Source organism: Bolinopsis microptera, chromosome 4 (genome assembly GCF_026151205.1).
Source record: "Bolinopsis microptera isolate Bmic1 chromosome 4, MBARI_Bmic_1.0, whole genome shotgun sequence".
Taxonomy (NCBI): Eukaryota; Metazoa; Ctenophora; class Tentaculata; order Lobata; family Bolinopsidae; genus Bolinopsis; species Bolinopsis microptera.
In genome coordinates, this window is record NC_087075.1 from 2,706,053 (window position 1) to 2,843,261 (window position 137,209).

The 137,209-nt window shown below is 38.2% G+C and overlaps 7 protein-coding genes and 1 long non-coding RNA gene across 24 annotated transcripts; 3 read left to right on the forward strand and 5 right to left on the reverse strand.

Moving 5' to 3' along the window:
* Nucleotides 1-15,909: 15,909 nt before the first annotated feature.
* Nucleotides 15,910-31,525, forward strand: LOC134814414 (probable E3 ubiquitin-protein ligase HERC1). The gene is made up of 26 exons (XM_063822524.1): nt 15,910-16,057; nt 16,325-16,414; nt 16,545-16,685; nt 16,990-17,113; nt 17,355-17,530; nt 17,683-17,874; nt 19,022-19,123; nt 20,304-20,420; nt 20,558-20,678; nt 21,001-21,051; nt 21,622-21,762; nt 23,033-23,163; nt 23,387-23,497; nt 24,011-24,133; nt 24,298-24,417; nt 24,891-25,049; nt 25,250-25,375; nt 26,584-26,671; nt 26,951-27,024; nt 27,926-28,036; nt 28,138-28,315; nt 30,170-30,298; nt 30,460-30,563; nt 30,725-30,860; nt 31,061-31,252; nt 31,362-31,525. The coding sequence occupies exons 1-26, from the start codon at nt 15,935-15,937 to the stop codon at nt 31,472-31,474; spliced, it is 3,273 nt and encodes a 1,090-aa protein (XP_063678594.1). The 5' UTR covers nt 15,910-15,934; the 3' UTR covers nt 31,475-31,525.
* Nucleotides 31,526-31,953: 428 nt separating this feature from the next.
* LOC134814412 (probable E3 ubiquitin-protein ligase HERC1) lies at nt 31,954-92,176 on the forward strand. 14 transcript variants are annotated; one of them, XM_063822518.1, is made up of 64 exons: nt 31,954-32,063; nt 32,234-32,327; nt 33,192-33,221; nt 33,939-34,070; nt 34,206-34,320; nt 34,486-34,639; nt 34,781-34,984; nt 41,394-41,493; nt 42,214-42,380; nt 46,414-46,507; nt 47,273-47,355; nt 48,278-48,490; nt 51,053-51,222; nt 51,431-51,532; nt 51,880-51,985; nt 52,220-52,320; nt 54,464-54,577; nt 54,845-54,967; nt 55,199-55,286; nt 55,470-55,611; nt 55,753-55,911; nt 56,035-56,174; nt 56,378-56,566; nt 56,826-56,971; nt 57,120-57,229; nt 57,465-57,560; nt 57,952-58,038; nt 58,239-58,369; nt 59,033-59,223; nt 59,363-59,504; nt 60,656-60,856; nt 62,941-63,060; nt 63,827-63,950; nt 65,037-65,193; nt 65,367-65,465; nt 65,836-66,025; nt 66,256-66,389; nt 67,942-68,029; nt 68,874-68,963; nt 69,190-69,299; nt 69,437-69,547; nt 69,698-69,766; nt 69,938-70,130; nt 70,427-70,692; nt 70,865-70,976; nt 71,138-71,241; nt 71,476-71,580; nt 72,049-72,189; nt 72,373-72,505; nt 75,699-75,829; nt 76,763-76,935; nt 77,085-77,166; nt 82,031-82,254; nt 82,411-83,157; nt 83,482-83,604; nt 86,570-86,642; nt 86,945-87,034; nt 88,688-88,785; nt 89,043-89,118; nt 89,304-89,528; nt 89,724-89,894; nt 90,078-91,418; nt 91,557-91,721; nt 91,933-92,176. In XM_063822518.1, exons 12-62 carry the CDS (start codon nt 48,436-48,438, stop codon nt 90,996-90,998), a joined length of 8,073 nt encoding a protein of 2,690 aa, XP_063678588.1. In that variant the 5' UTR covers nt 31,954-32,063; nt 32,234-32,327; nt 33,192-33,221; nt 33,939-34,070; nt 34,206-34,320; nt 34,486-34,639; nt 34,781-34,984; nt 41,394-41,493; nt 42,214-42,380; nt 46,414-46,507; nt 47,273-47,355; nt 48,278-48,435; the 3' UTR covers nt 90,999-91,418; nt 91,557-91,721; nt 91,933-92,176. The 14 variants fall into 14 exon arrangements, with proteins under 14 accessions (XP_063678588.1, XP_063678592.1, XP_063678579.1 ...); XM_063822509.1 differs by lacking the exons at nt 31,954-32,063; nt 32,234-32,327; nt 33,192-33,221; ... (6 more) ...; nt 46,414-46,507; nt 47,273-47,355 and adding an exon at nt 53,850-54,086 and having other exon boundaries at nt 48,349-48,490; XM_063822512.1 differs by lacking the exons at nt 31,954-32,063; nt 32,234-32,327; nt 33,192-33,221; ... (6 more) ...; nt 46,414-46,507; nt 47,273-47,355 and adding an exon at nt 53,850-54,086 and having other exon boundaries at nt 48,349-48,490; nt 72,061-72,189.
* LOC134814301 (uncharacterized) lies at nt 83,872-85,865 on the reverse strand. Its single transcript, XM_063822398.1, has 4 exons — nt 84,964-85,865; nt 84,686-84,814; nt 84,282-84,369; nt 83,872-84,169 (listed from the first exon to the last, which is right to left on the reverse strand). The coding sequence occupies exons 1-4, from the start codon at nt 85,863-85,865 to the stop codon at nt 83,918-83,920; spliced, it is 1,371 nt and encodes a 456-aa protein (XP_063678468.1). The 3' UTR covers nt 83,872-83,917.
* Nucleotides 92,177-93,262: 1,086 nt separating the features above from the next.
* On the reverse strand, nt 93,263-97,996 carry LOC134814415 (tyrosine-protein kinase transmembrane receptor Ror2-like). The gene is made up of 8 exons (XM_063822525.1): nt 97,913-97,996; nt 97,582-97,717; nt 97,239-97,354; nt 96,759-96,870; nt 94,226-94,425; nt 93,906-94,052; nt 93,559-93,702; nt 93,263-93,420 (listed from the first exon to the last, which is right to left on the reverse strand). Exons 1-8 carry the CDS (start codon nt 97,962-97,964, stop codon nt 93,413-93,415), a joined length of 915 nt encoding a protein of 304 aa, XP_063678595.1. The 5' UTR covers nt 97,965-97,996; the 3' UTR covers nt 93,263-93,412.
* Nucleotides 97,997-98,220: 224 nt separating this feature from the next.
* Nucleotides 98,221-104,681, reverse strand: LOC134814416 (natterin-4-like). Its single transcript, XM_063822526.1, has 8 exons — nt 104,610-104,681; nt 104,285-104,420; nt 103,942-104,057; nt 103,457-103,568; nt 102,772-102,971; nt 102,424-102,570; nt 98,517-98,660; nt 98,221-98,378 (listed from the first exon to the last, which is right to left on the reverse strand). The coding sequence occupies exons 1-8, from the start codon at nt 104,653-104,655 to the stop codon at nt 98,371-98,373; spliced, it is 909 nt and encodes a 302-aa protein (XP_063678596.1). The 5' UTR covers nt 104,656-104,681; the 3' UTR covers nt 98,221-98,370.
* A 236-nt stretch (nt 104,682-104,917) lies between these two features.
* On the reverse strand, nt 104,918-108,683 carry LOC134814080 (prothrombin-like). Its single transcript, XM_063822088.1, has 8 exons — nt 108,600-108,683; nt 108,269-108,404; nt 107,926-108,041; nt 107,446-107,557; nt 105,881-106,080; nt 105,561-105,707; nt 105,214-105,357; nt 104,918-105,075 (listed from the first exon to the last, which is right to left on the reverse strand). Exons 1-8 carry the CDS (start codon nt 108,649-108,651, stop codon nt 105,068-105,070), a joined length of 915 nt encoding a protein of 304 aa, XP_063678158.1. The 5' UTR covers nt 108,652-108,683; the 3' UTR covers nt 104,918-105,067.
* A 224-nt stretch (nt 108,684-108,907) lies between these two features.
* On the reverse strand, nt 108,908-111,821 carry LOC134814417 (natterin-3-like). 2 transcript variants are annotated; one of them, XR_010160162.1, is made up of 8 exons: nt 111,738-111,821; nt 111,407-111,542; nt 111,064-111,179; nt 110,583-110,693; nt 109,898-110,097; nt 109,550-109,696; nt 109,204-109,350; nt 108,908-109,065 (listed from the first exon to the last, which is right to left on the reverse strand). XR_010160162.1 is itself a non-coding variant. In XM_063822528.1 (8 exons), exons 5-8 carry the CDS (start codon nt 110,019-110,021, stop codon nt 109,058-109,060), a joined length of 426 nt encoding a protein of 141 aa, XP_063678598.1. In that variant the 5' UTR covers nt 110,022-110,097; nt 110,583-110,693; nt 111,064-111,179; nt 111,407-111,542; nt 111,738-111,815; the 3' UTR covers nt 108,908-109,057. The 2 variants fall into 2 exon arrangements, 1 of the variants encoding a protein (XP_063678598.1); XM_063822528.1 differs by having other exon boundaries at nt 111,738-111,815.
* Nucleotides 111,822-124,624: 12,803 nt separating this feature from the next.
* LOC134814200 (uncharacterized) lies at nt 124,625-128,391 on the forward strand. 3 transcript variants are annotated; one of them, XR_010160117.1, is made up of 5 exons: nt 124,625-124,839; nt 125,310-125,416; nt 127,386-127,449; nt 127,500-127,544; nt 128,131-128,391. It is a non-coding gene; the product is annotated as an uncharacterized LOC134814200 (long non-coding RNA). The 3 variants fall into 3 exon arrangements; XR_010160118.1 differs by lacking the exon at nt 128,131-128,391 and having other exon boundaries at nt 124,628-124,839; nt 127,500-127,552; XR_010160116.1 differs by lacking the exons at nt 127,500-127,544; nt 128,131-128,391 and having other exon boundaries at nt 124,635-124,839; nt 127,386-127,467.
* Nucleotides 128,392-137,209: the final 8,818 nt, after the last annotated feature.

Here is a 137,209-nt window from a genome sequence, read left to right on the forward strand (position 1 = left end):
TTAAAACAGGATCTACAGGGTGATCAACCACATAGAATTTTACTTTTTTGAAAATGATTACCAACCTCATTATTAGCAAAATTTAGCAAAATTTAGCAAAATTTAACTAAATTTAACAAAATTTTGCAAATTTTTCTGTCCAATTTTGTGGATGATGATTAATCACTCTACACTCGACTGTCACGTGACTCTTTCAACCCGTTCTCTAGCTGGTTCTGAACGACTTTTCGAAACCCTAACCCTCTAATCTGATCCCAACTCTAACCCTAACCCAATCCTTAACAAAAACATGTGCTGAAACCTTAACGGGTGACACTCGTAAAATATTTGTTCCATAAACCCGATACCGTCGATGAGTCCAACTCGGCGCGCGTCCTGGTAGGTTGTAAACCTACAACTGAAACCCTAACCCTAACGAGAAATTAAACTAACTTCCTTATCCCAGGAAAAGTTACCGGCTGGTGGTGGTACTAGAGTTGGTTTAATTTAAACAGACGGCTTGACCTCGCGCGCGACAACAAGCATGATTTGCACGCGTGGCGCATTCCAATGTTCAGGCAGCCACCACGTGACACAATTCAGCCAACCAGAGTACAGGAATCCGCAAAGTTAAAGTTGCAAACTTTTGATTGGCCCGAAAGGGGACTTTTCTGGAGATTTTGAGATAACCCAACAATTACGTTGTCTTGAATTTTCCTCCTGGAGAGGTAACGTTACTTTTAAAAGAGGAACATGTTACAAAAAACCGGAAGTCTCCAACTCTTTTACTTTCAAAGTTAAGCCCCATCCGGTCAGGGTTCCTGGGTGCAGCTGGCTGACGCCGAGTAGGGTGTTTTGGCCGTTCTAACTTAAGACTTTTATGAATTAAAGCAGCCGTATTGATCTTCGGTTTCACTAATTCACTCGCCATGGATTATAGGAAAAGGGCGCGTGTTTGTATTTCGCATTGGATATAAAGATGACCAATGATATTGCAGTGTTTAAGTCACGTGCGCGTGATTTAGCGCGCTTGCGTGTGCTAGCTTGAGCTGACATCAGATACAAACTTTTGTTCCTGACTCTCTCTCACTCTCTCTCTGCATTATACCTTCTGATAAAATCGCTTGCAGTTTGTTGAATATCTAGATGTCATCTGTCATTTGCCGTAAAGTGATACCCTTCTCGTACGCTTTTGTTATTGTTATGGTTTCAATGTCATGAGAGCTACATACATCCAAGAAAAATGTATGATTTTGGCACTTTTTTATGTGGCACTGTCCACTGTTTGTATTTTGCATTGTCGCCACGGTTGCAATCGTGGAGATAGCTGCCGCTACTTCCATACCCAACTTTGCCAAAATGGTCTTGTCTATAACTTGTGCCTAAACAATGAATGCAAGCTCATACATATTCGAGGTGTAAACTGTTAAGCGCATCAGCAGCGCCAAACCACCCACTAAACCTGTTCCAACAGGAAAGAAAGGGGATGTCCCTCCTGCACAAGACAATCATAAACGCAGCAGGAAGAATACATCAACTTTGAAGCCGCCTCAAGATAAAAATGCTTCGAAATATTTTAGCAACAAGGATCTTCTCCAGCATTTGGACCAGTTGAAAGTGGATTGGATGTAAGAGATTTCGTGCATGATTCAAAAATCACTCGAATCAATGATGGCCTCTTATCTACCCTCCCAGAGGCAGATATATCTTCGTCCGGGTGTTCAGTACTCAACTGCAGTTCAGCAACCCTACCAACAAGCCCCTCATCTCCCCAGGGCTACCCTGCACACTGCAGTGCACAGCACCTGCAACAGCCTGCTCTCTACCAACCGCTGCTGGGAAAGTAGACCTCAAGTCAATACTTCCGATCTCCTCAACATTTCTTCTTAACATACAAGGAATGAATCCTGGGATAAAGAACCAGCAATGGAAGTTAAAATCTCTCCACGAGAATTTAGCAACCAGCCCGCTCCACACTCCCTTCTTTATTCTGACTGAGACTCATCTGAAGCCATACCATGTTGAAGCGGAGACGTGTATCCCTGGCTACAGTACCATCAGAGCTGATCAAGACAAACGTGCTCAAGGCGGTGTAGCTATCTTAATCTACCTACACCACTCTTTACCTGCTGACACGATAAAAGTGTACTCTAACTCCTATTGTGAAGTTGCAATGGTTCACATAACTAGCAGTAACTTTCTCCCTCCCTCCCTCCCTCCCTCCCTCCCTCCCTCCCTCCCTCCCTCCCTCCCTCCCTCCCTCCCTCCCTCCCTCCCTCCCTCCCTCCCTCCCTCCCTCCCTCCCTCCCTCCCTCCCTCCCTCCCTCCCTCCCTCCCTCCCTCCCTCCCTCCCTCACGCAACCTTACTTGAATGGTATTTGGAGATATATCTCTAGGATAATCTTGGTTTAAGCTTTTTGATGTGTAATACATAGATTCGGGTGTAGGAACCAAGGCTCCTATTTTTTCTTTTAGAGCTCCACATTTGAAAATTATAAATTTGAGTGTATCAGTGTAGTTGTTTTTTCTTCTATATTAGTTACTCATATCTCTTGTACAGACTGTTTCACAAGGACATTGACAGATGATACTCACATTAGGCATTCATTATTGCATCTAAATTATTTCACTTGCATTAGGTTTAGAAATTTATTCTCTGGTTAACAGATTTCAAATGTTTAATCAATTTGTAGTATGACAGTAAGGTATATAAGAAGTTATTTAATTTTGCTTGGGCTATTATATTGACTATTGAGGTTTAATATGATGATATGGAATTTGAATTCTATATAAATTTACACTATGTGGTTGGGGCATTTTGCATAGTAAATATGGTTACTACTCCTATATATCATATTATTTGATTGGTATTCGATTTCTGCACAGACCTTGGTCTACATATATATTAAATTATTAACCATTCATTCTGTAAGTGCACGAAAATTTATTTCAATCAAGTTGTTTGGCGTCAGCTAGACTGGCATAAGTGGTCCGCACCCGACTAACAGCCAGCCCTCTGATTGGTCAGCGTGACTGCTATTCGATAGCTTATTGGCCAGATTGCGTGTCACGTGGTACCCTACAAACGTGTGTTCAAGTTAATTTGCAGTAGAAATTCAACTGGGATGTTCGGTTTATCATTCTTTGTTACTCCCTGTTGGCATTCTTTAGCGCTAAATGACATCAAGACCTAAAAACCTTAGGTTCTTAACTCGACTCAGGATTGTTGTATCATTTTATTGATTTTCTGATCAATTACCTGGCTTTTCAACTGGTTGCCGGGGTAATTTCATTGGATCCTCCTGCCCGGACAGTAATAATGTCATGTTGCAGGTTTGTTACAATCAATGATAGAGTCAATTTTGTTTTATGCCTACAGTGCAGTGGCGTAACGACCGCCCCTGCTAACCCTGCTAGCAGGGGGGCGGCACCTTAGGGGGGCGGCATTTTTCCGCCCCATTACTCAATTTTGCCGCCCCCTGTAGCCGGTGATGACCCGTGACTCTTCATACCGAAGTAAAAAAAAGTAAAGAAATTAGTTGAACGTGTCTACTACTCCAAAATTCTACACGAATTTATAGCGCAACTTAACCACGCGCTGAAAGTTGCGCAAAAAGTGATAACGATACCACACTTTCATTGTTTTAACTTTAGCGCGGAGGCCAATTTCTAATGATGCGCGTTGTGACTAAAGTTTATACGACGGTAATTGTGTGAACTCTAACCTTCGAGGTTTGCAGTTTGCGACTTTTCAATAATTTTAAATCCGGCTCCTGAGCTCTGGCCATGTTAGTTATCGTAGTAGAACAAATAGAAACATACTTATAAATTATGTTAAGTAAAATAAACATCATGATCACAGATCAAGTCAACCCAATTACAACAATTTACAAAATACAAAAAAATAAATAAATGTTCAGTGGAAACGCTTGATGCGCCCTGCTTTTGCACTGGCAAATTTTTGTACCAGCTTCGAGCGATCAAGTTTGTCAACCTCACTGTTCTCAATTGAGATGAGAGCTAAATCCTTAAGTCTAGATTGTGACATAGTCGACCTTAGATAGGTTTTTATCAACTTTAACTTCGAGAAGGACCGTTCCGCCGATGCAACAGTGACTGGTATAGCTATGAAAAGCATCAAGGCTGCTACCAACTGCGGACACAACAGCGGAAGGTCTCTCTCGAAGATAAAGTTGACCAACTGGAGAGGACTTGTCACATCTTCGGTCCTTAGCTCACTTCCGTAATCTTCCTTCAGGTCAATTAACTCGTCTGCCAATGATGGCTGCAAGTCCTTGTGGTAGATCTTTACCAACTCATTCGCAGCAGTTCGGAGGTCCGTGCAACTCTTCGTCAGTATGTGTTTGGGCTGCAAACACGCGAACTTGCTCACTATCGAGTTGTGTCCCTCAAATCGAAGAAGGATTTGTTCCCGACATGTCTTCAGTGTGGGAAGAAATATCTGTACCTTGAACAAATCCTTCTTCGATGGTTCTGGTAAGTTCTGGCCACGAAGTTGACCAGAATATCTGTAGAGGTTCCGGGCCATGGTGAGCTGGAATGACTGCTCGGCCCCAGCATAGATGGCTTGCTGCTGAGCTTCTACGATGAGAGTATCCCAATTTCCCTCTAGATTTCGGAGAAATCTTGTAAAGCTGCTGAGAGCAGCTGGCACAACTCCAATGTCCAGGTTTTTAGCCTGAAGCATGTTAGTAATAGTCTGTGCCTTGGAGAGCAGCTTCTCCCAAAACACCAGAGTAATGGTGAACTCGAAAGTTCTAACTCTACTCAAAAGTCCCGCAGATGTTCGGCAGTTGGTGAGTGATAGCTTCGTCAGAAGTCTGATGATATCTGGCTGCCGATTCTTGATGGCCCGAACGCTTTCATGACGAGACGACCACCTCGTTGGGCAAAGTTTTTTTAGGTCTAAGCCCGGAGAGTTCATCTTCAGCTCCTCCCAGCGTAATGAGCTCGATCCAACAAACGTAAAAACATGGCCCAGACAGTCGAAGAAATCACTGGTGTGGTTGGTAGCAGCCACAACATCTTTTATCACCAAACACAGATTGTGGGTCGAACAGTGCACGAAGGGAACAGGGTTCGTGGTTCTGTTCTTCAGTATCGTCTGTACTCCCCCATAAACTCCCGACATAACACTGGCTCCGTCAAATCCCTGTCCTCTAAGTTTGTCCAGCGTGATTCCCAGCTTCTGGAGTTCTTCAATAGCGAGATTAGCAATAGCCTCTGCTTTTCCAGATGACATTGCGATGAATCCGAGGAAGGTCTCATGCACCTGTACTTGAGAGTCTCGAACGGAAACCCAGCGCACCACCAAACTTAATTGGTCTACCTGTGAGGGAAATATGTCAATAAAATAGCTTCTAGATTCTAATACACATCCGATGGAAGAAATAAATGTACAACATAGTGAAAAGGGAAGGTGCAACGGTATTTTTCTTTACCATTGTCCACTGTACAGACATAATCATATTACATAAACAAATTTGAAATCAAAATGTATTTGACCAAAAGATGGAACGAACCTTTCCCAGATCAACTGTCGAATCAAGGATAATCGAAAAGTAGGGGCTCTTTAGGATATCCGATACCAAGGAGATCCGCATTTCCTCGGCGATAAGGGAGATCAGCTCGTTTTGGATCGCAGGGCTCAGATATTTAGTCTTCCCCTTGGGCGTGGCGATCACTTGCTTCAGGAGACCGTCAAACTGGGCAAGCAGTTTGACCAACTCTAGGAAGTTGGATCCCTCACAAACTCCATCCCCCACAACCTCTCTGTGTCCACGTAATCCAATGTTCATAGAGGCAGCAGCTATTATGATGGCAATAACCCGCTCGACGACCAGAGTCCACTTTTTTTCGTTCTCCTCGATGATCTTCAGCTCTTGAAGATCGACTGGGCTTTTGATGAAGTGCAGTCGATTTTTATGCGCCTCTGCGTGGCTCTCGGACGTCTCATGTGTCTTCATCTTCTTGGAGATGCCATACTTCTTACTGGGAAGAATCTTGTCTGCCCACGGTGATTTGGCTTTATCCCCGAACAGCCAGCATGTCTCGCAGTAGGCATATTTGCCTAGTGGTGAATAGCAGAGCCATTTTCTTCGCAGTTCGAGTCCATTCTGTTGCTTACTAACATAGTAGTTCGACAACGTTGAGGGTTGACAAGGTCCGTGTTGCAGTATCGCCCGCTTGTCAGCGATGCTGAGACATTGTCTGTCTTTGAACAGCTCCTTGTCGCTCGGCCAGTTCACCTCCAGTGATAGAGCAGCTGCAGCTTCCACTACAGCATCGACTTCGTTGCTTCCTTCACCTGGCGCAGATTTCATGATCAACTGTAAAAAGCAAGCCAAAAATGAAGATGTTTCTGTGAAAAGAAATTTAAGGATGTGGCAGTCAATCTATGATGTAATATCTAAGATCACACCATTCACGACGAGATAATAGACTGATTATCGTATCATACTCCGTATTACTATTTGTTAGTAATTAGTTATGAGTTATGATAACAAGTCAATTATATGTACTATCTTGCACTAACAGGAGTTTTAGAGAATCATGTCACTATTTCAGTAAATTAGTAAAGACCTATTATTTTGGGGTTCCTCCAGTAATTTTCTTACCTGTTTCGTCGTCCGATTCAAATAGGAGAGAGTCCAACTCTTCATCTGGTTCCTCGACTGGATCGGGACGGCTCTCCTCCCGCCAATACACGTCTTGTGCTGCTACTCGGGCTTCTGCGGCAGTAGGGAACGCTGGTCCTGCAGTTGCAGTGAAGCTTGTTATCTTGGGATAGGACTTCATAAACTCCTCCTTCTTCTTCTTCTTGTTTCTGTACGCTGCCCCAGATTCTTTAGTACGCTTCATGTTAACTGTTGTGAAAAAATAATCAATCAAGAGGTTGGTCGTCGTCAATTACAAATTGCAATGCGATTGATTGTCGAATTAGATATATTGTATACATGATGATGAGTAGTGAGCAGCCTGCAGCTTATTATCATGTTAATAATAATAATAATAACAAATTATTATATAACCAAGAATGGTACTAGCTACTAATGTCAGAGCGGCTCTCCTAACAAAGAGAAAACTATAATAATTTATAATAATAGTATTGCTAATTTTCAAACCTAAAAAAAGTGGCTCTCGGGCGGTAGGACAATGGACATATCACATGAGTGATGAGTGACGGAATGTTGGCTATCGCGGAAAATCACAGACTATAACAAAAATGTACGCATATGACACATGTAGATTAAATTGGTGGACAACAGTCATGCAACATGCTTTAAAAATCTATGTCAAGTGATGAGTCAACTACATTAAAGCTAACTTTAACACATGCTTCAGTAGGGGTACGAGGGTAGGATATTGCACATCAGTAGTCAGTACAGGAATAAACGTTATTACTAATATTAACTTACGAAGTTCACGTTGGAAGACGAAAGTCGGGTGGCCCAAGTGGGTACGTGACCAAGAATACAGTAGCGCTTGCAGTCCTTCCAGTTTCCCATTTGACCGGACGGCGGACTCTGAAAATATCCATGCGACAGTAAGATTCTATGCAAAATGCAAATCAGCCCTCAGCCCTCAGGGATTAAATCCTAAGGGCTAAGACCTAACTTATCAACAAACGTCATACAAAAACATCATTAATACTGTGACTCGTGAACCGGCCAGCGCAAAGCTGAAAGGCGAAAGCACCGCTGACCTTAGGCAATTCCGATCAATGATCAATGATCAATCAACAAAATTGAACGTCGACGGTCGAGTTCACAATATTGCAATTCATTACTAAAAACTAGTCATAGCAGTTAGTCGTGGCAATCTGCACACTGCAGGCAGCAGGTTAACAATGGAGTCAATTGAATTGATTATTGATCTATAAGATTAACAACCGTTTACACTTTACTATACCGTTAATAATACGAGATCTAAATGAGCTGTTGAAATACTTAATATAGAATTGATCAACAATTTACTTAAATTAAAACTTAAGATTCAAGATTAAGATTGATAACTTTTAAGTGATAGCAGATAACGATAAATGATAACTGTTTACTGTCAACTGATAGCTCATAGGCATGGAACTTATCAGATAACGGCTTAGTTTCTGCACTCAGCAGTCAGCAGTGAGCAGTCAGAACTCAGATTTCAGAAGTCACAAGTGACAACAAGTCTACAGTTTACACAATTACAATCAATTATCAATTATCAACAATCAACAATCAACAATGTACACGTATGACGTAGACGCCACTCGCCAGAGCCCAGACGGTAGACGCAAGACGTAGTAGAGTACATACTACATTCTAGGGCACACGCCATACGGTAAAACCAAGATAACAAACGATTAGCATTCTGATAACTACACGTGCGTCGTGTATCGGTGTCTCGCATTGATATCATCGACTGACATGCAATTTCCTCCAATCACAAGGCAAGCAGCAGACCACGTGAATAAATTTTATCCAACGCGAACGCGCACAAAATTAATAGAGGTCGATATAATGGTATATTTTTGCTGCCTATGCGCGGCTCGATTTTAATATTTCGTGGGTTTAACACGCGCGCGTCTTGGTCAAAATTTAATTTGCTTTGTTTTCTTAGACGTCGTGTTGGTAAACATTACTGATTACACAATATACACACTACACTGTAACCTCACGCGACGGACAAATCTCGGCGAGCGAAGCGAGCCGGCTCCGGATAGGGGCGGCAAATTTCAATTAGCAGGGGGGCGGCACAAAGTAACGTTACGCCACTGCTACAGTGATCTTCATTACATCTGCTATAGCGATACCCAGTGTTATAACAGGTAGTAGATAAGCTTACTGATTGTTCTACTATAGTAACTTGTAACTAGTACCTAATGACTGTTTAGTTTAATTGAATCTACTCTTGGACTAAAGTTAAACTTAATAAAGTGATTCAGCGGCACATGAAGAAGGTTCGAGAAGAGCGTAAGAAATTCCTGGAACGTTGCCAGAAGTCCCCCCATGGTACGGAATCCTCCCACCCGGAGGCTTCCCTGTAATAATGTCATGTTGCAGGTTTGTTACAATCGATCGTAACTAATATAATAATATTCTATTAACTTATGTTAAACTTAATATCATAACTTAAAATAATTATTTTTCCGGACGGTAGTGATATTGCGGGGTGTAACAAGTTTACAGTTATAACCTCACTTTATTAATAATTGTTTGTTGTAATAATTGTTTTGTTAAACTAATGATTGTTTAGTGTATTTCTCTAACCAACATAATGGTCAGGCATGTACGGAGACCTCCCTGCTAGCTCCAGCTCCTACGAGGACCTAATCCTTCTGATAGAGAAACTGATAGAACTCTAAAAATTAAACTTGTTCTTCCCGGTATGTGGTGTTTGTGGGAAGAGTGCCGTTAATAAAAAATAATCTTCTTTTCCTGTAGCTTATATAATATCCTAATCTTGAACCCGTCTCTGATCCTGATCTAATACTGCAGTAATTATAGTGAGTAAGATAAAAGTAGTTAATAAACCTCTCCAAAAACGGTTGACAGGTCGAGTCGTGGCTAAGTAATGAACGAATGAGAGCTAATTTTTGTCACGTGACAGCACTACTATAAAATATCCCTCATTATATATTCTCTACTCTGTGATCACCCTCCCCCCTCAGATATTCAAGAAGAGGAAGGAGAGAAGGAGGAACCACACAAAGGAATGTACAACGTGGCAGGAGGAGACCTCATCACCCAAATCTACGCCGCCTCCGGGCAACTACTGGACCTCACCTACCGGGCTGGCCGGCTCTATCATACCTCACCTACCGGGCTAAAACACGGGTCTTCATAGTGATATGACTTTGATTTCTAATAGACTGATATTTATTGACATTTTTGGTTAGGTCCATGGCCATGGTTAGGACATTGGACAGTTGTTATTTTTTACTTAGTTTGGTAATGTTATAATAATTTTGATGTCACCTGTTTTATAGCGTAAATATTCTGTTATTCTATGTTCTAACAGCACCGTTATAAAAGTGTTTTAATCCTTCAAACATATGTAGCTGATAGTGATATAATAACATATTGTAAAATTATTGGAATGTGACGTGCTCTGGTATATAATATATCGACTATTATGGTAGAATCTAGGTAGAATCTAGGTAGATAAGAATCTGGTAGAATGTAGAATTTTGATCTATTTAACAGTTGGAGGCACGTTTAAGAGGCAAATCGATCTCAATTTCAATTGCCCTTTCATAAATCTCATCGTTGATAAACAGAGCTACAAATCTAAACAATTGTGAGATTTATCCTTGGCAGTGTAACAACTGGCCTTAGGAACGATCCTTCAGCTTCTTGTAAAGCTCTTCCTTGAAAGTGCTGCTTTACATTGTAATACAGGTAATGCCAAAGTAAAATAACAAAGGTGGTCGACTCATTCGATGGCCTTGTTGCGTCGCAACGAATCCTCATAAGATAAGATAAGATAAGAACTACAAATTGTGGTATCTGTTCGCGATGCAAAACTGAAATTGAATCAAACAAACCTTAAATGAAATTGAATCAAAACTTGCAGGAATAATGTTATTGCAATGTTATTGATAATTCGTGAATTCGTGCAACCTTATATAGTGCCTATAATTCAATTAGCTAATTACAGGCCATGCGTTTCATAAACCATATTATGGCCCATTTCGGTCACAAATCGGAGCTTAGATTGAGTTTATTGCACGCGCGGTGGACAAATTGTGTAATATAAAAACAACTATGCTGTCACAAATAATGCGCGCTATGGAGGTGACCAATGAAATCACGGCATTAAAAACACGTGATAGCGCGCTGGCGAGTGAATTAGTAAAATCCATTGATCTTCCAAACCTACAACTTTCAAGGGCTAGAATTCGCTGTATTTTGCCGTTAAAACACAGCTTGTACTGTTTAACTTCATGATTGGGCCGTAATTCAAAAGCAAATTGGCAAGAAGTGGTGCTCACGGTCTCACTTAACGTCACTTATCGCTCAGTTAAGAGCGACCATGGTCTTAAGCGACCATGGTCTTAATATCAAATCAAATCAAATCAATAGTAGAGGCTCTTACGGGCATTGTCTGCTCGATACGCTAGGGACCCCAGATACACCTTACTAGACGTATTTTTGACCGTAGAATCGATTAAAAGTAGTTTCAAGATGACTGAACTGATTGTTCTTGGTTAAAATTGCAAAAAACCGATTTTTGGGCCAAAAATAGGCCAAAAACCATGTTTTTTGATATTTTGAGCAAGTTAATTTTGTTGGCATGTCGGCAAAACTTGCATGGAGATAGCTAAAAGGCAGCCGCACAATATGGTATAAAAATAAACAAATCCCTCTATTTGTTCTGGGGTAAAAATCCAAAAAAGTAGTAAACATTTTGACTTTTTTGCTTGAAGTTTGAATAATTTTTTGCAGTTGTATTAAATCATCTCAAAAATAGTCACATCGTGTTTGCCTGAATTTTTCCTTTCTGAGAAGTACCCACTTCATATACTTTATCGAAGTTTGAATATTGTCACTCCGCAAGCGTTTTTGCCACATTTTCGACGCGCACTACGCGCAAAAGCATTTAGTTGTTATCAATTGGCACCCGCGCGTTCATTATAAATTTCAAACAGCTATAACTCAGCGAGATTATGTCCGTTCTAGCTCATATTTTCACACCAAATAGAAAATAATGTGATCTTATTGCTGACAAAATATGAATATAATTACTTTATTTGCCTTAGAGTAATAGACTGTCAAAGTTTAAAACGCGCATTGGTATAGCACGTGACTAATAAGGCCAAATTTATATTTCTTAACATATTATCGATCCTTAGACATCATACTATTGTGTCCAATTAGCGGTTAGGTCTCTAAACTCGTAGCAGAAAACACGTTTTTTGCCCGTAAGAGCCTTTACTATAAGCAACAGACAGCCTGCAGGCATATGATCCGAATACGAAATATCCTTGTGTTCGGCATTTAAATTTAGCCCTAATTGGTTACTTCGTACCCAGGAAAAGTTACCGGCTGGTGGTGGTACTAAAGTTGGTTTAATTTAAACAGACGGCTTGACCTCGCGCGCGACAACAAGCATGATTTGCACGCGTGGCGCATTCCAATGTTCAGGCAGCTACCACGTGACACAATTCAGCCAACCAGAGTACAGGAATCCGCAAAGTTAAAGTTGCAAACTTTTGATCGGCCCGAAAGGGGACTTTTCTGAAGATTTTGAGATAACTCAACAATTACGTTGTCTTGAATTTTTCTCCTGGAGAGGTAACGTTACTTTTAAAAGAGGAACATGTTACAAAAAACCGAAAGTCTCCAACTCTTTTACTTTCAAAGTTAAGCCTTATCCGGCGCGGTTAGGGTTCCTGGGATACGGTCATCACGTGATCGAGACAGTTTTTCGCCAATATCTCGACAGGGGAGAATTTTAACCAATTTACTTTATGTCCGCCAATGATCTGTCCAGTCTTTTTGGATTTTATGAAACAAACGGACATATAATAAACGAACTTGAATTGGAGGGCTTTGACGCGCCTCACCATTCATAATATTATTTGTATTTTGCTTCTTGCTTGCTTCGCCTTGGAAAGAAAATTAACAATTTGAAAAGGTTGGCATCGTCAATCAAATTCTTGATATATGATTTTTGATGCACGCCGCGCATCAAATTTTTATCGCAACTAGATCGTAGCAATACATTATTAAGCCAATATGAGCTGTTAAGGGTCAACCGTCAATGCAATAAAGTTTTATTGATCTATTTGGAATGCTAAAGTATACAAAGCAAAATATATATTGTTTTATTGTAAAAGCTATTGCTTTTACATTGTACATTTAATTACACCGCATATACGATTTATGATATCTTGCTCCAAAGCTGAGATATGAGGTTAACCAGAGTGCGGGTTACAAAATTTATAATGGTTAACCTCATAAATCAAAAATCAAATCAAAATATAATGACACAAACATCATCACACATCATCAAAAATATATTTACTAAAGTTTAAAAATTATCTTAAATCTATTGGCCTAAACAACCAAGTTAAAATGAATCTAATTTACATACTTTCCACTACTATATAAGTTGATTAAGCGTTTTTTAGCATCATGAGGATTACACACAAAATATTCATTGTGCTTCTCTTTATTAAAAGCATAATTTAATCCCTCAATCTTTCCTAATACTTCGTCCGAAGAAAGTATGGTACACACTACCTTAACCGTCACTGGCCTAATTAAATCCTCCGGCTTCCTGTAATTGGCTAGTTACACTTGTGTAACAATGTGGCTGTTGGAATACTCCGAAGTAAAATAAGTGTGAGATAAAAAACATACCAAAAATGACTATCATTTACAGATCCGTTTAAAATAGTCTCTTTTTTGAAAGCCTCTAATCTTATTTTAAAACTTAACACAGTCCCACAATTCTTGACATGTGATGATGTGATGTCAAATTTTACTTTACTTTACTTTCACCAATTTTATAAGTTTCCGTTTTTGTTTGCTGTCGCCTGTGACATATTACATACACGAGCCCTGTGTGTAACTGTAACGTACGTTAAAATAATTCAGTTAATTAATTAACTTTCTGCTGTGGTATTGTATGCAGTCATCTGCGAATAGCCGTCAGCATTTTATTTGGGGAGGGGGCCAGCCCCATGAGTCACAATGATGTGACTCTTGACGCGAGTCTCGTTTCTGAACTTCACAACAGACCATGAATCTTGTAGGGGTTCCCCTTCAGTATATAAAATGGAGCATTAATTAACTATCTATACTGTAAGTTAAATTAGAGTGACCAATTTATTGGATTATGAATTATGAATTCTTTTATTATGTGGTCAGATACCATCTTGAAAACAGGACATACAAACTACAACCATGGTTAGATTGCAGAACTGGCTTATACCACACTTCGTTTTTATTCTGAAGGGCACATTTCTGAACTTGACTTAGGACACAATCTAGCCACATACCTAATTTATTACCAGAGGGACCCCATCATATTATGTTTTAAATACATCTTTTTTTTTTTCTTTTTTTTTAAAAGAGAGGCTGGGCCTGGTTGGCCCACGAGAGGATAGCATATGGATGCTTTGCCTACCTCTGGGGTATGGCAGTCCTGTGGGAGGATGCCAGCGGAATCAAGATGTGTAATCACGGATGATGGTAAGTGTTGTGGGGTGTGTTATAGATAAACGGTTAAGTGGTGGTTGAGTGTGGAAGAGAGGGGCGAAACAAGACGGCGTTAAAGTAGTCGCTATGTTACACCTGTCTGGTCCAACTCCTCCGGCACCACTAAGCGTTTAGTGTGGTTTGTAAAGTTGACAATGGTGGAGATGTGTTGGTTGTCGAATATGTCATTGACAGAGAGGTAGTAGTCCCGGAAATATTGACCTCTTATTTGGGCAATAGCCGGGCACTGTCCGAGAAAGTGTGAGACAGTCTCCTCTCCGTCGCCGCATTTTGGACAAGCACTTGTGTCTGATTTGTGAATGGTGTGTAGGTGTTTGTTGAGGCCACAATGTCCCGTGATGAGGTGCACTGCAGTTCTGTAATTTTGTCTGTTGTTACTGAGTGTAGTGTTGAGATTTTTGATGATGTTGATGTTTTTATGTCCAAGTGTCAGTTTAGTGTGTCTGGGACCATTAGTAATCCATGATTCTTGATTAAGTTTTGTGACTTTGTCGTTGATCAGGCGTTTGATGTAAGATTGTGGAATTGGGCAATTCAAAGTGGATTCACTGGTTGTGCCATTTTTGGCCAGCTCGTCTGCTTTTTCATTACCCCACAATCCGATGTGTGCTGCTATCCATCTGATCTCTAAGGTGTTAGTGGATCCGAGTGTATTGAGGGTGTCGTAGCAGTCTCTAGTGGTTCTACTCCTCGTTGAAGGTGAGGATATAGCTTGAATAGAGGAGAGACTGTCTGACCATATGATGATATGTGTGTTTGTGTAAGTTGATAGATATTTACAAGCTTCGATGATGGCAGTGAGTTCAGTTTGATAAACGGTGCAATAATCAGGAAGCTTGAATGATCTTTCATCTAGTGTAGTGTTGTTGTTGTCTGTGGTGATAATATAACCAGCCCCGCTACCTGAGTCTGTGCGTGACCCGTCTGTGTAGCAGGTGATGGTTTCACTGGGGATGTTGTCGATGGTGTTTTGGAGTGAGCCTCTATATTCAATGTTGTCAGCTCCAGGAGTGGTGACCGTGAAGCGTCGTTCAAGCATCATGGTTGGTATAGATAGGTCTCTCTCTGCTTTGGGTGGTATGTTGAGGTCTGCCATGAATTGTTTGTTGATAGTGGTGTGAGTTGTGATGGTACCTTTTCTGGGGGCGATAGTTTCGAGGGTTAGGCTTCCATATGCTTGAAGCCTGGCTGTGCCCTTTGCTGCTTCACCTCTCAGGAAAAGTATGATATCTGGAGTGTTAGTGAGGTGGTTCAGTGCGATGAAGGGAGTACTAGGCATGGCACCAGACATCATTCTCAATGCCAATGCCTGAACTCGTTTGAACTTCCTCGCGTTGGTGTCTGTTTGGGTTGCCCTAATCCATATACTACAGCAGTATGATATTAAATACATCTGTGCCTGCATCTCAATCGGATGCAGATTGTAGAACAGGTTCCCCCAACGAACCAATCATGTTTGATTGTATGTTTCACATAGTGGGGATGATGCGACATGTCGTTAAGACTGAATAGCTCTATCTGATTAAGTCCTGGGATTGGCTTTTCGATTAAAACCTGTGTTGGGGTTGATAAATGATAACTTCCATGTGTTTTGTAATGCTGTTTTCTTTCACTGCTCTCCACCCCCCCCCCCCCTACCTGTCAGACTGTGAGATACTTTTCTATTGATCTAGACTATAATATCATAATACTTGAAAGGAATGCAATGACAGAGATGAACAATGCCTGCAAAACTTTCTCCTCAAGAGCTCCTGAACACCAAATGGGTGGAGATCAGTACGTCAGACCTTGTGGACTCCACCAGAACTGACTACCACTTCAATAAACTTCTTCACAGTAAAGAGGTACTGTTTATTAATGTGATGTATAGATCCAAAAGTTTGTTTCATCATGGTGTTTTATTTGTAGGGTAAACTTACTGGTCCTTCGAATTAGTGTCTATTTTGGTCAAGATCTCTATTATATCCCAAAGATGTCCTCTTTCTTGGATACTATTTCTTGTATATGTACTGTATTCATTATAATAGTATGTACTTTTTAGTTCAAGTAGTAGTTATAGTGCTGCGATATTATTATTATGTATGTTGTTAAATCAATACTTATCAACACAGGTTGTGTACTCACCGGGGCTATGTATTGACACAGCAGGAGTTCAGTTCATTGAATTAGATCCAAGAAAACCTTCTGAAGATGACAAAAAGGTGACCAATTGAGATCTTCATGGCAAAGAATCGGACATGAATGGTCCATTGTTGTTTGTATATTTCATCTTTAAATTCATGTATAGTATACTGATTATCTATGATCATTTATCTAGACATACAATTTCAGGAACTCATTGGTAAAATATTGCAAAGTGAGGACGACCTTGCAAGTCACATCTCAAGCACAACATTATTCTCCCAATATATTAGCAAGAAACAGCTTCTTCACGAGAGAATTTTATTTGCTGTGTCTCACAAATATCATCAGGTATGTCAAATTTAAAAACTCTTTTTTGTCTGCAGACTTCTCATACAACTTGTCATTCCAACTTCTCAGAAGAATAATACAAAGTTAACAATTTTATAAGATGAAGACTAGGTCTCTAGGTGAAATCAATTAAAGATTGTTACTAAAGGAGATATAAAAAGTTTGTTAGTTATTTATAACTAACAATTTTTATTATATATATAACTTTTCACTCTTCTTTTAATGTCGTTAATAGTTGTGTAGAATACGAGACATTGTTGTGTTGATATTCACTCACTTTCGTACTCACTTTCGTATCTTGCAGGACGCAATTAAAACAGAAGCCAAGCTGTCAAGCTCTAGTGAGTCGAGTGTTGACTTGTCTAGTTCTGAAATTGTGCACACACCAACTGGAAATGGACTGCTTCTAGAACTTGGTCTCAAAACAGGTTTCAGAATTTTATTGGACTTCGTGGTGGTAATTTCTATCAAGCTTCTAGTGTAGAAATTAATTTTAAAGCAGGTCTATTCAGCACAAGATATATTTTGATATTCCTACAAATAAAGCCAGAAGCTTTATTTCTAAATTACTTAAATCCAGTAACAGAAATATACATATTAAAAAGTACTACTTGAAGAAGCCTCAAACTTAACTTTCAAGTTCAGGACCTAACCCTAAACCATTTCCAGGTCTGTCCCTGATGTTCTCCCTCCTAAAACAGTCCTGGGTACAATCCCAGACTGACGCGTACAGCCTGAGTAACGATGTGTTGATAACAGCACGTGACTTGCTCTCCGCTCTTCCTCCACTGTCTTTAGCTATGGACACTAAGATCCCTCCTCTCGGCAACCAAACTCTCAGTCAGGTGGCTAAACAAACTATCATACTTTAAAAGAACTCAGAATTTAAAGTGTTGATATTTTTGTTTGTTGTTTATCATGCAAGGCAGGTATTATTTTGTTGTTGATTAGTGTCACATTCCCTAATAGTTCTAAAGCTAATTAATTTCCACCTCAGATTTGCCAGTTTCTACAAAACACAGTACACGGTAAATCCAACGCCGATTCGTACGGACAACAGCTAGCGGCAGAGGTGCTGCTGTGTCTGGTGATACAGCGCGGATCACTACACACTGTGCTGGACTGGGTGCGCATGGCGCGCAGTCCCAGCACCCAGGGGGTCATGATATCAGTTCCTCTGCTCAACCAGGTTAGCAATCGGAAATGCCTCGCCTCCACCAGAATTCACAGTTATCATTGCTGAAAGATTTAGAAAATATTCTCTTCTAGTACAGTGGAACCTCGATTTGTCGCAGACCCCGATTTAACGCACTGTTTCCTTTCCCCAAACTCCGTGCCACTACGTGGTAAATCGGGGTTTTACTGTGTGCGTCTTTTTTCAAATGAATTGAAAAATTTACTTCAACCAACTCATGAGTTTATGCCCGTCTTTCCTATAATAATTATCAAATATTTATTTTCCGATGTTAGCTCCGATGACAAGATTATGAGAATTTCTCAACTAACTCAGCAGTAAAAATGCTTCTTCTACCGGACTAAAAACCTGCTCTACTGAACTAAATATATAAGTCCTCTTTAAAAAAGTGCCACTTCAGATGAATTGTCATAAATATGCTCTTTAGTCTTTAGTCTAGGAAAGACGAACATAAACTCATGAGTTTGTGGAAGTACATGTTTCCAATTCATTTGAAAAAACATAAACTACAAGAGAATATTTTTCTAAATCTTTCACAAATTTCAATAAAATTGAGGACATATTATTTACAGGTAGTGCAGCAGATAGAGTGCAGCAAACATCTTATCACATGTAATTTTACAGGTAGTGCAGCAAATAGAGTGCAGCAAACATCTTAACACATATATTTTACAGGTAGTGCAGCAGATAGAGTGCAGCAAACATCTTATCACATGTAATTTTACAGGTAGTGCAGCAGATAGAGTGCAGCAAACATCTTATCACATGTAATTTTACAGGTAGTGCAGCAAATAGAGTGCAGCAAACATCTTATCACATGTAATTTTACAGGTAGTGCAGCAGATAGAGTGCAGCAAACATCTTATCACATGTAATTTTACAGGTAGTGCAGCAAATAGAGTGCAGCAAACATCTTAACACATATATTTTACAGGTAGTGCAGCAGATAGAGTGCAGCAAACATCTTATCACATGTAATTTTACAGGTAGTGCAGCAAATAGAGTGCAGCAAACATCTTAACACATATATTTTACAGGTAGTGCAGCAGATAGAGTGCAGCAAACATCTTATCACATGTAATTTTACAGGTAGTGCAGCAAATAGAGTGCAGCAAACATCTTATCACATGTAATTTTACAGGTAGTGCAGCAAATAGAGTGCAACGTTAGTCTGGAAATGGGAACATTTGGAGGTAAAGAAGAAATCACACTTAACGATGCGGCTACTGCTCTAATGAAACATGTTAGTTTCTGCTAATTTTATATTTAGTTAATTAATTAATTAATTAATTAATTAATTAGTTAATTATATATTTACTGTACTTCCCTGTATCAGTGTTAAGCAATGTAATTGTAAACACCTTGAGTCCCTTGTACAACGTCGGTATGCTACAAATTTTCCCAATATGTCTCTAGATAAACACTCTGTCAATGTTGTTAAACACGTAGTGCAAGCTTGTACGTTTTGCAGCACACATTTATTCCTTCGATACCAATAAATTGGAGAAGCAGCTACAAGTAACTTATGTATTATATTGTATAATTGTGTTTGATACTTGTATAAGTGCACACTGAAAAAAAGTACGTGCAGTATGGTTTTTAATTTTTATTAAGTTCCGTATTTGATTTATTAATAAATGGTCCTCATATCGTATTATTAACAATTTGAACAGTAGAAATTTTCCAGTAAAACGAAAATTCCGGTAAATCGGGATCTCAATCGTGCACAAGTTGGTGTTGTTAAATTGTCCTGATTGATGTGCATTTCTCATTAAAATATTCTTCCTCGAAATCAATTGTCCATCTCCTAAAACAAGAAGACCTCTTTTTTCTCAAAACGTTTGAGTCCGCTGAAAAATAAGAAAAAAAATCTTATTTTTGGTTGGATTTTAAAAACGCCATTTTACGCGTTATTAAATTCAAACCCCAGAACAGACTAAAAACATTCCAGAAGTGCAAATTGAATTATCAGCTACAGCTCAGCACTAACATGTCAACAGGTGTACATAGTCCAGATGTGTCTATTTATAGGCCCCAGCAGGCAGCAGCACAAATATCTGCAACATAGTGGTATTCAGTGTAGTACTGATATGGTATTTTAGGAATTTTAATAGTTAGTATCTGAGGCTATGGAAAGTTTTAAAGTGGAATGAGTACAATTATTGGAATAACTTGGATAATCACATTATTGTTAAGACCGTAACACTTAAAACAGATGCCAATTAGCAAGATATTTTGTCTTCCTGTAATTGGCCTGTTACCTGGTTGTACTGTAAGAAATACAGAAATAAAATAACTAAATGTTAAGAATGTAAATACACCATACCAGCATTGTACCCAAAATGTAGCTGGCACGCATGGTATTTAAGATTTAGGTCCTAAATCCTCAGTAAGAACTGTGAGGTTAACCAAAACAATCACAGGTGTGCACCACAGCTACCAACTACATAGACATGTGTATGAGGTGTGATAGTAAGCCTGACAGCGACCCTGTAATGCCCTCTGATGTGTATATCTGGGGCTCCAACAGCTCCCACCAGGTTAGATTAACAATTATTCAGTTTAAACTTTTTTAAATTTACTGATCTTTAAATTTATCATACCATTGATTCATCGATGGTATGATAAATTTAAAGATTTTAGTTTCATGAAACTTAAATTTTGACCGTTAAATTAGAGTTTCTTACAGCTAGCTGAGGGGAGTCAAGAAAAGATTTTAGTAGCGAAACAAACGGAATGTTTTGCGGGGTCCCAATATGTTGAAGCCGGACAATACTGTACTTTTACTATAGGTCAGAGTGAAGTTATTAGTATGTTTATAGGTTCCATCATTACTTTACATTATAGTGAGCGTAATGGTCATTGCGTTTAAAGTCGATTAACTGATTAAGTAATTGGTTAACTTTGTTAACTATTTAAATTTACACGTTTCTTTGGGCACGGTTTGGTATTATAATCCTTGTTAGGCAAGATTTCTAAGTTAACCGAGTAATCTATTTCGAACTGTTAATCATTACTTCCTGCTGACTAACTAATTAGAGTAATAAGCCTAAACAGTAATCATGTTAAATTACTTAAATTATTTTAATAACGTTTGTAATTACATTAGTTATTTGTTAGGTGGTGAGATACAAGCCTGTGGTAAAGGCAGTTACGGTAGACTCGGACTAGGTAAGCATGGTTACTTTAAAATCAATCATTAATTTAAACTGCCTTATCGCTATTGATTAATTTATAAATTAATTAATTTATAGATGATAAATAATGTAATATGTATCCATTTTGTGAAGATCTCTTCACAAATCATTATATTATATTAGTGTAGGATTGCCAGTATGCGCTATAGTTATCAAAGTTCGATACATGATATGGCTTTACAATTGGAATATGAGACTGAATCTTAAGTCGGTAGTCAAGTACGTGGTAAATAACATGTTGTGTTTTGGCTACAAGTTACAAACTTTAAAGTATTCATAATTAATGTAATTACTGTTGATTAACTGTATCGAATGTCAGGGAATCACCTCCCTTCCTATAGCTATAGTCACGTACGTTGTACATATAACTTACCTCAACTTGCATGTACAATGTACGTGATGTGGATATACATTATACATCAGATAGAAAATAGAATAGATTCAAATATTGTTATTAATTGATTTAAAGACATTTATTAATTACAAGATAATAGTAATTGATCAGTAATTATCCAATTAACTTACTAATCACGTGCTCACTCAGGTGACAGCACGAACCAGGCCCAACTGAAACCCCTCTCGTTTGATCCTCCTGTCTCTATTGTAAAGATTACTTCCTCTAAAGGATCAGATGGGCACACCCTGGCTCTGACTAGAGATGGCGCTGTCTATACGTGGGGCGACGGTGAGTTTTACAATAGTAGGGATAACATGTTACCTGATCAGTGATCTGCTTAGTATTCATATCATAGTATTGATATCAATATAAGTATAGTAATTGTTCATTGAGTAGACAATAGACATATAAAATTAAATATTAATCGGACGTAAAATGTGAATCTTGTAGTGCAGTGGCTGATAGTATTTCATGTGATGAAATACAGTGTCACGAGGCTTAATTCACTAGTTGTAATTGTGGTTATTACACTGTACTGTCGTAATGTATTCATGTGTAATATCTGCAATGTTAACATTAGATACATTAGACATTGTCTACATTAGATACAACAATAATTGATATAACAATAATTGAAATAGTGCAGTGTGTGTTACCCAACGTGACTATTATAATTGACGCTGTTAAAATTATATCATGTGCTTAACAATTTCAGTAATTTCTCATTATGTTGTAAACTTGAAGATGGATAATGCCGAAATGCGTATAAATGGAATCTAATTATCTAAATACCTATTATTGACGGTGAAATTTATCAAACGTGCTGCAAAATATGTTTGGCCGATATTAATTTGTTGATAAAACGGAAAAAGTGTAAGCCAGTTAGTGAGTTAGATACTGTTCAAATAAGAAAACGCTCAATCTTTAGAATGATAGATGGGTATTTGTTTTGTGAACCCATTCATACACATAACATGAGCGTAGTTATATAAAACAAATTCCTGCGGTGGATAACTGCTGTCTTGTTAAGTGTACGTACATAGAAACACCTCAACTTTAATGTTACACCAAGTAAGAGAGTATGCGGTGAGCTGCTTCGCAAGCAGTGTAAAACATCTTCTTGTTCTGGTATCATCCTGATCTTTGTGTTACTTCATCAGAATCGTTAAAAGGGTGATAGAACGGCTCCTGAATTAGGTATACGAACAGGAAGTACCGGGGTATATCATACATTGTCTTCTGGCTTGATTTTTATCTGATACTTATCTAGAGAGAAGGAGACTGTGTAGTTATTATGATTAGATGTAGATTCTCAAATATTTGACAGTGGAATACAAATGTTTAATTTAGTGGCTCATTGAATCTCTGGTTAGTGTACAATAACGGATATTACAACAGCATTGGACCCAGAAAACAGCTTCTTTTATCGCTCAGTACGTTCTAAGCTGCTCTTTCAAACTAGCGGCTGTTCAGAATCAGAGACATCTAGCTGCACCTGCTTCCCTTAACTAACAAAATTCATTAGTAATAGAAATATTGAAAAACAACTAATTTTCAGGAGATTACGGAAAGTTAGGCCACGGTAACACCAGTACACAGAAGACACCAAAACTACTTCTCGGCCCACTGTCAGGGAAGGTAGTAGTCAATGTAAGCGCTGGGTATAGGCACAGTGCTTGCGTTTGTGAGGTATGATTGGATTACTTTTATATTTGTATCTTTAAACTTAACTTAACCACGAACGCTTTGCATCTAAACAGAAGAAATTATTCGCAATGAACACTACAGTGAATTATCCACACGACTGTAAATAATCATTTGAATCAATCAAATGCTATAATAAGTCTGTAATTGATGCTCAAATATTTGATATAAAATCCCTGCTTTATTTTAACCACACCACTGTGTTCAGGACGGGACTCTGTGGACGTGGGGTGAGGGAGATTATGGAAGATTGGGACACGGAGATACACTTAGTAGAGATAGCCCTAAATGTGTTGTTGATATCAATAATGTAGGACAGGTATGTCATTGTTTGTTTTGTTGCAATTTAATAAGTGATCAATTGGCGCTACGCGGATCCAATTAGATTTTGAATCGTGGGCCAATTTTAAATTTTGCCATGTTTTGTACCAGTTCGAATATGCAGGTTTTGTAACGCGCGATGACTTTTTAAATAAGAGATTGATCTAGTTTCGGCCACTACTATGATACCGAAACGCGCGCGCGTGCCGCGCGTTCAAAACAACTCCACAATGTATACATGATACAACTTTGCAGGAGACTCCAGCCGTTTAGTCGAAAATAAATCGATTTCGAATAATTTGACTGAGTTATTTTGAGATGCTGTCAATGTTTAATTTTTATCGTGTTTACATGGTAAAACACTAATTTGCGAATTATATCAGGCACATACCATTATATTGTATCTTGACAGAAAGATAATTTCTTGGCACTTAATCCGGTTTTGTAAATCGGCTGGAATTAAAGCAAGATATCATCCACTTTTTACTATAATAATCTATCTTTTGATCAGGTTTCGTGCGGCAGCTCCCACACTTTGGCGGTGTCTAAAGACGGAAGGACGACATGGTCATTTGGCGGTGGTGATAACGGCAAGTTAGGACACGGTGATACTGCCAGAGTTTTCAGACCAAAGGTTTGAGAGTTGACTGCTTAGAAAATATAAGATATCATCATTATTCTTAAGCTTAATTTTGTCTCTAAAACATATGAAGAACTCCTTCAGGTTGAAGATTACGCAATAGTCCATTATTAGATTATTGGTTTGAAACTAATTTTAATAGCTAAATTGTTCCCCAGGTTATAGAAGCGCTGAGTGGAGTAGTTGTAACCAAGCTCACTTGCGGTTCTCAGTTCTCCATGGCACTCACTGCCATCGCTCAAGTTTACACTTGGGGCTCCGGACCATGTCTAGGACAGGTAACATCTGACTTACCCACCTGTTACCCACCTTCATTGTTACCCACCTGCTGGCTTGCTACATGCCTTTTCGTCTTCATTCTCTTAGCTTACAACATCTCGCAGTTGGATAAAAATTCGTGATCAACGATATCAGGATAAAATTAAGACTTGTGAGCGGTATAAGTAAGGCTTTATAAAAATACATCAGGGATCTAGAGTGCGAAATGAATTTAGATTGAGGGTATGATGAGTGTGTTTGTTAACTAGTTTTATGGGGGATGTGAATAGTTCTGTTTTATCATTGTGAGGCAAAGTGTATGTTATAAAGTTAGACAAAAGTCATTCGCAACAAACTTTAATGAATTTCTAATTTTAGGATTTATCCTGGATTATACTTATTTTATTCTGAATTAAAATAGCCGTAAAAGGAAACCAAACAAAACCAACCTCAAGATTACAGAAAATTTAGATACGCCCAAACTCCTGATCAGGGAACCCCAGACGCAACAGAGCTGACACCCCGCATAGTGGAAGAGTTGCTGAACTACCGGATAATCGACATCAGTGCAGGAGATAGTCACGCACTGGCGCTGACTCACGACAGTACTGTTTACGCGTGGGGCAACAACTCTGTGGGACAGTGCGGACAGGTAAATGTTATTGGGGGGCTGTGGATAAAGGGAGCTGTAGAGAGAGGGGAGGGTTTTTGATCTGGTTTTAAGGAAAAGTCTGTTAGCATGAGATTCAAAGTTAATTTGGTTGACATCTGACGCCATTTACCTCTGTCTCCCGTCGCGAAACATGTCCGTATCTTTAAGCTATCTTATATCCCTAATGTTTGCTCTACCAGGGTAACTGTCACAGTCCAGTATCCAAACCACGGAAAGTAGCCGGTCTGGAGAATACTCCTATACATCAGATAAGTGCGGGAACATCTCACTCAGTTGCCTGGACTGCTATACCCACTGATAGAAAGGTTTGTTTACTGTTGTTGGGAGTCTACCACTTTGGCTATCAATTGTTGTGGATATTGAATGTGAATTCAATCACTTGTTTCGTACAGAGAGTATAAGTATAACCTGATAACCTCGTCATTCATTGAATAGAATGTCATAAATAATGTTATAAACAATTTGTTGTGAATATTTTATTGACGCAATATTTTGTGATGTTCGTTCAAGAGTCGCTGTTACCTATTGGTGCTTATCGTTGTTCTGGTCAAAAGATTTAATATTGCTGATTTGCAAAAATTTGATCAATTATTATTAAATTTTACCTTTTTCCAATCAATTAATTTCGATAGCTAATTATCACCAGCTGAACATTTTCACTGGTCCATCAAATTGTGCTGAGTGTTAAGTTCGCTAATTCCGCAGGGCTCAAAGGTAAAACATGCACAAAAAGTAAGGGAAATATTACATGTTTAGATCGTGAATTCTTGGTTATCTTTCACTTGCCTGTGGGAAACAGTTCTGTAAATTACTTGATGAGATGAAGCACGATAAGATCACCATCAGTTTTAAACTTGTCACCTAACTAAAGTACTCCATCGTCCCAAAAATCTAGAATTGTCACGTGTATTGCTCAGTGAGGGGACTTTGTAAGGGAGCATAATATGTTGGCTAATTGGAACTTTGGTTTTATTGATAAACTAAGTGTAACTGTAAATACACAATGTTGTTAGAACGTTATATATACCATAATATGAAAAAATAACTTGTTCAACTCAATCAGATGACTCTTCAAAGCATGAATAAGTTAATGAATTGATTGTAATATCTGGGGAAGAGTCTCTTAAAAGACCATTTTGATTACTAGAAAGACTGAATGAGTTGGTCGAGATATTTTCTGTTTACTGCTCAACATTTGATATTGTTCTGGATGTGTTCCATTCTTCAGTGTATTTTGATTATCTGGTGATCGTAAACATGACCTTATCTGTTTCAATCTCTATAGACTTGTATATCCTGTTGTGTGATTCTATAGTCGGGTGATTCCTGTTAATCTGTTAACTAATTATTAATTTGTTAATCTGTTCCATGTTACTTGACTTCTACTCAACGTTAATGCTCATTCCGAAAATTATGTTCAAGCTTCTTGATTTCCCGTAGGTAATGACATCTAAAATACACGATCCACGGTAAATAGACTCATTTGCTGTCCTCCAATATCTAACCTCTCCAGGTACTAACGTGGCAGAAACCTTACTGTATTCAGCTTAAACCTGAGACTTTCAGCATGCTGTATACCTTCATGGTAGAGCTCAACAACGGTGAGATTATCTATTACTAGTGGAATACTACTTAATTTGTTTTAATTGACTTATTTGTAAGAATAATTTGTGATCATAAGTCTTGAAAAACACTGATAACAAAAAATATTACTTAGAACTAATAAATTCTGTCGTTACCCTTTCTTTTTATAAAAAGAAAATGTTATATATGCGCATATATATATGCGTCATCATTAATTACCACAATGTAGTAGGTCTATATTATCTTAAGCACTTATTGAAAAAAAGCTAAACTAAACACTGCTAAACTTGTTTCAGATCAAAGTGGGGACCTGAATCAGGAGTTCCTCTACTTGTGTCTCAAGCTGCTCAAAGCTCACTTGGAGTTAGCGGTAAGACTATATTATCTGAGCACGTGATAAAGTTAGTATTATTTGGGAACATTATTGTTTCATTTTTGGGATTTTTGTGACACTGACAATCGACATACAGATTTGCGAGAAACCTACAGCATCTCTTTTTGAGTTATGATGTAATCGGTCCTACCCAAAAGTAAATACTGCCCCTATATATGCTGCCACATCAAAACTAAGATATTAGTTATTCCTCTCTTACCTTTATTTACATCATGACGTAAGAGTGGCACCGTGTAAAACATTGCAACAAGTGATGTCACAATCCCTCATGTGACGTCACACTCCCTCACATGACGTGACGTCACACTCCCTCACATGACGTGACGTCACACTTCCTCACATGACGTGACGTCACACTCCCTCTACGTCATATAAGTGGCACCGTGTAAAACATTGCAACAAGGTTTCAGCTGGTAGAAACAGGAATGTGGTGGGACAGAACTACACAGTGCCAGTAGTGATAACTGACAGACTTACCAGACATTCTATTGGTGTAAGTGGTGTGTACTGACTTGGTGTTCGTGTACTGACAGTGTGTTTAGACTTTAGGGGCTAGCAAACGGAGACCCTGTTTTTGGTTGGTTTGAATACCACGCTGAACAAACAATACAAGTTCATAGCTTAATAAACCGGTACATTGTGATTTGTGAAGCATTTAAAAATTGGAAATTTAGATAGTAAAATAACTGAGACATCAATAATAAACAACTTAACTGACGGCTCACGAAACTTTGTTAACTATTAAATTGACAATTACAAACCACAGTGATGTTACCGGGCAAGTGATTCATCACAAATTCTTCCACCTTTCTCTAGCACGGCACTCTTACCACGGCACTCCCTAACACGGTACTTCTAACACGACACGTTTCCCCAGGTTGCAGGATCCATGTCACAAGGACAGATAATGGGAAGACAGGCTGCCTTACTTAGAGACATGTTATTTAACATGTTGGACTGTCAGCTCCCTGACGATATCCACAAACTGGTAAATATTGTTGCCAAATAATTTGTTTAAATTAATTAACATACGTTCATCGAGCATGTCACGTGACGTCAAATTCCCTCACGTGACGTCACACTCTACAGGTTCGTGACACTCTGGTAATGGGATCTCCAGTCCTGCTCCCTGCCCTAGAAGAGAGAATGCTGCTGCTGAACACACTGTTACCCGAGAGATGGGACACTTTGTCACCTGGGCACTCTCTCCAGTTAACACTTGTACTGAACAGCTTTTTGGAGGATTGCCAAGTTACCCAGCTTCTTGGTGAGTCATTCACCTGGTAATACTGACATGTTCAATCGCAACTTATACAACTTATACAACCAATACAACCAATACAACTAATACAACTTATACAACCAATACAACCAATACAACTTATACAACTTATACAACCAATACAACTTATACAACTTATACAACCAATACAACCAATACAACTAATACAACTTATACAACTTATACAACTTATACAACTTATACAACTTATACAACCAATACAACCAATACAACTAATACAACTTATACAACTTATACAACTTATACAACTTATACAACTTATACAACTTATACAACTTATACAACCAATACAACCAATACAACTAATACAACTTATACAACTTATACAACTTATACAACTTATACAACCAATACAACCAATACAACTTATACAACTTATACAACTTATACAACTTATACAACCAATACAACCAATACAACCAATACAACTAATACAACCAATACAACCAATACAACTAATATACAACTTATGCAACTTATACAACTTATACAACTTGTACAACTTATACAACTTATACAACTTATACAACTTATGCAACTTATACAACTTATACAACTTATACAACTTATACAACTTATACAACTTATACAACCAATACAACTGATACAACTGATACAACTAATACAACTAATATACAACTTATGCAACTTATACAACCAATACAACTAATAAAACTGTTTATTTAAGGGATATTAGCAACATAACAGATCTGCAACTAATAAAACTGTTTATTTAAGGGATATTAGCAACATAACAGATCTGCAACTAATAAAACTGTTTATTTAAGGGATATTAGCAACATAACAGATCTGCAACTAATAAAACTGTTTATTTAAGGGATATTAGCAACATAACAGATCTGCAACTAATAAAACTGTTTATTTAAGGGATATTAGCAACATAACAACCTATACAACTAATAAAACTGTTTATTTAAGGGATATTAGCAACATAACAACCTATACAACTAATAAAACTGTTTATTTAAGGGATATTAGCAACATAACAGATCTGCAACTAATAAAACTGTTTATTTAAGGGATATTAGCAACATAACAGATCTGCAACTAATAAAACTGTTTATTTAAGGGATATTAGCAACATAACAGATCTGCAACTAATAAAACTGTTTATTTAAGGGATATTAGCAACATAACAACCTATACAACTAATAAAACTGTTTATTTAAGGGATATTAGCAACATAACAGATCTGCAACTAATAAAACTGTTTATTTAAGGGATATTAGCAACATAACAGATCTGCAACTAATAAAACTGTTTATTTAAGGGATATAAGCAACATAACAACCTATACAACTAATAAAACTGTTTATTTAAGGGATATTAGCAACATAACAACCTATACAACTAATAAAACTGTTTATTTAAGGGATATTAGCAACATAACAGATCTGCAACTAATAAAACTGTTTATTTAAGGGATATTAGCAACATAACAACCTATACAACTAATAAAACTGTTTATTTAAGGGATATTAGCAACATAACAGATCTGCAACTAATAAAACTGTTTATTTAAGGGATATAAGCAACATAACAACCTATACAACTAATAAAACTGTTTATTTAAGGGATATTAGCAACATAACAACCTATACAACTAATAAAACTGTTTATTTAAGGGATATTAGCAACATAACAGATCTGCAACTAATAAAACTGTTTATTTAAGGGATATTAGCAACATAACAACCTATACAACTAATAAAACTGTTTATTTAAGGGATATTAGCAACATAACAGATCTTATAATTTGTACTACCCAACATTACCACTAACCCGACATTGTCCCAGGCCTAACAGACTCAAGGAAAGAGAAGAGAAGTTTGTCTGCCTCGTTAATGAAGCTGCTTTTGAAGATGACGTCATCACACACAAACACTCTTCTGGATTGTGTGGAGGAAGAATCCATCTCCTCTATTGGTTAATATTTAATAACCTTTTCTGAAAAACTTAAGAGATACCTAATTTTGAGAGATACCTAACTTGAGAGATACCTAATTTTTCGTGCTTTGCTAATTGCTTCTTATTAAACTGAATTAATTATTGAGTTAGTAATTTGTAATTCGTTTACTTTCTATCAGCTGATATACACGTGGAGAATAGCAAGTGTCCAGTTCCCCCTCACCATCTTTACAAGCTACTACTCTGTCTACATAAACATATCCTGGCTTTCTGCTACGCTAAGGTGACTTTTTATTGAACTTACTTCGCCAACATTTATTAATACAATAAGATAATAAGGTTGAAACGTTGACGTATTTGAAAAACTAGGAACCAGCGTAAGTACTGCACATGAAATAATCCCACGTGACTTCATTTGTCACGTGACTTCACTCCGTATTTCAGGGTCCCTCAGAAGCAGGTTCAGTGCTAGAACTGCTGCGAGATCACGTCAAGCTGTTGCTTAGTAACGCTCGTGATCTGATAAACAGATGTACTGAAGTGATAAAAGCGCGAGGAGTCGATCATACTGTAGTTGAGGGTACGTTCTCCTGAGTCCCGACTTCCCTTAATTATTTGGGAGAAAAAAGTAAAAACGTTTTTAACTCCCCCATTCAGCAATCAGCATTATTATGTACCTAGTTCCTAACTCCTTTAGTTGTTATCCCTCTAACATTTACTACGATTAACTATCTCTTGACCCCTCCCGCTAGGCTCTAATATAAACCCCTCCCTCACCAGGTATCATCTACCCCTCCCTCCCGGGACAGATCCTCCACCAGCTCCTATACGGTCTCCTCTCCCTACCACCAACATCCCTCAAACCTCTCCTCCCTGACGCTACAGCTCTCCTCATCTCCCTCGACACCCTCGCTCAGAGTATCTCAAGTCTGGGGGTTACCGAGAGTGTGGAGCTCGCTGAGGATCTTATCAGTGAGTCTTCAAACACAAGGATAATTTTTGTGGCGAATTTTATAGTAAGATTTAGAGTTAAGTTGTTGTGACGGGAAGGTGGATATGGTTTTATTTTTGTTAATCGCAGGAGTTTGTTGTATAAGATTGAAGGAAAAAGTTGGTGAGTGTATGAAACATGTGGGTCTTACTAAATCTGCCAAAAATTGGACAGATTCTCAATGTTGGGTTTCCAATTTTTAAACGAAGGACATGAGTTCAAGCTGTAAAGTTAAACCGTATTTTTATTATTCTAAAGAAACTCGAGAAAAAAAGTACAATTTAGTAGATCAGTATAAGATTTTAAAAGGTAGGGGATATTTTCCGATAATACTGAACATTAGCCTATAGGCGGATATAGGACTAGTTTATATATATCCTTATCTCAATATAAATTGAGTTTTTACGCACTGCATGTCTGTTGGACGCATGATTTCGAAGATTAACTTTTTAAACTTTTGTTAGTTTTACATTCTTTTCCCGGACTCTCCAACTACGTTTTCAGAATTTGAAACTGTTCAATTTCAAACTATTGGTCAATAGAACCAATAAGATTATCTACTGATTTTAGTTTAAATCAGCAAGACAGCCAGCAGATAATATCAAGCTGACGTCACATCTTTCTGATGACGTCACACCATTCTGATGACGTCACACCATTCTGATGACGTAACACTCCGCAGGACCTCAACAAGAGAACCGATCACACCACGGTGGTCCGTGGAGGTGGTTACTGGACGTGTCACGTGCTACAGGCTACCTGGTGGGACTCCTTATATCTGGTATGGTAGAGGTTAGTGAAGGGTTGGGAGTCTGATCACAGTGTGTTTAACTTTAAGTTGGATCTTCGACAAAGTATTTGCCAGATCTATGCTATGCTCGAAAATTAGAAAATTAATCTAAATTAGCAACTTTGCATCCTCCTTTCTCCTCAATTCACTTTTTTCACACTTATTTGTACAGGGCGGAGAGACGACTGAGGAGGAAAAGAAATATTCTGAAATTCTACAATCTCACATTCTGAACCACGGTCTCGAAGAGGCATTCCTTCATTCTGGTATGTAATTACCTTGTTATTTAATTGGGTGATTAACTAATTACTGTCGCAGTTTCTTCCATGATGGGGTAGATGAAAATCGATTTTCTTACTATTCATTAAGTCATTCTTTACCTTTTTGATTTCACGTTCCATCGTTTAGTTAAAGACATAAAAGACCTGTCAGCCTCTATTGAAAGTTTTATGAATAAGTTCAAAATAACGCTACCATTGAGTGAGTTGTGAAGCAGTTCCTAATTTTCCTAGCACGTGCCCAATTTTCATAGCACGTGCCCAATTTTCTTAGCACGTGCCCAATTTTCCTAGCACGTGCCCACTTTTCTTAGCACGTGCTATAATAACTGAATGTGGAAGCTTATTGTATTGACAAAGTAAATACATATTGAGTAAGGTACACAGCTAGTATTATAAAGGTTTTGTTAATATACACCAATTGCAAAAAGACGAATTTCAAAATTACTTTTAAGGCACACTTATTCTCAATGTTTCTAAGATTTCAGGAAGCATGAAATTTAACCTAGGCGCACACAGCATATAATACCATGTGGGATCTTCATATCATAACCTGTAATTCTTTGATATTGTTAAAGCACTATCGCATCATCCCACATTACGAAAAATAATAAACGGAACTTCTTTGAGATGATAACCTTAACATAAAATAACTTAAAAATCTAAAACTTGTTTTAAAGAAGCACGGTAGGTAAGTAGTCAGTCTCAGCTAAGTGAGATAATTTTCAAAGTGATGTGAGAAACTACAGACTGAACTCCCGTATAACAAGCCCGTTCTTCCAACGAAGTCCGAATCCCACAAATTTGGAAAACTTTTAAAATTCATAAATATTGAACATTGCAAAATTTCAGTACCACCTGAACTGGCTTCTTTGTCTATAGGTAGGTTGGATGTGTAATAGTTCTCATTACACTTGGTGAGCTAGAACTTATCTCCTAATTGGGTTGCACCACGTGACCACGTGAGCCGAGCACGTGATCGTGATTTAGTGTCACATCTAAAAATTGGCTAAAAACTCCTCCTGTGCAACTTGATTAGGTGAGGATAGTTTTAGTTCACCCTGTTTCACTGTATTGATTATGCTAATCTTTAGAATGGTCTTCATTTTGATAATTCTTCTCGTTCTTGATCGATTTGTGTCCCTCTTGCATGCTTGATTTGTGCTGCTTCTCTTGAAAAATATGTATCGATTCACGTAATTAATAATATATGTAGACTGTAGAGTTTCAACTGTATTCTTAAATATAAAAAGAGTTGTTAGAAAGGCAAATGAAAAAATCATCAGTACCACCTAAAAGAAGCATCAAGCCAATGAAAAAATGAAATACCAGCCCACTTATCAGCTACCTAAACGATAACATTTAAATAGCACGTACCAGTACCAATACCTATACCAGTTGATAACCGATCAAAAACTCAAAAAACTCTTAAAGTTATGAAACCATAGCAATATATTGCGTTTACGAATAAGGCCATAACGAACATTTTGTAACTCTTGTTTTACTCTCTTTGAGCGTCCCTTTATTATTGAACCACTTCTCCACGTTAATTATCATGCACTAATTACTAAATTACTAATTACTAATTACTAATTACAGAGAACTCCCAAGCAGACCTGCTGTCTGATAAATACAACCCTCCCCGGTATCGCCTTCTCTGGGACATAAGCAGGGCTAAGTCAGGGACTGAGCATATCTTCCACTCCATGATGAATCACGCTGTCAACAACGGTGCGTCTCAATCGTTTTTCGGCGAACATTTAAAATCGTATTTGAGGTTCAATAACAAAATTTGCTGACGCTACTGTGCTTTACTTGAATTTGTCGTATCACGAGGTATCATGTTGTAACTTGTTAAAACATCAGAGTTTGAGACGTTTGAAGACAGTTGTCCTCAACTAGCAGCCGTTACCCAGCGGTTATTAGCCTGTTTCATCAAACACTGTGGTCTTCTTGCTGTCGCTTTTAATACTCACGAGAGGTAATATTTTCTTATTTGGTTTGCGTTGCTTGAATTATTTTTCTAATTACATGAATAAGTTAATGAAATGTCCACGTGAAACTAAAATTAAATTCTTGAAATTAAGTATTACACAAAAAATAATGCAAACTGAAAACCTCATTAACACTGGACCACTTCTTTCAGAGACACGCCATGTAGCGAGTTGATTGAGATTTACGAGGCAATATTCTCACTAAGACAGACTTTAGTACAGTCACGTGACGTACAGCGGAGGAAGACATCTGAGAGTGAAACTAAACCACCTGACGCTAAGAGAGGGAGATGGGCTACCTCCACGGTTAGATTTAAACAGTTTTCACAGTAGCTGGGAATTTAGTTTAACTGTGAACCGGAATTTTTTGTAACCCATATTCGACTTTTGAAACTGTGACACAATAACAGCCATTTCAAATTATAACCCCATGTTTAAATGTACCAGAGACCAGCCGCCGCCCCAATGACAGCTACCACAACCTCTACCACAACCTCTACCACAACCACCACCACAGCTGCCGCTACCTCCACCTCCCTGACAGACCTAATACAGCCCACTCTCCACTACTTCCAGTCCCGACCCAGTAAGACGGGGGAGGAACCTGCTCCGGAGGACACTGCTGAGGTGGATCACAACCATTACAGCTATGTGAGTTATTCTGTTTTATTAGCAGGGTGGTGGGGGAATTGTTGTGGAGGAGGGTTAAGAACTGACTTAACAAAAGCGAAATTTGTATTATACTGTGCCAGACAGTTTGATTAAAACATTACTGACATGGTTCAAAGTTGACATTCAAACTTTCAATTACAAGAAATCTTGAATAGTTGAATACGGCCGTAGCATATCTCAGCCACGAATCTTTTTTAAATGAGAGATTTTTAGAAAAACAATATATCAAAGTAGTATATAGGAGATCAAGTGCTATTCAGCGTTTCAGCAAATACAAAATCAAATACTTATCGAAACTTCATACTAACTGGTTTGGGTGCAAATTATCTCCCACCAATTTTTAGATACGATTAAATAAGTCATAAATTGATAATTTAGTTAAATGAGCGTTAAATAAAAATGTTGAACACAAAAGGCGAAAATTTGCTAATTGGATAAGATGCAGAGATGCTTATAATATATCTTTAAACGAAGATAAAACTTAAACTGGCCACTTCTTGAAAACTTGTTTAGCCATTCATTTAGTCTAACTCAATTATGAATCGCAGTATGATTAAAGCGTTTCAACTGATCAGGTGCTGTTCAAGGTTTTGCACACATCATCACAATCACAGTAGATTATCACTCGACAAATTCCTGAATTACGAACTTATTTTTCTTCATCATGTCAAACTATACCGATTAAAGTTTTTGCATTTCCATATGGGATGGTGTTGGAGTCGGGTGACAGCTGCCAGCAGGTGTTGAGTTTAGCATGAGGGTGTGTTCTGTTTCTCCACTAGTGTATCCGCTCCTGGCTCCAAATTGACTCGCAATCTTCCCCATAGTCTTCCTTAAGTAAAGCCTCATGTTCCCTGATCTGGAGAAGTAGATGATGGGATTCAGTGCTGAGTTGAGCGGCAGTGCTATCCACGTCATCAACCAATCACGGGTGGTATCTACGTCACATGACATGAACCTCTCAGGAGTAATGATGCACATTAGGGGTACAATGACGTACAGAGAGTTGAGGACACAGAAAAGAACCGAGAGGATAAAGACTGTGGTAGCTGCATCCCGGAAAGCCGTGTCTCCAGGAGTAGTCGCGTGATTCTTCTTTGCTAAAAGTATGAGGGTGACCAGACTGCAGAGAAAGACGAGAACCAGAAGCAGGACAAGATTTGCGGAGTCAAGGACTTGAGCCCACCATGCTACCATCAGCAATTTTCCGCGATCACCCTTGTAAACACTGTAACCAAGGATATTAATGATCACTGTTGTTATGATCATAAAGGCAACATAGATCCCCACAGCTATTTTTATAGCTAATCTGTTGATATGTAAGAACGGATTCCAAAAGAGAATGAGCCTTGTTGAACTAAGAATACACGTAGCGAAGCCAGTGCATTGGATAGAAGCCGTAAACAGATCGAGTGAGGTGTTCATTGCATACCTTAAAGGTAAGTTCTCATAATTGAAGAAGTTAAGATCTATCTGATAGAAAGCACCTACCAAGAACGCAGAGATACATACCACAATATCAAATCCATTAAGAAGCATGAGAAGGAAATCCAGGTCTCTCTTTTCAGGATTAGATATGAAGTAGCTGAGGGATAGCGTGTTCGTGAATGTTCCAAGGATGGCTACTAGGGCATTGCAGATAGGTTTTACTATAGCGGCAGCAACAGACTCAATAGGTGCAGCAGTCGTTGTCATCTCTCTGTTATGTTAGTGGAACTGGTTATATTGGGAGGAATTGTTGTTTATCTTACTAGATATAAAGCGAGACGATATTTATATATGTTTTATATATATTCGTACCATTTTACTGACACCACGGCATCAACTTTTTAAAAAGAATGTTCCGCAAAAACCGTAAAAGATATAAAACTGAAACTTTTGTTGTCTGGGTCAAATGCCTAATAAATAAAAAATTGACCAAGGAATAATAATTTTAGTGCCCAAAATTTGGACTCCCAAGTGATATAAAAAACGCGAATTAAATAGGAAATAATCATTTTAGTCTCTTGAGTTTTGACACCACTATAGGGTTAGACGTTTTCCTGCTAGTATATTAAAGTCATTATATTATTGTAACGGTATATTAGAACCAGACAATAACAAAGTGTGACAGTGAAGGGCCGGATCTAATGAACATTTATCAGACTCAATTATAGTATTCAAAAGATGATGGTATTGCTTATTGTCCATCTATAATCTGTTTCCTGATTAGATTAAAAATATTTTATTGTTTAGAATGCTAAAAAGTTGCGTTGCCAGAAACTATTGTAGATTTTAAACAATGAACAGTAGAAAGATCACTTAAACCAGTAGAACTACTCAGCCATCCTGTCTTTTGAAGCAAATGACTTAAAATACAAACAAAAGCGCCATCAACTAAGCAAAACAGTCTAGACTCTAACTCTAAACAGTTTAACTGCAAAAAACAAACTATTCGTATCACTTATATGTTTTAGATAATCCCCCTCCAAGTTTAACTCTAACCTTCTAAAGAAATGAATACCTTAAGAACGACAAATTTAGTCTACCCTAAATTTAGTCAAACTTTTAGTCAAATTATGGTAACATAAATTATGGTAACCAAATTTATTGTGAACCAAATTTATTGGCCATAAGGTAAGTGTGAAATAGACATGCAACTAATCAGACAATAGGCTTATACTTATCCTTTCATAGACCGTCAGAGTTAATCCCAAACAAAATGGAGGCAACAGATAGCACTGTAATAAGCATGCCGAACAGCAGTCTGTATTGACACTGGGATTACATTACTACATGCAAACAATTTGTTGTTGGCAGAATCAAAGAATTCAGGTGGCCGTGCTTAAGTCTTCATGGATAGTGATTTTGAACAGGAAAGAATTATAAAAACAATCTGCACCGACGACAATTGTTTTTTTTTTCCAAAATTTGTCAAGCAGTGTTTTGAAATGGTCAATAAAGTGGTTAGTAAATGGTATGCGTTTGATTAAACTTAACGTTAAAACACATTGAACTATTTGAATTCTATGCTAATAACATGGCGGTTGACTAAGCTGTGGTAGCATCCCAATTAGCAATGGCCGCCAAAAATATAGATATGTTTAAAATATGTGACGCTGCAGTAGATCAAATTTAATTCGACTGACAAACTATGCTATATGTTCAGATCTGAAGTAATGTCCGACCATTAGGATTTTATCAGGCAATTGATGGGGCGGTTCGAGAATGGCCAAGTGCAAATTTTCAATATTTAGTAAATCGAATCGTTAGCCTACAATTTTGATGACGAGAAACTGCGTTGAATTGGTATCAACAAATAGCCGATAGTGGCCAAACAGTAGAGGCATCTGGCGACTAAATGCGCTTCAATTTTGATGCAGGTTAACGACTATAGAAAGTATTTCTATAATCAAACAGTAGAGAGTCATTAAAGTCAAAATAATATAAATATCTCCGGGATTTCGACGCGGGATCATATTATCACTCAGCCCGGCCCGCTGTTAGATAAACATCTCAAGGTGATATCATCCCGCCCCGGAAATTTGTATAAACCCGGCCCGCTTTTTAGTCGTAACTGATGTTTATCATTCAATTCTCCGACTTACAATAATCAATGATACTGCTGATTAGAACTCGATAATAGTAGAACAGTTAGACGCGCGATCACGTGGGCGCGTCACGTGCGTACCACGTGCCACCAATAGCATACGCCGAGTCTATACCACGTGACACGAAAGCGCACCACGTGATATGAAACATCGTAACCGTCCACTTCTTTTACACGCAAATTCCTGAGAACGTTGCCAAAGCAGCTAATTCTTGGAATTTCTCCAACGCGTGGCGTGAGAAGTTGGCGACTAGCCAGCTACCCTTGTAGTTGTCCGTGCCCTAAAAATAGTATTGTTTTGCTTGCTCTCCTTCCAGCTCTTGTTCCTGCTAACGTTCAAGCTATTGCTCCACTATGACAGATCGGTTTGACATTCAGATTGATGAACTGCTTTCCAATCGTGTTCCGGACAGTACAGTTAGAGTCAACAACTGGGCTCTAAACAAATTTAATTCTTGGCTTCAGTCATCCAGATTTGCTCGTGACTTCAATGACTTTGACCAAATTCCTGTTCAACGACTCTTCTAAAGTATAAATCCCTTGTCGAAATCGCCGGAGATAATTATAATCCATAAACACTTCACGCTCAGGGCTAAATAAATGTAATCCCTCAGCTGGCGCTTCGGGATTACATATTAACACAAAACTCGTGCGCTGCGCGCACTCGTGTGCTAGCGCGGGATGATCTGTTATATAAACCCTTTGCGTGGCGGGTTTATGTTATTGTAATTATCGTCTCAAAACATCTGGTGACCAAGCCCCTTCCTAAAACTTTAAAGTAATATGGGTAGTCTGTACCAAATACTTTTACAGTGGAACTTTCTCGGTCATAGAATGAATTAAATGAATTAAATGAATTGACTCCACTGCTCGATTGTGTGGCTTCTTAGTTTTAATCCAAGACGCCTAAATGCTAAAAATTTGAAAAATTTGTGATTATTCCAGACAAGACATGATTACTTCTTACTTCCACGGTCAAAACCTGTAGTACCGAAGTATAAACAACAACGCCTCTTTACAAAATGAACAATGACTACTTATTAATTCCTGATTCACCAAGCGACATTCAAGTGTGATTGATATAGATTTAGATGTCTCGTGAATCAATCAACATGGCATGATTGGATATAAAAACACCTTCTGTTGGAATTCAGATAAGCACTGCACAATGTCAGTAGTACTCAGTGATGGGTATAGGACACTAGGGCGTAGACGTAAGAACGGAGGACACGAGGGCGTAGGACAAAAGGGTGTTACTTTCCTAAAAAAGCTAAAAGAATGGACACGAGGGCGAATCACATGATTCATTTTAGTATGGACACGAAGGCGGAACAAAAACCGTCCTAAATGATGGTTTGAAATTGAGTGAACACACCTCTGACCTCAGTGAAATTCGTCTACCCAAAGTAAATACCCGTTTTTACCCCTGATCTAAACCCGGGTAACCGTAGCGTCAGCGACTGCGATATTTTGAAGGCCAAGTTTGTCACATGAACATCTAGGCAGTGTTTGATTGGTCTAAGCACGTTGCCAAATCTGCTGCTGAGTTGACTGAGATATTTAAGGAAAATCTCTCAATTTTTGGCTCGTTTAAATCTGGGTGATTATTGGGTCACATCACTATGTTTCGTTTCAAATTTACACGTGAGTAGATCCAATTGTTCGAGCTAAGCTTTACCTCAACCAGACTGTTGAGAACATCAAAAAACCCGTTTGTCCGTGTTAAAGTGATTCATGTGATTCGCCCTCGTGTCCACCCTGAGTACTACTCAGCGTGGACACGCCCTCGTGTCCACCCCGTAGGACATAAGGGCGGTACAGAAAGTACCGCTCTTATGTCCTACGCCCTCGTGTCCTCCGCTATTGTGTCCTCCGCCCTCGTGTCCGGTTTCCGTCAGTGATAGGACAGTTTATGACTCACATCATTCAAAGAAGCATGCATTCTCTTCATGGACATCACTCAATAACTAAGAAAAGTTACTAAAATAAATTTAGAAAGCGATACTGTATTTGTTAATTTTATAAAGTTACCAACTCAACAGAATGTATTTAAACCCCTGTATAACTGTATAACAATAAACTCAAATTACATTTTTATTGGTAGACCAAAGATTTAAAATGTCCGCATTATATTCTTGTTTATTTGACCTTAACCAGTTTATAATTGAACCAATTAAAACAAGTACAAGAGAATCCAACGAAAATGATCAAATATTTTGAAATTTTAGTGAAGTCGTTAATGAGGTCTAAGTGGACGGTAATAAATCGACCAAAGAGAAAATAACCAAAACCACGGTCGCGGTAGTTATGAAGTTCCTGGGTTAGGTCTAATATGATCTAAGATGATCTTATTATTGAGCTAAGATTGTTGGACTGCAATAATCGTCTTACTATCTAATCATCAACTTACGACTTACGTAGTTAGACTTCAAAAAGAATAAATGATTTTGGTTGAGGCCGGGCTGGCGGTATTGATATAATATGGTGGAAATTGATTTTATAGTTTTTTGTATTTTGTTTCTGAACGAAGGGAGTGGGATCTAAAAGAAGCTTTTAAAAGAGCCAAAGTTTAATAAGGTCAGCGCTGATGAATAGTCGTATCGCACGCGCAATTTGCAATCACGAATGTTTCAAAAATGCCATTTTTACAACTAAACTTTCATATTCCCCCTAGAAGTGTAAGACTATGAGTGACTGGAAAGTACATTATAATTTTGGAAACAATCATAAAATAAATTCCCATGATTATTTACATAAATCATAATAAAAGACGATCACGTGACCCCACTCTGTCTTCAGATGTGTCAGGAGCTGATGAAAAGATGTGATTTCCTGACCTTCACGGTACAAGCCGGGATTGAGGATGAAGCAGAGACTCCCCCTGACTACCCTCCCAAGAGTGAGTCAGCTGTTCTAATAATAATAATATAGCTTCTATGTTCACTAAAATAAGTGATTAAATAATTATGATAGTTTCCGGAGATAAGATAAATGAAAATGTAGATTAGAAATAATATCTACTACCTCTAACTCCAGTGAGCTACTTTAAATCTAAATAACTCCTCTACACCCTCTGATAGGAGACAATATATAGGAGACAATATATAGGAGACAATATATAGGAGACAATATATAGGAGACAATATATAGGAGACAATATATAGCCTCTATAATTATATATGATTAAATATGTTCACTAAGTGATTCAATAATTATGATATAGTATATTGTATAATAGGAACTGTTCTGTGAAATACCTAAAATAGACTGCCAGCTGTCTGATGCTCTTATGTTTTATTAAATACTGATCAAACTTTACAGAGTACAGCAATTATAACGTATGAAATAAACTCGAATAAATCATTGCCCCCCGTCTGTAAAATCTGATGGGAGACTAACCACGGTACTAACGGTGTGCAGTACAGTAAACACGGTACTGCACAGCTGTAAATGTGCCCGCAATTACATGACCCCTTGTTCAAGGTTAATTTTTCATGAGTTTACGGAGAGATAAGATAAATAACAATGTAGATACGTGAGATAATATTCACTATCTTTATCTCCAGTGAGCTATTAATATAAACTCTGAGACAACTTTTAATAAATCCCCTCCACACAGTGACTCTGATAGGAGACAACATGACACGTGACCCGCCGCTGCGCGCGCTCTCAGAACCGCACGTGCTGATGGGGTCCAGTAGTGAGGACGAGAGTAGTAGTGACGATAGTAGACGACACTTTTCTGATCACCAACTTATCAAGACTTACAGCAAATCTTCCAAAAAGGTACGTCTTCAATCACCAGCCCATGAAAGTTTATTGTTAAAGCAAAGCTTGTATTTGATAGGTTCGTAAAACATGATTTCATAACGAAGTGACGGCAATAATAGACGTCATCGAAAATTAGTGACATCACACGAACAGAAATGCGTCTTCTAATTTGTTAAGATTTATTCTCAGCTGCAAGTTATTCTCAACTGCAAGTTGGAGGGAGACTCGACCAAATTAATTATAGTTCGAAATTTTCTTAAGAATTATAGAAAACTTTTAAGCTATTGGTGTTAAATTGGCAAGTTTTCATAAACGAAATTTTATTATCGGCGCTGATAATCGCTTATTGGGCGCTTTTTCGGCGCTTTTTTTTAAAAAGCCGCCCAATAAGCGATTATCAGCACCGATAATAAAATTTCGTTTATGGAAACTTGCCGTTAAATTGAACAATCGGAAATGATACGTGTAAAGTATCAGCAAGTGGGCGGAGCTACTGATAAAGTATTAACAACGGCGTTTTGGCTAGTGGGTACTGGGTACACAATATACAAAAGGAGGTAAACGACTGAGCATCATGACACCTTGACGCCTTGCATCAGGTGTAAACAAAAGAATTTTACTTGTGGGCATGATGGAATGACTTTACTGCCTCAATATTCAATAGCTTGTATCCCTCTTTATAAGTTTATACTGAGCTGGAGTTCTCTCTTAGTAACCTAGGAACCAAGATTCTTACACTCAATTTGATGATTTGAAACGCTCTCTTTTGGGAGAAACATTAAAATTGTACTGCCACAAACTCTGAACACACAGTTATTGTGCTGTCACTGCTGACCCACTTTGAAGGAAATAGGAATAACAGTAACAAATCAATACTACTTGTGATCAAAATTAATATGTTTGATTATTAACCAACGGTATGCTGATAGCATTGGTAGAATACCATTATAAGGTGCCATTTAGTAGTGCTTATACCATGTAGATGATATTATGTTGATTATAGATTGAAGGAGCTTAATAATATAATTAGAATATTATAATATAATGTCTTTAGCATACAAGGTATTCAGTATAAGTACATCTTCAGACTGATTGTAAACCGGTGGCTTAGTTAAGGTTGTTAGAACTATAGCATTATATATCCCGGTCATTGCAGTAATGCTGATGTATAATCAATAATCATGTTGCTGTAAATATGAACCCCCTGTAGCTGCTGGAACTTTTAGAATAATAATATGTACATTAAACTACAGTATACTAGGTAGTAAAAACACAATATAACTTATCCAGTAGTCGGCAAGTAGAATGTAACCCTAAATAATAAGGATTTCAGAGAACTATTATCAAAACACGCTGTGTTAACTGCTACTCAACAACAAAGCTTATTTAACAACTGAAGACCTCAAATAAAGGCTGTAACTAATAATAATACAGACTTTGGTTGATATTTGATGTTGTTAACATCAAACATGAGCTCCTTTGTGTTGATATCATGTAATCCCCATGTAATTGTGTACAGTACTCAAACACTGCGAAATATGTGGTGTGTTATGTGTAAACAGGCACGTAGACAGGGGGGGGGGCTAGGGGGGCGGCCCCCCCGGAAAAAATCGAACCCCAGAAAAAAAAGCCCCCTAGTCCCCATGGTCGCCTGGTAACTGGGCTGTGTTTATGACTGCAGTCAGTCAAAGATTTGAACTGTGGATTAGTAAATATCTGTCATAAAATCCAAGCAAACATTCTAGAAGACTTCTATAAATAGTCAATAGTGTCCCCTAGACCGTAGGAAATGTAAAAATTTTAAGACGATGAGGCCTGAGTAAGTCGTAAATTCTGATTGGAGAATGCAGATTGCTGTTGTGAAGTTACCAAATTTACGTGAGTTCTTGATTCTTTTCAATCCCAGTTTATTGCTGTCCTACAAATTTCTCTAATGCCAAATGTCGTCTAAAACACCCTGTTTCGCAAAAATTTTCCGGGGGGCTGCGCCCCCTAGCCCCCGCCAAGGGGCTCCGCCCCTGGACCCCGCTGGGGGCTGCGCCCCCAGACCCCTGCCACAGCTTGCTCGCTTCGCTCGCCGACAGCCTCCCTCAAAGAAAAATCATGGCTACGTCCCTGTGTGTAAAGTATTTTACGAGGACGCCTTCGTTATGTCAGTTTTCTAAAATACTTTGCTGTTTTCTGAAATACTTTGCAGTTACTAAAATATTTTGCAGATACTAAAATACATTGCAGTAATGTAGCCAGTACAACGATACAATAACTATGCAAATGATATATAATTCAACATTATCTTCCACGCGTTCAAGAGTCGCTTTTATGTTTTATCTTCTTTCAAATGTAGAATCACTGGCTGGTGACAATGCATTGGTGTAACAAAGGGCCTCGCAGACCCTGCTATGAATAATATTACAAAAAGCTCCAGAGGGAGGGGAGATGGGGGGGGGGGGGGGGCTTGTGCTGTTGGCTTATTTAAACTTGAAAAACTTAAAATTGACTGTCCATCAAAAATCCTAACCAAACGAACACATTAGTAAATTATTTGTTGATTCTGATTTGCGTCAATAAGTTAGACATCTGTCTCGATACTTCTAGAATAATCATAGCGGTTATGTCTATGATATTTAACTAATTAAACTAATTAATTAATTAACTAACTTATGATAAGTATGTGAGACCATACTAAAGATTAATAATAAAATAAATCTCTTATATTATACTTAATCGAGCATGAACATTGAACAACAAACTAACAAATTAATAATTGATAGTGTCGAACAACAAACAAAGACCCATTTACTGATGATAATTAACTAATTAATAATCAATAGTACTGGTGAGACTAGTTGTTGTTAGACACATGATGGGAATGATATACTGAACAGACATGAATTTTAGTATATTTGATATTAATTTAAACATCAATTCCTAAACCACCAGTTATTGAGACTAAGAGATCATGAGTAATAGCGCACACGGCACAATACTGTCTGAACTTCTCAATTATATTTAAATGTTCCTGGGAAGGAAATGTAACAATTCGGGCTCCGGCTAGCTCCAGGAGCTATAAGGAATATATGAATAGAGGCGACTGTTTTCCTCCTCCCAACAAAAGAGACATCCTGTAATACAATTACGAATGATGGTGGCGTTGTGGTTCAGACGTGAGAGCAGCTTATGTGTATTTACTAGAACGTGATTTAGGACGAGTTACCCTGGATATTTTCACTATACTACGATCTTAAGTCACGTCTGTCACGCCCGTTACTTCAACAATGCTTCTCATTTAATAATAAAAGCTACAGTAGCTATTTTTATTGACGAAGCGATGTATCAGAGTCAATATATTTTAATGTTGCCAAGTCACCATTCATTGCATTCCACTTGTAACCCTCCAGGCTGTTAAATTCGCCAAATTTTCGTCAAAAAGTACGGCGTATTTAGAGTTCTCAGAAAGTACGCGAATAATTCGCCAATTAAATTTACAACTTCAAGTTTTAATTTTTAGGGCTGTTAAATTCGCCAAAAAATGCGCAGAAAATTCGGTAAAAATGCGGCAGTGGGTACGCGCAGCATTCGCGAGTCTATAATCTAGTTGAATATGTGAATTGTGACGTTATACTTCAAATCTCAAACTTACAAATCTCGAAAAATAGACTTAACTAGACTGTAGAGGAAATAAAGTAATTTCAAGTATATTAAGAGAAGTTAGTTTACTCCATTGCATAACGTTTTCGGGTATGACCTAAATTTAACCCCTTGCGATCTTGGTCAGTTCCCACGCAAGTCACTAACCAGTAACCACGCACGTGTTGCGGGAAGCACATGTTTTGGCAATATTCCACCATACAAAGCCAGCTTTCGTGAACATTTTGATATGGGCACGTGATTTCCTGTTCCCGTATTTTTTTTAAAGTGCGGCAATTTTCAGAAAAAAAATCGTACGCGAATTTAATTCGAATAATACGTTTAGTGCGAATTTAACCCTGGTAACCCTGTCTCATAATCATGATATAATATACAAAGAATAATACCGCTGTGTTTTCAGATAACATCGGAGCACTTGCTGCAAATACAGAAACAACTGCAACGACTGAACAGACGCAAAGAACGGACTGTGTCCCAGTCTCTTACTCCCTCAGGTTAGTAATTAATAGATAATGATAACTTCCTCACGTGCTGAGCCGCGCTATTATATAATATAATTATATTAAGTTATATATAACTTATATATATATATATATAATATAATTTATATTATATATATAACTTAATATTATATATATAACTTAATAATACCTTACAATTGAGTTATAATTAATTTTAATTGGGAATTAATGATATAAGTTACATTAACTTCAGCTGTTTATATCTAGCTCAATTAATAGAATCTAATAGTCTAAATAACTTAGTCTGTAAACTTGACTAATGGGTAACATTTATTTGACTTTATGGACAGTTGCCGGTTCGTGGGCACTTCGGGAATGTTTTAGTTTCTTTTCAGCCGACATCAGAGCTATATTGTAATTGAATAAATAATAATGTTAGCACCAAATTACGGCAGAATATTTTCAATTTACTCGAGAACATTTAATTGACTTCTTTAATAAACTTATCGTCGGTATTTGACTTATCAGTCATCATCTTACTGATTACAATGGAACTAAGGGGTTTCAAACAAACACGAAACAGACTTTGTGACTTCTTCATGAAATATCTTCTATAATTACTGCTGCGTTGAAGCTCCACAAAAACAAAAACAGGCAGGGTCCTACTATTATTGCTCGTAGATTGTTATACTCCTCATTAACTGTTTCTCTAGAGAAGTTCTATAAACTGAACTAAGGTCAGGGTTCTGACCAGTCGAATCGATGCGGGTTGAAATATTTATTTCAAAACTATTTCAGTGATGGAGAAGATGATGATCAGTCTTAAGAGCTTCCTGATGAACAAAACGATTGAACCTGAGAGCCTATACAAGGCAATGAAGGTAAACTTTAACATTGAAAGTTTAATTCTAGACCTGATTGTAATGTTTTGGAATTGTTTAAATATGATGCCCAATTACCAAAATATCCAATGACTTTAAATTGGATATCTACTTTTGATAAAAATTAAAGGATCAGTTCGTTTTATTAGCAGAAAATAAACAGCTAAAAGGGCAAACCGATCGAGCGGAACCGTGAAAGTCGATGTAATTTTTATAATATAAAGATACAATTCAAGTTGTAAATAACAGAGAATTTAATGAACAAAAAGCTGCACTACATGATCATTATTTCAAAAATCATATCACTTCAAGCATTCTTCACCAAGCTGCTCTATCAACGACATTGCTTAAATAACTTATATATTCTATTTAATAAAGAAATAAATGCTTAGATCACGCCGTATCATTGAGGAAAGGGTTGAGGACAGGTTTGAGCAATTCGATTTTAGCTGCTCCGTAACTAAAGTAACTAAATTACCGACGGCATTCAAATAAAATGAAACAAAACTTACACAAGTGGTTGTTGCAGACCCCATTTCCCTTTAATAACAAGTTGACAACCTATGGAACGGAATGTCAACAGCAGTCACACTCCAAGTCTGCTGTCTTGAGATTTGTAAACTTCAAAGCCCACGTATTTTACTGAAGTGTCCCCTGACTAATGACCAAAATAATAATCACTACAAAATCCAGACAGACCAGAGCGAGTGAAGGCATATTTTATGTTCTGCCTACTGTCGATTGTCTGACTTGATGCTTTTACCTTTGTGAATTTATAAGACGGTTTTTTTACCCGCTTTCAGGCATCAGTCATCGCCCTCAAAAATATCACTATCATCGAGTTCGGGGCAAAAATATTGTATACCTCCAGTTAAAATATCCGGCTCACAATTCAACCTTTACTTATAAAAACTCATTTCAGGATCAGCAGAAGCGAGCAATGACACGTAGACAAGGTTACGAGAAACTTCTGGACTTGGTCAAGGAGGGACATATCCTGTGTGACCGGTCCCCTGACAAGCCGAGTAATCAAGCTAGTGAGGAGTCACGTGATCAAGTTAGTGAGAGTCACGTGGTTTGATGATCAGCACACAGATAGCCCTACTGCTAGCTGCTACCAACAACAAAAGCAAAGGTTCGTATTATTCTCATATTCGCCATATCGTTCGGTGTTTTCCGATAGCAAATTGAATCACGATTATATTCACATATACATATAGGATTGGTGATTGTTTTTACATCGTTATAGTTCACACAGCTAAGTAAATTAATAAATTAACGGATTAATGAAGGATACTAACAGTTATGAAAAAGCCAACAATGAAATTATTCCAAAAAACCAAATAAGGCTGACTAATAGTAATACGGATTAAGGACTGCAAAATTGACAATAGATTAACAGAACATTAGGGCTAGCTCAAAACTTCCTGGCTTCGACTGTCTTATCTTCGCCGTGACGAAAGCAGGACATGGTAAACTTGAAATAATTTAAAGGGTATCATAGTTTATTATATTACTGTGCTACGTATGCTCTTTTTAAAAGCAATGATCACACAATTTGTGTATTGGGGGTACCAACACAGTAAATAATTTGTCAAAATGATTGTTTCTCACGGTGAGAAATTTAATGACGCAAAACGGTTTAAACATTTGAGTAGTGAAATTGACTATAAAAATTCGATGTTGACGCCAAAACTAGACAAAAAACTAATGTACATTAAGTCATGATGATTGCTGAGTTAACTAAAACGGTAAAACGGTAGCCTATATTAATGTAAGCAATCAGTCAAAATCAGGCATCCGATATTAAAGCTGGCCATCAGCCAATAGTACCTTGTTGGCACCCTTTTTATTATTTACTCCCAATCAAGAATTCCCCAATTTTAAAATTAGTACCGCACTACTAGAAGTTATACTGAAATAATGAATCAGATTTTTAAACTATCTCAAATGCTCCAATAATAATGATTTTTTCAGTAAAAAACGAAGTGCAGGGTTTAAAAGCCTGGAATCATTAGTCAATGACTAGACAGCATGGTTATTAAAATGCAAAACAACGAATGTCTTGATTTGAGGCCACATCATGTGACTTGAGGCCACATCACGTGACTTGGGGCCACGTCACGTGACTTGAGGCCACATCACGTGACTTGAGGCCACATCACGTGACTTGAGGCCGCATCACGTGACTTGAGGCCACATCACGTGACTTGAGGCCACATCACGTGACTTGAGGCCACATCACGTGACTTGAGGCCACATCACGTGACTTGAGGCCACATCACGTGACTTGAGGCCACGTCACGTGACTTGAGACCAGGTCACGTGACTTGAGGCCACATCACGTGACTTGGGGCCACATCACGTGACTTGAGGCCACATCACGTGACTTGAAGGCACAACATTTCATTTATGTCCTCTGAATATCATCATGTTAGATGGAAGAAAATGCTTCATAAAACTAATATCGAACTGAAATATGAGCTAACAAAATATATGTTTAAAACTGTACTAGACTGGGACATTACTATTAAGCTATTAGTTACTGCAATGAAATTATCTCACGCTTCTACTTCAACAAGACTTGGTCTGCACTTTACTCCAAAATTTCCCTATATAGTACATAATATATTATATTATCAAAATACTTGTCAAAATGGCTTCAAATGGATTACACAAGGCGGAAATATTGCCACTTTCATACCTTGTGAATTTAAAAACGAACATTGAAAATTTAACCTAGAAAATTCAATCGAGACAAACTGGAGACTGACTTTCCAGGACAAGGGTAAATAAGCTATTAAGTTCTGTAAATTCCTTGCCAAGGAGAAATCTGACGATTTCAGGCTTCTAAATAAATTCAATATTAATTCCTCGGTTTGTTCAATAATTAAACAAACCGAGGAAGGGTGTCATCACGGATTTCCCCTAAATTTAACAGAATTTAAGTATGCGAGGGAATATATGAGTTAAATGATGCCAAAAGTGCCGGATATTTGATATTGCTAGATATATTTACTATAAATAAATTCTTACATTTATTACACGCTTCGATAATAAAATATATGGATACCCAACAAAGATGTACATTTAAGTCATTCAAGCGAGACCTAGTGTTGAAATAACAAGATTATGGACTTTTTTAATCAGTTCAGATTTTATGGACAAATATTTTTATGAAGTAACCAACATTGTGCACTTTCATATCAGCTCAGACATTATGGACAAAAAGTACTACTACTAGAAAAGAACACAGTGATCTGCAATAAAATCATAGTATGAACTGTGTGCATGACATCGATGCCCTCCGACTGTACGTGACCAATAAAAACTGGACAGATATTTTAATTTTTACAATTGTGTAAGAATTACAAATTAGCTTCAACCTCCGTCGGTTCCATAATAGCGAAACAATGAGTCTGGAAATGGTGAAATTGTGAAATTGTGCGCTTTATCTTACTCCTCTATTCTTCTCAAATCATGCTGGTGTTATTCCGCCGAATACTCATACCTAATACCGGTTGGCGGTTAACCACAACAAAAAGTAAACAATGGGTGCTTTCGTAAAAACTAATGTCTGGTTACAAAGTGAACACTAACGTTGAACACCGGGAGGTCTCATATTTTGATTCCCGTTAACGAATTTATATCTTTAATGGTTATACTAATACTGTAATATAACTAACCAATTCCCCAGTTTGTCACTACACGGCAAGTATAGAGAGTTCTTGTATCAAGACACAGAACGAGGTGGAGCTAGCAGTACACCGCGTCATGTCCGCTGTAATTTCTTACCTTCACTCTCGCCCTCTCTGTCCCAAACTCGCTACTGTTGCGCTCTACCTCGTCACTTTCCACTTCAATCAGGTGATTTTAATATGGAGAATCATCCGTTTGGGTCCGCGGTGTTATAATTGGGGACGATAAAGATGAAACCAGACTGAACTTTTATTTAAGAGGACACACAGGAGCCAAGAGATAGCCTTATTATATACCATTACTAAAATTATAATTTGGTATCTTTAGTTAGAATAGATGTTAATTGATGATTAATGGAACTCTTGTTTTCTTTCAGTCGGATGTGTTTTGCCTACATCGTCTGAGCTCTCTCTCGGTGTTTCAAGCACTACTCAGAGACTGCCAGCCTAAAACAGTCATCAGTACTAGATACCCTCAGGTATGCCTCATTTTATCTGTTATCCCTACTAATTTTAACTAATTGTGTGTCAATACGCTGCAAGTACTACTACTAGCAAGTCAATGAGCAAGAAATAATTTGGACAGTCTATTATTTAGTGAGACGTGGACAAAGATAACTCTAACATTACCGTGTACCGGGTAAAAGACTATGTTTATCTTTGGTTATATACCAAACGCGGCAAAATTCAGTATTTTTCCAAGACGAATTCGAAAAATACTGAATAGAACGTTAATAAGTCAAACAAATACAATGCTAAAATATTATTTAGGAATTCTCAATTCGTAGTTAACTTAAACTATACGTAATTTCCACATTACTTGCAGGCTAGTTATGTGCTCTATCGAACAGTCCTACACATGGTACAATTAGTTCTCTCTTCTATCTCTCTACTCCCCCTTCCCAACTACATTCACACCCTCAACCTCCCTGGTGCGTTGTCCAACACAATTATTTGGTGAACTCTTTAGATTAATTATCATTTTGGCCAGGTCTGCCAAGTCGAATCATCGATATAACAGAAATAATGTTATTGTTACGTTTCAATTCAGTGAAGTTTTTGGAAAACCAAACAAATTACCAGCTTCATTATCACTTGGTACCTAATTCGGAGGTTTAAAGTAAATCGATTAAACAATTCATTTAAATTACTTGGCCACTGTTCAGGTACGATGTGGAGAGGGAAAACAGACACATTGGACATGATACCCAACTCCCTCGATCTTCTGAGAAGACAACTAAGTTTGCTTCTCAACCTACTCAAAGGGGTGCGCATTGAGATTTTATTTTTTATTCTTTTTTATAATTATTGTTTAACAAATCGTTAGGATGTAGGAGGTGCTTGGTGCATTCATTTATTCACTTTCAATTATTTCTCATCTTGTTGCACGATAAAATAATGATAGACTAATAACTAAAAACAATCATTGACAATAAACTGGTGACCCACAAAGTTTCAGCCTTCAGGTAAAGATATATTTTTCTTGAAATTTTCTTTACAAACCAGGGCCGGGTCAAGGAAAATTGAATAATTACTAGCCCTTTCAATAGAAGATACAATACAATTAGAATTAAATTATTAAAATAAACAAATATAGACTAAATAAAATTAGTTTAAAGTAAACTCTATACTACACAAAACAATACTGTATACAATACCTTGTCCGGTTACCCATTCAAGGATTGGTGCTGAAAAAAAGTTTGTACATTGTTTATTTGCAAATATACGCAATAGAGATCAATAGAAGAAGAGTAGCTGATACCTGAATTCTAAACTCCGGGCCACTCTTACTTCTTAGTCGAGAACAACTTGTTGCAGAGGTCATCGGAGACTTCTGCATTGCAATCTTGACAAGTCCCACTCTTCTTTTTGTCCTCTTCACATGGCCCACATCCCGACGGCATGGAGTGGCCTTCCCGATTATTCTCGAACGCAGGTGGTATGTCACAGTCCACAGATGGTGTTGTTCATGTCCGGTGATGGATCAGGAAGGAAGTTACAGAGAAGCTGATATGCCAACGGCAAGGTGTAGTAGTCCATTTTTTCCTGGCTCCCGGGCATGTTACAGGTTGCTGTTGAATCTGAACCAGGGAGGCGCTTACAAAGGATCTCCGTTGATGTGTAAAGCGGCCGTCCCAAGTATAGTTGTAACACTTGTAATCTTGTCCCTGTATCACTGGTGCATTACAACCCTCAGTTGTTGATCCTTCACATTCCTCGCATTTACCCTTGTCACCTCCATTTTTTTGGTGTTTGCATTCACCACAAGCATGATAGTTCAATTTTTTATTTGCGGAATAATCATTGAATGTGGTTCTCCGGCATTTTGTATGCTTTGGTCCAGCTGACCTTCTGCATTCGGTTGCTTTGACAGCTCCATGTATGCTCTGGAAGCATCGTATGGCATCTTTGTTGCAGAGTTCGAAATTACAATCGGTACATGCTGTTGAATCACTATTGCAAGGTCCGCAGGTGTCAATATTAGTATAAGTTTTTGTTTGGATTTTATAAGTAAGGTTTGTTGGTACTCTAGTCTTTAGTTTTGCGATGAGCCAAAAAGCGGTTTACAATTGACGACATGATGAGACTGAAACCATACTTTCAGAATTCACCACAAAACTTCAAGTAAGCTGTTAGTGTTTATGTAAGAACATTAGAAGGCTATATTGCGTATAAGAACGTATATTCAATATTAAGATGAAAAATATAACGAACTGGATTTTTGTATGGGCAATGATCAGGAATGCAAATATCTAAAACCAGAGAAGGCGTTCACCAAAGGCAATTTTATTACAGGAATCAGTTGAGCTTCACAGATCAACTACCACTCACGTGCCTTTTGATCCACCCTCACACACCCTGCATGACGAGATGTCACCTCAAAAAAATTCATTGCGTGACGTCACAACTCTTCACACCCCTGCCGCGTTTTATCACTCTTGCACAGAGGATCTCCACCGTTTCGAGCTGGAGGTGGCCGCAAATGAACCACTATTTCCTATTGATGAGCTCTTCATTTTTGATCTGTACATGGTAGGTGAGCTGGGAATATTATAAGGCACGTTCACGTGTTTTGTAGCGAGTGTGGCAAGACATTTACTACGATCGTGGAGAAAATTGTACTATTTTGTGAATTGTGATTGGCGGATGTTCAACGCTGATTCATGATTATTCAGGGACTTCGACGACTTATGTTATACATACTTACAGTTACCTAGAACTGTGGTTAAACTAAATTAACTTTAAAATAATGTACGCAATATTCCGGAACCAAATTCATAAATACAAGACGCGTGATAAACAAATTGTGATTATAAACCACGAGTCATGCCCATAAAACCCCTCTAATCTTTTATTTTATACTTTACCCACCTCATAAAAGACTGTCAAGTGACCCAATGTTGGCTCAGGCACGTGAACGACTGTTGTCGGGGGAAACGCACGGTGGCATGAGTAACAGTGGGTTCGATACTACTTTCTGTCCGCTTCAGTCAACAACTTGTATACACAACAATATTTCCCAGGTAATCGATAACTATAAGATAGTACGGTATGTTAGAAGAACTTTCTCCCTTTATTTTCTATAAAACTAAAAGTAATTCAAAGTGACCTGGAAAGTTAAGGTTATTATTTGGTCACGTGTCTCTTATCTTGAAAACAAACTGTGCTGCACTCTTGACGCAATTTACATTAAATTTCCGACTAATTATAATAGAGCAATAAGAGCTATTAGCGAGTAATTCATTGCCTTATGTTAGGAGTTTTGTTAACAAATCGCAACCCTATCTCAGCTGTTTGGATATTTGAACTTCATCAGCTCAAGTTCCTTCTTCTCCACGTACATGTCCAGTCAGGGGTGGGCTGATCTTCTTATGCAAATATCCGGCCTATCTCGATCTTTCATGTCCTTCAAGGTGAGATAGAGATTCAGGTGGAATGTTCTCGACTGTATCAACATTCTACATGACATTAAGGATGTAATACTAATATAGATATAAAATACAATTATCAGAAACGTTGTGATGAATTATTTGTTTTCTTTTACCCCGATATTTCATCATCTTGGCAACCATAAAATTGATTTTGATCACTCGGTTTCCTGTACATCTCAAAGCCTGCAGAATAAAACAAAGAAACTGTGTCAGGTCCATGTGAGGTTACAAGCGATACAGCTGCTACAAAAGGTCCTCCCGCACTGCAGACCCAAGACTGACATGGCTCTCAATAGAATTGGTAGGTAATTGGTAGGTAATTGGTAGGTAGTTGGTAGGTAATCCCTATATTGTCAGTAAAGTCCATACTCGCTAGTAAAGTCTTTAAAATAACAATAATTATGTAGTAAAGTCCATACTTGCAAGAAAAGTCTTTAAAATAACAGCATTTACAATAAAGTCTTTAGAATAACAAAATTTACAGTTAAGTCCATGCTGGACACACTACCTCACCTGGTGTGGCCGGGTGAAGAGTATGTGTATCCGTGTATTGAGGACACGCCCCAAAATGAGGCTTCAGAGTTCCTGATCTCCACTTTCAACCCTAACAACTCTGTTAATTGCAGGTAAATCTCACATAATATAATGTGTATCACTTATAATATGTTTCTAGAACTCTACTCCAATTCAGACTTACTTTCCCGCTCAATGCTCACTTTAGTCCTATTGTACACAATATATCGCTCCTCTCACCCTACCCACTACAGAGTTGAGCAGGAAGGCCAGACGGTTGTACACAACCTGGGAGGAAGAGGATACTGTCTGGGGTCCACCGCTCTCGGCTACGGCGTCTACTCCTGGAGATTTGTCATCACTAAAGCTAGCTGTGCTAATAACCAACTCGGAATATGTGTTGGCGTTTCCAAGTGAGTGTTAAATTTAGTTGCACTTGTTCACTGAAGAGGTTACAAATAAAAGCTAATTCGCGTGACGTCACAAGCTTTCTCACGCGTGACGTCTCCAGTTGTCTGACGAGACTATCTCTGCAGGTTTCCAGTGAGCGACTACAATCACCGCACTACCACGGATATGTGGCTGTACCGTGGACACACGGGTAATTTGTACAACGAGGGGGAGATGCCTGGGGAACCTTTTTTCCCGCTCTACGGACAAAACGATTACATAACAGGTTATACATTATTATACATTATACATTGTTATATATTGTACTGTTTTACCTTGACTTTATATTTCTGCAGCTTTGCAATTCATAGGATTTTAATTTTTAACCAACACAATTGGGCCTTCTAAACTTCATATGTTCTGAAAATTGAATGACCGTTTTACTGTACGCGCAACTTCTTAAAAACCCTCATCTGAATCCATCCTCAGTCGAACTAAACACAATAAAAGGGACCCTGTCCTTTGCCAAGAACGACGAGTTGCTTAAAGTGGGGTTCACGAACGTGTTCCACCGTGAGTTGTACCCTGTAGTGGTGTTCTACTGTCCTACCCCGGGCGAGTGTGTTAAGATAACGGAACTCAAGGTTATCAGTGTTAACTCTCAGAATACTCACATGGGTCAGTTTAGTAATAATTTAATAATTAGTAATAATAATTAGTAATAAATAATTTATACCTGGTTGTTAGTTAAACTGATGTTAGGCCCTCCTTCAATCTTTGCTTTGTTTTGACGTAGCGATGTTTCATAGTCTCCCCAGATCAAGTGATTAATATACACGATTTATTGATCACGTGATCGAGTAATACTAATAGTTGAGTTTAATTAAGATAACGATAATATTTTGCTATACAAGTAGTTAAATGGCTGCCACCCCAGGAGAGCCGTGGTTAGCCCCCTCAACAGCCGTAGTAACGGAGGCAGTGGTGACACTCCTCGCACATCTTCACAAGCAGGAGATCTGGCAGAGGGTCATCAGCACGGAGATTGTTGAGAGATTGGGTGTTATCACCCAGTACATGCAGGTTCAAACACAAGGAAATGTTTTGTTGCACAAAACAAGTATCAATCTCATCTGTAACCAGTGCTGATTTTACATAATATGTCTAGCCTTAATTTCGTGGAACATTTTGAAACACTTTTGCCGATGATTAATTTGGAAACCTTTCCCAGAAAAAGGGTCAGTCGCCTCACGAGATGGTATCTTCAAATGTTTACAACAGTCTCTGGTCAGCTCTCGCTATTATTGGAGGATACGATCGCGGACTTAGAATCGGATCCAGGTTTATTTTCGAGCACCTTTATTTTGCTAATATCATATTTCAATATGATAAACGTATCGGATTCTAAGCTTGAGAGTTACAATAAGTAATGATATTGATAAGTATCAAATAAGTAACCCCCACATTCAATAACCAAATCACTTAATCATTAATTAGGCCCTAGTATTATGTAGTATTAATTAATTTATTTCAATATTTATTTATTTATTTAAATGATATAATCCTGGTATTTTAGTGTGTTGGGCAACAACTCCTCGAACAGTGGTGTAATTATAAAGTACCTGACGGACAAGAATGTCAGTGTCCTCTGGCACAACAATCTCCAACTCAGGTGATTATTAACAACATACACTTACTGTTAAACTCAGCTCATAAATAACGTCAAGTGCACTTTTAGTTTCTAAGTGATTGGATAAAGTACTTTTTCAAGAGATCTTGCAAAGAAGGAGTTATCAACTTATCCTAATATTTGGGAGCTACCACTTGACATTTTGTGCGCCGACGAAAATAAAGAAAATGGTCTACGTGGAAATAATAACTGCCGACAGGTTAATGGTCAAGGGAAACGCATTTGTTTAATTTTAAATAAAATTACCGGCATATTAATTTCTTGTGTTGGGAGATGATTAAATGAGCGAGACATGAACTAAGGTTACATATTATTATTATTTTAAAGACATGAACTAACAAAAAGATCTACGTTAAATGTAATGCTATTTCAGTGGAAACTGGACAAACGACCGACCAAACACACGAATAAACAAACACACTGACAAACGAAAGAAAGTTCCTCCAAGATACCGTGAACTGTGAGTTAAAAGTCGGCAATTCTTTTGATCGGTATCATCCATATATTATATAATCTATATTATTCAATATAGATAATAGCGCTTTATAGTATTAATGGGACTTATGACAGACCTCTCGTTGGCACTTCATCATTACCCTCTTCTCCCCTCTCTCTCTCTACCCTACGTTTATTTTCTCATTCTTTGACCCTCCTCCACAGAAATGAACCTATAGCAGACCTCTCCCCTTCTCCACGAATGGAAGCTTTGGATCTGGACGAGCTGAACATTCCTTTGAAGCACGTGACGAGTCTTATCGAACTTGGACTCAAGAAACCCGTCATTATCTACAGTAAGATATTTTCCAATAGTGCAATTCTAGACAACCCGTCATCATCTACAGTAAGATATTTTCCAATAGTGCAATTGTAGACAACCCGTCATCATCTACAGTAAGATATTTTCCAATAGTGCAATTCTAGACAACCCGTCATCATCTACAGTAAGATATTTTCCAATAGTGCAATTCTAGACAACCCGTCATCATCTACAGTAAGATATTTTCCAATAGTGCAATTCTAGACAACCCGTCATCATCTACAGTAAGATATTTTCCAATAGTGCAATTCTAGACAACCCGTCATCATCTACAGTAAGATATTTTCCAATAGTGCAATTCTAGACAACCCGTCATCATCTACAGTAAGATATTTTCCAATAGTGCAATTCTAGACAACCCGTCATCATCTACAGTAAGATATTTTCCAATAGTGCAATTCTAGACAACCCGTCATCATCTACAGTAAGATATTTTCCAATAGTGCAATTCTAGACAACCCGTCATCATCTACAGTAAGATATTTTCCAATAGTGCAATTCTAGACAACCCGTCATCATCTACAGTAAGATATTTTCCAATAGTGCAATTCGGTGACTTGCTGTAAAACTAAATAGCACTAGTAATTATAGTATGCATTCACTCATTAAAACCTCACCTCTAATCACCTCTAATCAGGTAACACTGAAGTGAACTATGACATGGCTGTAGAAGTCAACCTGCGGACCCTGTCTCTCCACTTCAACGTGGTTCGTAGCATGGGACTCCTCCTAAAACACAAGACTTACTGCCCTATATTCGGTAAGCTCGACCTGGAGGAACCTGTTAAGAGACTTGTGGAGCTGGCTACATCCACCACTGGTATCCAGGTATAAAGTTTTAGAGTATCTACTATTTTATCTCCAGATTTACGTCACTATATGTCTTCCAGTATAGTATTATAAAGACTCGTGCTCTGTAAATGTTTTACTAAAATAATATAGAGATAATAAGAGCTAACCACTCTAGAGTCTTCAGAAGAATGTGACGCTGGACGAGTTAGAGAGAGTAGCAGCTATCCTAATCAAAGAGCACTTCTCACCTACAATTGATAAGAACAAAGAACAACAACCTGTCCCAGTTCCTCCGCCGACCTCAACTGGCGGCCTCAGTAAGTCTCGTTCGTTCGTTCGTTCGTTCGTTCGTTCGTTCGTTCGTTCGTTCGTTCGTTCGTTCGTTCGTTCGTTCGTTCGTTCGTTCGTTCGTTCGTTCGTTCGTTCGTTCGTTCGTTCGTTCGTTCGTTCGTTCGTTCGTTCGTTCGTTCGTTCGTTCGTTCGTTCGTTCGTTCGTTCGTTCGTTCGTTCGTTCGTTCGTTCGTTCGTTCGTTCGTTCGTTCGTTCGTTCGTTCGTTCGTTCGTTCGTTCGTTCGTTCGTTCGTTCGTTCGTTCGTTCGTTCGTTCGTTCGTTCGTTCGTTCGTTCGTTCGTTCGTTCGTTCGTCCGTCCGTCCGTTCGTTCGTTCGTTCGTTCGTTCGTTCGTTCGTTCGTTCGTTCGTTCGTTCGTTCGTTCGTTCGTTCGTTCGTTCGTTCGTTCGTTCGTTCGTTCGTTCGTTCGTTCGTTCGTTCGTTTTTTTGTTTGTTTGTTTGTTTGTTTGTTTGTTTGTTTGTTTGTTTGTTTGTTTGTTTGTTTGTTTGTTTGTTTGTTTGTTTGTTTGTTTGTTTGTTTGTTTGTTTGTTTGTTTGTTTGTTTGTTTGTTTGTTTGTTTGTTTGTTTGTTTGTTTGTTTGTTTGTTTGTTTGTTTATTTGTTTGTTTGTTTGTTTGTTTGTTTGTTTGTTTGTTTGTTTGTTTGTTCTGCTTTAAGGAGAACAGACTGAAGTTATATAACTATCATAGAAACCACGCCGTCACTTAACACTCACCTCTCAAACACTCTAACTCTCAGTTACCTTAAACCCAGAAAACTTATCTAATCTATATTTAAAGCTTTGTATTAAATTTGTAACGCTTATCATGTGAGCATTGTGTGAAGTGATGATTGTAAGAGTGTATTACGTCTGCGTGTAGTTGTAACTGTGCAAAGAATAGAGCTTGTAAAGCGTGATATGAACGGTTGTAACGCGTGATATAAACGGTTGTAACGCGTGATATAAACGCTTATATAACGCGTGATATAAACGCTTATAACGCGTGATATAAACGCTTATAACGCGTGATATAAACGCTTATAACGCGTGATATAAACGCTATAACGCGTGATATAAACGCTTATAACGCGTGTTTGAATCAGTGACGAATATGTAACCCCCGTGTGTGTGACTACAGGTGAGTTTTGTGTAGACTGTGGCAACCCCTCCCGGACCTACCCCAGCGGGATCACTGTGTGTGGTTGTAGTGGCTCGTTGCCAGGGAGATCTGGTCCTGTAGGGGGCAGCCTCCCTGCTGGTAGCATCCAGCCTACAGGGGTCACCATCCCTCCCCTCACCATAGTTTCACCTCAAAACTGGCATCACAACCCCCTGAGGAGTGAGTACTGAGTAGTGTGTGACGATTTGAGTGCCTTTTTGGGGTTTTCTCCGAGTGTTTGAACTCTCTTTCTTTCTCAGCTGTCTGTGAATGACGAGTGTTTTATTCTAGACTATTCTAGAATCATCTATTTCTAGAATGTCCGATTCTTGGCTGACGTGTGAGATTTGCATGAGTTGATTTGTGTTTTTGTCTGCTGAGACTTGTGAGATTGCGCAACAAAAAAGAGGAGAAATTTCTGAAGGAAAAATTTGCATAGAGTAAATATCCCAGTAATGGTTTTTTTCGTTCTGCTGATAAAATACCAAGATCCAATCAAAATACATGATTACAAGACCAACATAACTTTCATAGCATTCACCTGGCCTCAAAATTTGGAGACTAACGTTGGTTCCTTTTAATGCAGGATCTGTTTTGATAATTCCACTTCTTTTTTAAATTAAGCATATCGCCCTTTAAAACTAAAAGCCATTCTTTGAAGTCTTCACACTTCTTCTGAATTATCATTTTAACTATTTCCGCATTTCTGCATCACTCACAATTCACATCACTTTTGTAATAGTATACGTGTGAACCATCATACTCTGGGGGTTCTTTCCGAAAAAACGTTTAAGTGGCACTTAAGTAGAATTCGTAACTTAAGTCTCATTTCGAAAATACTTTTTGCTTAACTTAGGTAGTGCGCCATCGACAGTGAGCCGCGCGTGCCGACTGTAGGATTGTTTTTTAGCGCTAATTTCGGCCAGCACAATTTTCTTCACACAAATAGATATTAAGTATCCTTCCCGACCTCAGATTGCAACAAAAATTGGAAAGCTTACTCATAGACTTACAAGGAAGGTGTCCGAAAAGTTTAAAGCATATCCAACCATCAGACATTATGTTACAGCTAAAAGCAGCGTATTTTGCCCCATTTTGATCACTATATCAACTCCGATATCCACCAAATTTTTCGGACAGTTGTGAAAGCCCTATTGGAAGGTCGTCGCCAATTTTCAGAATGATCTCATTCAAGGAACTGAAGATATATCCAAATAATACGACAAAAATCAACGAATTTGGTCAAATTTGGTCAAATTACGCGACTTTTATAGCAAATTTTGCTCCAAAAGCCGCGCACCATCAAATATGGCACCTAGGCGAAACTCACTGATCTTTTCATAAAGGTACGACAAATTTGGTATTGTGAAAATTCTCACAGTCTCTAGAAAACAATGGTACAAAAATTTTTAAAATCCGAGCAAGTTTATTTTTATGGTGCACCCCCTACTTAACTTTATGCTTAAGTACCATTTTTTCCTTTTCACCCTTTTGAAAAAAGGCAATAGTGAAAGGTTACGAATGGAGGTTTTTGCAGAAAAACGTGGATTTTGGAGAACGAGATAGGTGGGTTTAAATATGTCGTGTGTCCTTCCTTCCGTTCGTTACCATGCAACGAAAAATTTGGGCGCGCGCGAGGATTGCTTGCGGAGATGTGATGTATAGATAGCCTGTGATCTATGAATGCGCGGCGCGACTGTGTTTTAATGTATATGATGCATGTAATGTATAATATTACTATTAGGTAATACGCCCAATTTGTACGTGGCACGCGTAGTGTATTGATGTGTACACGAGTATAGTTTACCTTTGCTGATAATTTCTTGGTATTACAGATACAAGTTCTTGAATTACAGATACAAGTTAAGTTCTACGGCGATTGAACTGAATTTCAAGTGTTTCCCGTATTTGATGCATAATTTATCAATATTATTATCATGAAGATTGAAGTGAGCTGATTGGAGCTTATAATTTATAGTAAATGTGAAATGGAAATCTAGCGTCCGCCAAAACGAAACAACGGGCGCAATTCTTGTTGACTTAAGTACCGTTTCGGAAAGGACCCCCTATACTTGATTATTAGTAATCTAAATCAGTAATAGTCTCGAAATATACTGCTGCTTTTTGTTTAATAATTGTTAATGTAGCCTGAGTGAATTTGAATGAGCTAGAGCTTGTGCACTTTTCCTTCATGTTTGTAATCCTACTGTACTCGCAAAACCCGCATTTTTATCACTGTGCCCGCAAAATCCCGCACTTTTCAGTGTCGTCCTCGCACCCTCCTGCTGTACCTGCATTTTTCCCGCGCACTGTTCCATCCTCTGGCAGTTTCGGTATATCGACACAAAATCATTTTCTTCTCGGATACAATACCCCATACAACGGTAACGTGTTTTACTTTTCTTCCTTTTTGTTTGCTCAGTCTTTTCGATAAATAAAATTCAGTTGGTTATATTAAACATTAAACAATTTTACTGTCTGTTTTAATTGTCAAATTCTGTTTACCGTCGAAACCTTTTAAATAAATTACGCTTATTTTGACAGGCTTCAAATTCTACAAACAAAACAAATTTAGGCCTTGTTAAACTTTTGTCCCCTGTGAAACCCGATGAAAGGCAAATAAAACATCTGGCAATAATTGTATCTTAAATGGGAGGACCCAGTTTGTTTAACCATTTGAATTTTATATGTCATCATTATATAAGTGTTTCCATAATAAACTTTTATAACTTTTATAATAACGAAACGCTCGGTGAAGTGTGAAACGGATGCGAACTGGGCAAAAGCAATTTTTTTTTAAAACTAGCAAAGTCGTGATGTCTCACGAAGCACTACCTGCTTAATTTTCTCGGGATTACAAAATCATGTTATTGTGGGTTTTTCTATGTTATCCAAAATTGGGTGAACGTTGTATTTAGACCTCTGAATTGTGCAAGTCATGAATAGTACTAGTTAGTGTACATAAACAAGTTATGTAATTAGAGAATTAGATACTGGAGGGGAGTTGAACCATATTTGTCGGAGACACGTGACAGCGATTACCGAATCAGCGTCCATCATAACGCAAAATCACTGTCACGTGTCAAAACAAATACAGTTCACCTCCCCACCTTTACAGAAACCACCTTTATCCCTCACCACTCCCACCAGCGCCGGAAGTTCCAGCTACCACAGGTGTGTTTGGTCCACCCCTGGTGTACTCAAACGTGCCCCAAGCGGGGACCAGTGTGGGACAGACTGTTGGGGACAGCTTCTTTTCTAGCGATCAGATAACGTAAGTAATTAATCAGTGAAATCACGCGTGAGTTATTCATCACGCGTGAGTAATTAATCACGCGTGAGTAATTCATCACGCGTGAGTTATTCATCACGCGTGAGTTATTCATCACGCGTGACTGGTTGGGAACTGTGACATGTGGTATGTTATCTAGGTTTTTCTAACGAATATTAGCGTCCCCTCCCCACTAGTTGTCCAGTCTATTAGGAATTTAAATTATGTTTACCAGTAACCGTAAGCAGTAAGGTACCTTAGCACTAGCCACTAACTTCGATACGAAATTGATATCGAATACCTCCTTATTCCTATTCCTAGACCTCAATGCCTTATATTTCCTATTCCTAGACCTCAATGCCGTTGGCCCATTTTGCCCATAATCCTGACTGACACAAGAGCCCCATCCCGAAGGAACGCCTTGTGCCAACAAGATTGGTAAGCAGTATTGCTTTGCCACGGCCAGTTTAACTGCAGTCTAACTGCAGTCTAACTGCAGTCTAGTAATGCTTTGCCACGGCCAGTTTAACGGAGGTACCATGGTCTGGCTGCTGGGTTTCAGTTTAAAGGCCTTATTGCTATGTTTTATTGGGTCCAAATCTGGGATCTGTATACTAGCCAGTTAGTCAGTACTTAGAATTCTGATATCACGTTTTGATGCTTCACTGCTCTAGTTTTAGTAGGTTTTGATGCTTCACTGCTCTAGTTTTAGTAGGTTTTGATGCTTCACTGCTCTAGTTTTAGTAGGTTTTGATGCTTCACTGCTCTAGTTTTAGTAGGTTTTGACGCTGTTTAGTAGGTTTTGACGCTGTTCCAGTTGACTGGGCTGTCAAGAATTTGATGTATAATTCTTACCGCATGAATGCGCCAAAATTTGCTGCTCTGCTTTAATATCATACCAGTGCTACTTCCAATCTATGATGAAGGATCGGCTGTATGACATTTTAGTCTGACGATTTCATATCAGTCTATAAACTTATAAACTGAAAGGGGGGTGTTATACAACTGTTAAATTTCAGAAACATTATCTTTCCTAAAACTCTGTACAAATTTAATCTAAAACTTCCACTCCAAACTACCGAACATCAGATACCCCCAAACCAGGTCAGTAGTTCGACCTCTCCTAGAAATGGGCTTCACACCGGGACACATTGACCGCGCTTTAGAGGCTGTACCTGACTCCGCCTCTAGAACAATCGACAACCTCATATCCTACATGATAGACAACCCTATAACTGAGGACGAGGTGAGGATTTCCAGTGTGATTTCTTTGTCTGAGTTGGAATGAGAAACTGCTACTTATATACTTCTTGTCACGTGATATGATTGACGATCAGATCTTCGTGAATTAAGTGATATTAATTGCGTTTCGTCTCTGTAAATATCTAAAATATGACTAAATAAACTCGCTAAACTCAGTTCGGGGAGAGTATCTACAGAATGGTGTCACCTAGACAGAGACTGATAGAAGAGATAGACGAGCGGAGAACAGGACCAGCTGCAGGACCAGCTGAAGAGGTACATTTCATGATGTAATGTGACGTCACGTAATATCATGCGACGTCACGCGATATCACGTGATATAATGTGACGTCACGCGATATCACGTGATATAATGTGACGTCACGCGTTTTTTTAACTTCAAACTGTCTCATGTGGCCTCTATAATATGCTTATTGTTTATATTGATCACCTCATCCACTCACTCAAATTCTCCCATTATAATTACACATACGCATTATGCATATCATGTTTTGACTTTTGTCTCTATCGACCTTTTACCGTTATATCAACAATTCTTAAAGACTAGAACACGATACTTGACGATAACAACAATTACTTGACAAATCATTTAAAACGGCTCTCAAAACTGACCAACAACCGACAGCAGTCCTTAACACAAGACAACACAAACTGGTACGAAGAAGATCAGGATATTATCGGGGAAGATCAGGAAGAATATCTTGAAGAGTACAGTTCTGAGGAATACACCACCACCCCACCCTCCTACCCTAACCCACCTGCATCAGCCCTTATGCCTCTATCTCCACCAGTCAATATCCCTCTGATAATTAGAGGTATTACTTGTTACTAATTAGAGGTGTTACTAATTCGAGGTATTACTTGTTATCCATTGGTGGTGATTTGGGGGGAAATTTGTAAGTTAAAAGTGCGTCAAGTGCAAACGAACCATCTGTAGGCTAAACTAAACTCAGATCATCTTAATCAGTTTTGCTTTCTATAAATTTTAAGTTTGTCGAAAACCACAAATGTTGCGATTGACCCAGTCCATGTTATATCCATTAAGGCATAAACCGATATACGCAATCGCCACGAATCGTACGCAGCACGTTCATAAACAGCACTGATATCTCCGCCGCTGACGCGTATGCCAGGTTGTCCTGGAGAAATGACGTGGATCACTTTTCCTCCATATCTCGGGTAATTTACACGTGATTTACACGTGACTTACATGTGACTTACACGTGACTTTGCTATAATTGATGACTGTGTTACCATGACATTATCTGTAATGACGCTGACAACGCTGCATTACCTATACTACTAGTACCGGACAGTTATTTACTTTCTGACTACACGAATTATATTTCTGACGTGTACCGATCTTAAGGGGGCCGGGGGGGGTCTTCATCAAGATTCTCTTGAAATTGACTTTTTAGTTGTTTCTGATAGAGGGGAGTGATATCTATTAGCTGCTTTTGGTCCCAAGGAAAAATATTGTTCCTAGCCAAAATTATCGCCGGTCAAAGGTCAGCGCTTATGTGTAATTGTATTGCGTGAGCGATTTTCAATCGCGCGCCCTGAAATTCGAGTCTAAAAATCTATCTTCTCCTACATTTTTTGAGCAATCACCCTAAAACCTTCAGGATATGTTCTAAGGACCAATTAAAAGAGATTATCTGGCCAGAATTTTGAGACCTCGTTTTTTGACGATTTTTTCAGGTCCAAGATTTTGTAAATTGAATAAAAAATTTTCTAAGGCCTATCTCAAAATTCTGGCCCAGTAATCTCTTCTAATTGGTCCTTAGAACATATCCTGAAAGTTTTAGGGTGATTGCTCAAAAAATGCAGGAGAAGATAGATTTTTAGACTCGATTTTCAGGGCGCACGATTGAAAATCGCTCGCGCAATACAATTACACATAAGCACTGACCTTTGACCGGCAATAATTTCGGGTAGGAACAACATTTTTCCATGGGATCAAAAACAGCTGAGTAGAAGGTACCTAGTATTAGTTACCTTCTACTCTTTTGATGAAGACCCCCCCCCCCCCCCCTGCCCTTTAAATCAGGCGCTCTTATCACCATTAACATCTTCACATTCATTAGTTTAATGAGTTATTTGTTATCACTTCCCGTCATCAAAACATCTCATATAACGTTAAAGAGATCATCTTACCTCCGATCACAGTTTCTTGTCTGTACTCATGTTATCTAATACTGGTTATCTAAATAGACTGAGGAACCCGCGGTAACTGAGCCTGAACAAGTAGGTTGTTAATGATTCGTGTAGTGGTTAGTATCTGTAGCTGTGGGTAGAAAAAGCCTTCATAAAACTATATAGAACTATATAGAACTTTAGTATCTCAAAAATTGCATCGAAAGAGATCTTTTACAGTTTTACTGCCCAGGACATGATTCATATTTACATTTCGGAAATATTGGGTGTGATATTCTCTAGGACACCCATTTATTTCTTGGGCTGTGTCTTGATAAAGAACATAATAATATATTGATTGGTCAGGGAACAGCAGTGTATCCTATCACTGGTAGTAACATAATCCTCCTTTTCTTCCTCCTTTTATTTCTTCCTAAATTTTAGCATTGACTTCTGATAACATTAAAACTTTGCATAAATTCCATGCATATTGCATGAATATGCCTGATCTTGCATAATGCATCCATTAAATTAAAAAAATACTAGCATTAATCCAATTAACGTCAAAAATAACGTATATATAATATAATCGCAGTCCCAGCAAAGTGTAGTTCAGAGACAACGTACCCCCAGCAGAGGGAGATCCCACACAGCTCCAGATCTACTAGGTCCTGCTGTTACTGGTTAGTCAAACACTAGGAAACATTTTATGTTAATCTACTAGGTCCTGCTGTTACTGGTTAGTCAAACACTAGGAAATATTTTATATTAATCTACTATTTCCTGCTGTTACTGGTTAGTCAAACACTAGGAAATATTTTATATTAATCTACTAGTTCCTGCTGTTACTGGTTAGTCAAACACTAGGAAATATTTTATATTAATCTACTAGTTCCTGCTGTTACTGGTTAGTCAAACACTAGAAAATATTTTATATTAATCTACTATTTCCTGCTGTTACTGGTTAGTCAAACACTAGGAAATATTTTATATTAATCTGCAAGGTCCTGCTGTTACTGGTTAGTCAAACACTAGGAAATATTTTATATTAATCTACTAGTTCCTGCTGTTACTGGTTAGTCAAACACTAGGAAATATTTTATATTAATCTACTAGCTCCTGCTGTTACTGGTTAGCCAAACACTAGGAAATATTTTATATTAATCTACTAGGTCCTGCTGTTACTGGTTAGTCAAACACTAGGAAATATTTTATATTGTTACATGAAAGGAGAGTGGGATATCTCAGGAATATAGCAATTATATTGGAAAGTTTAGATTTAAATGATTTTCTTCTTTATCTTTTCTTGGTATTTTCTTAATTTCTATAATGTGGGTTAACATTGCATCACCAATGTTTAGTAAATGTTGTGTGATAAACTCATTCGCTTGTGTGATTGCGGGAACTACTGATTTGTGATATTGTGTGATATTGTGTGATATTGTGTGATATTGTGTGATATTGTGTGACATTGTGTGATATTTTGTGATATTGTGTGATAATGTTCTGATAATGACTGTTCACCAGAGAGCAGTGTGTCGGGTGATCCGTTCCAGGTGCCCGTGGTAGGAACTGCTCCTAACTCACCATACCCTGAGGCTTATCTTAGATCTGTCGGTAAGAGCTGTTATAGGACATTCCAATTTTAATAGATAGAGTTATAATAGGGCACAGATTTAATCTGAACGATTGTGAAATCTTTAAAGACTAATAAGTAAAATTATGATATTTTCAGTATAACATAGCACAGTTTATTTCTCTTCATCTCCAGCATTTTAAAACGAGAAATCAAGAATACTTAAATTCGAATTAACTAATTAACTAATAAAACATTGTTCCCCAGGAATGATCTGTAAAAGAAGCAGTTCCCCGGAGCCGATCTGTTTACCAGAAACTCCTGACCCTCTGGGACGGACCTCTATAGACCCCTACTTCCATGATCCTCCTGTTGATGTAATTAGCTACCTTTTAATTATAATTATGTGATGATAATGTTGATGTAATTAGCTACCTTAAATTTGCTAAGATTACTCAAGGTTGGGTTTGAAGAACTTGGAATATGTTCTCAATTTAAAATAACTTCTCCCTAGATCCTACAGACGACTGTGTCCTCGACGCCTCTCCTCTGTGAACAGGCCATGTCCATCAAGATGGCTGACGACAGGGTTGATGCTCTACAGCGTATTATTGAAACTGCCCAGGTGACTATCAAACTACTACTCTTTATTTGTTAAGGCTAAGATTAATCCATATGAAAATTTGAAATATTCGTTCTTTTTCATTGACTTAGTTTAATCTTCAGGACAACTTACTATACGTTATAATTAGATTTATAATTGAATTTTCTCTAGGTTTTGGTGTCAAGGGAGGTAGTGTGCCACCTGATAAACCTAGTAGCTGTATATCCTCAACACGCACCTGTGAGTACCGTCACCATGTAGCACCATCCTGTCACCATGACGTTTACCAGTGGATATCATGTGTATCAGTGAATTAAAATTAGGTATTTATAACATGGTTCGTTTAACTTTAAAATCAAAGATTCTTTGATTGAAATGTTATATGTAATAATAATGTAAATTTGTCTTCAGGGATTGTGTAACCTAGGGATAGCAAGCGCCCTGCAACCTCTCTGTCACCTAGCAGTCGACATGGCCCAGCAGAAGAACCTGAGCATTAAGTTTAAGAGCTTGTTCCTTGTCCCTCAGATTAAGAGTATTTTTAACATGATGAAGCTCTGCTGTAAGGACGTTAACATCTTTAACAAGCTCACTGATATAGCAGGTAAGATTATAACCGTCTTACTTAATTTAACCCAATTCTACTGTCTAAAACTCTTACTATCTAGCGTTCGATTATAATTAGTTCAGGAATATTGGACATAGGGGTGGGATGGAGGGTAAGGAGGAAGGTAGATTTAGGAGCTTATGAAGAAGAGATTGTTGAATAGTGAACGGTAGAAGGAAGCTAAGGAAGGAAGGGTGGGTAAAGGGATAGTGTGCTCGTGGGTCTGCCAATTTATATATATATACCTAACTTTTCCTGATATTTGCAATAATTAGTTACAATTAAATTTACAGTATCGGAGATACTATCAGCTAGCTGTGGTAACAACCAGGATCTTCTGGAACACGCCATGCGTTCCTCTCCACACACCGTAGCCGGCGAAGGTGAAGTCACTTCAGATCCTAAAACTGCTGTCTCTTTCGTCTTCTCTCAACTGGTGTGTCAGGCGGTAACGTTTGAATTGAAGCGTCTAGCTGGTGTTAAACCACCTGTTGACACCTCCGGGGAGTCTAGTAAACCGAAATCAGAAGACCTGCTTCCTGAAAATCTTGCTGGAAAGGTATTTAGGACGATTTATTATGGTTGTACATTGTACAAACTACAATGTACATTTCAATCTAGCTGAGATAATAACTGAAATTCCGATCTACAACTTGTCGTCAGATTGACGTTGATAACAAGAAGATTCTCTGAACTTTATTATCATTCTTCCTAAACCAAACTATCCTCAGTTGTCAGGCAGTACTAAGCTAGCAGACGCGGTTGCAGCCTGTGGTTACTCCAAACATCTGTCCCAGACTGTTCACATTTGGTCTCTACACATGCTTCATATCATTCTACCAGGTGAAGAATACGCCCCATAATTCGATTAACATTTCCTAAATTCAGAAGTCGCCATTAAACCTTAGAACTACCAATAATATTTACAGAATGGAGTTTAGACAAATAGATACAAGATTATTCGAACATCCTAAGTAAAGGTAATAAACGTTATTTAATTGCAGCTATGAAGAGTTACGTAAGGACTCACAGGGTGGGAGGAGAAAGAAGTACTCCCCGCATTCCTTACCCAATATACCTGACTAACATGGATCCTGCTGATAATCCTGTTAGTACTCTCAATTACTAATCAATTAGTTAATTAATTAGTAGCTGTGGAGAGAGGGGGGTCCTTGAAAAATATAATTTATACGACAGTGTGTAGTGACAGAAGCTTTCAAGAAAACATGTGTTTATCTTCTTCAGCTTGCAATTATATGATTTTACTGTTTGAGTATCCTCACCATGATATTATGAATAATGTTAATCCAACTAAACTAATTAAACTAATTGAATATCCCAGATCACGAGTTTTGACTGTAACATGAAGAAGAACTACGTGGCAACTCTGTGTAGCTCAGATCTGTTCGTTAAGATCTGGAGCATCTCTAGTGCCAAATACCGCCGGGTTAGCACTGTTCGCTCAGCAACAGATTAAACAATTATTTGATTTTAATGATGGGAATAATTATAGGTTTTCTTTTTTGGTCTAGAAATTTTATATTTATTTGTTGGAGTTTTTTGTACAACTAATGGCAGAAATCTTTTTTTTGTGATGCATCAATTAATCAAATTAATCGAGCTAGTCTAATTAATCGAATAATTAAAGTATGAATATTATCACCTAGTTTAATTAATTGTATAATTAAAGTATGAATATTATCATCTAGTTTAATTAATTGTATAATTAAAGTATGAATATTATCACCTAGTTTAATTAATTGTATAATTAAAGTATGAATATTATCATCCAGTTTAATTAATTGTATAATTAAAGTATGAATATTATCATCTAGTTTAATTAATTGTATAATTAAAGTATGAATATTATCATCTAGTTTAATTAATTGTATAATTAAAGTATGAATATTATCAGACGACAGTTCAGGAGTTTACACAGCCGTCTGACGGTCGGGAGGAGACTGAGCCACTACAAAAAGAGGGGAGCTGGATCACACTCAGCGTGAGCGGACTACACGGCGCCGTGGTTGCTGGCAATACTCTTCAGTTTTATCAGGTTTCTTATCGGAGTACTTAATCAATTAATTAATGCTTACAAGGCTTTAGGCCTTAGTCTGATAAATAGTTTGAATTTTTGTTGCTTAAGCTTGTTTAAAGGTATCTTATAACAATGTCGGTAACCTATTAATGCACCACAATACAGCTTATAACACTGATAATTGATAACCACAATTATCAGTGTTCACCGGGTACTCAGCCAGTACAGCTGATCCTATCAAGGGACAAAGTTATGTCCTTAAAATGGTGTCCAGAACTAACTGACCCTGACAAATCTGTCTTCGCTGCGGTTACTCCTACTGCTCTGTTTATTGGTTAGTGTGTTTTATTGGACCTAATCTAGCGTGAGATCCTTCACTATTCAATTGAATTTTATTACTTTTAGAAGCAGATTTTATTGCATTAAGAGAGGTAAATATTATTGAATTCAGAATTTGTCTCAGGTTGGGGGGATAACGTATTTTTTGTTTTTTTTTGTTTTTTTTTGTTTGGGTAAAAGTATTTTTTTTGAAAAAAACATAAACAAAAAAAGAAAAAACCCAAAAAAGGGAGAAAAAAGAAAAAAACCAATGAAATGGTAAAAGAATAGCTCGAAATAGCTCAAATGAATTTTTTGTTTATTTTGTTTTTTTTTGTTTTTTTTGTTTTTTTTTGTTTTTTTTGTTGAGGTTAAAGTAAAATAATCTTGTTTTGCTCTTATGAGTGGGTCAATCATTTATTTTTAATTGTAGTTGACGAAATGAGAGTCTCCACTCAGTGTGTTAAAACATAATTCTTTGTCGACGTTTCGGCTACATGCCTTTGTCATAAACAGGACGTACTGAAAACTTACATAGCTGCAAAGATACAATGTTAAAATAATCTATTAATACTACTAATGTAGTAAGTCCTACATTGGGGAAACTGGTAGGTTTAAAAGAAGTAGAGCCTGGGAACACTACAAATCAGTAAGGGATGGCAACAAATCTACGGCCATGGGGAAGCACTACCTAGAGGAGCATGCAGACATTTCAATGCCAAACATACCGTTTCGGTTTATAGTTCGAAAAAGATGTAAAGACTATGTGGACCGTCAATTGTGGCAGTCGGTTCTAATAAAACGTGAAAACCCAGAAATAAATACTCAATTGTCTGAGTCCGTAAATGAAGGTGATTGGATAAAATATACTTGGAAGTTAATGTAATATTGAACTTATAAACCTAGATAATTTTTGATTAATCAGTTTTATGAAGGAGCTATCTTGGTAAAATGTTTGTAGTACTATGAGGAATTGTTCACGGTTTGTTGCGGTGTGGATTCTTTTAGCCATTATATTTTATGTTTCTTTTGGATAAATTTGTGATTGTTGTTGTGTTTCAAGATATTATTTTTTTGTTGTTATATTTAGTAGTATTAATAGATTATTTTAACATTGTATCTTTGCAGCTATGTAAGTTTTCAGTACGTCCTGTTTATGACAAAGGCATGTAGCCGAAACGTCGACAAAGAATTATGTTTTAACACACTGAGTGGAGACTCTCATTTCGTCAACTACAATTAAAAATAAAAGTTAAAGTAAAATATTTAAAAAAACAAAAAAAAGGGGGGAAAAAAACTAATAAAATGATAAAAATATAGCTCAAAATCTAAATGAATTTTTTGGTTTTTTGGTTTTTTTTGTTACGGGGCCTGTATCGGCCTTACAAAATGACAGTCCACATAGACCATGCTGTAGCTTAGGTTCCCTATACATTGAACCCTATTCCTTTTACTGTATGAAAGAAAAAGCATTAATTAACACTTCCCAAGGAATGATAATGAATCTATATTTCTTACATAAATATGGACGTTTTTGCTGTTCAGTCATTGCCCCGCCTAACTGTTACCCAGAATGGAGACCAAAGTTTAGAATTTAACCCCAGGAAACCAGGTACTACCATGACTTATGTCAATCAAAGACTACTCTGGTCAAATAAAAAAACTGATTTAGTGACTTTGGTAGAAAAAATGACAAAAAAATGACCTAGCTCACAAAATGACAGTTTTATTTTATGATACAAAGATGGCATATTTATATTGGATGCACCTTGAGCTTGCCTAATTATTGGTATTCTAAAACCCAGTAAGCTTATGATGAGCCTAAATGTGTTTGTTTGATCATCAATTTTGATAAAAATGCCTCACAAAATGACACCGAAAAGCCTTACAAAATGACAATGTTTCAGATTGAATTACTTTCATCATCTAAAATGGATCAGAACCATCAATACAAGAAGGAGTTTAAAATAATCATAATCTGACAGTTAACAATCAAGTAGCATTACAAAAGTGCAGCTCTGATATCGAAACTTTGATTTCTAACTCTTTGATTTCAAACTCTGATTTCAAACTCTGATTTCAAAACTCAACGAAATAAAGCTTCTATTTTGTGAAAGCAGAGAGTAATAACAACTCCTAAAACATGTCAAACGTTAACTAAACACTGAAAAGTGATCTATCCAGTCATAGAAAATATCAAATATAACCAAATCGGATTTGAAGTGATGCCGTTTTGGGTTGTCACGCGAAATTTCCCAACTTTTTTAATCATCCTTTTTCCCGTAAAAGCTATTCTAATCTTCAATCTATTATATTTATCTAACTGTCCTAGGCGAAATCAAATTTCTATAGGCTGCTGTTAAAAAATGACAGCCGTGACGAAATTGTCATTTTGTCAGGGTGGGCCAAAAGTCAGTGGGCATACGTTGGCCTTAATAGCTCAGTCACTGAGTGCCCAATTGAAATAATTCTTTCTGGTATGACTTACTACTATCACTGGTTCGAGGAATTTGTCAAATCGAAGAATATTCGAGTTCATTTGTTTCAAATGAAGGTTCATTTTTGCATTTATTTGATAGTTTGGATAGTCGGATCGAACTAAATTTTATTGAATCGTGTTTGGCCATTCGAATTACGTTTGTCCTGAAAAAATTAGAACTTAAGCTTCTCAGATGACCGAGATATGAAGCATAACGAGTTTATTCATTACGTGTGATCAGGTGAATGGTTTACCTAATCACGTGATTAGGTGACCCCGTTAACCACCCCGTTAAACATTATGGGAATTGTTAAGGGTGCCCAATTAAGGTGTCGTGTCACGTTGTCACATAATCACCCAGTCAATTGTGTTAACGAGATACAGAAAATGCTTGATAACTTCTTCATTTCTAATCCGTTTTGCCTCATGTTTTCAGATCATATGCAACATTTAATAATCTACCGTCTCTGAAAAATTTAGGCGTTCAGTATAATAAGAGAAAACAATATAGGTGTTTTAATATTGAATGGGCGTGGTCTAAAGTATTCGAATTTTTAAATTTTGACGACGGAATCCTCGAACCAGTAAGTACAGTATGCCATCTGCCCACCCTGTAAATTTTTGAAAAAAACAAAAACAAAAAATACGTTATCCCCCCCCCCCCCCCCCCAAGGTTTTGGATAGTAGAAATTAGGAAAGACACGTTAAAGTGAACTTGTCCCTCCAACAGGCGTATGCCAACTACCGGTGGTTACTTTCGAGACTAGCCAGGTTTACCAAGCTGTAGAGGATGAAACGTTTAAAGAGGTGAAGTGGAGTGGAAATGCTAAATATCTTCTTATCACAACCTCTACAACTCAGGTTTGTTCAGAATAATGTGCTGCTTCTTTTTTCAGAATTATTTCTGTACACTGTACACTGTACACTGTACGACCGCCCACGTGCAAATATATAAGAAATAGGTAGTTGCAAAGCATGGTAACGAGGGTTATTACACGCACGTGCACGTGCAATGATTGTTTTAACGTAATTTTGATCCGTTTTGTTGATATTACGCTGTGTTTAGTACTTTAGTACGAACTACGAACAATATTTTAATTAGCTGTATCTTCGGTTGTGTGGGATATTTTTTGACGCGATTTAAACTTACTAAGAAAAAATACTATTAGCTTCCCTGTGACCACGGATTTTCTAGTCTATATTATAATTCAGAGAATTTCCTTTGTACACTGTACGACCGCCCACGTGCAAATAGATAAGAAATAGGTAGTTTCATAATAACCATGGTAACGGTGTTAAAAGTGCACTTGCACGTGCAAATTGATTGTTAAAACGGCATTTTGATTGTTTTTTGTTTGTTATTACGTGGTGTTCAGTATCTTCGGTTGTGATGGATATTTGTTGATGCTATTAAAACCTACTAGCTTCATCCCTGTTACCACGGGCTCTCTAGTATTATATAAAATACAAATTAAAACAATTTTTTTTGAAAAACAAAATCTTTTTTGGAGTTAGGGTTCTTTTTTACTTTTTTAGAGATTTTTTCTTTTCTGATAATAATGTAAAACACAACAATCAACATTAATAATCGATCTTAAATTCTATTCCATCATTTCAAGTAGTAATTAACAGTATCTCGTCCAATATATTAACAAACTTTGTTTGACATACGATAACATCCTCATTTTACGAACCATAACCAGTTACTTGACACATAGCTGATACAAATACCGAGGTAAAAAAGTCCGAAATAAAAACAACACCAGTTCTCACAACATTCCCCACATTCCGCAGGTGCACCTGATCTGCAGTGAGTTCCACTGCCACCTACACTCCCTAGAGTTACCGGAGATCCCACTCCGGGCGGTGTGGGCACCAAACAGTCAACTTGTACTGATGGTGGCTAGGAACAACGGAGCTTTCCTCTGCTCTGTTACTCCTGAGAAGAAACTTAGACTTGTTCACAGGTTTTTAATTAATTAATTAATTAAATATCTTTAAACTTGCTCATCTTTCTCGCTCAAATACCCAGAAAAATACACTATATGTTACTCCCTAATCTAATCCAAATAGCTAACTGGTGCGACAATAAAGTCTTGATGATTATTGTTTTCAGAATAACAGAACCAGTTCACCTTGCTTGCTGGAGCCCGGTTACCAACCCTCCTAGCTCAGACTCCTCCGAAACATTCTCTCTAGTTAGTTGCTTTTTTATACCAGTCATTGTTTTGTTTCAGCCGGAATTCTTCAAAACACTTCAGATTGGACCCAATGTTGATTTCTGTACATTAAAATTTCAATTCCAACCAACTACCCTCTAATCAGGTGTACAGTAATTCTAACTACCCTCTAATCAGGTGTACAGTAATTCTAACTACCCTCTAATCAGGTGTTCAGTAATTCTAACTACCCTCTAATCAGGTGTACAGTAATTCTAACTACCCTCTAATCAGGTGTACAGTAATTCTAACTACCCTCTATTCAGGTGTACAGTAATTCTAACTACCCTCTAATCAGGTGTACAGTAATTCTAACTACCCTCTATTCAGGTGTACAGTAATTCTAACTACCCTCTAATCAGGTGTACAGTAATTCTAACTACCCTCTAATCAGGTGTACAGTAATTCTAACTACCCTCTAATCAGGTGTACAGTAATTCTAACTACCCTCTAATCAGGTGTACAGTAATTCTAACTACCCTCTAATCAGGTGTTCAGTAATTCTAACTACCCTCTAATCAGGTGTACAGTAATTCTAACTACCCTCTAATCAGGTGTACAGTAATTCTAACTACCCTCTATTCAGGTGTACAGTAATTCTAACTACCCTCTAATCAGGTGTACAGTAATTCTAACTACCCTCTATTCAGGTGTACAGTAATTCTAACTACCCTCTAATCAGGTGTACAGTAATTCTAACTACCCTCTAATCAGGTGTACAGTAATTCTAACTACCCTCTAATCAGGTGTACAGTAATTCTAACTACCCTCTAATCAGGTGTACAGTAATTCTAACTACCCTCTAATCAGGTGTACAGTAATTCTAACTACCCTCTAATCAGGTGTACAGTAATTCTAACTACCCTCTAATCAGGTGTACAGTAATTCTAACTACCCTCTAATCAGGTGTACAGTAATTCTAACTACCCTCTAATCAGGTGTACAGTAATTCTAACTACCCTCTAATCAGGTGTACAGTAATTCTAACTACCCTCTAATCAGGTGTACAGTAATTCTAACTACCCTCTAATCAGGTGTACAGTAATTCTAACTACCCTCTAATCAGGTGTACAGTAATTCTAACTACCCTCTAATCAGGTGTACAGTAATTCTAACTACCCTCCAATCAGGTGTACAGTAATTCTAACTACCCTCTAATCAGGTGTACAGTAATTCTAACTACCCTCTAATCAGGTGTACAGTAATTCTAACTACCCTCTATTCAGGTGTACAGTAATTCTAACTACCCTCTAATCAGGTGTACAGTAATTCTAACTACCCTCTAATCAGGTGTACAGTAATTCTAACTACCCTCTATTCAGGTGTACAGTAATTCTAACTACCCTCTAATCAGGTGTACAGTAATTCTAACTACCCTCTAATCAGGTGTACAGTAATTCTAACTACCCTCTATTCAGGTGTACAGTAATTCTAACTACCCTCTAATCAGGTGTACAGTAATTCTAACTACCCTCTAATCAGGTGTACAGTAATTCTAACTACCCTCTATTCAGGTGTACAGTAATTCTAACTACCCTCTAATCAGGTGTACAGTAATTCTAACTACCCTCCAATCAGGTGTACAGTAATTCTAACTACCCTCTAATCAGGTGTACAGTAATTCTAACTACCCTCTAATCAGGTGTACAGTAATTCTAACTACCCTCTATTCAGGTGTACAGTAATTCTAACTACCCTCTAATCAGGTGTACAGTAATTCTAAGTACCCTCTAATCAGGTGTACAGTAATTCTAACTACCCTCTATTCAGGTGTACAGTAATTCTAACTACCCTCTAATCAGGTGTACAGTAATTCTAACTACCCTCTATTCAGGTGTACAGTAATTCTAACTACCCTCTAATCAGGTGTACAGTAATTCTAACTACCCTCTAATCAGGTGTACAGTAATTCTAACTACCCTCTATTCAGGTGTACAGTAATTCTAACTACCCTCTAATCAGGTGTACAGTAATTCTAACTACCCTCTAATCAGGTGTACAGTAATTCTAACTACCCTCTATTCAGGTGTACAGTAATTCTAACTACCCTCTAATCAGGTGTACAGTAATTCTAACTACCCTCTAATCAGGTGTACAGTAATTCTAACTACCCTCTAATCAGGTGTACAGTAATTCTAACTACCCTCCAATCAGGTGTACAGTAATTCTAACTACCCTCTAATCAGGTGTACAGTAATTCTAACTACCCTCTAATCAGGTGTACAGTAATTCTAACTACCCTCTAATCAGGTGTACAGTAATTCTAACTACCCTCTAATCAGGTGTACAGTAATTCTAACTACCCTCTAATCAGGTGTACAGTAATTCTAACTACCCTCTAATCAGGTGTACAGTAATTCTAACTACCCTCTAATCAGGTGTACAGTAATTCTAACTACCCTCTAATCAGGTGTACAGTAATTCTAACTACCCTCTAATCAGGTGTACAGTAATTCTAACTACCCTCTAATCAGGTGTACAGTAATTCTAACTACCCTCTAATCAGGTGTACAGTAATTCTAACTACCCTCTAATCAGGTGTACAGTAATTCTAACTACCCTCTAATCAGGTGTACAGTAATTCTAACTACCCTCTAATCAGGTGTACAGTAATTCTAACTACCCTCTAATCAGGTGTACAGTAATTCTAACTACCCTCTAATCAGGTGTACAGTAATTCTAACTACCCTCTAATCAGGTGTACAGTAATTCTAACTACCCTCTAATCAGGTGTACAGTAATTCTAACTACCCTCTAATCAGGTGTACAGTAATTCTAACTACCCTCCAATCAGGTGTACAGTAATTCTAACTACCCTCTAATCAGGTGTACAGTAATTCTAACTACCCTCTAATCAGGTGTACAGTAATTCTAACTACCCTCTAATCAGGTGTACAGTAATTCTAACTACCCTCTAATCAGGTGTACAGTAATTCTAACTACCCTCTAATCAGGTGTACAGTAATTCTAACTACCCTCTATTCAGGTGTACAGTAATTCTAACTACCCTCTAATCAGGTGTACAGTAATTCTAACTACCCTCTAATCAGGTGTACAGTAATTCTAACTACCCTCTAATCAGGTGTACAGTAATTCTAACTACCCTCTAATCAGGTGTACAGTAATTCTAACTACCCTCTAATCAGGTGTACAGTAATTCTAACTACCCTCTAATCAGGTGTACAGTAATTCTAACTACCCTCTAATCAGGTGTACAGTAATTCTAACTACCCTCTAATCAGGTGTACAGTAATTCTAACTACCCTCTAATCAGGTGTACAGTAATTCTAACTACCCTCTAATCAGGTGTACAGTAATTCTAACTACCCTCTAATCAGGTGTACAGTAATTCTAACTACCCTCTAATCAGGTGTACAGTAATTCTAACTACCCTCTAATCAGGTGTACAGTAATTCTAACTACCCTCTAATCAGGTGTACAGTAATTCTAACTACCCTCTAATCAGGTGTACAGTAATTCTAACTACCCTCTAATCAGGTGTACAGTAATTCTAACTACCCTCTAATCAGGTGTACAGTAATTCTAACTACCCTCTAATCAGGTGTACAGTAATTCTAACTACCCTCTAATCAGGTGTACAGTAATTCTAACTACCCTCTAATCAGGTGTACAGTAATTCTAACTACCCTCTAATCAGGTGTACAGTAATTCTAACTACCCTCTAATCAGGTGTACAGTAATTCTAACTACCCTCTAATCAGGTGTACAGTAATTCTAACTACCCTCTAATCAGGTGTACAGTAATTCTAACTACCCTCTAATCAGGTGTACAGTAATTCTAACTACCCTCTAATCAGGTGTACAGTAATTCTAACTACCCTCTAATCAGGTGTACAGTAATTCTAACTACCCTCTAATCAGGTGTACAGTAATTCTAACTACCCTCTAATCAGGTGTACAGTAATTCTAACTACCCTCCAATCAGGTGTACAGTAATTCTAACTACCCTCTAATCAGGTGTACAGTAATTCTAACTACCCTCTAATCAGGTGTACAGTAATTCTAACTACCCTCTAATCAGGTGTACAGTAATTCTAACTACCCTCTAATCAGGTGTACAGTAATTCTAACTACCCTCTAATCAGGTGTACAGTAATTCTAACTACCCTCTAATCAGGTGTACAGTAATTCTAACTACCCTCTAATCAGGTGTACAGTAATTCTAACTACCCTCTAATCAGGTGTACAGTAATTCTAACTACCCTCTAATCAGGTGTACAGTAATTCTAACTACCCTCTAATCAGGTGGTACAGTAATTCTAACTACCCTCTAATCAGGTGTACAGTAATTCTAACTACCCTCTAATCAGGTGTACAGTAATTCTAACTACCCTCTAATCAGGTGTACAGTAATTCTAACTACCCTCTAATCAGGTGTACAGTAATTCTAACTACCCTCTAATCAGGTGTACAGTAATTCTAACTACCCTCTAATCAGGTGTACAGTAATTCTAACTACCCTCTAATCAGGTGTACAGTAATTCTAACTACCCTCTAATCAGGTGTACAGTAATTCTAACTACCCTCTAATCAGGTGTACAGTAATTCTAACTACCCTCTAATCAGGTGTACAGTAATTCTAACTACCCTCTAATCAGGTGTACAGTAATTCTAACTACCCTCTAATCAGGTGTACAGTAATTCTAACTACCCTCTAATCAGGTGTACAGTAATTCTAACTACCCTCTAATCAGGTGTACAGTAATTCTAACTACCCTCTAATCAGGTGTACAGTAATTCTAACTACCCTCTAATCAGGTGTACAGTAATTCTAACTACCCTCTAATCAGGTGTACAGTAATTCTAACTACCCTCTAATCAGGTGTACAGTACGGAGACAATAACCCGAGCCTGCTCCCTGACCTACCGTAAAGAAAATATCACCCTAACCTGTGTATACAATATAACATGCGGCAAAACTAAAGACCTGTTCTTTGTTTGCAACGGTCTGGTGCTGGTCTGTGTCCTGGACAACATGCTCTGTCTCTACAGCATGGAGAACGGGTGGCTGGTTCAGAGTCACACCTTCCACAACACCATCACCAGGTATGTTTGTTTTTTTTAAAGTAAATTGTATTAATATTAAATTTTTATTGCTATTTTAGAGTGTGGCGAGAAATTGCGTTATGATATGATTATTATTTTGACAGTTACTATTGTAGCTTATGATTTTAAATTTGTATTCCTTATAAAATATTCCAGGGTTGACTGGTTAGATCACATCGGGTTCATAGCTCACGTGGCTGGAGCTAAAGATGTGTGTATCATGAGGTATAGTCTCAAGTTGTACGAGAAACAGAGGACTGTGCTACAGGGAATCAACACGCTCGGGATATCCAACATTGTGTCAGATAACCCGCCCCACGCTCTACTTCTGTATCTCAAGCGTTTCCAGAAAACTCTGTTCGAACAGCACCGGCACGAGAAACCCAGGATAGCCTCTAACGACTATCTGACTTTCTCTCCTTATCTACAACTGTTGTGCAGCTTGTGTAGTAGACTAGACTTGACACCGTTGTACGCCAAGACTCCGCAAGCATTCCACTCCACGAGCAAGGCTGTAGAATCAGAGTGGGGCTGGTTGGACCTCTACGACAAAGCATTAACATTGAGCAACCTACTAGCCTCCGAGCAGTCTTTCAACGACACGCTTTATGTACCTGGTCTCACGCGTGACTCATCACGTGACGTCACACCACGTGATCCGATCACGTTAGACTCCACTACTAAGAGAGCGTTTGATAACAAGAGTTGGAACGAGGATACAGACCGGGAGATAGTTAGGTGGATATCAGAGTATCCCCAGCACTGGCAAGAAGGCGGCCAGTGTGAAGTGTACATGTGCGGTGACGGTAGACACGGCCAGATTGGGGAGAATATCAGGTTCAGCCTCACTCCCAGTCATCAGAGAGAGTTTAGTGAGGCTCAGCTTATAGTTCAGGGTAAGTTCTACTTATTTTGTATATTTTTAGGTTCATTATGGAGGCGTTCACAAATGATGTCACATATTTAGGGAGACAGGGGCCGGGAGTTTTGGGGTTTCAAAAGTGATAGGATATGATAAAAAGACACAACTTCCAAATGCCAAAATCTAGCCAACGACTGAAACTGACGTCATTTGTGAATGTCTCCAATACTTCTCAGATACTAACAAAACTTTACAAAACAGATAAAGCTGGAAAAAACAAAGTCAAGTCGTCCTATATTGTAATGATACTAAACATTTTAACCCCAATATTAATGTATTCATGTAACCCCGCGACAGGAAACAACTGCACATTCCCTGATAACAAGACACGGCACAGTGTACGCGTGCGGAGAAGGTAGCTATGGGAGACTGGGACAGGGCAACTCAGACGACCTCCACACCCTTACAGCTATATCCGCTCTTCAGGGGTGCGTTCTTACTGTTGCTTTCTTAATTGAGAACTTAGGCTTTTTAAGGGAAATCATCGGTACCAAAAATGATAAAAGTTGTTGATTTTACTATCCTTCTAAAAATAAACAGAAACTTATTTCAATCCGATTTTTTTTCGAAACGTCAGAATCTATGATATTTAAAAAATTAATGAATAATCAAACCAATCTATCACGTCCATTTTGGAGTATAGAAAACAGCATAATGTTCTATTACTAGAGTAGCATAATGTAGTTACCCTACTAACATATAGATGTTGTACCAACTTCTCTTCATCTACCTACTACTCTACTAGACTACAGAATTTTGTGGGTCATAACTGTATTTAAGTAATGCTAAAGTTGACCATCCATACCAATTGTCCGTTTTTCTGAAATCTGACAAATCGTTCACATCCTTTCTCCTGAACACCTTTAAATTTCCATTCTCTGATACTGATGTAAAAAGCGGAAAATTGTTCGGCATTGCTGAGTCAACATTTGGAATTTTCCTGAGGATTTTTTCCACGCCTCCACTAGGTCCACCGTTAAACACTCTCCAGACCTTTCAATGTATGTCTATCAAAATTTTAAAACCTGGATGATTAAGAAGTACAATTTAATGTTAGCTATAAAATATTTAGCTTTGTTAATTGTTAATTGATCTGAAAAGCTACCTGATCAACACACTCTTGAACCACGCCTCTTACTAATCTCTTGTTTTCTTTACTCTTCTGATCGTAAAGAGTTCCGTCTCCGAAACACCTGACAAGATCATATTAATATAATTGAGGTTGACGTTAGATGTGGTGGCTACTAGTAGCTACTTATGGTTACTAGTGGTTACTAGTGACTACTTATAATTACTAGTGGTTACTTATGGTTACTAGTGGTTACTAGTGGCTACTTATAATTACTAGTGGTTACTTATGGTTACTAGTGGTTACTAGTGACTACTTATAATTACTAGTGGTTACTAGTGGTTACTAGTTTGCCCCATAATGGGGAAACAAGCGGGTCTAAAACAACCATGAGATGATCACAAACTCAGCATAACTTCACTGATCTACACACAACCAACCTCCACTTTTCCTTGTCGTCGTTGATAACGTTCAGCCCAAACTTGCCATCCTCGTCATGTTGGTAGTGAACTAGAAGATCACCTGTTATTTCTGGGGTCACTACTGCTGGTAATTCTACTCTTGGAACCCTGACAGGACATTTTTTGAATGGAAATTATTTTAAATAAGCGGGATTTGCTTACACAGTACAGGAAAATGTAATTTGCAGGTTGCTAAAAAATGCCGATAGTCATACTTTTGATAAAACACATTCCGTATAATAAATGAATTAACTAACCTGATATGCCCTGCAGAAAAACTGTCTGTGAGGAAGTGGCAGGAAAATGCGGAGATAGCGTACGCTTCATTTAGCAGCCCCATAGCCTCCTCTCGTCTTGCTCTGAAAACCAACCTTGCTTCCTCTGCTTTTTGCAGGGCTATCCGGTGTCCTGCCTCCCAAACTTTTCTTGAATACGGTTGGAAGTGGTCGGGATTATTTTCTGCTAGCTTCATCATCCTACCAAACTTGACTGGTATACCATTAACCCAGTATCCTCCCAGAATAGTGTCGTATTGGATTGTGAACCACAGTCCATGGTGCCTGTACACATCAGAAGGCTGATTGTAGGTTTTGTTTTTGTCTAAAACTGTTGGTATCGAAGGATCGCCTTGCCCCAAAACTGTGGCTACAGAATTCTTCTCAATCATCAGGATGTGCTGAATTTGACTTAGTTCTTTACGGATGGAAGAGACATCTCCTCTTCCCAGTGTGTTGAATGCGTCCATAAACCTAGACTTATAAGATGTCCCGTTCACTTCCGCACAAATTGGCCACTCAGGAATCCCATAAAAATCTCCTGCGAACCCGATGATCTCGCCGTATGTAAGTTTTATACCGTTGGGAAGAATTAGTAAGTTTTTATCTGGTGCTATTTTTCCTAAAATTTTTAATGTCACTTCTTCGTCGTCATGCTCACCGGTTTCAAAATATTCTTGACCCGGGATTTCATTTACAGAGTTATCTCCAAATACTCTACCACCAAATACTATACCACCACTAGTTGTACCAAATAGACCAAATAGACCAGATATTCCTGCGGACACTAATCTAGGCGACTTTCTTTTGGCCTCCTGATCCTCCTCATAAAATAGTTTCCTCCTCAGTTCTTGTTCCTCTATCTTCTCCAAATCCGGGAGCATAACCTTTACTCCCCCATCATTATGCTCCCCAGTCTCAAACTTACTCGAACCTGCTTTCAAGGCTATTGAATGATTGTGGGTTGATTTACGGCGATGATTGTTAGAAGTTGCTATAGATACAGTGGTGTTATGACTGTCTTCATTCTTTAGACCTTCTTCCAGAGAATTAATCAAACCTCCCAAATCGTTTTCATCGCCTTGTTTTTTCAAGTAATTGATGATGTGGCTCAAATTATCTCTTGATAAAACTTGGTTTGGCTGGCAGCAACTGTTAACTATCGCCTGAACCATGGTGATTTAAGCTTTTGCGAGTATCAAAGTAGACTAGTTCAGATTGACAACATGTATGCGACTGCTCAGAAAGAGTACACAATACACAAATCAGCCGAGTACGAATCAACTGTAGTCAGATGACCTTGAAAATATCACAGTATCGTATTTCAATGTTATGAAATGTAATAATGTGGAATCTTTTGGTCCAAAACTAAAAGTAAAAACACCTAATGTGTATTGCTGTGCTAATTTCCCCACGCTTACCGCTTATTACGAAGGTATGATTGTACTTGGTGACTGTATTTCCGTGATATTTAAAATTTAAATGGATAAATATATAGCAATATGTAAAATGCAAAAGCAAAAGTAGCGAGTAAAATGTGAGTTTAGTATGATATTGATGATAGGAGATAAATCAGTTTGAATTTCAGATATGTTATAACGTGCATGTCAACATCTAAAGGAAGTGACGGACATTCCATTGCTGTAACGGAATGTGGAGAGGTAAGTCTCTTGTTATTATATTAGGTTGTATAAGCTAATAAGATTCTTAATATATAAGTTATTATATTAATAAGATTCTTAATATAATATCGGAATCAAATCTAGCAAAGTGAAAAGGTGTGTGCTGTAGTTAGAAAATCTCTTCAGTAACACTCTGTAAATAATTCTACTACTTAAGAAAATTAAACAATATTACATTAAAGCTTCTTTATATTGTAATGTAGTTTTACTGGGATCCTACTATACTTGAAGATTTGCCAAATTATCGACCAAAAACCTTCTATTGGATCTGTATTTTACAGGTATTCAGTTGGGGTGATGGAGATTACGGAAAGTTGGGACATGGAAATAGTGAGAGACAAAGGCGACCCAGACAAATCCAGGCGCTTCAGGTAATTAAATAACATCAATAAAAGGAAAAGCGGTCTTCGACTCTCCATATTTGATATTTGTTGTCTAATAATAATATATTTTAACTTATAGTGTAACCCCGCAGTTCCACGGCTCAGTTTTGCAACCAGATTTGCTAACATTTTTTCTCACGTTTTTGCGACCGGAAATGAAATTCAAAAATGTTTCTCCGCACGGAGAAATATTTTTGATATGACCCAAAACTCCGTGAAAGCAGTTTTAACCTAGGCGCTCGCGTTGGAAATTTCATTATAATGCGCCCACGTGCGCGCGCAAATCTGCGTGCAAATACCACATGGGAACGTACATTGTAAACAAAACTTCCTTCGCGGAGTTTTGCCTTTCAAAACTCTTTTCGCGGAGTTTTGTGTCAAATCTGGTCGCAAAACTGAGCCGTGGAACTGGGCTGTAACCCGGCCTTCGGCCGGGATTTCACTGCCGCAGTTAAAACGGGTAGGAGTATTTACCCGCTGAGTCAAAACCCGCATTAGGTGACCCAATAGTTAAATTTAAACAATAATCTCATAATCAGTTATTTCTTGTGGATAATTAAGTCATTATTAGACATGAGGCACCACATTCCATGATCATAAGGTCTGAACACCGAGTATTACACCTCATCACTCCCGTCTTGAACCGCTTTCTATTTTTATTTAAATCGTTATAGAAATTAACCCTTGTTAACTCCGCACCACACCCGGTCACCCGCCTATTATATTTGAAAACACGCATAACATTGTCGTATGAACTCTCTCTCTCTCTCTCTCTCTCTCTCTCTCTCTCTCTCTCTCTCTCTCTCTCTCTCTCTCTCTCTCTCTCTCTCTCTCTCTCTCTCTCTCTCTCTCTCTCTCTCTCTCTCTCTCTCTCTCTCTCTCTCTCTCTCTCTCTCTCTCTCTCTCTCTCTCTCTCTCTCTCTCTCTCTCTCTCTCTCTCTCTCTCTCTCTCTCTCTCTCTCTCTCTCTCTCTCTCTCTCTCTCTCTCTCTCTCTCTCTCTCTCTCTCTCTCTCTCTCTCTCTCTCTCTCTCTCTCTCTCTCTCTCTCTCTCTCTCTCTCTCTCTCTCTCTCTCTCTCTCTCTCTCTCTCTCTCTCTCTCTCTCTCTCTCTCTCTCTCTCTCTCTCTCTCTCTCTCTCTCTCTCTCTCTCTCTCTCTCTCTCTCTCTCTCTCTCTCTCTCTCTCTCTCTCTCTCTCTCTCTCTCTCTCTCTCTCTCTCTGCAGTCCAAACAGACCCCAAACACTAACAGTCCTCCTCCCCTAATAAGCTTATGGTATTACATTACAGCGAATCTTCCCGGGCTAACGCAATTATGACGCTACTTAAACGCAGCTACATATTATACAGTAATGAGATGTAGAGAGCAAGCCCCGTAATATAACTCTTGCCGTTCTGCTCAAGCCATTTTATGCAACATTTGTGGTACAAAACCGTCAATTAAACCACTTACCACCGGCCGATTTTAAAAAATTTGCTTATGGGCTTCATCAGAGTTTTGTCGGCACTATACCAAAAAAACCAGTCCTGTAACTTTTACCGTTTTTTTTGTATAACCGTTCGGAAATTACACACGAACACACAGACGACACACACACACACACACATTCTGGTGTTATTAAGTTGATTATTTTACTCGATCAGGGAGAAGAAGTGGTTCAAGTATCATGCGGATTTAAACACACTGGAGTTGTTACCTCTGACGGAAAAGTCTACATGTTCGGGAATGGAGATTATGGCAGGTAATTAAATGTAAAAAACAATCTCCGTAGTTTTAATTGGTTGACTTTCTACTGTTTGTCTTACGATATAATCCAGATATTTGTCCCTTTTGCAGGACTGATCATCAGCTCTCTGGGATGTTTATAAAACTATCAGAGAGCTATATATACTAGATTTAGAGTGTTATCTATAATATAACACTGTAAATCTATATTATCTATAATATAACACTGTAAATCTATATTATCTATAATATAATCCCAACCACACGTGTCAGGTTAGGCTTGGCAAGTAGTTGCAACAAGAAACTCCCTGAACGAGTCATGTCGTTAGAAGACTTCCAAATCGGACAGGTTTCCACATCTAGTTGCTTCTCTTATTTTTTCAGTTGTTTTTCACTTACACTTTACAAATTATTAACATTGAAATACTGACCTCCGTGAGAGATTGAAATATCCCAGATAAGGAGAATGAAGCCACATAGTTTTATACCGGCTACAACTTCAGTATAATTATTATTACTAAATGTAACAACCAGGTGAGCTGCGGTTTGAACCACACACTTTGTGCTTCGCGAGATGGCAACAGGGTGTGGTCGTTTGGAGACGGAGATTACGGGAAACTAGGACTCGGTAACACCGCGGGTAGGAGTAGTCCTGCTGAGATCGAGGCTCTCCGTGGTATTGGGGTGATGAGGGTGCTGGCAGGAACACAGTTCTCTGTAGTTCTCACTAAAGCTGGAAAAGTGTACACATTTGGACAGGTTTCTTACAATTCATCATATTTGGTCGCTTATATACGGCCTAAGCGGTATACAAATAAAGCGTTGTTTTTATTATTATTATTATTATATTTACTGTATTGCATTTATTTGTAGTTAAATGCGGTGTTAACGAACATCAAATATTTGGGATCTTACTTGTTTGATTTTTTAAGGAATTCCAAGTTTCCCTTCCAGGAACGTATGTTAGGAATTAACGAAAGTTTCGCAACAAATAGCACGGTACCACAACTGGTACCTGATCTGGCGGATCAAGAAATCATTGAGATTGATGTGGGAGCAGAACACGTTGCAGCGCTCAGTAACAAGGGTCAGGTCTTCTCGTGGGGAATGAACAACGAGGGACAGGTAAGTCTTGAGAAGCTGCTCTTTTTTCTTTCTTTTTTTAAAGATGCTCTTAAAATGTTATGTTCTTTCTAGTTTAAAAAACAATATGATGCGACATTCTGTGAACTATATTTGAATGTTGTGTATTTTGAATACATTTATTTTAAAATTTCTAGTTCTCACATTAAAGTAACTTTTTTTCAGCTAGGAGTTGGTCACACTAACCCGGTAGCTGGGGTAGTCCACATAGCGGCCCTGGATAACAAAGGTGTTAACCAGATAGCTGCAGGCAAATCTCACTCTGCGTTCTGGACGGCTGCTAAAGAAAACACGCCTCGAGCCACGAGTTCCACTCAGCTAGGATTACCTGGCTCCGTGCCAGCCGAGTTCAGAAGATTGCTGCACATTGAAGTGAAACAGATCAGGGCCAGACTACAGGTCCTCAGCTATTTCTCAGACCTTGTTTACTCCAGCTGGAGACTACTGACGTATGATCCTGAAACTAGTGAGGTTGCTTGGGTCAATAACCCGCTTAACAACGTGCACGTGCGCTGTGTACTCGCGCCACGCGTTGCTATGCTACCCAGTATGAGGGCCATTGGGCGAACCATGGTTCAGGGTCGAACGTACGGGCCCCAAATAACGGTACACAGACTATCAACTCCGGACAAACCAGAAGTTCAGCCGATTTTCACGCAGATATCGGAACAAGTTGTAAAGCTATCGCCGCCCGATCTAAGACTACCCTCGCGAGCTTGGAAGATAAAGTTGATAGGAGAGGGAGCGGACGATGCCGGGGGAGTGTTTGACGATACCATTACTGAAATGTGCGCTGAGCTGGAGAACGAGGTGATTTCTCTCTTCTCCAGGACTCCTAACGGGGCCACTAACTCTGGATTCAACCAGGACAAATTCCTGATAAACCCCTCATCTACCAGCGAGGAGAATCTCCAGCAGTTCCTCTTCTTGGGGATACTGATGGGTGTTGCCATCCGAACCAGGAAACCGCTGGACATTCACCTAGCTCCTGCTGTTTGGACTCGTCTAGCTTCCCTACCCCTTCACACCTCAGATATTCAGAATGTGGATTCTATGTTTATCACCAGCATCAAGAGCCTTGTCTAACATCGATAAAAATGGAGTCAACGCCGAGAGTTTCAGTAATGTGATACCAATAGAAAAGTTCCACATTCAGAACAGTAACGGAGCTCTCCAAGCAATCATACCAGGGGGTGAAGATATCAAACTAACTTTTGATAACAGGAAAGTTTTCTCCGCCTACTCTCTGAAGTTCCGCATGAAGGAATCCGAGGAACAGATAGCAGCTATATTGGAGGGCATATCGTACATAGTGCCAGCCCCTCTTTTCAGGTTCATGACGGGGGAAGCGTTAGAAAGTTGGGTGTGTGGAAAACCTGAAATAGACCTGAACTTACTGACTAAGATTGTGAGGTATCGGGATATGGATAAAACACATTATCTGGTGGTGTGGTTTTGGAGGATAGTATCTAGGTTCACCAACGAAGATAGAGTTGCTTTGATGAGGTTAGTTTATATTTTAGTTCTGTACATGGTTCATTTTACAGTTATACAATATTTAGCCAGTAAATTGTATAACTTGTTTGTGTTGAAATATTTTAGTCTGTACTGTACACTAACTATGCGCTAACGCCCATTGTACAGGTTCGTGTCGGGTAGATCTCGTTTACCAAACGACATAGCGGATGTGTCACAAAGGTTCCAGATAATGAAAACAGATAAGAGCAAGGATGGACTGCCAACTTCACAAACTTGCTTCTTCCAACTCAGATTGCCTGATTACTCATCTGAAGTCATTATGGAAGAAAGGTGATTATATTCACGTTACATTACATATTTTGTGTTTGCTTTTAGTATTAGTAATGGATTCAATATGCTGGTTTACTATTATTTGGAAGCGCACATATCATGTTACACCAAGCGATTGTGCGTCTTAACGGAATGAAGTTAAAAAGGTTAATGACCGATTAGTTGTTGTTAGTTGTTATTGAACGTAAAATAATATAAAACCTGATCCCAGATTAAGGTATGCGATACACAACTGTAGAAGTATTGATGCAGACAATTACATGTTGGCTCGAAACGTTGAGAATAACACACAAGGAAGCTTTGACGACGGCATCATATGACTAGCAGGTGAGGGAGGGGGGAACTCGTCCCAGTTTCAACCCTTCCTTCATGACACATTGTGATTTCACTGACTGGTAGTTCGGGGAAACAGATATTTTGGTAGCAATGAACACTAACAGTTTCTTAGCCACCGATATTTGGTCATTGCGATAGAATGCGAGTTTTATAAATAGAATTATCCATTATGCTTGATGAATTAATAAGGTGTATCTGTGCTATACTCTACTGGTAACGAGTAAACATTAATTTAGTTTTAAGCCAATGAAATTGTCGTGTTTCTCACATAAGCATGGTACTGGTATTGTATTAAAGTGAATTTAAACTGTCTTATCGAATTATTGATTTTGAAAATTGTCGTTTTATGTAAACAGATTAATATAAATGTTTGTTAATACTCAATTATTCATAGTGATTAACTCCGGATTGTACATACCTTTTTTTGCTGCGTACTGTCATGTATTTTAAACTATAGATATTGTTAATGATTGTATATTTGCACTATTACGAGGGTATGATAAATATTATATTTTAGTTTCTAAATATGTGTTTTCTGTTTCGTGATCTAAGGTTTGGATATGATTTTACTATTAATGAACCGTGTATTTACAGAAAGGTATTCTCTTTATTTCTGGGGCGGGATTTTAAATTCTTGATATTGCAGTTCAAAGTCCTATACCTATGTAATATATTCTGTGATAAAATAGCAATCTTTTATTTTAAGAAACAAGCATTCCTAATTGTTTACCTTATCGGACGTTATTTGACCGGACATTGCGTGAACGGACATTAAAATGATGAATGAACACTTGAAGGCATTTAATTAATGTATTTGATTTAACTATTTTGTCTGACTTTATTTGAACGGAAATTTAAATAAACGCTAATGTCCGTTTAAATGAAGTCCGATCAGGTATATATACATATTTAATATGGGGTCGTTCACATATTATTATTACGTTATCACCTTTTGGAAATTTTTAACCTCCTCCCCCTCCGTAATCAGTTTTACACGTATAATAACTATTGTGTCAAAATAACACTAGTGGCGTAATCATTTTAAAACCCACCTCCCCCTCGGCTAACTACTTACGTAATATGTGAACGACCCCATATTGTTAGCTAAGTTTTTACCACATCACAAAAGTGCAAACATCGTGCAATATTGGTCATAGAATATGGATTGGTCACAGAATAAATTTGCTGAATTCAAACAACGTGTCTCAAGGAATGAATAATTAATCAAACATGAAATTAAATTTTAAAGATATCCAATATCGCACATTTGTGTTTGAGTTAAAAATAATATATAATGTAATCTTCTAATCTACATGATTCCTTGTCCTTAAACGCTCCAGTCATCCGTACTTTTATTATTCACCTGAAATATTTTCTTATTACTGCTACTTCCACAACAACTTATAAATTGCACACATTTTGTACGATGCTCATATCAAGTTCACCAGGACTTATGCTATTATTTTATTTTTAGTGCAAGTTGAAAATAATGCCAACTTACGTTTGTAATTTTCGAATCCCCCGGAGATTTCCTCACGCTTGGCTTGGACAATGTTCGGTTGATCGTAGTCCCACTCATGTTGCTCATAATCAATATAGAACCCCACCACCTCTTTAAACACACCCTCCTCTTTGCAAGTGCAGCCTGAGGAGAAAGATCTTAAACTAATCGTACTTAAATTAGGTGCGGTGGAAAACAAAAAACTGTTCGTGTACCTACTTAGATTTGGTAGGTTAAGAATTAGCGTCATTAAAGATTTCTCTATTCATAGGTACATTTGGAATTTATTTAAAAGCTCCATGTCCTTAGTTTCGATTCTTCCATTATTAAATTTTGCTTTAACTTACTGTTCAGTCTTTTGTGTGACCAAGTCATCACGTAAGGAACTTCAACTCTGTCCTTTGTCATCACCGCTTGACACACGGCCTTCTTGTTGGGTGGGGCGGTGCAAGGTAACTCCACTTTCTCCGTCGTTGTAACAGTACTTGACTCCCCTGTAAAATTTCTAATCAGTATGGAATATTTATTGAATGTGTTATACTTATATGCTAATTAAGCTAATATATATATTTACTATTTATATGTATAACTATAAGTATAACTATAAATATACGCTAAAACTGAATTTAAAGCATTTTGAAAATTAGCAATAATAGCTTGTTTATACCTGCACTGAACTCCATAGATGCACTCATCTCAGCCGAAACTGAACCAGATCCTACCCCTGGGACTTCAGCCGTGAATGATGTGCCGAGTGTGACTGAAGCACCCGTAGTACGAGAGAACTCCATCGTATTAGAAACCTCAACAATTTGCACAACCAGGACTGACAAATCTGTGCTGCCTCCATTTTTCAGTTCCTTTTCGCTGAATATTTTACTCAATTTATAATAATAATGATAGTTTGGTCGACCGCATGAGTCGTGGAGCCGATCTCCCTGTCTAATTGCATTTCGGCCACGGTCCTTTCGGTACAGATTTCCCTGCAGTATAGACATAGTCGGGACGCAACCCCAGGCGTATACACTCGTGTTATTTTCGCAGCTCTAATGAAAGCCACTACCATTTACACCATGGTTTGGTGAGTAATGGCTGCCCTTCAGTTTTTGAGATTTTGGCCCAACTGGGATTCGAACTTGCAACCTCCAGGCCAATAGACAGGCGGATTAACCGAGTGAGCCACTGAGCCACTCTATTTATAATTACTATACCAATCGTTCATAACTATTTCATGAATCCAAATAATCAAAGCTTGTGAACTGATCCGAAATTTAAAAACAATAGAAAGTTTAACAACAACTTAAATTTAATTTCCTTACTTTGTAATCGTATATTGGATCATGCATACCGGAGAACTAGAATGGGGGAACTTCGCCATGTTTTACAGCTATTTCATGTTATTTCGAAAATAGTAAGATACGAGTACTTGAAAAAGTTTATAACTCATATGAACAGGATTGGTAAAGCAAATAGTTTCGTATGAACCACATCAGCCAGGCATAAATAGTCAGCTAGATTGGTGCCACTGAAATCAGGGCGAAGTTACCCTGCAATATAATGGGGTAACTTTGCCATTCTGAAACAATACCATATTCGGTGCTAACACCATACCACTCGAAACTCAATTATATTTCCTTGATATATCTGCCAATTTTACTTATCTAGCTCCTAGCCTACGTGTTACAATGGGCAATTTGGTCGCGGGGGTAACATCGCCATGCTGCGGGTTACATCGCCGGGATGAAGTAGAAATGTAGTCGAACTTCGCCAATACAATTAGTATTACACGTGCGTGACTTTGCCAGCCGCGCGCGAATTTCGCGCCAAACTTCGCCGAACAGATGTGAGATGGGATCAGAAATTGGTAACTTCGCCACACAAAAATTTGAAAACGTTATAATATCATTTTTGTGCATCATGGTTAATTAAATTCGCCCTTAAATGAACAAGACATATACTATTACTAACGCGGATGTCGCACCAAATTTACCCAGGAAAAGTTACCGGCTGGTGGTGGTACTAGAGTTGGTTTAATTTAAACAGACGGCTTGACCTCGCGCGCAACAACAAGCATGATTTGCACGCGTGGCGTATTCCAATGTTCAGGCAGCTACCACGTGACACAATTCAGCCAACCAGATTACAGGAATCCGCAAAGTTAAAGTTGCAAACTTTTGATCGGCCTGAAAGGGGACTTTTCTGGAGATTTTGAGATAACTCAACAATTACGTTGTCTTGAATTTTCCTCCTGGAGAGGTAACGTTACTTTTAAAAGAGGAACATGTTACAAAAAACCGGAAGTCTCTAACTCTTTTACTTTCAAAGTTAAGCCCCATCCGGTCAGGGTTTCTGGGTACATGGAAATTATGGGAAATATGCAAGCGGGAAGTTTTAGCCACTTTATTGCATTATTTCATGTTGCCCGAGGTTAATTAAAATAGCAAATGCTTATTTTTTAATAGGAATACCTTTATAACCATTTGTTCAACACAATACTATAGAAAAACTTGATCTCCTAACAATTCAAAACGGTAAAATTAGGGGGTGCACGATAAAAATAAACTTGCTCGGATTTTTTGTACCAATGTTTTCTAGAGACTGTGAGAATTTTCACAATACCAAATTTGTCATACCTTTTTGGAAAAATCAGTGAGTTTCGCCTAGGTGCCATATTTGATGGTGCGCGGCTTTTGGGGCAAAAGTAGCTGTAAAAGTCGCGTAATTTGACCAAATTCGTCCAAATTTGACCATTTTTGTCGTATTATTCGGATATATCTTCAGTTCCTTAAATGAGATCATTCTGGAAATTGGCGACGACCTTCCAATAGGGCTTTCACATCTGTCCGAAAAATTTGGTGGATATCGGAGTTGATATAGTGATCAAAATGGGGCAAAATACGCTGCTTTTAGCTGTAACATAATTTCTGATGGTTGGATATGCTTTAAATTTTTCGGACACTTTCCTTGTAAGTCTATGAGTAAGCTTACCAATTTTTGTTGCAATTGGAGGTCGGGAAGGATTCTAAATATCTATTTGTTTGAAGAAAATTGTGCTGGCCGAAATTAGCGCTAAAAAACCATCCTACAGTCGGCACGCGCGGCTCACTGTCGATGGCGCACTACCTAGTAAAATGATTATTCGAAAAATACTGGCGAAGTTCCCCGACACGGCGATTTTAACCCAATCTACGGTAACTTACACAACAACATCAGGCGGAGCTGTGGAAACGATGCCATTATCAATATCGTACTTGATGTCGGTAGCCTTGAAATCCTCTTCATTGACATTGGTACAGTCGCAAGCGTCTGTCGCTAAAAATAGACTTTTTAATGGTCTATTAATAGAATTGAATTATTTCAGTAGCTTATACTTATTTTACTAACAGTCAAGTTAAGCCCCGCAAAATCAATAGAACTTATAGTTTTGCGTGATTTATAAAGAAAGTCACGAGGAATATAATATCAAATATTTCGTATTATATACAATAAGTATTTAATCTATACACCATAATAAGATTAAGTATACTAAAAGTGGAAACCTGCTTCCTTTACCGATCACAACCAAAATTATAAACGAATTAAGTTTGTGCGTTAATGTTATCTAATCGTATCATGACGTATCATAAAGCGACACAGTACGTGTGCTATTAGTATTATGCATTGTATAAAAGTCAACTCACAACAAGTGGGTACGTCACACCAGTCATATCTCTTATTGGGGTTTGTTGTATAGCACCAAACATCGCTGTACTTCCTCTCTGGATTTCGACAATAGTTGTTATCTCCGATACCATACCTGCAGTCAGAGATTGATGAGAAGATGAAATACTTGACAACGTGTCTTTCGAAAATCACAAAAACAATGGACAATTGTGACGGTTCCACAATACACCTGTCCCTAGTATCTCACACTTAAGTTATAATTGTGGAGATCGAGACGACAAACACTTCTCAACATGTAAAAAAATTGAGTCATTGAGTTCACTCACAAAGTTAAAACGTGTAATTATATTATGTACTTACGTTTTCTTAATTTTTGATTTGTGGACTTCATTTGATTTCCAATTCTGACATGTGTAACCTAATCTTGTTCTAGATTGAGTCCCATCGTATCCTGATCCTTTGTTTGCTCTATCCTTGGCATCCCAACATTCCCGAGCTGAAACACGTCGATTTGTCATATTATGAGAGTTAATAGTAGTAGTATAAAGACCTCCTTTTAAAAAGCTTGGCTATTTAATTGACAGGAATGATTGATCCAGATTAATTGTCAGTAGCATGCATTATCGGAAAATTCAAGTTGCGATGAACCTCCATAGAATCATCGCTTGATTCGTTTACAATTGAAACTTACCAGATAACAATGAAATGATCGAGAGTAAGGTTACCAAGAAAAACATTGACATTGTCTTGCTTTCTGAACTCAGTGGTTGGTTTTAATATAAATCTTTAGTTTGTTGGCATTAAGAATCACAGCGGTATGTGAATCAATATATTAAATCATGGGTAACAGTGTGGCATTTCATATTACTATTGTAATTGATCATATTAATCGTGTTTCATCGTTTAAAGATGTGCAAACATCCTCACATATTGGTCACACATTGGTCATAGAATATGGATAAGTCACAGAATAAATTTGCTGAATTCAAACAACGTGTCTCAAGGAATGAATAATTAATCAAACATGAAATTAAATTTTAAAGATATCCAATATTGCACATTTGTGTTTGAGTTAAAAATAATATATAATGTAATCTTCTAATCTACATGATTCCTTGTCCTTAAACGCTCCAGTCATCCGTACTTTTATTATTCACCTGAAATATTTTCTTATTACTGCTACTTCCACAACAACTTATAAATTGCACAAATTTTGTACGATGCTCATATCAATTTCACCACGACTTATGCTATGATTTTATTTTTAGTGCAAGTTGAAAATAATGCCAACTTACGTTTGTAATTTTCCAATCCCCCGGAGATTTCCTCACGCTTGGCTTGGACAATATTTGGTTGTTCGTAGTCCCACTCATGTTGCTCTATATCATATCTATTCCCCACCACCTCTTTAAACACACCCTCCTCTTTGCAAGTGCAGCCTGAGGAGAAAGATCTTAAACTAACTGTACTTAACCCATATAATACCAACAACTCTAAACGTTCGAATTTTTTGATGAAATTTTGTTTCCTAAGCACTGAGGTACCAACTCCGACGGTGCAATAATTATTTTGAAAAAATTTATATTTTTTATAGCTTTTTCGACCTGTACTTTTAAAAGTTCATTGTTGGAGCTTGCTTTTTTGGAACATTGCATCGTACTTTTAAAAGTACATCATATTTGAATGATGTACTTTTAAAAGTACGGGTTTAATAAATAATGTACTTTTAAAAGTACGGGTTTAATGAATAGTGTACTTCTGGAGGTACGTTACTTAATTAAACAGAGGCTGAGACAATTCTAGAGGAGGATGAGACAATTCTAGAGGAACAGAAGAGAGTAGCAGAAGCTGAGCGTATTCTAGAGGAACAGAAGAGAGTAGCAGAAGCTGAGCGTATTCTAGAGGAACAGAAGAGAGTAGCAGAAGCTGAGAGAGTTCTAGAGGAACAGAAGAGAGTAGCAGAAGCTGAGAGAGTTCTAGAGGAACAGAAGAGAGTAGCAGAAGCTGAGAGAGTTCTAGAGGAACAGAAGAGAGTAGCAGAAGCTGAGAGAGTTCTAGAGGAACAGAAGAGAGTAGCAGAAGCTGAGCGTATTCTAGAGGAACAGAAGAGAGTAGCAGAAGCTGAGAGAGTTCTAGAGGAACAGAAGAGAGTAGCAGAAGCTGAGAGAGTTCTAGAGGAACAGAAGAGAGTAGCAGAAGCTGAGCGTATTCTAGAGGAACAGAAGAGAGTAGCAGAAGCTGAGAGAGTTCTAGAGGAACAGAAGAGAGTAGCAGAAGCTGAGAGAGTTCTAGAGGAACAGAAGAGAGTAGCAGAAGCTGAGAGAGTTCTAGAGGAGCAGAAGAGAGTAGCAGAAGCTGAGAGAGTTCTAGAGGAACAGAAGAGAGTAGCAGAAGCTGAGAGAGTTCTAGAGGAGCAGAAGTGAGTAGCAGAAGCTGAGCGTATTCTAGAGGAACAGAAGAGAGTAGCAGAAGCTGAGAGAGTTCTAGAGGAACAGAAGAGAGTAGCAGAAGCTGAGAGAGTCCTAGAGGAACAGAAGAGAGTAGCAGAAGCTGAGAGAGTTCTAGAGGAGCAGAAGAGAGTAGCAGAAGCTGAGAGAGTTCTAGAGGAACAGAAGAGAGTAGCAGAAGCTGAGAGAGTTCTAGAGGAACAGACGAGAGTAGCAGAAGCTGAGAGAGTTCTAGAGGAGCAGAAGAGAGTAGCAGAAGCTGAGCGTATTCTAGAGGAACAGAAGAGAGTAGCAGAGGTGGAGAGAATTCTAGAGGAACAGACGAGAGTAGCAGAAGCTGAGAGAGTTCTAGAGGAGCAGAAGAGAGTAGCAGAAGCTGAGCGTATTCTAGAGGAACAGAAGAGAGTAGCAGAGGTGGAGAGAATTCTAGAGAAACAGACGAGAGTAGCAGAAGCTGAGAGAGTTCTAGAGGAGCAGAAGAGAGTAGCAGAAGCTGAGAGAGTTCTAGAGGAACAGAAGAGAGTAGCAGAAGCTGAGAGAGTTCTAGAGGAACAGAAGAGAGTAGCAGAAGCTGAGCGTATTCTAGACGAACAGAAGAGAGTAGCAGAGGTGGAGAGAATTCTAGAGAAACAGACGAGAGTAGCAGAAGCTGATAGAGTTCTAGAGGAGCAGAAGAGAGTAGCAGAAGCTGAGAGAGTTCTAGAGGAACAGAAGAGAGTAGCAGAAGCTGAGAGAGTTCTAGAGGAACAGAAGAGAGTAGCAGAGGTGGAGAGAATTCTAGAGAAATTCAGACGAGAGTAGCAGAAGCTGAGGGAGTTCTAGAGGAGCAGAAGAGAGTAGCAGAAGCTGAGCGTATTCTAGAGGAACAGAAGAGAGTAGCAGAGGTGGAGAGAATTCTAGAGAAACAGACGAAAGTAGCAGAAGCTGAGAGAGTTCTAGAGGAACAGAAGAGAGTAGCAGAAGCTGAGCGTATTCTAGAGGAACAGAAGAGAGTAGCAGAGGTGGAGAGAATTCTAGAGAAACAGAAGAGAGTAGCAGAAGCTGATAGAGTTCTAGAGGAGCAGAGGAGAGTAGCAGAAGCTGAGAGAGTTCTTGAGGAGCAGGAGAGAGTAGCAGAAGCTGAGAGAGTTCTAGAGGAGCAGAAGAGAGTAGCAGAGGTGGAGAGAGTTTTAGAGGAACATAACAACTCAGCTGAGGAAATGCATAGACAACAAGGAAAGGAATCTTATGTTGGAACAGCAGATTGCTGAATGCTGATGGCACACAATCATGTCAGTATTTAATAGTTAACATACATCGGAATTCGGAAACCAGTTACAAGATCTAGGATTGTGAACATTAAGCGGGGGGGGGGGGGGGGGGGGGGGGTGGGGGATCAAGTACCAAGTGCCGTACGTGACGTCGACTAAGTGCAACTTTGGAATCTACAAAAAAGACCCACCCACCCCCTTCGCGGTACTAACTTTTTTTTTCGGATAATATTTAGGACACCCACCCCTTTTGCGGTACTAACTGTTGAGAAATCACGGTACTGACTGTGTTTTGGTATATAAAATAAGATACCCACCCATAAATTGCTTTAAACAGCTCATTAAACATTGGGAAATGGACAAAGTCTACCCACTATTTAATAGGGGTTTTGTTTTCAATGCAGTCGAATTAAATAAAAAGTTACAAAAAAGGAAACAAAATAAAAAAACCCAAAAAAAAGGAAAAAAACCTCAAAACCCAAAAAAAAACCCATTCCCAAAATTGAAATTTGAGGTAAAATGGATTTTTTGGGGTTGGACACCCCCTTAGTACCTTGTACTAACTGATTTTCTGGGAAATGAGCAGCAGACCCACCACTTAGTACAAAAGTACTAACTGTGTTTTGGAAGAAAATATGACCCAAAAGTATATTGAAGGCCGCTCTGGAAGACGTGGAATAACCGGGTGAAAACGTGGATCCTTCAAGATCGACTAAATCCCAGAAGTCACAACAGAAAGTTTCTGTTGTGTCTTCCGTTCTGATTCAGAACAATTTACCTGCCATTACAGTCTTACCGACGTTAATCATGCCAGCACACATTGTGTAGTCTATATAAATTATAAACCTGTACTTTTAAAAGTACATTTTTCGTGAAACCTGTCCTTTTAAAAGTACAATATTCGAAGATAATGCACTTTTAAAAGTACGTACTTTTAAAAGTACATCATTGTCTAGAATGATGTACTTTTGAAAGTACACCCAATTAACATCTCAATTAGAGGCAATTTATGATTTTTATGTCGCCCCACATTATTGCCTATTTATTGCACAATCGTTTAGGCAATATTAAAAAAACAAATTTGGGATCCATCAAAGTTGGAGAATTGGCTGGTGGTACCGAGAATTTACCATTTTTCAAAGTACCATTTTTGACCACCTTTGCCAACATCCTATAAATTTCTTGCTTTTTTTAACCATCTGGCCAGGGTGTTAAAATCATCAGCAGACCTTTTCTAACCTAATGCAAAAAACTGTATCAAAAAATATTTGTCACGAGACAAGTTAGGTCACTGTTTATGAACCGTACTTTTAAAAGTACCGTGGAAGAATATGGGTTAAATTAGGTGCGGTGGAAAACAAAAAACTGTTTGTGTACCTACTTAGATTTGGTAGGTTAAGAATTAGCGTCATTAAAGATTTCTCTATTCATACATTTGGAATTTATTTAAAAGCTCCATGTCCTCAGTTTCGATTCTGCCATTATTTAATTTTGCTTAAACTTACTGTTCAGTCTTTTGTGTGACCAAGTCATCACGTAAGGAACTTCAACACTGTCCTTTATCATCACCGCTTTACACACGGCCTTCTTGTTGGGTGGGGCGGTGCAAGGTAACTCAACGCTCACCGTCTTTGTAACAGTACTTGACTCCCCTGTAAAATTTCTAGTTCAGAGGATCAGAACCGCTGAAAATGGCGTTTAAGAAAATGAAGATTGAACGATTTTCAGGAATTTTGACAAGTAATTAAGCAAATATATAATTACATATTTACTATTTATATGTATAACTATAAATATACGCTAAAACTGAATTTAAAGCATTTTGAAAATTAACAATAATAGCTTGTTTATACCTGCACTGAACTCCATAGATGCACTTATCTCAGATGAAATCGAACCAGATGCTATCCCAGGAACTCCAATCTCGAATGATGTGCCGAGTGTGACTGAAGCACCCGTAGTACGAGAGAACTCCATCGTTTCAGAAACCTCAACAGTTCGCACATACAGGATTGTCAAATCTGTGCTGCCTCCATTTCTCAGGTCCTTTTCGCTGAATATTTTACTCAATTTATAATAATAATAATAATTTGGTCGACCGCAGTCGGGGAGCCGATTTCCCTGTCTAATTGCATTTCGGCTACGGTCCTTTCGGTACAGATTTCCCTGCAGTATAGTCGGGACGCAACCCCAGGCGTATACACTCGTGTTATTTTCGCAGCTCTAAGTCTAATGAAAGCCACTACCATTTACACCATGGTTTGGTGAGTGATGGCTGCCCTTCAGTTTTTGAGATTTTGGCCCAACTGGGATTAGGACTCGCAACCTGCAGGCCAATAGACAGGCTGATTAACCGACTGAGCCACTGAGCCACTCAATTTATAATTACCAATCGTTCATAACTATTTCATGAATCCAAAAAATCAGAGCTTGTGAACTGATCCGAAATTTAAAAACGATAGAAAGTTTAACAACAACATAAATTCAATTTCCTTATTTTGTATTTTGTAATTGTATATTGGATCATGCATAACTTACAGAACAACATCAGGCCGAGCTGCGGAAACGATGCCATTATCAATATCGTACTTGATGTCGGTAGCTTTGAAGTCCTCTTCATTGACTTTGTTACAGTCGCAAGATTCTGTCGCTAAAAATAGAGTTTTTAATGGTTAATTAATAAAATTAACTTATTTCAGTTACCTAGCTTATACTTATTTTACTAACAGTCAAGTTAAGCCCCGCAAAATCAATAGAACTTATATAGTTTTGCGTGATTTATAAAGAAAGTCACGAGGAATATAATATCAAATATTTCGTATTATATACAATAAGTATTTAATCTATACATCATAATATGTACATAAGTATACTAAAAGTGGAAACCTGCTTCCTTTACCGATCAGAACCAAAATTATAAACGAATTAAGTTTGTGCGTTAATGTTATCTAATCGTATCATGACGTATCATAAAGCACCACAACGTGCTATTAGTATTCTGCATTGTATAAAAGTCAACTCACAACAAGTGGGTACGTCACACCAGTCATATCTCTTATTGGGGTTTGTTGTATAGCACCAAACATCGCTGTACTTCCTCTCTGGATTTCGACAATAGTTGTTATCTCCGATACCATACCTGCAGTCAGAGATTGATGAGAAGATGAAATACTTGATAACGTGTCTTTCGAAAATCACAAAAACAATGGACAATTGTGACGGTTCCACAATACACCTGTCCCTAGTATCTCACACTTAAGTTATAATTGTGGAGATCGAGACGACAAACACTTCTCAACATGTACAAAAATTGAGTCATTGAGTTCACTCACAAAGTTAAAACGTGTAATTATATTATGTACTTACGTTTTCTTAATTTTTGATTTGTGGACTTCATTTGATTTCCAATTCTGACATGTGTAACCTAATCTTGTTCTAGATTGAGTCCCATCGTATCCTGATCCTTTGTTTGCTCTATCCTTGGCATCCCAACATTCCCGAGCTGAAACACGTCGATTTGTCATATTATGAGAGTTAATAGTAGTAGTATAAAGACCTCCTTTTAAAAAGCTTGGCTATTTAATTGACAGGAATGATTGATCCAGATTAATTGTCAGTAGCATGCATTATCGGAAAGTTGCGATGAACCTCCATAGAATCATCGCTTGATTCGTTTACAATTGAAACTTACCAGATAACAATGAAATGATCGAGAGTAAGGTTACCAAGAAAAACATTGAAATTGTCTTGCTTTCTGAACTCAGTGGTTGGTTTTAATATAAATCTTTAGTTTGTTGGCATTAAGAATCACAGCGGTATGTGAATCAATATATTAAATCATGGGTAACAGTGTGGCATTTCATATTACTATTGTAATTGATCATATTAATCGTGTTTCATCGTTTAAAGATGTGCAAACATCCTCACATATTGGTCACACATTGGTCATAGAATATGGATAAGTCACAGAATAAATTTGCTGAATTCAAACAACGTGTCTCAAGGAATGAATAATTAATCAAACATGAAATTAAATTTTAAAGATATCCAATATCGCACATTTGTGTTTGAGTTAAAAATAATATATAATGTAATCTTCTAATCTACATGATTCCTTGTCCTTAAACGCTCCAGTCATCCGTACTTTTATTATTCACCTGAAATATTTTCTTATTACTGCTACTTCCACAACAACTTATAAATTGCACACATTTTGTACGATGCTCATATCAAGTTCACCAGGACTTATGCTATGATTTTATTTTTAGTGCAAGTTGAAAATAATGCCAACTTACGTTTGTAATTTTCGAATCCCCCGGAGATTTCCTCACGCTTGGCTTGGACAATGTTCGGTTGATCGTAGTCCCACTCATGTTGCTCATAATCAATATAGAACCCCACCACCTCTTTAAACACACCCTCCTCTTTGCAAGTGCAGCCTGAGGAGAAAGATCTTAAACTAATCGTACTTAAATTAGGTGCGGTGGCAAACAAAAAACTGTTCGTGTACCTACTTAGATTTGGTAGGTTAAGAATTAGCGTCATTAAAGATTTCTCTATTCATAGGTACATTTGGAATTTATTTAAAAGCTCCATGTCCTTAGTTTCGATTCTTCCATTATTAAATTTTGCTTTAACTTACTGTTCAGTCTTTTGTGTGACCAAGTCATCACGTAAGGAACTTCAACTCTGTCCTTTGTCATCACCGCTTGACACACGGCCTTCTTGTTGGGTGGGGCGGTGCAAGGTAACTCCACTTTCTCCGTCGTTGTAACAGTACTTGACTCCCCTGTAAAATTTCTAATCAGTATGGAATATTTATTGAATGTGTTATACTTATATGCTAATTAAGCTAATATATATATTTACTATTTATATGTATAACTATAAGTATAACTATAAATATACGCTAAAACTGAATTTAAAGCATTTTGAAAATTAGCAATAATAGCTTGTTTATACCTGCACTGAACTCCATAGATGCACTCATCTCAGCCGAAACTGAACCAGATCCTACCCCTGGGACTTCAGCCGTGAATGATGTGCCGAGTGTGACTGAAGCACCCGTAGTACGAGAGAACTCCATCGTTTCAGAAACCTCAACAGATTGCACAACCAGGACTGACAAATCTGTGCTGCCTCCATTTTTCAGTTCCTTTTCGCTGAATATTTTACTCAATTTATAATAATAATGATAGTTTGGTCGACCGCATGAGTCGTGGAGCCGATCTCCCTGTCTAATTGCATTTCGGCCACGGTCCTTTCGGTACAGATTTCCCTGCAGTATAGACATAGTCGGGACGCAACCCCAGGCGTATACACTCGTGTTATTTTCGCAGCTCTAATGAAAGCCACTACCATTTACACCATGGTTTGGTGAGTAATGGCTGCCCTTCAGTTTTTGAGATTTTGGCCCAACTGGGATTCGAACTTGCAACCTCCAGGCCAATAGACAGGCGGATTAACCGAGTGAGCCACTGAGCCACTCTATTTATAATTACTATACCAATCGTTCATAACTATTTCATGAATCCAAATAATCAAAGCTTGTGAACTGATCCGAAATTTAAAAACAATAGAAAGTTTAACAACAACTTAAATTTAATTTCCTTACTTTGTAATCGTATATTGGATCATGCATACCGTAGAACTAGAATGGGGGAACTTCGCCATGTTTTACTGCTATTTCATGTTATTTCGAAAATAGTAAGATACGAGTACTTGAAAAAGTTTATAGCTCATATGAACAGGATTGGTAAAGCAAATAGTTTCGTATGAACCACATCAGCCAGGCATAAATAGTCAGCTAGATTGGTGCCACTGAAATCAGGGCGAAGTTACCCTGCAATATAATGGGGTAACTTTGCCATTCTGAAACAATACCATATTCGGTGCTAACACCATACCACTCGAAACTCAATTATATTTCCTTGATATATCTGCCAATTTTACTTATCTAGCTCCTAGCCTACGTGTTACAATGGGCAATTTGGTCGCGGGGGTAACATCGCCATGCTGCGGGTTACATCGCCGGGATGAAGTAGAAATGTAGTCGAACTTCGCCAATACAATTACACGTGCGTGACTTTGCCAGCCGCGCGCGAATTTCGCGCCAAACTTCGCCGAACAGATGTGAGATGGGATCAGAAAAGGGTAACTTCGCCACACAAAAATTTGAAAACGTTATAATATCATTTTTGTGCATCATGGTTAATTAAATTCGCCCTTAAATGAACAAGACATATACTATTACTAACGCGGATGTCGCACCAAATTTACATGGAAATTATGGGAAATATGCAAGCGGGAAGTTTTAGCCACTTTATTGCATTATTTCATGTTGCCCGAGGTTAATTAAAATAGCAAATGCTTATTTTTTAATAGGAATACCTTTATAACCATTTGTTCAACACAATATTATACAAAAACTTGATCTCCTAACAATTCAAAACGGTAAAATGATTATTCGAAAAATACTGGCGAAGTTCCCCGACACGGCGATTTTACCCCAATCTACGGTAACTTACACAACAACATCAGGCGGAGCTGTGGAAACGATACCATTATCAATATCGTACTTGATGTCGGTAGCCTTGAAATCCTCTTCATTGACATTGGTACAGTCGCAAGCGTCTGTCGCTAAAAATAGACTTTTTAATGGTCTATTAATAGAATTGAATTATTTCAGTAGCTTATACTTATTTTACTAACAGTCAAGTTAAGCCCCGCAAAATCAATAGAACTTATAGTTTTGCGTGATTTATAAAGAAAGTCACGAGGAATATAATATCAAATATTTCGTATTATATACAATAAGTATTTAATCTATACACCATAATAAGATTAAGTATACTAAAAGTGGAAACCTGCTTCCTTTACCGATCACAACCAAAATTATAAACGAATTAAGTTTGTGCGTTAATGTTATCTAATCGTATCATGACGTATCATAAAGCGACACAGTACGTGTGCTATTAGTATTCTGCATTGTATAAAAGTCAACTCACAACAAGTGGGTACGTCACACCAGTCATATCTCTTATTGGGGTTTGTTGTATAGCACCAAACATCGCTGTACTTCCTCTCTGGATTTCGACAATAGTTGTTATCTCCGATACCATACCTGCAGTCAGAGATTGATGAGAAGATGAAATACTTGATAACGTGTCTTTCGAAAATCACAAAAACAATGGACAATTGTGACGGTTCCACAATACACCTGTCCCTAGTATCTCACACTTAAGTTATAATTGTGGAGATCGAGACGACAAACACTTCTCAACATGTACAAAAATTGAGTCATTGAGTTCACTCACAAAGTTAAAACGTGTAATTATATTATGTACTTACGTTTTCTTAATTTTTGATTTGTGGACTTCATTTGATTTCCAATTCTGACATGTGTAACCTAATCTTGTTCTAGATTGAGTCCCATCGTATCCTGATCCTTTGTTTGCTCTATCCTTGGCATCCCAACATTCCCGAGCTGAAACACGTCGATTTGTCATATTATGAGAGTTAATAGTAGTAGTATAAAGACCTCCTTTTAAAAAGCTTGGCTATTTAATTGACAGGAATGATTGATCCAGATTAATTGTCAGTAGCATGCATTATCGGAAAATTCAAGTTGCGATGAACCTCCATAGAATCATCGCTTGATTCGTTTACAATTGAAACTTACCAGATAACAATGAAATGATCGAGAGTAAGGTTACCAAGAAAAACATTGACATTGTCTTGCTTTCTGAACTCAGTGGTTGGTTTTAATATAAATCTTTAGTTTGTTGGCATTAAGAATCACAGCGGTATGTGAATCAATATATTAAATCATGGGTAACAGTGTGGCATTTCATATTACTATTGTAATTGATCATATTAATCGTGTTTCATCGTTTAAAGATGTGCAAACATCCTCACATATTGGTCACACATTAGTCATAGAATATGGATAAGTCACAGAATAAATTTGCTGAATTCAAACAACGTGTCTCAAGGAATGAATAATTAATCAAACATGAAATTAAATTTTAAAGATATCCAATATTGCACATTTGTGTTTGAGTTAAAAATAATATATAATGTAATCTTCTAATCTACATGATTCCTTGTCCTTAAACGCTCCAGTCATCCGTACTTTTATTATTCACCTGAAATATTTTCTTATTACTGCTACTTCCACAACAACTTATAAATTGCACAAATTTTGTACGATGCTCATATCAATTTCACCACGACTTATGCTATGATTTTATTTTTAGTGCAAGTTGAAAATAATGCCAACTTACGTTTGTAATTTTCGAATCCCCCGGAGATTTCGGCCTCACGCTTGGCTTGGACAATATTTGGTTGTTCGTAGTCCCACTCATGTTGCTCTATATCATATCTATTCCCCACCACCTCTTTAAACACACCCTCCTCTTTGCAAGTGCAGCCTGAGGAGAAAGATCTTAAACTAACTGTACTTAAATTAGGTGCGGTGGAAAACAAAAAACTGTTTGTGTACCTACTTAGATTTGGTAGGTTAAGAATTAGCGTCATTAAAGATTTCTCTATTCATACATTTGGAATTTATTTAAAAGCTCCATGTCCTCAGTTTCGATTCTGCCATTATTTAATTTTGCTTAAACTTACTGTTCAGTCTTTTGTGTGACCAAGTCATCACGTAAGGAACTTCAACACTGTCCTTTATCATCACCGCTTTACACACGGCCTTCTTGTTGGGTGGGGCGGTGCAAGGTAACTCCACGCTCACCGTCTTTGTAACAGTACTTGACTCCCCTGTAAAATTTCTAGTTCAGAGGATCAGAACCGCTGAAAATGGCGTTTAAGAAAATGAAGATTGAACGATTTTCAGGAATTTTAACAAATAATTAAGCAAATATATAATTACATATTTACTATTTATATGTATAACTATAAATATACGCTAAAACTGAATTTAAAGCATTTTGAAAATTAACAATAATAGCTTGTTTATACCTGCACTGAACTCCATAGATGCACTTATCTCAGATGAAATCGAACCAGATGCTATCCCAGGAACTCCAATCTCGAATGATGTGCCGAGTGTGACTGAAGCACCCGTAGTACGAGAGAACTCCATCGTTTCAGAAACCTCAACAGTTCGCACATACAGGACTGTCAAATCTGTGCTGCCTCCATTTCTCAGGTCCTTTTCGCTGAATATTTTACTCAATTTATAATAATAATAATAATTTGGTCGACCGCAGTCGGGGAGCCGATTTCCCTGTCTAATTGCATTTCGGCTACGGTCCTTTCGGTACAGATTTCCCTGCAGTATAGTCGGGACGCAACCCCAGGCGTATACACTCGTGTTATTTTCGCAGCTCTAAGTCTAATGAAAGCCACTACCATTTACACCATGGTTTGGTGAGTGATGGCTGCCCTTCAGTTTTTGAGATTTTGGCCCAACTGGGATTAGGACTCGCAACCTGCAGGCCAATAGACAGGCTGATTAACCGACTGAGCCACTGAGCCACTCAATTTATAATTACCAATCGTTCATAACTATTTCATGAATCCAAATAATCAGAGCTTGTGAACTGATCCGAAATTTAAAAACGATAGAAAGTTTAACAACAACATAAATTCAATTTCCTTACTTTGTATTTTGTAATTGTATATTGGATCATGCATAACTTACAGAACAACATCAGGCCGAGCTGCGGAAACGATGCCATTATCAATATCGTACTTGATGTCGGTAGCTTGAAGTCCTCTTCATTGACTTTGGTACAGTCGCAAGATTCTGTCGCTAAAAATAGAGTTTTTAATGGTTAATTAATAAAATTAACTTATTTCAGTTACCTAGCTTATACTTATTTTACTAACAGTCAAGTTAAGCCCCGCAAAATCAATAGAACTTATAGTTTGCGTGATTTATAAAGAAAGTCACGAGGAATATAATATCAAATATTTCGTATTATATACAATAAGTATTTAATCTATACATCATAATATGTACATAAGTATACTAAAAGTGGAAACCTGCTTCCTTTACCGATCAGAACCAAAATTATAAACGAATTAAGTTTGTGCGTTAATGTTATCTAATCGTATCATGACGTATCATAAAGCACCACAACGTGCTATTAGTATTCTGCATTGTATAAAAGTCAACTCACAACAAGTGGGTACGTCACACCAGTCATATCTCTTATTGGGGTTTGTTGTATAGCACCAAACATCGCTGTACTTCCTCTCTGGATTTCGACAATAGTTGTTATCTCCGATACCATACCTGCAGTCAGAGATTGATGAGAAGATGAAATACTTGATAACGTGTCTTTCGAAAATCACAAAAACAATGGACAATTGTGACGGTTCCACAATACACCTGTCCCTAGTATCTCACACTTAAGTTATAATTGTGGAGATCGAGACGACAAACACTTCTCAACATGTACAAAAATTGAGTCATTGAGTTCACTCACAAAGTTAAAACGTGTAATTATATTATGTACTTACGTTTTCTTAATTTTTGATTTGTGGACTTCATTTGATTTCCAATTCTGACATGTGTAACCTAATCTTGTTCTAGATTGAGTCCCATCGTATCCTGATCCTTTGTTTGCTCTATCCTTGGCATCCCAACATTCCCGAGCTGAAACACGTCGATTTGTCATATTATGAGAGTTAATAGTAGTAGTATAAAGACCTCCTTTTAAAAAGCTTGGCTATTTAATTGACAGGAATGATTGATCCAGATTAATTGTCAGTAGCATGCATTATCGGAAAATTCAAGTTGCGATGAACCTCCATAGAATCATCGCTTGATTCGTTTACAATTGAAACTTACCAGATAACAATGAAATGATCGAGAGTAAGGTTACCAAGAAAAACATTGACATTGTCTTGCTTTCTGAACTCAGTGGTTGGTTTTAATATAAATCTTTAGTTTGTTGGCATTAAGAATCACAGCGGTATGTGAATCAATATATTAAATCATGGGTAACAGTGTGGCAGATCATATTACTATTGTAATTGGCCAAATTCTGAATTTCGCATTGCGAAATTTTTTTAAAGGCCTAACTCAAAATTCTGTCCCAAAACTTAAAGTTGAGGTCATGAGACAATTCTACGTTGATTCTGTAAATTTCATGTGAGTTCTATTGTTTTGAGCGAAGTCAATTTTGCAAATATCGCGAACTGAGATATGGGCGATTTTGTTCATTTTTTGCGATTATTTGAACACAGAATCCACAGTTAGATATTGGCTGATAATCATAAAGAATGTGTAGTATAGGCTTACCTTCCATATAAAGTTGGTTTCATTCAAAACTATTAATATTTGACCAATTTATGGACCAAAATCGATCAAATTTGGTGCGTATGCCCAAATATGGGCATATGGTTTTTATCCCATAACTCGGCCAATTTTTATCCAATTTTGATAAAACTTAATATGTGTGTTCAGGAGACTAGTAGCTACAAGTAGAGCATCCAAAAGCATGGTTGTGGGCATGTTCAGGGTATTTGGCTAAATTGGGCCTAATTTGGACCAAATATGGGTGTGGCTGCCCCGCGGGCACCGTTTGGCTGTTGGGGTCCGGTACCCCCTCAAAAGTTCGGTCACCGGTCCTAGTTTGTTGGTCAAGTTTCGTCAAATTTAATTAATTACAGTGGGTGTGGCACGCCCTTCCCTTTTTTCCACTATTGTCACCATAAAGTAAGAACGCTTTCAGCTAGGAACTTCCAAGTTTCTAGACACATTTGGTTTGATAATTGAAGTGCTTTCCCAAAATTTCAAGTTGGTTGTTCACAATTTAACCGAGTTATGACCCTTTTAACTTTTTAAGATGTTGCAGATACGTGATCTAGCACTTAATGTAGGGGGTGCACGATAAAAATAAACTTGCTCGGATTTTCAAAATTTTTGTACCATTGTTTTCTATAGACTGTGAGAATTTTCACAGTACCAAATTTGTCATACTTTTTTGGAATGATCAGTGATTTTCGCCTAGGTGCCATATTTGATGGCGCGCGGCTTTTGGAGCAAAATTAGGTGTAAAACTTGCGTAATTTGACCAAATTCGTTGATTTTTGTCGTATTATTTTATCATATCTTCGGTTCCTGAACATGAATCATGCTGAAAATTTGTCAGAACCTTCCAATCATACTTAACTACCGGACCTAATTTAAATGTGAGAGATTGGCCTTGATTAAGAGGTCTAAAACTGACAAAATAGGTATAAATTCGTTGATAACTCAAATTCTGACCATCGAAATTGCTCAAACTAATTTAGGTTCAGTAGAACATAAGTGTTTACGTACGCTGACCAAATTTCAACAAAATTGTTATATGAGAAGTATTATAACTTTTTAATTGTTTCCGAATTAATGTGCTGGCCGAAATAAGAGCTAAAAAACCATTCAATGGTCAGCGCGCGCGTCTTACGGTCGATGGCGCACTGCCTACTTAATGATAATCAGTGATATCTTCATTCAATCAATGCCCTGATTAGTTGGAGACTGCATATAGGACAGCAACCGAAGCGCTATAACGCAAATTCTTCGGTTTTAAGGAACGTCACTATCAGTATTCACTCAAAGTGATCAGATCGTCATCCACCAACATGCTCGTTACCGCCTGATGAGGCTCATTGTTGCTGGCTAGCGAATAGCTCCCGATGAGATTACTGATTGGGTGACGTAATCACTGATTAAGTGCCGAGATCACGTTTCTGCAATCTTACTATATATAAAGCGAGACGATATATATATATTTATCTGTGCCATTTTACTGACACCATGGCATCAACTTTAACGCGAATTTCTGCAAAAACCGTCAAAGATATACAACTGAAACTTTTTTGACTGGGTCAAATGCTTTAATGGCCTCCAAATCAGCATGAAAAAATAAAAAATTGGCCAATAAATAGGAGTTTTAGAGCCCAAAATTTGGTACCCCAAGTGGCGTCAAAAACGCGAATTAAATAGGTAATAATTGTTTTAGTCTCTTGAGTCTTGACACCATTTTAGGGTTAGACGGGTTCCTGCTAGTATCTTAAAAGGGTCATAACTCGGTTAAATTGTAAACAACCAACTTGAAATTTTGGGAAAGCACTTCAATTATCAAACCAAATGTGTCTAGAAACTTTAAAGTTCCTAGCTGAAAGCGTTCTCACTTTATGGTGACAATAGTGAAAAAGAGGGAGTGGCGTGCCACACCCACTGTAATTAATTAAATTTGACGAAACTTCCAGAAAATCTAAGTTTGACCCATATCTATAATTTTATAGATATGGGTTTTAACAAGAATTACGTGAGTTATTAAAGGGTTGCGTGTGGGCAGTTACTTTTGGGCCACCCTGTATTATATGTTGCAAATCATTTTATACATCCTACAATTTCGTTTCCGAATTTCAGTGTACGAGATTCTAACTTTCAATTTACACAAAATGTATGTAATATTCGAAATTGAAGTTTATCGTAAGTTTCTAAATTTCTGTTATTTATTAGTATATTTAATAGTCTTTGATGTTCAGGATGGTACACAACTCCTTATATTAGAACTTCGATTCATGTTCTTGATACTACATTGTGATGATTACTGAATATATTTTCTTAAAATGATAATAAAAGTGTTGACAGCAATCGTGCCGCTTTGATTGAAATATTGAATTGAGCTATATTACATATCGTCGTGGTTTTTTTTAAAGGGCGAATGTCAAATTTCACTATGGCTTAAAACATAGGTATAATAGAGGTCTATAACATCCCAAACAGTTTGAAGCTCTATCGTGCTTAGTTTAGATTTTCAAATAATAATAAGGGCGAATGTTATTTTCGAGATTTCAATAAATGCCGAATGTTATACATTGGGCGTTCGATAATAGTGGTCGAATGTCACATATTATAACGTACTCTATCTACATGCAGTATGCTGGAAACATATGGCGAATGTTCGACATTTGCCATATTAGTATGGCCATTAAAGTTTAAAAATTACTTTTTTGTGTGACATTGGCGCCATTTTGGAAGGGCGAATGTCACACAAAAAAGTAATTTTTAAAACTTAATGGCCATTATAATGATAATAAATTGAAAAAACCACGACGATATTATCAAGTAGTTTTGGCATGTTGAGGTGATTTGGCATAATTGGACCAAAAAGGGACCAAACATGAGCATGGCTATACCCATACAGCAATCATCAGTGGGTGGTTGGGGTCCGGGATCCCTCATACCTAAAACGCTTGGTCAAGGGTTCTAGTTTGTTGGTCAACTGCTATCTCGGAAACAAGTTTCCCAAAAAATTCAGGCTGCACTGCCGCAAAATAAACGTTGGCCGTTGTGTCCTGACAACTGAGTGTTTACTGGGTAGTGATGAGCTCTAAACAGACTCTTCTTCACGAGGCGCTGACCACAGCACTATATGAACGTGACCGATTCAATCGTTGTCAGACGGAGGGAGAGACCAGAGGCGCCGCCTATTGTCCTTCCTTAACCGTATGTGGCCTCGCTGTAGACTAATTCAGATTTGTGGAAGGTTCGATAATTCACAATAGTATATGGCTTAAAACGAGGCAGTTGAATTTATAGACTCATAATGTGAATGAACACTAGTACGGCTGTTATAACCTATTTATATAAAACTAAAACACTTAGAATGGGGATGTTATTACAAAATAAAACATAGAATTATAATAAAGTAAACTGAAATAGTTTGTGTTAGTAAATTAACACTAGTAATAATATAATGCACTCAACTAACCTCTCTCACTAACCTCTCACTGTACCCGACGCGATTCCTACTATAAACTAACTACTAATTAAAACTACTACACTAAAATATCACTAAATAATGTCCGAACTAAAAGTCCTTACTTCCTAAAACATTAAAAAATCGCGGCGCCGCGGCAAGCCAAGCTAGCCAAAATCGTGGCGAAAATCGCAGCGAAAGATACACACTGTGTGTAGTGTGTGTAGCTTACGTTGCTATTATCGAGCTCTCTTATCTTTTGTAACTTAGCGATAAGTACAGTTTGCTGCTACCGCGTAGTTAGCCTTTGCGTGTGTATACTTGTACATTAAACTATACAATGTACACCACGGAGGATGATTTAAATTTGACCCAATCTCAGCTAAGAAACTCAAGGATTTCAACTATGAAGAAAAGGAAGATTTAGAGGGCTGTGCTGATAGATGGTTCACTTCAATGGCAAGAGAACTGAAATTAGACAACATCGAAATTCGTGGAAATATGGACAAAAATATTCATGTCTCCGTCTATCTATAAAAGGTATATGGCAAACTGGGTTACTGCAAGCAGCAGACCTCGTACGACGGCAGAGTAGGCAGATGAGCGTTATGATGGAAATCGTTGAGTGCCTCAAGACGGAAGCACTAGCAGACAAGGAAAAGATGGTCAGGTTACAGGACCAGTTGCTAGTGCAGAAGGACGAACAACTACAGTTGTTTAAGACGTCAGTTGAAGAGACAGTACAAACAACGGTGGAGTCATGGATTAAGAGCTACAGTGCAGCTGTACAAAAGAACAGCACAAGTGGCGCGGTCTGCAACAGTAAAATTCTGAAGAATGTAATGAAGACTGTGGCTGCAGAGGAAGACAGGAGCAAGAATCTGATAATGTTTGGACTGATAGACGAGGATGAAGAACAGCTTCCAGCTCTGATAACCGCAGTATTGGAGGAGATCGGGGAGAAACCTCATTTCGAAGCGACTAGAGTCGGCTGTAAGAGGCCACTGGCCAGGTATCACGGCTATCCGACCAGTTAAGATCACCGTCCCAAGCTCAACAGCAGTTCATCAGATTCTGATGAAAACAGGGAGACTGAGGATAGCTGAGGCACACAAAGATGTATGGATCTGTCCTGATAGATCCAGTGAAGAGCGTGCAGCAAGGAAGAACGTGGTAAGTGGTAACTGACCTGAAGAAGAAGAGGGCTAAACAGACTCATCTCGACCACTACATCCGTAACGGGAAGGTCTGTAGCCGGGTTAAGAAGACACCATGATGACGTAATTCATGTTTCTCGGACACCGATCAGTATAATATGTACTTGAAGAAGTATTTTAAGAGTTTACGGACGTTATCTGTATTTGAGAGACAATTATATTGTATACATACATTATTATTTGATTGTTTCACACTTTTCACATTTCATAATTTTATTACTAGGTGGAGGTGATATTATTGAGACTTTGGGCGGCCAAAAAACTCCTGTTCTGAAAGTTGTCCTTTGTACTTGTTTCACTGACCCACGCTTTTTAGCATTTATACATTTCGGCCCATTTTATATGTTTGTTCGAATTGCTGTAAATCAAATCATTTGCACGAATAGAATTATGAATTAGGGGTAGACTGGTTTTTCGGGTAATGACTTGCTAGTTGGTTTGTGTGTACGAGGTGGCTACTTAGAGGTTGCGGCATATTGTTGCTAGCATTATGGCAGGAAAATAGGCTAGTATTAATAGTTGTACGAGACTAATATATACAGAACACACACAAAGCTTACAGCCTTCGGGCGAAGTATTAGCTAGGTCACGTTAGCAGGTTAGCTAGGTCACGTTAGCAGGTCACGTAAGTAGAATTAACTTATGTTAATACTTTACCATACTACACGTAATCAAACAAATAAACCCTGTTTACAATGAGATAACATCACGTGATCGAATCACGTGTTTTGATAACTAAGCTAGAGACTAAGGGGTATGGAGCACACTGCTTTTCATGTGTTTTATAGACTGAAAAATTGAACTGCTAGCCTTAACTATAATTCTAGAGATTATCTTTAGAAGTTTTAGCCTGAAGATTTAGAGGAGAATGCACAAATTTGTCGCGGAGAACTGAAATAATCGCGATCTGTCGGGAGGATCTGAGATAATCGCGATTTGTCGCGGAGAATGGGAAATAATCGCGATCTGTCGCGAGGATCTGAGAAAATCGGATATTAAAAAATATCCAGCGCTAGTTGTCGCTATCCAGCGCTAGTTATCGAACTGTTTTCTGCGATGGCCAGTTGCGCTGGCCATCGCAAACTGTCGGGTGCGACATGGTCGCATAGCCAGCGTTATCCAGCGCTGGATATCGACAACTATAGCGCTGGATAGCGACAACTAGCGCTGGATGGCGACAACTAGCGCTGGATAACGGAGTGGATATAGCGCTAGTTGTCGCCATCCAGCGCTAGTTGTCGTGTTTTGACTATCGCAAAAAAACCACAATGACAATATTTTGGAATCTCATTGATGTAAAGTTAATTGTAGAGTTATAATACATAATATTGCATCGAATACTCTAGTTCAATTGAGCTCATGTATCACGAGCTAAACTAGCCCCAGCATCAGCCATTCTGCTATTTTCCATACATAAGTTTCCGTAAATTTCCATGAGTTTCCATACATGAGGATAATTCAAAATCAAAGTTTACACACTTTGAATTATCAGGAAACTAGCAACGATACACGTGATCTACTGTTTAGCTGTTGGACACGTACTCTAGTTCGACAACTGGAGATCACTAGAAACCACCACTATCGAACTTCGGTGCATGTCAATTGTCAAACTTTTAAAAAAAGTTTAAATATAACTGTACTCGGTTCTTTTGCGATGGTGTAAACGCGACAACCAGCGCTAGTTGTCGCCATCCAGCGCTAGTTGTCGCTATCTAGCGCTAGTTATCGCTATCCATCGCTGGTTGTCGCTGGCTATGCGACATTGTCGAACCCGATAGTTTGCGATGGCCAAGGCCTCAAACTATCGCAGAAAACAGTTCGATAACTAGCGCAAGCAAGCGCTGGCTTTCTTAATTTTTGATTTGTGGACTTCATTTGATTTCCAATTCTGACATGTGTAACCTCCTTTTGTTCTAGATTGAGTCCCATCGTATCCTGATCCTTTGTTTGCTCTATTCTTGGCATCGCAGCATTAGCGTCAGCGTCAGCGTCAGCGTCAGCGTCAGCGTCAGCGTCAGCGTCAGCGTCAGCGTCAGCGTCAGCGTTAGCGTCAGCGTTAGCGTCAGCGTTAGCGTCAGCGTCAGCGTCAGCGTCAGCGTCAGCGTCAGCGTCAGCGTCAGCGTCAGCGTCAGCGTCAGCGTCAGCGTCAGCGTCAGCGTCAGCGTCAGCGTCAGCGTCAGCGTCAGCGTCAGCGTCAGCGTCAGCGTCAGCGTCACCGTCAGCGTCACCGTCAGCGTTAGCGTCAGCGTCAGCGTCAGCGTTAGCGTTAGCGTCAGCGTCAGCGTCAGCGTTAGCGTCAGCGTCAGCGTCAGCGTTAGCGTCAGCGTCAGCGTCAGCGTCAGCGTCAGCGTCAGCGTCAGCGTCAGCGTCAGCGTCAGCGTCAGCGTCAGCGTCAGCGTCAGCGTCAGCGTCAGCGTCAGCGTCAGCGTTAGCGTCAGCGTTAGCGTCAGCGTGTGTCAGCGTTAGCGTCAGCGTGTGTCAGCGTTAGCGTCAGCGTTAGCGTTTATAGCAATAGCGTTTATAGCAATAGCGTTTATAGCGTTAGCGTTTATAGCGTTAGCGTTTATAGCGTTAGCGTTTATAGCGTTAGCGTTTATAGCGTTAGCGTTTATAGCGTTAGCGTTTATAGCGTTAGCGTTTATAGCGTTAGCGTTTATAGCGTTAGCGTTTATAGCGTTAGCCTTTATAGCGTTAGCCTTTATAGCGTTAGCCTTTATAGCGTTAGCCTTTATAGCGTTAGCGTTTATAGCGTTAGCGTTTATAGCGTTAGCGTTTATAGCGTTAGCGTTTATAGCGTTAGCGTTTATAGCGTTAGCCTTTATAGCGTTGGCGTTTATAGCGTTAGCGTTTATAGCGTTAGCGTTTATAGCGTTAGCGTTTATAGCGTTAGCGTTTATAGCGTTAGCGTTTATAGCGTTAGCGTTTATAGCGTTAGCGTTTATAGCGTTAGCGTTTATAGCGTTAGCGTTTATAGCGTTAGCGTTTATAGCGTTAGCGTTTATAGCGTTAGCGTTTATAGCGTTAGCGTTTATAGCGTTAGCGTTTATAGCGTTAGCGTTTATAGCGTTAGCGTTTATAGCGTTAGCGTTTATAGCGTTAGCGTTTATAGCGTTAGCGTTTATAGCGTTAGCGTTTATAGCGTTAGCGTTTATAGCGTTAGCGTTTATAGCGTTAGCGTTTATAGCGTTAGCGTTTATAGCGTTAGCGTTTATAGCGTTAGCGTTTATAGCGTTAGCGTTTATAGTGTTAGCGTTTATAGTGTTAGCTTTAGCTTTAGCTTTAGCTTTAGCTTTAGCTTTAGCTTTAGCTTTAGCTTTAGCTTTAGCGTTAGCGTCAGCGTTAGCTTCAGCGTTAGCGTCAGCGTTAGCGTCAGCGTTAGCGTCAGCGTTAGCGTCAGCGTTAGCGTCAGCGTTAGCGTCAGCGTTAGCGTCAGCGTTAGCTTTAGCGTTAGCTTTAGCGTTAGCTTTAGCGTTAGCTTTAGCGTTAGCTTTAGCGTTAGCTTTAGCGTTAGCTTTAGCGTTAGCTTTAGCGTTAGCTTTAGCGTTAGCTTTAGCGTTAGCTTTAGCGTTAGCGTCAGTGTTAGCGTCAGCGTCAGCGTTAGCGTCAGCGTTAGCGTCAGCGTTAGCGTCAGCGTCAGCGTCAGCGTTAGCGTCAGCGTCAGCGTCAGCGTCAGCGTCAGCGTCAGCGTCAGCGTCAGCGTCAGCGTCAGCGTCAGCGTCAGCGTTCGCGTCAGCGTTAGCGTCAGCGTTAGCGTCAGCGTTAGCGTCAGCGTTAGCGTCAGCGTTAGCGTCAGCGTTAGCTTCAGCGTTAGCGTCAGCGTTAGCGTCAGCGTTAGCGTCAGCGTTAGCGTCAGCGTTAGCGTCAGCGTTAGCGTCAGCGTTAGCGTCAGCATCAGCGTTAGCGTCAGCGTTAGCGTCAGCGTTAGCGTCAGCGTTAGCGTCAGCGTTAGCGTCAGCGTTAGCGTCAGCGTTAGCGTCAGCGTTAGCATTAGCGTCATTGTTTCCGACAGTGTTAGCGTTAGCGTTAGCGTTAGCGCTAGCGTTAGCGCTAGCGTTAGCGTTAGTGTCAGTGTTATCGTTAGTGTCAGCGTTATCGTTAGCATTAGTCTGAGGCAAAATCACAGTGCTGGCAAGAATGACCGTCAACATCGATGTATTTTCAGACGCTGATTCTGAATCACCCCCCATGACATATTTATAGCCGAAGGGTTAAAATGCTCTTCTGGCGAGATATTGGGGAGAAAGTTACGTGATGCGTTAGCGTCAGTGTCAGCGTTATAGCGTTAGCATTAGCGTTAGCGTCAGCGTCAACGTTAGAGTTAACGTAAGCGTTACCGGCAGCGTCAGCGTCAGCGTTACTGGGCCGCGCTCAGCCTGTCATTCCGCCGTTATGAACATGATACTGATAGCCTGAGGTCCCCAGGTAACATCAGCGTTACCGTCAGCATTAACGTCGACGCTGTCGCTATCGATGACGCTATCGATAACGCTAACGCTAAAGCTAACGCTAAAGCTAACACTAAAGCTAACGCTAAAGCTAACGCTAAAGCTAACGCTAACGCTAAAGCTAACGCTAAAGCTTACGCTAAAGCTAACGCTAAAGCTAACGCTAAAGCTAACGCTAACGCTGACGCTAACGCTAACGCTAAAACGAACGCTAACGCTAACGCTAACGCTGACGCTGACGTTAGCGTTAGCTTGGGGTCTCCGCCAGGTATTTTTACTCTTTTGAACTAACGGACTCGTCGAACCCTGACCCTAATTTTGAACTTAATCAAGTAATGCTAACCTTATGCGCGGCCCTTTTTTTCGAGCTAGAGATTAGCAAGCTAGCTAGGTTGTATTGTAGTTATTATAATTATAAGTACTAATAGGGGGTGCACGATAAAAATAAACTTGCTCGGATTTTCAAAATTTTTGTACCATTGTTTTCTAGAGACTGTGAGAATTTTCACAGTACCAAATTTGTTATACTTTTTTGGAATGATCAGTGAGTTTCGCCTAGGTGCCATATTTGATGGTGCGCGGCTTTTGGAGCAAAATTAGGTGTAAAAGTCGCGTAATTTGACGAAATTCGTTGATTTTTGTCGTATTATTCTATCATATCTTCGGTTCCTGGACATGAATCATGCTGAAAATTTGTCAGAACCTTCCAATCATACTTAACTACCGAACCTAATTTAGTTGGGAGAGATTGGCCTTGATTAAGAGGTCTAAAAATGACAAAATAGGTATAAATCCGTTGATAACTCAAATTCTGACCATCGAAATTGCTCAAACTAATTTAGGTTCAGTAGAACATAAGTGTTTACGTACGCTGACCAAATTTCAACCAAATTGTTGTATGGGAAGTATTATAACTTTTTGATTGTTTCCGAAATAATGTGCTGGCCGAAATAAGAGCTAAAAAACCATTCAATGGTCAGCGCGCGCGTCTTACAGTCGATGGCACACTGCCTAGTACTAACTCAATGAACTATAGATCGACTGTAAGTGTAACCAAATCTCCGAAGCTAATATACAATATATTTTTAATTGATATTACGTGTATCAAATATAAAAGATCGGTGATATCATACTCTATTATAATTATACTAGTGTAACCCGGCCTTCGGCCGGGATTTCACTGCCGCAATTAAAAAGGGTAGGAGTAATTACCCGCTGAGTCAAAACCCGCATTAGGTGACCCAATAGTTTCTTAAACAATAATCTCATAATCAGTTATTTCTTGTGGATAATTAAGTCATTATTAGCCATGAGGCACCACATTCCATGATCATATGGTCTGAACACCGAGTATTACACCTCATCACTCCCGTCTTGAACCGCTTTCTATTTTTATTTAAATCGTATAGAAATTAACCCTTGTTAACTCGGCACCACACCCGCCTATTATATTTGAAAACACGCATAACATTGTCGTATGAACTCTCTCTCTCTCTGCAGTCCAAACAGACCCCAAACACTAACAGTCCCCCTCCCCTAATAAGCTTATGGTATTACATTACAGCAAATCTTCCCGGGCTAACGCAATTATGACGCTACTTAAATACAGCTACATATTATACAGTAATGAGATATAGAGAGCAAGCCCCGTAATATAACTCTTGCCGTTCTGCTCAAGCCATTTTATGCAACAGTTGTGGTGCAAAACCGTCAATTAAACCACTTACCACCGGCCAATTTCAAATTTAAAACAAATTTGCTTATGGGCTTCGTCAGAGTTTTTTGGCACTATTCCAAAAAAACCAGTCCCGTAACTCTTACCGTTTTTTTTTGTATAACCGTTCGGAAATTACACACAGACAGACACACAGACACAAACACATTCTGGTGTTATTAAGTTGATTACCAATTACGTCACATATTATATTTGACGGATGTAACTCGTCTAAATTTCTTCGAAGTAGCGCGCGCCGCTTTCTTCTCGCCCGATGGCACGTGTTACGAAGTAGCGCATGCCGGGCCAAACCATTAACAATGGTCAAACATTATATTTGATATTATTAGGGGGTGCACCATCAAAATAAACTTGCTCGGATTTAAAAAAATTTTGTACCATTGTTTTCTAGAGACTGTGAGAATTTTCACAATACCAAATTTGTTATACCTTTTTGGAAAGATTAGTGAGTTTCGCCAAGGTATATTTGATGGTGCACGGCTTTTGGAGCAAAATTAGCTGTAAAAGTCGCGTAATTTGACCAAATTTGACCAAATTCGTTGATTTTTGTCGTATTATTTGGATATATCTTCAGTTCCTTGAATGAGATCATTCTCAATATTGGCGACGACCTTCCAATAGGGCTTTCACAACTGTCCGAAAAATCAGAGGTCGGGAAGGATACTTAATATATATTTGTTTGAAGAAAATTGTGCTGGCCAAAATTAGCGCTAAAAAAGCATCCTACAGTCGGCACGCGCGGCTCACTGTCGACGCGATGGCGCACTACCTAATATTATTATATTGATTATGTTGTAATTTTTAGGCCAGTTTTGCCGTAACTATCATTGAATTTGAAATTAGTGCCGTAACTACCATTTTTAGGTTTATAACCTACCAGGACTCGCGCCGAGTTGAACTCGTCGACGGAATAAATATTTTACGAGTATCACCCGTTAAAACTTACTGGGTGGCGCTCAGCCTGTCATTCCGCCGAATCTTTATTCGGCTTTATGTTTATGAACATAATAGCCTGGGGTCCCCGGGTAAGTTAAAACTACCATTAGTGCTGCAGCTATCGCTAGCTTGTAGCTACGTAACTATAAACAGCTTTGCGGTACTAATACTAATGGTGACAGAGGGGTAAAAAAGAACTTTGTCGATATACACTCCTGCGCGCAGTGTTGTGACCTCCCTTAATCGTATTTTACACATATTTGGACGTTGGCAATTTATTCCATCGATAATTTTAAAGTTTTAACATTTTTATATTAAATTCTTTTTTAATTTAGTTCTAAAACGATTAAGCATGCTTTCTGTGAAAATTTAATGTACTTTCGTAAAATAATTTTGATGTGGCAGCGATTTGAAAAGGAAATTAGTTAAAAATAATACAAAAAAATCGGACATTTTTTGATATTAAAACATGAATAACTTGGGCTGTGTTGACAGTAGAAAAATTTATTAACCTCTATCCGACAGCTTTAAAATTTTTCTACGCGCCGCGCAAATCCACGCGCGCATTTTAGCGTGTCAAAATTGTTTAAAACTAGAATTAGTTGATGAAGGAGCATAATGCAGATCATACGTTGTACGTGTGGCTTGAACATTATGATTTCGCGCCATTTCTTGTTTCTGCACTCGCTTTGACATTTGAACTTTCATGGCTTTAACAGCAGTTATCGACTGACGACTTTGCTGTATTACATAGTGTACTTGGTACATAATTGATCAACGATAATAGGAGGAACCCCTGCAAGCTTTAAAGGGCTCGTGTTACTTTAACATCACTTTTGAATTTCACGAAAGCAGATAAAAGGTAGGTTTTCGTTGAATCAAAGTAAGCTAATATCAATTAGAACGAGTATAATTGTGTTACTTTAATACATCGCTTGGTACTTTATTTTATAGTTAACTAACGACATTCTCGCTTTAGGTTATTTTATGTAAAACACTTTTATCATTGTTGATTGTGACTTGTCCAATCATTGCACTAGTTTATTACAAAGATTATCAAAATCTTGCGGTAAAATTATTATACAAGCACCCATAAATGACAAAAGTCATTTAATTTCAACATTCCTCATTGCTTTTGTGATTTCCTGCAGCTCTTACTACTGGGCAGCTCTTACTACTGGGCAGGTCGCCCCGTGGTGGTTCATGGAGGCGTCTCAAAAAAAACTGACTGAACTATAACATATAATCTAAATATGATAAGTGCTTATTAACCTCTCTGCTTTAATTCAAACCTTTTATAGAATCTACATATGAACTTACAATGTTTTGCAGTTTTAGTGACGTTGCAGAAACTCCGGAATACTGTGGATTGGGAGGAGGAGAAAGTGATAATTCTGTTATATGGCCTGTTTCTAGGACACGATAAACTTCCTAATAAGGTATTTTTTTCAGGATACGATAAACTTTTTAATAAGGTATGATCTGTAGCTAGGACACGATTAACTTCCTAATACAGTATGTGTAGATGATAACCTCCCTTCCTCTTCTAGATCAGATGGCTAAGTAACGGTGCAAAGACGGGTAGCTTGAGACTACCCGTTGTTACCTATAATCTAACTCACTCTTTCCACATACGCGGCTAACCTGTTCCCGATCAATATTCAGGTAGTGGAGAACTTAGAGTTAGATTATTTATTCCGCTTTTTGACTTTCCCCAGTCTTCATGCTAGATTCCCGTTCATTTTAGAGCCTCATTTAATCAGTCGGCCTTACTAAAGAACCTCTCACCCTAATAAGAACACGTAACTTGAAGTCTGATCGACTACATAGCTTTCGCTACAGCACTAACACGTGCATTTACAGAGGAGCAAAAGTTTGCGGAGGCATCCTAGAACGGTACATATTTTAATATATCATGCACAGGGTGCCATTCTGTTTGTTTGGTTCACAGCTATTTCCTACTCCTAGACTCCGTGTTCGGACTTTTGATTTCTGTACCAGTTTATCGTTAACTTAGAGTTAGATTATTTATTCCGCGTTTTGATTTTCCCCACTCTCCATGCTAGATTCCGTTCATTTTAGAGCCTCATTTAATCAGTCGGCCTTACTAAAGAACCTCTCACCCTAATAAGAACACGTAACTTGAAGTCTGATCGACTACATAGCTTTCGCTACAGCACTAACACGTGCATTTACAGAGGAGCAAAAGTTTGCGGAGGCATCCTAGAACGGTACATATTTTAACATATCATGCACGGGTGCCATTCTGTTTGTTTGGTTCACAGCTATTTCCTACTCCTAGACTTTTGATTTCTGTACCAGTTTATCGTTAACTTAGAGTTAGATTATTATTCCGCGTTTTGATTTTCCCCACTCTCCATGCTATTATTGCTAGATTCCTGTTCATTTTAGAGCCTCATTTAATCAGTCGGCCTTACTAAAGAACCTCTCACCCTAATAAGAACACGTAACTTGAAGTCTGATCGACTACATAGCTTTCGCTACAGCACTAAAACGTGCATTTACAGAGGAGCAAAAGTTTGTGGTGGCATCCTAGAACGGTACCTATTTTAATATATCATGCACGGGTGCCATTCTGTTTGTTTGGTTCACAGCTATTTCCTACTCCTAGACTCCGTGTTCGGATTTTTGATTCCTGTACCAGTTTATCGTTAACTTAGAGTTAGATTATTATTCCGCGTTTTGATTTTCCCCACTCTCCATGCTATTATTGCTAGATTCCTGTTCATTTCAGAGCCTCATTTAATCAGTCGGCCTTACTAAAGAACCTCTCACCCTCTTAAGAACACGTAACTTTAAGTCTGATCAACTACATAGCTTTCGCATACCGTTTCGTATCACGTATTTATCATCTCTCCTTCTTCAGAGACTGGCTTTATTTCAACATACCGTATCGTATCACGTTTTTATCGTCTCTCCTTCTTCAGAGACAGGCTTTCTTTCAGCATGGTTACCCAGAGACTTGATGGTATCAGGGTTCTCGATGTTCTGAGTAATGAATTTAGTTTTTCCCTTCATTCATTCTAAGTCCCACTGTGGCAGCAACCCTTTCTATCTCTTGCATCAGCGTCTCTGTCTCCTTTTCAGTATCTGCTATCAGAGCAATGTCATCCACAAAACCAGTGACCGATATCTTCTCCACCTTGACTCTCCTACTCCTATAAGGCTTTTAATGGTAAATCCTATTTCAGGGTGCTTGCTTAAGGCTTGTCTCATGCAATAGTCTAGGGCTATTATAATGAACAGGTACGGTATGGTGCTAACATCTGCAAGATCTTAAGGAGAGAGTGGCGTGACACACCCTCTGTAATCAATAAAATTTTGCGAAACAGAAATACTAAGTTTGACCCAGATTTAAAGGTCGCTAGACTGAATGCAATATTTCAGTTAACAACTCTACCTCGATTCGATGCAGTGCACAGTGGGAAAGGTTGAAGTTGACGTTCAAGCAGTCACCCTGCCGAACAAGAACTCTTTCAGGCCAAGAGGCTAGGTGACTAGAAACTCAATCACTATATCCGTGAAACTTGTCGGGAGCACTGTTATGTGAGTTATTTTACCTTCTAAATTCCAATGAGCATGAAAATTACCCAGGTTCATGGAATGCATGAAAATGAACAAAAATTAATATTCTCCTAAAACTAAAAGTGCTCAGAACGGTTTAAAACTGGCCGAAAAGCGTTTAGATTGGTCCTAGGACCACTCAAACCAAGTTTGGGAATCACTGCATGTCTACAACCGATGTAACCAATGTTCCAAAATGTTCCAATTTTGTCCCAATAACTCGTTCACCAGCCTACCTCCGTTCACCAGCATGCGCTGTGACCGTCATGGTCACGGCGCAAGATGCGCGCATTTTAAAATGCCGGGAACACATTTTAATTGCCATTGTACATTATAGTACATAGTGGACAGTGGAGTGTGTGGTCTGATACTTGCTAGTAGACAGAGGTTATATTTGAAACATTCCCGGTGCCTTCAACTGTTCTTTACTGTGCATGCACTGACTATTTGATTGCTTAAACGAATAGGCGAGCCTTCAAAAACATTAGTTTCAATGTTTTCATAGTTTTATGATGCAAATATAATTTTTCCATTTACATAACTGATAATACCCCCAATATCTTTTCAGTTGTGGAGGTCGGACCGAAACTGTAATCAGACACTGAACATTGACGAGGACCAATTACTCTACTCCTTCAATGATTAATAAAGATCGCTGATTGCTTTTACTAATGTATAATGTTAAAATGAAAGAGAAACTATCGAGACGAAAGAGAAAAATGCACTCATTTATTTATAGTTTTATGTCTTAACAATGATATTCGAAAGCTAATTTTAAAAACTGGCTCTGAATCCTTGCTAAATGATTTGGGAAGGTGTAAGGGCTTAATATGCCTAGCTGTAGACATCATTTTCAGTGGGTTTTATGAAGTTTATGATTAGAGTATATTTTGGGACTGAAATAAGCGCAAGACCTTCGACGTTTCTATTCCTACTGTTTTTTAATTTAGCAAATATACAAACAAATTTTATACTGTCGTAAAGATAAAATATTTAGTTATCGGATAGAGACTTGAAAATTAAGTATTACAATAACCAAGCTAAAATATTCAATGTTAAACTCAAAAATTTTCACGCGTCTATGAAGAAATATTTAGTTCTGCGCGTAGTTTTTTGGTCAAATCTACGGCAAATTTTCGCCAATTTTGTTCATAGTTTCAAAATGTTATTTAGTTGACAAATTACTTTCGGACTACATCCATATTGTTTATTTAAGTCTAAAAGAAACAACATTTATTTGACTTCAAAATTGTTCAATCTGAATACGAGCTAATTACGACGACGGGAGGTCACAACACTGCGCGCAGGAGTGATATAGACAGTTTAGATTTAAACTTGGAGCTGCAAGGCCAATTGACGGATGTTACTCGTCTAAATTTCTTCGAAGTAGCGCGCGCCGCTTTCTTCTCGAAATATTATAATAATGGCCCGACGGCAAGTGCTACGAAGTAGCGCGCGCCGGGCCAGACCATTAACAATGGTCAACAAGGCCAAGGGTGATTCTCAAAATATTGAGTTATTTTTATATAGAGTCATTGTGACATTATGTGTATACTGTTTGAAAATTTTATTTGTTCCCAGGAAACCTTACCGTTAGAAGCCGAGAAGCTGCAAAGAGAAGGGGGAAGGGGGGAGGGGGAGGGGGGTTGATGGCGAGTTATGCTTAAGTCTTTAAACTGCTCGTTGTATTGGTTTTATGTATATCGAATCGCATGACTTGTGACGAAATACCAAATTAGAGATAGTACAAGCCAAACGAATACAAGACAAGGAAGACAAGGATATCTCGTGTCACAGATCATATGCACCTGTTGCAGCCAGTCGACAGACCATGGTCGCTATAATTGAGCTCTAAAGTGACATTAAGTGACCGGTGAGCCAAACTCCTTGTCAAATTATGTTTTGAATTATACGACCCAATCATAAGGTAAAAAGTGTAAGCTGTATTTTAACGGCTAACTTTCATCTAAGTCATCTAAGTTTGGAGGAATAGTACGGCTACTTTTGTGATTCTCTTTAAAGTCTTGAACCAAAATATGAAATACCCTGCTACGCGTCAACTGGGCCTACCCAGGAAACCTTACCGTTAGGGGCCTAACTTCGGAAGTAAAAGAGATAGAAACGTCTGGTTTTCAACAAAATGTTCGCCTTTTAAAAATAACGTTTCCCCCAGGAGGAAAATTCAAAACAATGTAGATTTTGAATTATCGCGAAAAGTCATATTTAGGCCTTATAAAACTGCGCAGCTTTAACTTTGCAGATTCTTGTTCTCTGATTGGCTGAATCGTATCACGTGGTACGTGGTACGATTGCATTCTTGGAATAATTGAAGCGTGCAAATGCAATGAACTAACGAGCGCGCGCGGAGTTCAACAAGCTGTGAAAAGGCGATCACCCTGTAGTAATATCCCCTGCCGGTAAGGTTTCCTGGGTTATACTAATGTTAACGGGTGATACTCGTAAAATATCTGTTCCATATATTGGACCATCGACGAGTCCAACTCGGCGCGCGTCCTGGTAGGTTGTAAACCTACAATACTAATGGTGATTGCGTTGTTACACATTAATGAAAGTTTTGACCATTGTTAATGATCCGGCCCGGCGCGCGCTACTTTGTAGCACTTGCCATTTCGAGAAGAAAGCGGCGCGCGCTACTTCGAAGAAATTTAGCTGATGAGTAACATCCGTCAACGCTTAGCTTGTTGACCTGGGATATCCTACTTTTGTGTTCATAACCATATTTGTTACTGGGCCGCGCTCAGCCTGTCATTCCGCCTTTATTTATTGACATCCTTCAGTCTCCAAAACGAGGTGTGGAGGTAAATTAACTTTGAGCCTTGTTTTGGCGACTGCTTAATCGATGGGCAAGTAGGTATTTGTTTTTTAGCAGTGTTGAACATTGAAACAATTATAAAATGTTTATTTTTATCTCATATAACGTACAATATGAATGACATATGCTATATATAGAAACATTTTGTTACTTTAGCATCTGCCAGAAAGTTGCAAAGACACATTCTGGTAGGGGACTTTAATTTGGCTTCGATTTCTTGGCCAGATGGTCAGTCATCTTGTCAGCTACACTCTAGCTTTGTAAATTTTCTCACTGATGACCTCGGACATACACAACTTATTAGTTTCCCTACTCACAAGTCAGGCAACACCTTAGATCTTGTGTTCACTAACATTCAGAACCTATTAAGAATGTTAAAGTTTTAGATCAAAACGAAATGTGTATGTCCGACCACTTTTGTATCACATTTGACATTGATATTAAGACCAAGTATATTAAGCAGCCTAAAAGAAAGATCTTTAATTATAGTAAAGGTAATTTTAGGGGCCTGAATTCTGAGTTATTTAGCATCGATTGGGATAATATATTTGAGTGTAATGATCCTTATCTTGCCTGGAGTCGATTCAGAGGAGTTCTTGATGCAGCCTGTGACCGATGGATCCCTAAAAAGACCATTAAGTCTCAGTTCCAGCCCCCATGGTATGACTCCGAATGTGATCGCCTCCTACGAAATAAGGAGAAATGGAGAATAAGGCATAAGGGGAGCAACTCTGAGTCTCATAAACAAAAGTTTCGTGCATTTCGCACAAAATTTAAAAATTTGATGGACGAAAGAATGAGACTCAGTGTTGAGGATGACTCCGATGATGCTCTTATCTCCAAGAAATTCTGGACCTACGTTAAATCTAAATCAAAGTCAACCAGGATCCCTGAAACTGTCAAATATCATAATCGCTTTCGAAACAATCCATCTGATCAAGCTGCCCTTTTTAACGAATATTTTTATGAGCAGTTTTCTCAAGAGAGCGATTATGGCATTGACATAGATTTTCGTGATGATTGTTTTTCAAGTCTTGTGTTTAGTAGAGAAGATGTTCTGTTGATTCTTAAAAAGTTAAATCCTAACAAGGCCCCTGGCCCTGATGGGATTCATGGGAGAGTCCTCAAAAACTGTGCCCAAAGCCTTGCATACCCACTTAGTGTTTTATTTAACCTGTCTTTCTCGAGCGGATGCATACCCCCTGATTGGAAGCTGGCACTTGTAGTACCAGTGCACAAAAAGGGCGATAAGTCTTCGGTTGAGAACTACAGGCCTATCTCGTTAACATCTCTTGTAATGAAAGTCTTTGAAAGGTGCATAAAGACTGCATTATACGCTGCGTGTTCTGATCTGTTGGATGACCGACAACACGGTTTTGTTAATGAACGCTCATGCACAACCCAAATGATACCTTTCACAGACAATCTTGCACTTGCATTGAATAACAGGTCCAGGACTGATATAATATATTTTGATTTTGCGAAAGCCTTTGATAGCGTTTCGCATGACCTCATTTTAAGTAAATTAAAGAATATTTTTAATGTCGATGGACTAATGCTTAAATTTATTAAGTCCTATCTTGAGGGGCGACAACAACAAGTAGTGATAGGAGGCCAAACGTCTTCTTCTCTACCAGTTCGGTCTGGTGTCCCTCAAGGTTCTATACTCGGCCCTTTATTGTTTGTAATATTTATAAATGACATGTTCTCCTGTGTCTCTGAAGGCACCAATATCGCCCTTTATGCAGATGACACTAAAATTTGGAGGGAGATTCTTGGTTACCCTGACCATCACATAATCCAAAATGACATCAATAGATTATATGATTGGTCAGTGAGAAATCGAATGAAGTTCCACCCACAAAAGTGCAAAGCCCTCTCTGTGTCCCTGCAAAGAAACGTGCTGGATAACTTGCCATTCAATACCTTCTTTTATAAACTTTCTGGAAGTGATATTGACTTTGTGCCCTCTCAGTCAGATTTAGGAGTCGCAATAAACTCCAGGTTTAATTGGGGTGCACAATGTAAAGCGCTTGTTTCCAAAGCTACATCTAGACTTGGACTACTTAAGAGAACATGTCATTTCACTACTGATAAAAGGCAGAAAAGATCGTTCTATTTAGCGTTAATTAGGTCTATATTTGAACATTGTTCTGTCATATGGTCCCCTCAATCTGCAACTCATCTTCAACAGTTTGTTGCTATCCAAAAGAGGGCTATTAAATGGATCAATGGTGAACCTTACTCCAGTTATAATGACGATAAACTTGCTACAGAGCAAAAGAAACTAAATATTCTCCCTGTTAAACAGAAGTTTATTTATAACGATCTTATGACCTTCTATAAAATAGTGAATAGCATAATTCCAGTTTCGCTCCCTACATATATAGTCCTATGCCGTCCAGAGGGCACCCGATACACTAGGCACAATGCTCAAATAATTGATATGTCGGATACTTCAACTTACATGAGTACCACTGTGCCCTGCTCGGATGCCTTCCGAAATAGCTTTTTTCATAGATCTATGCTGAATTGGAATAGTCTACCAGTATGTATCCGGCAGTCAGAGCGGATTTCTACTTTTAAGGCCAAACTGATCAAGTACCTCTGGGCTGCCGATACTGTCTGGCCAGATTAGCTCATCAGTCTTATGAGTCTCAGAAATTTGTTTTTGTTGGTTACAATCCCATAAGTACCTTGGACTTATAGTTGACAGCAGATTGACATTTAATGAACATATTGATAACATTAAGAAAAAGATATCCAAAAGAATTGGTGCTATGTATAGATCAAAAAAACTTCTCCCTTTTAAGTTCAGGAAGATGTTTGCTAATGCACTTATGTTGCCACATTTTGACTACTTAGACACCATCTGGTCAAGAACATATAAAAAACGACTAGGAGAGTTAGATATCATGTACAAAAAGGTTGCTAAAATAGCCCTAGATGTAAACATCAGAGAGAGGTCGGTTAATGTATACAAAAATATGAGATGGCTTCCTCTCCATTTGAGACGACAGGTTCATCTTAGCTCATATATGTACCGTATAATCAATGAAACATGTCCAAAGCATTTTATCGGGAAATTCTCGTATATTTCTGGTGGATCACGTGAGGCAGAAAACTGCAATCTTTATACTCCTAAATCAAGATCTCACAAGGAGTTTAACTATCTAGGAACTAAGGCCTGGAACATATTACCAAAGTCCCTTAGAGAGTGTGACGACGTTAAGAAATTTTCTAAGTTATACAAAGAAACTCTTATGAATATGTTGCTAACTGATGAGAATTACCAAGGGGATAACTCTTACGATAAATTCATGATCCCACCCAACACTAGCCAATGTATCTAGGCAGTTATGTTATTTCGGTTAAGTTATCTCTGTACATAAGTGAATCCAATCTATCCCCTGCAATCAAAGTATTTCCATGCCTACTAAGCTATTACAGGAAATTAGGAACATCAGTGGAAAGGTGCACTGTCAATCATTATTGCTCCATACCTCCAGTCCTCCTGTTATGTGCAATTCTCACTGTATGCTCCTCATTTGTATCAATTATATTGATGCTACATTGTTATTGAATATGAAATAATTTTCAACCGTATTAATTTATTAACTTATTGTAAATAGCAAGTTTGACAAAGGGATTACGTTTATTTTACCCGGAGTTCGTTTAAGTTTAGTATTGTAAATAGTTAATTTGACGAAGGGAATACGTCTATTTTACCCTGAGTTATGTTTTAGTTCAATCTTGACACAATTTTAAAATTATAATTTAATTATTTTATATATATGTATTGTCCATAACTAGGGTGGCCTGCTAACAGAACCATGATCTGCCTTGATTCATCCTTCAGCACAGAGAAAAGCTCCCTTTTTTTATACATTATGATTACAGAGGATCTGATATTTAGATATATATTGCTGTGCTGTAAAAATTGACTTTATTTATTTATTTATTTATTTATTTACAATTCTGTCCGTCCAATTTCCTATCTGCTTGTCCTTTTCTTATTTCTTTATCAGTTGTGACGGAATTGTAATGAACAAAATCCTTATAATTATTTATGATATGTTTGATTTCTTGTTAATGTTTGTCATTCAAATTTGGTAGACGGCCCCAACGTTAATGTGGCTCTTGCTATGTGTTGGTTCAGCCGAATTAATTATTATATTTAATCAAGTTTATTTTTCTCGTTAGTTGTCATCCGGCCAAACATTAAGCAACTTATATTGCAGTACCATTTATCATTTAGTAATCAAAATATGTCATTGTAATTTTGCATGGCTGAAATGTAACGCTTGATTTATATATATAATGATTAATTGAATTTTCAAATAAAAAAAAAATATAATAGTGACGTAACATATATAGTCAAAGAATTAGTAACTTGCTAGATGTGATTTAAGTGCAATTGTAAATTGCAAAATGTTAACGTCGATTATTACTAACATTTATCTGAATTTAATACAAGTACATGTCACATATAAATTAAGTAGCTGAATGAAACTCGTGCCTCAGAATTTTCCGTTATTAGCATTGCAGTGTCCACATCCTGTACTGCGTTAACGACCGAAATTTTCCCAATATGTAATAATTACGTTGCTTCTAAAATTCTTTGATAATTAATAATATATCGTGACATGTAATTGTAAGATAACAAACCTCGCGCGCGCGGCGCTTACATCTGCACCTGAGAATCTCTCAGCAATGTGTGGCTGTCTGCGCGGCGGGCTGTGTATTGCATGTATATAACTGAATTTAAATTTAGATTTATTTGTAAATGTATAATAATATTAAATATGTATTGATTGTTTTGTGGTAAATAAAAATTTTGTTTTACTAAATTTTGTTTTACTAATCTCTATTCATATGTTTATGGTAAAGAAATCACTGTTGTTCTTAGAATTTCGAAACGAAGGCGCTTCCTTATGTATGATGTCAATTTCCATAAAGCCGTAGTACATACAACATACATATTACATTACAGTGAAACTTACACAGTGTAATTTTTTCCAGTCTGTGCCGCGTACGTTTACACAGGCGCGCAACGCAGACTGGAGTTGTAGGTTTACAACCTACCAGGACGCGCGCCGAGTTGGACTCGTCGACGGTCCAATATATGGAACAAATACGGTCCAATATATGGAACAGATATTTTACGAGTTTCACCCGTTAAAGACTGGAGGAAATTACACTGTGTAAGCTCAATCCAGTGTAATTTAATATGTATGTACTACGGCTCAACGGGTCAGCGTTATTCAGACTCAGTTACATATCTTAGAAAGCGCTTGCGCTTTGAGGTATTAAAGACAACAGTTATTTCAATAAGGGGGACAGAGGGCCCAAGTTGCGATATAAACCAGACAATATTGAAGATTTAGATTTAAATATTGTGCCCTTTGGCTAGAGAATACTTTCTTAGATATTTTGGATAGTTTTTACATTTTAATATTGGTAACATTAATGAATTGTAATTGATTGATATGTAATATTTAGGCCTGTGGCCAGTTTTCACATATGTACTACGGCTTAACACTTCCGAGTGAGGAGTCCGAATCAAGCTCACTACCAGGTGCATCGCTCCTTTGATTATGCTGTCTACAAGCATCAGCACTTCATCAGCTACGGCGATGTCAGCCGTTCCTCCCCCGGTTTCTGTGAGCACTTTCTTTCGAGCTGCTGCGCCCTCTTTGCTTCAGTGGCGAAACCGTTGCGCCACAGAGAGCTGCTACACCGGGCTCAATCGGTCTCATTCAGTCCCTTAAAGAAGCGGGCCTGTGCTGAATAACTCTAAATTTCCTGCTGCTGTTTTAGGTCTAACAAGTCATCATAACCATCCATTATTCAAGTTTACTAAAGATAAATCAGGAGCAAACAAAACAGACAAACGGATTTCAATCAGAAAAGAATTACAGCCCACGTTCTTACATCTACAATCTACATTCTACATCGTCCTCTTGTCGACTGTCAAAATTATGCACCTTCAGTCCTCGCACATCCACAATTATCTGTAATCTCTTGTTGCAGTTCCGCAAACATAGTGCCGCAGTGCCGCAATAACGTGGCAAGGTCATCTGCATAAAAGTAGAGTCAGTAAAACAATGCCTTCATTGGCTAAGAACATGACAAGAGTTTAAAAACAGAAGTGTTTAAAAACTCAGATTTTTGGGAGTGAATTTTAACAATTTAGTCTCAGAGCTGTCCCCAAGACATTTTTTCTTGATATCTACTATCAGTTGTTTTATATTCGTATAATCAAGGATTGACATGGTCTTTTTTTTCTGATAGACAAATGTTTCATACTTTATACTCATACTGGGTTGTCTTTGATGATTGATGATTTGATTTAGTCCTCCAAGTATAACCGGGAGAGCTATAATGTCTCTTTCAAGTGGTAAAACAACTCCGTCAACAAGTGCAGGAATTGGCTGATCATTTATTGCAGCGTCCAAAAGCTTGAAGTTTTCACTTATATCATTGACTGTTCTTTTTATGTATGTCCACCTCCTACAGCACAAATAAGCCTCAGCAATCTTTGCTAGGTCAACATCCTTCACCCATGACCTAACATTTTACATTAATATAAATGTTTCTGAAGTCCGATTCACATTGGTGGATCCACCGTTACAACTTACAAGGTCTTAAAGGGTAGTGTTACTATCGCGGTTGAAATGCAAAAGTATAAACCCGTCTGATGACTGATGACTGATTGTAAATGCTTTTGACACAGCTTGGCCATTCAACTTTCAAATAGATTTATTTTGCATTTAATTTGCATTGATGTTAGTGGTTTGCTTGTCTTAGTTTG

Excerpts from the sequence above, each read along its gene's own strand:
- LOC134814414 (XM_063822524.1), top strand. The coding sequence starts at position 15,935 with ATGCCTGCAAAACTTTCTCCTCAAGAGCTCCTGAACACCAAATGGGTG. Across the intron at positions 23,498-24,010 it reads ATATCAATAATGTAGGACAG|GTTTCGTGCGGCAGCTCCCA; the intron begins GTATGTCATTGT and ends TCTTTTGATCAG. Across the intron at positions 30,861-31,060 it reads CGATCATACTGTAGTTGAGG|GTATCATCTACCCCTCCCTC; the intron begins GTACGTTCTCCT and ends CTCCCTCACCAG.
- LOC134814412 (XM_063822509.1), top strand. The coding sequence starts at position 48,436 with ATGATCAGCACACAGATAGCCCTACTGCTAGCTGCTACCAACAACAAA. Across the intron at positions 55,912-56,034 it reads ATATGTGTTGGCGTTTCCAA|GTTTCCAGTGAGCGACTACA; the intron begins GTGAGTGTTAAA and ends CTATCTCTGCAG. Across the intron at positions 68,964-69,189 it reads GGCTTATCTTAGATCTGTCG|GAATGATCTGTAAAAGAAGC; the intron begins GTAAGAGCTGTT and ends ATTGTTCCCCAG.
- LOC134814301 (XM_063822398.1), bottom strand. The coding sequence starts at position 85,865 with ATGCTCCCGGATTTGGAGAAGATAGAGGAACAAGAACTGAGGAGGAAA. Across the intron at positions 84,370-84,685 it reads GACGACAAGGAAAAGTGGAG|GTGTTTCGGAGACGGAACTC; the intron begins GTTGGTTGTGTG and ends TGATCTTGTCAG. Across the intron at positions 84,170-84,281 it reads TTCAAGAGTGTGTTGATCAG|GTCTGGAGAGTGTTTAACGG; the intron begins GTAGCTTTTCAG and ends ATACATTGAAAG.
- LOC134814415 (XM_063822525.1), bottom strand. The coding sequence starts at position 97,964 with ATGTCAATGTTTTTCTTGGTAACCTTACTCTCGATCATTTCATTGTTA. Across the intron at positions 97,718-97,912 it reads GATCATTTCATTGTTATCTG|CTCGGGAATGTTGGGATGCC; the intron begins GTAAGTTTCAAT and ends GACGTGTTTCAG. Across the intron at positions 94,053-94,225 it reads ATCTATGGAGTTCAGTGCAG|GGGAGTCAAGTACTGTTACA; the intron begins GTATAAACAAGC and ends GAAATTTTACAG.
- LOC134814416 (XM_063822526.1), bottom strand. The coding sequence starts at position 104,655 with ATGTTTTTCTTGGTAACCTTACTCTCGATCATTTCATTGTTATCTG. Across the intron at positions 102,571-102,771 it reads ATCTATGGAGTTCAGTGCAG|GGGAGTCAAGTACTGTTACA; the intron begins GTATAAACAAGC and ends GAAATTTTACAG. Across the intron at positions 98,661-102,423 it reads GTCACACAAAAGACTGAACA|GCTGCACTTGCAAAGAGGAG; the intron begins GTAAGTTTAAGC and ends CTTTCTCCTCAG.
- LOC134814080 (XM_063822088.1), bottom strand. The coding sequence starts at position 108,651 with ATGTCAATGTTTTTCTTGGTAACCTTACTCTCGATCATTTCATTGTTA. Across the intron at positions 107,558-107,925 it reads GTGTGACGTACCCACTTGTT|CGACAGACGCTTGCGACTGT; the intron begins GTGAGTTGACTT and ends GTCTATTTTTAG. Across the intron at positions 106,081-107,445 it reads GCTCCGCCTGATGTTGTTGT|CGAAAAGGAACTGAAAAATG; the intron begins GTAAGTTACCGT and ends TAAAATATTCAG.
- LOC134814417 (XM_063822528.1), bottom strand. The coding sequence starts at position 110,021 with ATGGAGTTCTCTCGTACTACGGGTGCTTCAGTCACACTCGGCACATCA. Across the intron at positions 109,697-109,897 it reads ATCTATGGAGTTCAGTGCAG|GGGAGTCAAGTACTGTTACA; the intron begins GTATAAACAAGC and ends GAAATTTTACAG. Across the intron at positions 109,351-109,549 it reads GTCACACAAAAGACTGAACA|GCTGCACTTGCAAAGAGGAG; the intron begins GTAAGTTTAAGC and ends CTTTCTCCTCAG.